Source organism: Saccostrea echinata, unplaced genomic scaffold, assembly GCF_033153115.1.
Source record: "Saccostrea echinata isolate AGI-Se365-2 ecotype Australia unplaced genomic scaffold, CSIRO_AGI_Sech_v1 ptg000009l, whole genome shotgun sequence".
In the NCBI taxonomy this organism is placed as follows: Eukaryota; Metazoa; Mollusca; class Bivalvia; order Ostreida; family Ostreidae; genus Saccostrea; species Saccostrea echinata.
The window spans coordinates 10,050,104-10,179,168 of NW_026889758.1; the positions used below are offsets into that span (position 1 = coordinate 10,050,104).

Sequence of the window (129,065 nt, forward strand, 5' to 3'; positions counted from 1 at the left end):
GGTTAAAGTTTTTGTGACAGACTTGACAGACGGACAGACGAATGAGATTTAATGTCTCTTTGCTTTTGCGAAAGTGGGGGACAGAAAGTTGAGGGATGGATCTCGAAAACAAGAGATTGTGCCATTACCATTTATTCAAAGTGGGTGGTCCCGAAACCTGTGTTTTAGCAAATTAAAGACTTAATCTTTGAGAGTTTTCAAGTCTTGAATTATATTTATATGCTTTCTAAACCATTATAAAGCACCTGGTGAGATGATCAATTTACAGAAATTGAAACTTAAGTTGAAGTATAAATTTAGTTAAAGACACACATAATTAATTTAAGTTCAAAGTAAAACTTTTTCTCTTTTCAGATAAATCTGAATTTTTAGTGAGTCATTTGCCTCTCTTGATCAAAGACAATGGTAGTCACGGCCTTGTACTAGAACCTCACCCTGAAAATTTAAGACCCCGACGCAAGGTACATTTTGTGGTTTTGTCTCCTTTTTAGCTTACACCATTCTAAGAACTTCAAATCGCGTTTTAAAATCTGATTGTCTGAATTCGACTTCCGTGAAAATTGCATGGCAGGTACTAGTACATGACTACGTGTATATGGTCCAAATAAAACAATTGATTCACATGTCCCATGGCTAAAAAGTAAAAACCACTTCGAAAAGTCTTCTTTTTTTTCATCTATCGAACGAGGTCGCCTATCTTTTCGCGTAAAATTCAATGGTTCATCAAGTATAATTTATTTAAAAATTATATTTAGTAAGGTTATACGGTATATAGTATGGTCTAAGAAATCATTAGTAATGAGGAAAAGATATCCAACAGAAATATTTTTTCTCCTTTTATTCCCTAGGATAACCTAGACTTCCTGATAAATAATAAAATTATCTGGGTGCAATTCAATCAAATTCACCGTCTCTATGACAGTGGTGGTACAGTTGTTTAATTTCGTATCTGCATTTGAAAATGAGTTTTTCGGCCGTAGGGAACTTTTCGTGTTTATTTTTTTAAAAGACAAACAGTCAGTTCAGAACAACGTGCCACTTAGTCCAATGAAACTTTTTCTTTGCTCAAAGATATAAACAGCTCTCGAACATAAATTAATAGAAGTAATTCAGGTACGTTTTCAGAATATGGATAGTGGTAAAATATCAAGCAATTAAAATCCCAAGACAATTGTTCAATAGGGGATACAGGGTACCGGTAGTCTCCGCCAAATTTGTTTTGATCATAGTGGACACTTATATTGACAGAGGCATTGAGCTGAACGAACTTTTTCTTTCAGGACTTAAAAAAAAACAGACATGGAAATGTTAAGACTTAGCTTGTGAGCTTGTGAATATATCGAGTGTGTCTGGAGCTTTAGATCTAAAAAAAAAACCCTTTAAGTTGTGAAAAGACAATGTCGCCATATCTTTCATTTTGAAAAGAATCATTGTGTATCGATCATGTTCTTGGACCCTATAATGAGGATTTTAATTAAACATATTTTGTTCTATAAATATAATATATTGAATAGCTTGAGGTTACCTAAATGACTGCATAACAATATTCGTAACATAATATTGGTAATCTTGGTCAATTTTGATACGGTACCTGACATATTTTCCAAAAAATGCACATTTTCAACCTACCCTTTTCAATAGTATTATTCATTTCACAAAGCCTCTTCTTGTATAAATTCTTTGAGTATAACTGGTGAACTGTGGCAGTCAGTCAGTTTGCCCAGTTGGTAGAGCACCTGCTAGTAATTCAGGGGCTCCGGGTTGCAGTCCTGGACAGTCTTTATTTTTCTCCTCTCCTATTTAATAACTGTAGGCGTAAAACAAAAATGTGTATATGTATCTACAGTTAAAGTATATATCATTGAAGGAGTTAGCAAGATTCCAGTTTAAGGCAGGCACGTAGTATCAGGGGAGGAGGGGGGTTCTCCTCCATTCCATTGGGTTTTTTTTTTTAAATATAAAGTTTTACTGTCACTTTAGTGTGAAAATGTTCATTGTAAGGCCGTTGCTGGCCACCCAACTTTTTGTTGTAGCATGGTGCAATCATTAAATGTTAATGTATCCAATTTTTTTCTTGTTTAAAGAGTCGGAAACTTTTTCTAAATTAGGATTTTAGAGTTTGGACATGCAATTTTCCCCTCTTTTTCTGGCTTGTCTCTAACATTTTTCAAGAGGAAAGCTGTCAAACATTTTCCTGGCTGACCCCCCCCCCCCACCTCTCCTTTTCTAAAAACGATGCTACATGTACGTGAGAAAGGCCGGGGCAGGATGTGCTAGCATAAAAGAAGAGGTACTGTGCACTGAACTCACAAAATGACCCCCCCCCCACTCCGTTCCCATATTAGTATAATGGCAGATCGAGTTCTTTTTTTGTGCGCTGTGGACCCCCCCCCCCCCCCCAATAAAAATCTCTCTGATCAGAATTAACATAAAATAGGACTTACACAATGGCACTATGTAATAAATTCTATACCACTGAAACAATTTTAGTAAGACTTTCACAAAGTATTAGAGAGGTGTACCCCCAGTATTATAGAAAGAATGGCAGTATCCTTGGTTTGCTATGGCAAACCCTTAAAAATCTCTCTGATCGAAACGTAAAATGGCTTTGCAATGTGTGAAAGTCTCTTTAAATTCTATTATGTGGTATAGGAGAGTTGTGCATAAGAGATGGATATCCCCAATATTATAGAAGAACGGCAGTGTCTATGTTTTACTATTTTAAATCCCAAATATTTCTCATTGGCACTATGTACATGTTATAAAGATTCTGTGAAAGTCTCATTAAATTTAATTAGTGGTATATAGGAGGAGTTGCAGATCAGAGATACATGTAGGTACCCCAAAGTGTTAGGGACATAGTGTACGGACGGACACCCCATCACTATATACCCCCGTTTTTCAAGCAGGGTAAGTATAAAATGTCAAATGACAATAGAAACTCTCAACTCTTGTAGATAATACGTAATTTTTATAAGACAGTCTTAATTTTAGAACCCCCCCCAAAAAAAAAAAATCACTCGGTCACTGACTCTAACCGGCAGTGGTATTCCATTATGATAGAATTTATTAAGGTCTGACGAGACGTTCCTCTTATATCTGATTTTGTATCTTTTAGAAACATACCAATAATAATTAAAAATATTCTCCTTTGATTTCTAAACTTATTTCCAATTATATATATATATATATATATATATATATATATATATATATATATATATATATATATATATATATATATATATATATATATATTTATATATATATATATATATTTATATATATATATATATATATATATATATATATATATATATATATATATATATATATATATATATATAAACGCCAAAAATTTGGTACATGTATCATCAATTCAAGTCAGTGATCCCCACTAGGATTATATAGGAAATACAATCCTCTGGTATATCTAGCTCTGTTGCCTGCATGGTAATGCACCTCACTTCTTGTTAAAAAGTTCTTTTGAAAAATCTTATATTATTGAGGTACGTCTCTTAACTATATTTTGACACATAAACACACTCGATATTGAGTGAAACAGTCCGTAAAAGTCACGATTACATTTTCGTAAAAATGCAAATTAGTGTTAAATCTATTTAATTTTCCCTTGGTGTGTTTTTGTTTAAGCTCGGAATTTATCTGCACAACAAGAGTTATCTTTCTTTTTCTATCATTATGATTAGCTAATCCGGGATGCATGAGGGATGAGTAGGGGGCACATACCCCCCCCCCCTCCCGGTAAATTTCCAAAGGTTGTAGGTTACATGTGGATAAATATAAAGGGGACTACTGACATAATAAAAAGAAATATGTTGCAATAGAAAAAAATATAAAACGATAAAAATCTCTGTGACTGGCTCTTACCAGAGATACACTGAGGTTAACATTGTGCGTATTTTCTAGTATTCTGGGGTTATTTTGGTATTGTGGGGTTAAACCCTCAATAACAAAGCTTATTTATGCTTGATGTGACTGTGCGAGGTTAAAAAAATAAATATAAACTTAACCCCATATGGATTTTCAGACATGTTATGGACATGTCTATATACAATATGTATCTATAGACTATGTAGACACCCGTACTAAAATTCACCCCACTATGCGCGGATCTAGAGGGGGTCGGGGGGTCCGGACCCCCCCCCCCCCCTGGAATTTGCAGAGTTATTTAAAGTACATTCTGAAGCACATAAAAACTTATAAAAAATAAAAAAGACTTTGGACCCCCCACCCCACCCCCAGTGGACCCGACCCCATCACCACCACCAAATAGGTGTTTTTTTCACGTTTGGGAAATAGATTTTACCTTGTCAAGAAATTTTTGGGTTGGAATTTTTTTTTTTTTTTTTTTTTTGGACGGGGGTGGACCCCCCCCCCCTCCCCCTTGGAAATAATTCCTGGATCCGCGCCTACCTACTCTGTAATAAAATTATGAACATAAAAACTGCAGTATGAATAATGTACAAAAAATTATTTGGACATATGCACTCCATGCACTATCGACTTAATGATTTTGCACACTGTATTTCAATTCTTCATGTGACGTCCACGGCAAAATCTTTCTCGCTCTTTTTTTTTTTTTTTTTTTCGTGTATGAATATTTAGTTCTTCTAAACTTGATTTTTTTCAAAATATATACACTTTAACACTTTAGTGCTTTATATACATTCATGTATACCATTCTTATCTTATATTATATAAAAGCCATCTGTATATACATTGCATTTTCATAAATGATGTATGTACCTTCTTCCTTAACCTGTTAACATGTTCAAGCAGTCAAATATATATTTCTTTGTCTTACGTATTTAAACTAAAGTCAAATAGTGTAATATATACAATATATTTTCCACAGCAAATTGTGACAATAATTAATCGGCATATATTATATAACAATACAGAATATAGAGAAAATACTGAAACAAGGTGGAAGGTATGTTTCAAACTACTGCACCTGTACGCCTACACCACGTGACTCATTGTTTGAATACACTTTGAAAAGCGCCACCGGAAGTGATTACTAAAGTTTGTATTAAGAAAACCCAGAGAGATTGGAAACAGAAACTAAGGAAAGCAAATGCGTAAAGATGGTTAAATTAGTAAGTAAATAGAGTATAAGTCATTGTAATATTGATCTGAACATTGTCAGCATGTGTCTGTATACAAACTTATTGTGTACCTGTACGTGTGCCGAGATTTTACCTGGGTACTGCATTATGATATGGTCTTGTCCGTAATTTTTTTTCGTTGACACATTTAAGATTTAAGTTTAACATTGGTTGCAGACTGGTAGTAGGCAGACATATAATTGTACCATGACTATGGATATAGATCATCTTATAGATAATTATGTACGTGACACAAACACATGTGCAGCACACTTACAACCAGTCATCCAGGTTAGAAAATGTGTTAAAATTTGATTACCTATGGACTGTTTCACGGTAACTGCGGTATTGCTCTTTTGCAGGGCAAAATGATATAGTTTGGTGAAATATGACGTAAAAGTAATTGTTAAATATACGTCATTTGATTATCTGCCAACAAAAACTTCGCCAAACGTTATTATTTTGCCCTGCAAAAGAGTAGTACCACAGTTACCGTGAAGGGGCTAATTGGGACTGAATTTTGTAAAATTATTTTCACTGAAATGCACGCTATTTATGGAATATTAAAAGAAATAACCAATTACATCCACTTCAGTTTTCAATTTATATTGATATAACTTAACATATTTATTCTATTTGGCACAAACTGATTTTACTATCAAATGGTGCTCCAAATGCATGTGCAGAGCAATTAAAATATTAATAGGTGTTATATATACCCCCACCCTTTTTAGAGATTATCAGTAGTTTTAACCCTTGTTTTTCTCTCTGAAAAAAGTATAGTATTATCTAAAATGCATGCATCTCTATTTCATTTGGGATAAACTTTACCATTCCCCAGATATATATGATTTACAGTCACTCAACTGATAAGGGTTAGTCTTGCACACCACTCCACAGATTAGGGTTAGTCTTGCACCCACCAAAAAGATTAGGGTTAGTCCTTGCACACTTTTTGACTGATTAGGATTAGTCTAGCATCCTGGGGAGATGGCAGGTTTAACTCTCCCATACCACCCCAGAGATAAGAGTTAGTGTCTTGATCTATCAGATTAATGAAGAAATTCAGGTTCATCTGTAATTTTTTACAAGATCTTTCAAATCTCCTGGGTTTGTTTTCATGATAAAATTGGCTATAAGTACAAAATAGAAAAGCATGCGCCACACAGCTTCATTGACAATACATATACTTCTTGATAATTTTTCATTGAATTAACGACAATATTTATTGAATGTTTTAAAAGAGTGAGGTTAAAAACTTCGCTTAAAAATGAAGTTTTAAACTTTAACCTTTTAGTCAAAAAGGCCCAAAACTTCATACTTTAAATTTTTTTCAATCACTCACGCAATCTCATATATATTTAAGTCACCTACGGTGTCACTTTATTTTAGCATATTTTTCTGGGGACTGTTAATTCGTTCCTTCATTTGAATAAGCTTTGCTTTATGTTCCAACAGGTAAATGCAACGTAATTTGGTGCGTGTTAAATCATCAAAGTAAAGTTATATTCACATTAAGGATAAATAACACAAACTTTTTTCCAGAAATTGGCAATATTTATCATAGATTTATATTCAAGTGGATAACCTGAATAATGTTTGCCATCTAAGTGGGAGAATTTATTAAGATTTTGTCACAATTTTAAAAATATGTGCAAAATTTTGTATAGAATTACAAAACAAAATCGCATATTTTAGCACCTAAGAAAACTTAAAGATTTCCTTATATTTTAGGGATTTATTATTTATGTTATTTCTATTCAAAATCAGTCAAAATATATATATATATCAATCCAGGCATCAAATTTTTGTTTGTGTTATGATCCTTAAATCCTCCATGTGAAGATGGCTTAAATTGAATGTACAGCTAGTACTTACATTTAATTTGAACTGAACTCTTTATGACAGTAGGACATATAAGTTCATTGTAAGAGATTAATATAACTATTAGATTGTAAGGGAGAAAGACAGAACAAGGGGCTCAGGTTTTTTCATGAATTGGTAATTAAGTTACAAAGAAAATATGTGCAAGTATTTGCTGACAGTGCATGCATACTTTGTACATATGAAATATTTGTATATGTGGTCTTCATGGCAGTTCAGTACATCTGGTAGGCAGATTGTCAAATTATGTATTTCATGACAAATTTGGACTATATATGTTTACCTCTCCAAATGTCTATTATACATTCAGTTATATCTTTGTTTTTGCCCTTGGTATTAGAGTTAACAAGGAAAGTGTATGCTAACAATAGCAGTGTGAGACTGTGTACCAGCTGTAGGCATACCTTTTGTTTGGTCAGGTAAATAAGTCCCAGGGAATTGCCAAAGAATGACCAAGAAAGCATGAAGAATGGTCGAAGTAAATTTTATACCTTGATAGCATGGCTAGAGGCAACCATCTACCACGGTATATCTTGGTACACATATAATTTGTAAGTTAAAACCAGTTAACTATGATTGCTGAACTGTCAACTGTATGTATATATTATAAACATTACATTACACCATATGATGACATCACATACTGGAGGTATGAGCGTTTACAATAAATCATTGCACCATTAAGGGCATGTCAAAATATTGATGCAAGGGATCTAAGAATTAGAGATACAGTCAAACCTTATCATCTTGAACTTGTCGGGACCAAGATTAAACTTAGATATATTGGAGGATCGAAGTTCAACTGTACTTTATAATACTTATGCAGTGCAAATATTGCATTGTATTTGTTTTGTTTTTTGTTTGTATATGATAAAAGTTAATAAATGACTTAGGATTTGCACTTATATGTGAATATTTGAACTCTACTGCTAAATCACAAATCATAACTGATAGAGACAACATTTGTTCAGCATAGGCTATATATTAATGCAAAGAACTTATCCCCTACATATATTTGTTTAAGTAAGAGTGATAAGAATATGCCTGTGAACGAGATCTGAAGCTTTTATGTTAACTTTTTAAAATTAATTGTCATGATAGTACACAAATGTGACATCATAAGTTATGTACACTACAGTTTAAATCAAGCAGCATGCTGATTATTTGATTTTATTCCCTCAATGAAATGCCCTTTAATTTTTACAACATCTGCATGACGATTTATACCATTTTTCTTAAAAATAACAGGGTACGTACTATGTAGTACTATATACCCAGGTTGTACATGGGAAGTATATTACACAGAACAACCATTAACCTGTCAAAGACAGAACTTGTGAAGGATCGATCACAAAGCAAAAAGCTTTAAATGTTTATCATGTGTCTGTCAGCAAGAAACTCTCAAAATGTGTGTCTTTGAAATTGTCTTGTTTCACTTTTCACTTTTATTTCACTTTTATAGTTTATAAATGCTTTGTTGTATATAATTTGTAAGGGAATCATTATAATTGTAGTGATTTTTATATTCCCATGGAGTACTTAGTATACATGTATAAGGTATTATATCTTATATAATATATAAGCCTTTAAATGAACCTGTCTCGTTATCGGGGCAAATATGTCAAGTTAAAAGTACAGGGTGTATAACTGCCTCATTGAGTAAGTATAAAACCTTAATCTGCCTGATCTTTTATCAGGATCAATCCACTTTACCTGAATCAAAAGACTAGGACAAAGAGGGGAGATAATTCACATAGCATTATGTAATAATTATTGTTTTACGATGCAGACTTTGTTGGGTATAATCATTCCGCTATCTCTTGTAGATCAGTTGGTATCAGGGTCATAGCATTCATAAGTTAGCAGTGAATTTATAATTAAGAAGTTTGGGATATTGCTTTATGTAGAGTTGTGGTAAGCGTCAACATTGTCTTTGATAGAATTTAATTCATGAAGTAATTCTAAATTTGTTTCTTTCTTTTTTTTATTGTTAATTAATTCAGAGGTTACTGACTGAAAGGTGGTATTTATTTATACACAAATTGTTGTGAAAAATATTATTATTTGGTCAAATGATGAATTTCTTTCTGTCACTTAATGTTCACCAGTTTACTATATTGCATTGTAATGTGTCAGTTCATAGAGTTATGAACCACTACTTCTTAACTTGTGTTGATTGTTTAACATTAGACTAACCTGCTGTTTGAGGTTACCTGGTTTAAGTGAATGTAAAAATCAAATTTCAAATTTTTCATCTACAGGTATCTAACAGTAATATTACGGGAAATTCAGTTTCTGTCATAAACAGTAAACTAAAGATAGCCATTGCCATGCTTTTCATCAATCTTAGTTATTTAATGTGGACATAAGCAAACTTCATGCCCTAATGACTGGGTGTCCATCGATTGCCCGGTCAGCACTGGTCACAAGTAAACTGGTTTTAGGCAGTCAGTCATTTGATCTAAACTGGTTTCAAGTGGTCAGGCATTGGATTTAAAATGCAGCAGTCAACTTTTTGTTAAGTATAGAATTAACATTAACATTTAAGAACTACTATATAGATAGTGTAAAAGACATTGTATGATGGGAAAATTTCTGAAGCACTAGTCCCACTAGTAGTTCAGTATAAGTATAATTAATAGATTGTCCTTTATATTAACACCTTACTGAAAGTATTACACACACATCTGAATTGTATTCTATTTAGAGAAGTGGACAGGTTTTCGCCTACATAATCTGAATTGCAGTGTAAAACTGCCAAAGATTTATATGTAGATGAAAAAGCATTCCTGATATTTTCTGTAATGCTTATGGATTGCCATACAGGTGTACCTATGGAGAAGAGTGCTTTATCATATTTTTGCTGGTCTTTGGGCCTAAAGGAATTGCTCTACTAATTTTACCTCTAGAACATGTAGATATATATATGTAGATAAAACTTCATCATGTTCCTTTCTTGGAAAACTTTCAAGAATGAAGACTTGCCAAACATTATTAGTATGTAGCTCCTAAAAAGTAAACTCTGTATGTTTTTGAGACTACAGCAGGAATGGTTAGGAATATTAAATGTTAAAAAGCATTATAAAGACAGAATTAAGAAACAAATAAATGGGTGCATGCAGTTTCATAATTATGTACATAAACAGCATCTGTGTTCACAATGACTAATTTAGACAAGCAGCCAGCATATGAGATATATGAGTAATGTCAAAAATTAATAAATAATTATTTATGTTTTATTTAATTAAATCTATGAATGGTTCTTATGAATGAACTTTTTGGTAAATTGAGAAAACCTTTAAAATGACATTCCTTTTATTTTTTTTCTTTTTCTCTTGAAATAATTTTTGCATATTATTTTGAAGAATAATTTGCCTGATCTGTCTTTTTTTTTTTTCAGTTTTGTGAAAGATGTATATATATGTATCTGTTGGAATACAGCATTTGCTAAAAAGGTTAAACATCCTATAAAAGAACTTTTTATTACTTATTAATATGCAAGTTTATTAATAAGTAAGGTAAATGTGTTACAGACATGTCATAGGTGAAGAGGTAATTTAAAACACATTTGTTAAAGTAGTATTTCACATTTTGTTTTTGGGATAGGAGAATTACATCACTAATACACTTGAACTTAACTTTTTATCTAAAAGATTTCCTTTTACACAAGTCTAAAAATGAACTTAGAACAATAAGAAGTATTTAGATTGAGGCAATAATCTTAGTCATGTAGGACATCTTTGAAAGGTAAATTCAGAAGTTCTCAGCATGTTGTGTTAGGAGGATACACTAGAAGTCTACCAGATGCAGGGAAGAAGAATGTTCCAAACTCTGAAACATTGAGGCAGCTATAACACCTTGAGTTTGCAAGTTGCATTTGTATAGAGGGGTAGAGATGGATAGGTTACTTGAAGATAGGTGTATATTATTATTATAATGTTTTGAACAGGCATGAAATGATGAAGTGATCACTAGATAACCTTGTGAAGGAATTTGTTCCACTAACCCAGTCTTTCAGTTGTGTGGCCTAACAGAAAGGTCACTTGTCTTAGATGGAATCTAGGGACATTACCTGCCTGTACTGCTAACTGACAGCAGTGGAATACATTACCATTTAATAGGCATTTATAGTTTTATCTAATCTTAAAACCTCGGAATATTACAAAGTTTGAATCATACTTCCTTTATAATTACAGGTGTTTTATGCCATTCCACTTACCGGGGACTTAAGTTTTAGGTATATTGTAATACAAGAATACTTATATAGTAACACTTATTACCTCAAAAAGTTCCTGATGTTAAACATTTATAATAGGACAGTTGGGTGTGGGGGCTGGGGTGTGGCTTGGCTGTTACAGAGACTGTAATACAATGTGATGCTGGATATGGAAACATATTCCAGTATAAAAGTTAAAATTTGTATGAAAATACACTGTTCATAGTTTCCTGTATTTATAGTATTAAATAAAAGAGCATAAAAAAATTTTCTGTACTGGCCAGTATACATGGTTGAGCTTTAGTTCATTGTATAAGTATCCATAAGTTTGTGTTGAATGTTCAAGGTGAAACCTTTGAGGCTTTTGTGTGGTCAGTCCGCAGTCACATTTAAAAGTATCAAGTTCACTGAAACATAATCTTTATTTGGAGAGTTTTAATAAAAAGAACTCTTCAAGCACCAGAGTTCAGACTAATGTCATTAGAATTGAATAATGGTCGGCTATCTGAACCATGGATGGGACCCATGCAATGACCTTAATTATCTGTCAGACAATATCACAGAATGACACCTGTGTTTCTATTCTTTCCTTATTATGCCATTCTTCCGAGGGTGTTCGAAAAGATTGTGGACACTATTAGTCTTCATTATATTCAAGAAATTCAAGATCAGCGCATTATCATATATATAAATTCCCCCATATGATTATAAATGAAACTCATGTTATTTAGTTTTAAAGCATTGTAGGCTAGCATCAAAAACATAACGTCATGAGTTTCTCAAAAATTCTCTCCCTATTTACATTTCACACACAGTCAGAGCCCACACCCACTTATAATAAAAAATTTCTATACCACATATCATTTTGTTCCAGTAATTGTTAACAATTGTTTCAGTAGCATAATTCATTTTTTTAGCTCATAATTTGCTTTCACAAGATCCATAACAGTAAACACGGTGAAGTGCCCATCTCTTTCCATCAGGTTATTAACTCTTTTGATCAGATTTTCACTGATAATCTTGTTTCTTCTCAGACCATATATATCAACTAACGCAGAATCTCTACCACTCAAAAACTGCTTGTACCATTTACACACAGATGCAAGGCTCACTTTATATTTCATATTTCCTGCATTTTCAGAGTTTATTATGTAGTTTTTCTAAGTGCAACTCAATTTTGTATTAGTCGCTGCTCTGTGACTTTCTACAATGTCATATTTTTTTGCCTTTTTCAATGATGACTGCTTATCTGCTGAAATTGATTTCTTTTCAATGAAGCGTGTGTATTAATTAAGTCACAATTTGGCAGGTACAAAATAAATTAATGATTCTTACTTTGAAATTTACATTTTATTTTTCATTTCTATGCAATATTTCAGAGATACGACTACAGTAAAACACACTTATAACAAAGTGCCAGGGACGGACGATTTTGCTTCGTTATAAATATAATTTGTTGTATCAGTTAGTTCACATTACATTTTAAAGCCAAGGGGAATGAAAATCACTTTGCTATAAGCTTCAATTCATTATAAGCGTGTTCATTATAACCGTGTTTTACTGTACAGGCATTATGAAATGAATTGTTTGTAAATTAATTACTAAATTTTGACTTGCTCCATGATCCTATTTTCACAGTTTTAGATTTGTATACATGTACATATAAGTTTGAAATACCATTATATCTGTCGTGATATTGGAATATACTACAGTAAAACACATATAGCAAAATGCCAGGGACCAACTATTTTGATTCATTATAAACATAATTTGTTAATATCCATTCATTTCATACACAACGGATTTTAAAACTACAGGGATAATGAAATCACTTCATTGTAAGCGTAAATTCATTATAAGCATGTTCGCTATAACCATGTTTTACTGTATTGTTATTGAATTCATTGTGAATTTAAAACATGTCTACCAAATTTGGATATAATACATATATGACATTTAAGTAAAAAAGTTAAGACAGAAGTCTGTGAACTTTTGCAGTCCTCATACATACTTTAATATGCCAATAAAATATATTCTTATAGAATCAAATCGGACATTAAATTTGAAATTTGCAAATTGCGCAGTGTGTAATTAGTGATTTCATCAAATATAACACAAAACTCATAATTAAAATGATATGACAAATAGGGAGGGGGGATATTTGATTCTTACAACCTGTTTTATCCACAAATGTAAGCTTACATTCAAGTCCTGATTTATCATGTTAATGTCATGTATTTTTTAATGTATTTGGTACATTAATGTTTGTCAGACTAATTGTCTGCTTCTCTTATTAATGCAATAATCAGACCAAAACATTTCAACAAAATCAAGGACACACTCTATCTAGCTGAATTCAATTTTATTACATCACTTGTAATTGTACGTACTCTTCAACTGATGAACATTATACCTCTTTCATGTGTAAATCATCTTCATGCAGTTTTCATTATAAGATTTGATAGGGGGAGAAAATACCTTTGTCAGTTTTTGGAGTCTAACTGAGACTGTAGAATGCAGTTGATGCTGGTTTTAATGTCTGACAGTTTATAATGGACTATAATGATAGGTGTTAGTCCAAGCCTGGAGCTGCGCATTTAAAGAACACCCTGGGTGTTTATAAACTTGTCATTCAGAGAAATGATCCATGTTACTGGTTCACCATTTCATGGTTCAGATTTCTCAAAACAAAACATTTGAAAAGAAAACTTTTTTAAGTTAATTATCAAATTTGTCCAATTTCAGTTATGGTAGTGTAATTCTAATTTTGCAAAGGAACAGCATAACTTTCTGGGATCTGTTTCAGCACATTATGTTTGATTTAGCCAGCAAAGTCTTTGAATGAAAATAATATTTTGATGTTTTCCCCGATAATTTAAATTTCCTGAAAGAATTGATCTTTCATGGTTCTTGCAGAGTATGACACAATTTCTTACAATTTGATGATAGTAAGACATGTACAGTTGAGGTACATGTAACTTTACCTGCTGATTACATATCAGTAATATTTGTTCAGTATAGAAGTATGCGTAATGTGTACGTGTGAGAAGTACGTCAGCGGGCTCCTCTTCCAATGTGTAATAGATAGCGATAGGTCAGTTATTGAGACTTGTTTATCTGTGTAAACAACATCTAATACACCTGTAAAGTATTTTGTACTTTTTGTTTTTCATAAATGATAAGATGCTCATTCTTTGTCTGAAAACTCATATGTTTTTATTGTCTATTTTTTTAATCAATCTATACACATGAAGTTCAGAAAGCAAATTGAAAAAAATCCACAGAGGTTAGACAGGTTAAAGTAAGAGACAATGATGTTTGTTTTCATGGTTTGGGGATGAAAACCAGTCTGATATTAAAATTCAAATTTTTGCAATATTTCTTTTACATTGTCAAATGTGGTGAAATAATGTAGCATGGTTCAACACGTGATTCATTCTATTGTGTTAACTTGAGGTGCATGTGTAATTTGATCTCCACCAAACAAGGCCCCAGTATAGACTATATTACAGAGTCAAATGATTCTGCAGGGCATTCTAAGAGTTTATTTAAAAGGGAACTTTGGTGGACATATTTGGTAAACTAATTTAGTACAACTTTTTAGTGGATTCAAAGTTACTTTCTTGTGCTGTGTCAGCAAACATTTAAACTGAAACACTTCAATAGATTTAAATGTTCTACAAGAGAAGAAAGAAAAATAGGGACCATTCTGTACTCTGTTTGATTAATCTCTCCACACAACAGCTGACCGCTCCAAGCAAACAATAGGACCAGGTCAGTATTATATACTCAAGAGCTGTGGTCAGTGGAGCAAGTGGTCATCTAAATTTTAATTGGAAGGCCTTCATTACAAAACTCCTTTGATTTCCTCGGAGCTGGTCCATGTCACATGACATGTATAGAGGTGTCCCGGAAATACTCTGCTCATTATATAAAGTGTGTATTCAAATGAATGACACCTTTTGGTTGTTAGTGCTGGCACAAGCAGACGTCTTGGTGATGTGTCTGCTTACAGTGTGACAGTTGGTTTATCCCTGGCAGAGCTTACCTTGCTCTGTGTCAGTATTGGACTGATCAGGGAACCCAGTCTCTTCTTTTATCTCAGGGAATCAGATTTCTACTCCTGATTTAATTGAATGGAATATTGATTGATTGGAATAATTAGGTGAGAGCCGTACAAGGTTTGTACTGTTTGACTTATTGACCAGTACCTGCTGGAATAGCTAGAGAGATGATTGCGACTAAAGGGATCTAAATCCACCCTATTTATGTAATGAGTGATTTAATGAACAGCATTTACTGGAGTATTTTATATATTATTCAATTGTGAGTTTCGTTGTTAAATAGTGAAAGATTCATGCATTTTGTAATCACACTAAATGCAAATTAGATGAATAAATCTTTCAATTTTTACATTACTTTCCTTTTATATCATTTCAGATATTACACATCCAAGAACACCTTCGTTGCAGGCAAAACTATACGTAAATGGCTGTTGAAGACAATAAAGACGCCAAGATGGAGTCAAGCAGCATTTTAGAGAAACAAGTGAACAGTGACATTCTAAGGCAGGCAGCTTCCAAGACATTGTCTGTTGGGATCACATCACTGGAAATCTTCAGGAACAGAGTGTCCAAAAGGGTCAAAATTTTGGATGTAAAACTGTCTTTGTCCTACCAGGACAACTTCCAAACTGAAACGGAGAGACTTGAGAAACAGCTTGTGCGGCATGGAAAGAAATGGTCATGGCCACCTCCACAGGGGTCAAGGTCGATTGCCACTTTCCCTTATTGTCCGGGAGACAGGGTAAATTTGAATGTGGGACTCATTGTGCACACCACTAAAAAGCATGGATTCTTTAGCAAGGAAGTGATCACAAACCCTGCAGGAAATGCAACAGAGTGTATTGTAATGGCAAAAAATAATGGGGTGGGAATCGGGCTTCCTTTACACACTGTGATAAATCAGCATATCCGACTCAATTTTGATGTGGACGGTTACGGTCATCACTTAACGATGAAGCTGAGATGTGAGTTGTTAGGGGAGTCCAAGGCTAATCCCTCCCTGTGGCTGCGCCCCTCAACAGCTGACAAGCCATTCAGAACATCCTTATCTTTGTTTGACATTCTATCCACCTCTGAAAATTTTCCATCGAAGCAAAAATCAGAGGACTCTGGAAAGACGAGGGGGTACATTTGTAACAGTCAGAGGTAAATCTCAATGTCCACCCAAAAACCTGTTTAGAAAGAGGATTAAAAAATATAATATATAGATATATATTCATGTATTAATTTTCAGAATTTTTAGCAGTTTCATGTTTGAGAAAAAAAATATACAAGCTGCCAGTCTAACATTATATAATTAATTAAACATTGTAAAGTTATGCATAGCAGCCTCTCTGTTTAATCACAGTTTTTAGTTCCTTATCATAAATTAACTTGCGAAAACCTGGAGGTAAATTAAAATAGCACAGTGGAAATTTGTTCTCTTGTTATAAATGATGACTTGTTCACATTTGTCACATCAGCTGTTTTATTTTTGGTCAGGTTGGTGAATTATTTACGAACAGCTGTAACAGAATGCTGGTCATTTCGGCCATGTTGCTCCAATCAGGAAATTCCATCAGGAATACAGGTGCGACAGATCAGCTCCAACAAACCGGTCGCCTGTTTGATTCCTGTAGTGGAACACAGGGAGTATAATGTAAGTAAGACAGTTTATAGTCAAACCTGGTTATAATGTAAGTAAGACAGTTTATAGTCAAACCTGGTTATAATATAAATAAGACAGTTTATAGTCAAACCTGGTTATAATATAAATAAAACAGTTTATAGTCAAACCTGGTTATAATGTAAATAAGACCATATATAGTCAAACCTGGTTATGATATAAATAAGACAGTTTGTAGTCAAACCTGGTTATAATGTAAATAAGACCATATATAGTCAAACCTGGTTATAATGTAAATAAGACCATATATAGTCAAACCTGGTTATAAGTTTAGTAGGAAGTTGATTATATACTGTCCTAACTTTATTATAATTATAAATACATATATTTTAAGTGTATTCATTATAAGGATGTAACTCATTACAGATATAGTGAAGTAAATTCACAGGTCCCCAGTAGTTTGCTATAACCAAGATTTACTGTAACATACAGTGTATAGTCAAACTTGGGGCTCATTTTACAAAAGAACTTACAACTAAGACTGAAATCTTTAGTTGGTTGTAAAATCCTGCAAAATTAATGTTTCTGATAAAAATATGCTGGTATAAAAATATCACTCTTTCATTTTTTTTAAAGATTAAAACCATTTTCAAATAAATGTGAAAAAGAAAGTTATTCTCAAAATTACATTTTGGTCTTAATCGTAAGTTCTTTTGTAAAATGGGGCCCTTAGTATCTCAAACAAGGTGGGACTGTTAAAATCTGTGGTATATCCAGTAGTTTGAGATATTTGTATCCCTGTTCAGAACCGCTGACAGTGACTCACTTCGATGCCCAGGGTATTACACATTGATACCCAAGTTTAACTGTATTACCATTTTGGCCCGGGGTAAGAGTAGATGTATTGACCACATCTAGGCATGCATATTAAAGAGCCAGGCAATACCTTTTTTTTTTAAGAAAATATTTTTCTATGGATATAGTTGCAACCCATTCTGTTGAGTACATTACACTTTACTTTAGGTTATCCACTGTATACATGTATGAAATAAAAAAAAAGTTCAAGTAATTAAACTATTGACCTGTGTATCCCAGTATATAGGGAGTTACATCACAAAGAAAGGCCCTAGGGCTAACAGTGATGTTATCTACCCTTGGATTATAGATCTCTCCAGGTAAAATCCAAATCTGGGTCTGCGGTCATTAGAGTGATCATTCCTTTAACAGTCATATAGCATACCTGTAATTTTATTGTAATACATGTGGTAAGCACATGTTTAACTTCAAGGATGCAACCATCAGTCTTCATGTTCTTGTGATTGAGTTGCTGAGAAGTTGTTCATCCAGTAAATTATTTATTCATGTTGTCATTCATCTCACACGAATGGGCTTGTATTTTAATTAACATTTTTGATTATATTAATTAGCGAAATTATTATGGTAAACAAGATTTTGCAAGGACATTTAATAGTGCTGACATTTTACATTTGATAGTAAATGAAGTTTACACTCCGGTATACTTGTTTCTGGTAAAATAATACGCAGTTACGAGATTTTTTTTCAAAATTCATCTCTGCTTACAGTAATGATGCAATATTTTATGCTAGCATTTTAAATTAAATTAAATAATGAAGTGATAATGGTAAACAAAATTTTGAAGGGACATTTACTATTAATACAGACATTTCACATCAATGTATATATGAAGTTTGTTAACAAACATTTGAGGTTGTTCTTCATGTTCTTACAGTTAGAAGAAAATTATTGTGATATATTCAGGCCGCGCTCTTTTGACTGATGTTTGTTGTTGTATCTAGAGAAATCAAGATTTTAATAAAATTTATGACTTCTGACATTTTACAAAAATGCATTGCTTACTCGGCATAATGTTTGAGGATATTTGATAGTGCTTGCTTAATTATAAAAGTTATGATCATGCAGATCATTTTGAGTTGAGAAATTCATGTTTGAGGTGGAATTGATTAATGCTAATTGATGAGTAAGAATCATGATCTACCTGCACAACATAAGCATGAGAAATGTTAATGTCTTCAGACAATTCGTTAGAAATTTTCTGTATAGTTGATGGTATCTGATAGAGAATGTTACAAATTTGGTTTTACTAAAGTAAGTTAATGTATTGGTGCATTTATTTGATACAAGTTGAGAAATATTCATATATATACATGATTTAGGCATTTAGAAAATTCTTTTGAAATTGAAGTACAGTAAAACTTGGTTAATATAGCAAAGTTCTGAGAACCTGTGAATTTTCTTTACTAAATCTGTAATTCTTAATTTATAATATAAGTAGTATAATTAATTCGTTAAATTCACAATATATTTTCCTACTTATGACTACCAAATGTATTCAGGGAAGTTTTGATTACAAAATTTACCTTGGAGAACTAAAAAAGTTTTCTATTAATTTCATAAAATTTCAAAATATACATATTTATGAAAAATTATGTCAGTTCAAAATCTAAAATTTTGAGACCTTAAAAAGATTTGTTATAATAGTTGTGAATTTCATTTTTTTAACCTAGAGCTACAAGGACACAGAATCAATCTTGTGTATGTTCATTGTTCTGTAATATTTAACAAGGAATTGTTAACTTATAATTTTGTGAGGGACCCTAAAATCTTCGCTTTATCCATAAATTCACTTAATATATAATATTTACCCCAGTATACATTTTTGTACTTCATGAGTTAACTGTAGCATGCATTTTTACTTTTTTAAACTAGCCATTTTTGTCACATCTTTAATTCTGTTTTTATTTAAAATTGATATTTGTTTTATTCTATAATTGAAGACTAGGACAATGAATAAATTTATATGTAATGGCAATTTTGAAATTTCAACAGAATTGCTGTACATTTTCTCGCTATACTTGAAGCATCATGCAGATAACAAATGAATCCTGAGAAAGTATGTGTGTCATAAAGCAAAGGACAGTTGTTAGTCTCGCTAAATATATTTACATTGTATTTGAACTGATTTGATTTATTGTGCATTGATGTTGAAAAAAGTCACCGACATAGCCTATAATTTTTACGCACAAATATATTGCGCAAGTCGTGTAAATCAAGTTTGTATTGACGTATATGTCAGGCTCAACATCAGTAGATTGAAATCACTTGACAATCATGCTTTCCAGAAAGATTGATTTCATATTTATGGTAAAAATATGCAGAAATGTTAATGAGTTTTAACACAAAAGTCTGTACCTTGTTACCTGTATCACAAGGTCAAATCAATAATCCAGAGGTCACAAGGTGAAAAATCCCACCCATCAAAAGAATATCGGAGTTTATGTTAAATAAATGGCCTGTAGGTGAAATTATCTCTCTAGCTTTATGTAAGTTAAAAGGGGTCCATTTCTTTCGTTCTGTTAACTTTTAAAAGAAGTCACTGGGTCATTGAAAAGGGTCATTGAATATATATAGACTTGAGGGTTAATTATCACATGGACTTGCTGGTATAACATGGTAAAAGCACAAATTCAGAATCAGGGAATTAAGATTTCCCATCAAGGGACCGAAAGCATTGTTACATGCACCTGTATGTATCAGTCTTTTGTTGGAAACTTGGAATTATGATGAAAAATTTTACATTAAAACTTTAAATATAATTATGACACTTGTCATTAACTTACTCAACTTTTGAATAATTGTTGTGATAAATTAACTTTTAATTAGTTTTTATAGTAATGAGTTGGTACATGATGGTACTGATTCAGTGTACTAGATCAGTAAAGAGATGAGTGCTATAAGTTACGTAAATAACCTTTACTAAAAAAACAGCTGATACTGGGTGTCATAAATCCTAGCCTCATTGTGGAATCTTTTGAGTATGTGATATTAAGAGGAGAATGATAAACTGAAGGACATTTAATTCTGTTTGATATTCACAAGGAGAAATGAAGGGCAAATAAATTGCACCAAAACACTGGGTGTCTGTGCTAGCTTCTATCACTGTAACAGATTTAGGCCATTGGAGCATTTCAGCACCCATTACAGCGAGGGGATGCAGTCTTACAAAAGATGAAGTATTTAAAATTGTGGGTGTTGTATAGGAAGTGGGGAGTTAGAATTTTAGTAGATAATGGTGTACAATTAAAACAAGTATATAAATTTATTATAATTTTGATCAGTAAAATTTTGCATACATTATAAATGTAATAAAATAGGAATAATACTGTATAAATATTTTTTAACTTTGGAATGTTGGTTTAATTTCAAATGATTGTTTGGATCAACCAACCTAACCCTATGTTCAGTGTTTGTGACTCAGTAACATTCCAGCCATTTTTTTCTTAACATTCATTGATAAATATGACTTGATTAAATTCCGAACACTTACATGACCTCTGCCTTATTGAAATTCAATAGTATTAACAGGGTTTCACATTCAATGCCACAGCAGTGCAATATTCTTGACATTCCAAAACTGTAATTTTCTCATTGTTCTCTGAGAAATAGATTTGATTAAAGCATTGATTTTTGTTTTACAGGGGAAGCAGCATTTGAAGCTAGCCTTGTTAGTTGTCGGAAGTCGTGGCCCTTACTGTCTTTGTGCCACCAGGTGGCGCAGTGCAGGTGAGTGTACAGTCTGCACCATAAATGTCTAGGTATTTAGTTGGCAGTCTTTAAGTTCTCAGTGATAATGCACATTCTTAGCTTGTCTAAAGGAGCTTGAACTTATTAGGTAAATATTCTTATAAGATGCAGTTAATAAACATACAGGTCACAGATTAAAATTCTTCTCGAGATTAAATTAGGGTCAGATAAATACACTTATTTGCATTCATGTCTCATATGACAAAATGCTCTATAGGTCTTACTACTGCATACCACAATCAGAATAGGTATATGACGTGATGACGTAATCAGAAGTCTTTTTTAGATGAAGGACTGAATATCTGATGATTCATCATTTAGGAAATGTGTCCAAAGTTTGATAGACAGACATTGTAATGATGAACGTCAGTATGTGTTAATCAGACATCAGCTGTCAGTGCTTTACAGCTTGTCTTTTACCACCTAGCACACTTCCTGTATATACCGGGACTAGAAGTTAAATATATTAACCGCTACTATATATAGGCAATGTTAATAAGCAAGAAGGAAATGGCTTGTCAAAGCAAGATGTATAGTGCACATCAGTGTAAAGGCCAACTATCAGAATTATTCCTTTAGGTCCATTTCCAGTTTGAACTGGCTTTCTTGCTGTTTAAGTTTCATTTTTTTTAAATGCAAAAACCACAGTGCAAGCTGCTAGACCACATGCAAAGTGTTAAAAACACAATTGTTCCTAATGGAGGTATAATGAATAATATGTACCGGTGGCTAAGTATGATGCATATTAAATCTATTCATCACTAAAGCATTTGAAATATGAGGAGACAATTAAATAAGTCAAGAACTAATTACTGACAAGTTTATAAATAGTCAACAAAATAGAACTAAAACCAGAGGTGACTGATTTACTATCTTTGTATGACGGAATTGATATTCAGATTATGAATTCATTCTATTGCAGTTGACGTCATAATTTTTTTTTTTAATTCGGTAAAAGCTAAATATGTCACCAAAGACTAATGTCTCTGTTCTTTTATTTGATAATGTGTAGCTAAAAATAAAATTGCTAGACTTTTGTGGTTTTCTAATTGAATTACTACTTTTTTTTTTTCATAGATATATCTTAAAGTTTTACATTTTCAAACTAAGGGCTAAGGAATTTAATCTTATTAATAATATAATTTGAAATTTATTTCTGGATTGTTCTAGCATAAATTAGAAAAAAATGATGGACAGTTAGAAAACTGTATATTATTAGAGCACAGGGAAATTTTTCTTACCTTTTTAGCTCACCTGAGCCGAAGGCTCAAGTGAGCTTTTCTGATCAAAATTTGTCCGTTGTCTGTCGTCGTCGGCGGTGTCGTCGTCGTTGTTGGCGTAAACTTTTCACATTTTCATCTTCTTCTCCAGAACTACTGGGCCAATTTCAATCAAACTTGGCACAAAGTATCCTTGGGTGAAGGGAATTCAAGTTTGTTCAAATGAAGGGCCATGCCCTCCTCCAAGGGGAGATAATTACGAAATAGCAAAAAATTAATGGCATTATTGAAAAATCTTCTTCTCAAGAACCGATGGGCCAGGAAAGATGAAACTCATGTGAAATTATTGTCAGGTAGTGTAGATTGAAGTTTGTTCAAATCATGACCCCCTGGAGTAGGGTGGGGCCACAATGGACGATCAAAGTTTTACATTGGAATATATAGGAAAAATCTTCAAAAATCTTCTTCTCAAAAACAGCAAAGCAATGATTGGTAATATTTATTTGGAAGCATCCTCAGGTGGTGTGGGTTCAAGTTTGTTCAAATTATGACCCCCGGCGGTAGGGTGGGGCCACAATGGACTATTAAATTTTAACGTAAGAGTATATAGGAAAAACCTTCAAAAATCTTCTTCTCATGATCAGCAAAGCCATGATTGGTCAAATTTATATGGAAGCATCTGCAGGTGGTGTAGATTCAAATTTGTTCAAATCATGACCCCCGGGGGTAGGATGGGGCCACAATAAACGATCAAAGTTTTCATAGAGTATATAGGAAAAATCTTCAAAAATCCTCTCAAGAACAGCAAAGCTATGATTGGTCATATTTATATGGAAGCATCCTCAGGTGGTGTAGATTCAAGTTTGTTCAAATCATGACCCCCGGGGGTAGGGTGGGGCCACAATGGACGATCAAAGTTTTACATTGGAATATATAGCAAAAACCTTTAAAAATCTTCTTCTCAAAACAGCAAAGCAATGATTGGTAATATTTATTTGGAAACATCCTCAGGTGGTGTGGGTTCAAGTTTGTTCAAATTTTGACCCCCGGGGGTGGGGGGGGGCCACAATGGACGATTAATGTTTAACGTAGGAGTATATCGGAAAAATCTTCAAAAATTTTTCTTCTCATGATCAGCAAAGCCATGATTGGTCAAATTTATATGGAAGCATCTGCAGGTGGTGTAGATTCAAATTTGTTCAAATCATGAAATGGGGTTAGGGTGGGGCCACAATAAACGATCAAAGTTTTCATAGAGTATATAGGAAAAATCTTCAAAAATCTTCTCAAGAACAGCAAAGCAATGATTGGTAATATTTATATGGAAGCATCCTCAGGTGGTGTAGATTCAAGTTTGTTCAAACATGACCCCCGGGGGTAGGGTGGGGCTACAATGAACGATCAAAGTTTTACGTAGAAATATATAGTAAAAATCTTTAAAAATCTTCTCAAGAACAGCAAAGCCACGGTTTGTCATATTTATATGGAAGCATCCTCAGATAGTGTAGATTCAAGTTTGTTCAAATCATGACCTCCAGGGATAGGGTGGGGCCACAATGAAAGTTCAAACTTGTAGAGAAAAAAGTCACAGTTAGTCAAAAAATTACGTAAGCATCCTTAGTTAGTGTAGATTTAATTTTGTTCAAATCATACCCCCCCCCCCCACTCCCTTTTAGGGGTAGGTTGGGACCACTTATGCATTTAAGCTTTACAATACTAAACTGATTTTTCCTTTTTTTCCTAACCACAGTGCTCAGGTGAGCGATGTGGCCCCTGGGCCTCTTGTTAATAAAATATTTCTTTTACATTTATTACAGACAAGTTTGATTTCAAAATCCACTACTATGAGAAAGATGAAACTTGGGGACAGAGAATTAAATGGGCTGCTCGAGACTTCTTGGATATCGATCACATTATTACCAACAGCACAGCTCATCAATTCTACTTCAAACCCGAGAGGGAGAACCCCCTCATTGATATGTGTGTGGGACTGGCTTTGAAATTCTTGGTCCGATGGTCAGACGAAACCATGCCCTGGAAAATGGAGGGAGCTCGTGAGTTCTCAGAGGAGGACTTTGACATGTGCAATAGCGTTGAGGTAGAGTTGATGAGGTCTTATCATAGATCACGCACCTCTGTGAACCCATTATTTTCCCAGATTGAGAGTCTCCCAGATTTCTTAGAATCTCACAACCTCACATTGTTTGCTGATGTTACAGCTAAACTGTCTGACTATACTAAAGACATTCCGCCCGAACCAGAAGTCCCAAGAAGCAAGCTGACTCGTAGGGGCAGTGGCAGTAGTTACGGAGAAAGCAACCATGGTTCTGAACGCTACATCAAAAAGGAGCAGAAATATAGAGGAAGCACAAAGAAAGACTTGAAAAGAGCAGGCAGTGCAATAGAGACTCGCAATGAGAGTGATGGAGATGATTTCACGTCAGGATTTGTTGAAGGTCTTTCAAGTGGCCCAAGGTCATGTCCAGGCTCATATGTGGGGATTGAGTCTTTGATTGACTGAGGGGAACTTTTTCTGATCAGAATCATTTGACACTATATATATAACCATAAATTAGAGGATAAAACGATTTTATAGACTGTTTTTATAAGATAGATAATTATTTTGCTAATTATGTGATAAACAAATTTCAGAGAATTCCAAAGAAATTAAACAGTCAGCACTGTGTCCGTATTATTTCATCATTATTTAAAATGTGCTATCATTATTAATGGGAATGTCATTTATGTCATGTGTGAACTTCATAGGTTGTCCTACCACACTCATCTTTCCATATAGTTTTTATTTACATAAATTTGATCATATTGGTATTGTTTGTCTTGTGTTTATGAATTATGTCAGTTATGCAGATTTATATATTTTATTCTGATTAATTTGAAGATACAGAAAATAAATAATGTACTGACATTTTAGAATATTGTAATGCTAACCATATAATACTTGACTGAATCACAAATATTAGAGTTATAAAAGTGTATATCTGTTCAAATACTCAGGCAAATGTTGTCAGTGATGTAAATTAGAATCCATTTGTAAGTGAGTTTATGAAATAATAGTATGAGTGATTGAGTTCAGGGGTTATGGCCACATTGACTTGTTTGTAGGTTGTACATAAAATTCATATGTATATTTTGTTTTTGAGTGATCTTTTTTTTTCATCATGTATATTAAAAACTTAGTTTAGCTTAAATTTGTTTAAAGGAATTAAAGTAACTATGGATGAGATTGAGAAAGCATTTTTCTTTTCTTAAATTTTTTCTAGCAATAAACCTAAGTGCATTTATGAATTTTCGTTTTTCGCAAAGGTAGTCTTGTCAGAAAATTCTTTTTGAAAATTGAGTAAACCATCAAAATTAATGTGCGGTATTTTTAGTTTTACGAGCAGTTCCAGTGATTTATCACTATGTGGACAGTATTGTCAGTTTGTTTTGCATAGGTCTCTTCATACAAATTCAACATGTCTGAATATCTAAGTAGTATTGTTTCTAAAAAATAACTCTTTAACAAACTGGAACTAGGAAGCTGCAATTTTTTATGTGAAAAGTTTTCTGAATGGACTGCCATTTAAATTTTAAATGTACATTAGGTGAAGCATTAATTACCATGAAGTGCCTGATACAACTCTTTACATGTATTTCACAGAGCTCATGCATACACAAATCCCTTTTGCTAACAATTTGATTATTTAATCATCTCACATTTTTGTCATATCTTTGTGTACTGGTATTTTTACTGTGGAATTTGAAATGACAGTGTTTTCAATATCTCATCTTTTTCTATTTAAATCATGTATTTTTTGCATTTTTCATGTTTAGTCCTTTGATATGTTTCAGGGCTTTCCTGTCGAGCAATCTTTTTGGTGCCTACAATATAAAGTCTAAATATAACTTGCATAATTATAGTTCCGTAATTAGCTACATTCTTTTGTCATTTGATTTTTATCTTTCAAATGATAAAATTGATGCAAAAGCATAGAATTCTCTAAATTTCATTTTAAAAAAATTATTGCGTATTTATTACGAGTTGCTTAATTCATGAGTATGAATAATATTGAAACAATTAAAATTCCGAAAATTTTTAATGTTATATTTGTTCAAATGTTTTTGTGTTGTTCACTTTACCAGAGCTTTCTTACCACATTATAGTTTGTTTTTTGTACAGTACTGTAGACGATGAGTATATTATGTCCCTCTATGTACAAACATGTTGAGATTTCATCCATTGTTTAGTTTTAGCTAAATGTTACTGTGTTCAGTAGATAAAGCTGTGTGTCACAGATACAGGCACCTTGTATCATCCATTTTGTTACACCAAGTTACAGCTCAATAAAATTACAGAAATTATAATACATCAGTCTTGTTCAATGTTTTCTGCATAGCATTTTTATCAGTAGTGAGAATTTTTTTACATTTCATAGAGAACATAATTTATGGGTCACATCAAACCACAAAAACAACTCCCCCCCCCCCTCCAATGAAAATTGGTGATTTCACAGTTTTGAGTGGAAAATATTTTCTTTTGTCCAGTTTGACTTTTGACCTTGTGACCCTAAGACCAATATTGTCATCTACTCCTCAATGGGAGCCAGTGTAAAAAGTTTGATGTCTGTCAAGCAAATGGTTCTTGAGATATTCAGCAGTCAATCGTCTTTTTGGTCCCTCTGAAAATCAATAGGGGTCATCAGTACACTTTAAGAATCAACATACCAAGTTTCTGTCAAGCAAATTAAGAGTTCTAAAGATATTGAGCAATGTCTTCCTATTACACGAGTAGTTTCATCCTTGACCTTGTGACCTCAAATGTCTGTCATGCTAAGGGCTCTAAAGATAGTGATTGGACAACACCTGGTCTACCATATGACTGACATACTGCCCAACAGGTGCAAACCAATATGCCTTCTTTTTTCAAAGGGGACATAATGATATTGAATGCAATGTTTTTATTTTATGCACAAATGATACTGGTACATGTTCTTAGAGGTAGCTTTTCCAAGTCCAATTCTTAAAGAAATTTTGCACTTATAATACTTTTTGTCGCTATTTGAAGTGTACAACAGGTGAACACTTCTGTCTATCTGCACAATAGATATGGTTTGGAGCATACACTGACCAGTGTATCTAGCAATCACCTATGTGACCTATGTAAAATTGCCCTCTGAGTCATTAGGTAGCTTATTACACGTTTTACTGTAGATGTACACTGCAACTTCTTTCTGTTCTCTGTTGACTTCCATTTTCAATGGGGCAAGTTAACTGCAATGACTGCTTCAAGGATACTTACAAAGCAAACGGATATATAATCTGCAAATAGGGACTACAAAAACACTATGACAGTGCATCAGGAGGGGTAACTCTTGGACTATATTTCTGAAACATAGGAATGAACAATAGTGGTCTCCCCTGAAGAATAAATAAAGAGCCAATACAAATGTTTCATAAAAAGTTTTATTGCAATAAATATTAAAGGTAATAATCAGCAGTGATGTCTAACTAATTCAACAATAAATAGTATACATACTGCACATATCAAACAAAACGTAACACAGGCACGGTGAATAAAATACATTAGCAATCAACAAGAGGTAAAAATGTCGGATCCCTCAATAATCTATAAGGCATCTAACAAAGAACTGTTGATCTTCTGTAGAACTGACATTACAATACCCCATTATACCTACAAGTCACACACTATAACATTCTAATGCTCATATACTACTGCCCACGGTTGTCAAGAAAAACAAAATGACCAGACTGACAGTAAAATCGTGCACACTAGCTGAGACAAATATTTAAATCATACTAAAGCCAGCAAATGCCCTTTATCTAAAACTTGTTATCTTTAGTCTGAAATTAATTTTTATGAATTAGAGCATATTAAAATGCTAAAAGAAAATATATTATGCAATGGAAATTAAAGCACCACAGATTTATACTGCAAACATGAATATATTGGAGGGAGGGGGATATTTTTCCCATCAGTAAACAGGAAAAAATAAAATTCAAGTATCCATATTGTGTATTGTCAACATGATCTGTGTCAAAATCTAATTTATTCCTCCTCATCCATTTTCTTAAGTTTTCCTTAAAATATGGGTTAACAACTCTTTGAGATATCTAGTGAATACCTATATATACAGACAGACAGACAATCACAAGTGAAACTTAACTCCACCCAACTTCTCTTTAGCAGAGATAATAAATTTATATTTAATAATTAAATAAACAGGGAATCCACTCACTGATACAATGTTCCAGCCATTTTGTCATCAAACTTAAAGTACTCGGAGGTTAATTTTGCTCATTTCATTACACAGACAACCCCCTCATGAAAATTTTCATATTTACAATATGCTATCTCTTTTTAATACATTGTAGGAAATAATGTACAAGACATAAATTTCACGATGTCTATAAATATTACTGAAGTTTTCCATTTACAAATAACTGATGACTAGATCCAGGAGACAAAGTGCTGAATTGAAGAAGCCAGGAGACAAAGTGCTGGATTGAAGAAGCCCATAGACCACAATGCTCACCTGATTCATCTCTCTCTCTCTTCCTGGCAAATGAAGATAAAGACAATCCTTTTTTTGTGGCCATCAAATGAAGTCCATGATTTTAACACTTCAGGTTTACTGCTAGTATTGTCTTTAAAATTATTTGTATTTCTTTGTAAAACTTAACTCCCTTCTGTAAATATATTTAAAAGATCTTCCCCAGTGCATTGTATATTTTTATGAAAAACTTGGACCTTTTTAATATGGCACATCCAATCCTTTTCAATATGATTTGAAGAAAATTAAATCTACACTCCATGGAGATGCTTACATATTAATTACACCATTTGTGGACTTCTTGCACTTAGAAGATATAGCTTTGATCCCTTTTCTCTCCCCAAAACAGCCCCATGGGACATGATTTGAAAAAAAAAATTTAAGAGAGAAGCTTCCATTTAATTTTTTTTCTGTGCCAATGGCTCTTGAAAATAAGATATAAATGATCCAAACCATTTTCACTATTATTCAATTATCTTCTCTTGAAAAGGGGTGTGACCTTTCAGTTGTACAAAATTAATTCCCTTCACCCAAGGATGCTTTGTGTCAAACTTTGTATAAACTAGTCCAGTGGTTATGGAGTAGAAGTTCAAAATGTAAACTAAAAAAAAAAATACAGAGAAACAAGACAATGACCAGACTCTCCTCATTCAGAAAAACTCACTTGGTTAAGGTGAACTGAACAATTTTCATGTGTGTTGATACTATTAACACCCATTTAATAAACTGAATGTAGAGGTATATTGGTTGACTAAAATAACTTTGGTGAGAAATACATCAGTTTTTTTCTAATCTCACTATATATCAAGTGGTTTACATACTCTTTAGTACAGAATACATATAAACACTGTTTTTCTTTAACATGCTTCCAATCTACAATCCCAAGTCTCTCATAAAATAATGTCTATTTCAAAACTTTCAATTAAATATACAGTCAAACCTGGTCATCTTGAACGTGACAGGACCAAGATTAAATTTTGAGATATATGAGGATTTGAGATAACAAGGTTAAAAATCACGAAAAAGTGGTTGGGACTGCCAAATCACTTTGACATATCCCTGGTCTTTGAGATATAGATGTTCGAGATGACAAAGTTTAACTGTATGTATAATGCATTTAACTGATAACATTTGTACTAATGTTAACAAATAAGTTACCTACTGAACATCTTGTTGGCATTTTCCAATGGAATGCAATAAACATGGAGTTTCTGGGTTAACATCTTCAGACAGACAAGTACATTATTTTATTGTCACAAACAATCAAATTAGCACCCTAAAGTTTATTTATAAATATATCTATAAACATGACTGCTTGTATAAAAACCAGTCTGTAATCAATAACAAGGCCAAAGTAATGCTTTATTTTGTGTCCAATTTAGAAAAAAAAAAATAACAGAATAAAATTGTAGAACATGATTTTGTTTTGTCTGTCTTCAGCTTAGCTTGGCCATTATATGCTGTAGTAGTAGGTAACATAAGAGACTTCAGGGCCCTCAATGTGTTCATAAAAGGGGTAACACATAAGAGAATATAATTGTGTACCTTGATTTATGGAAAATTTATGGCTCCCTGTATGACTGCACATATAAATGTTGGCTTGAAAGTTTTGATTTTTGAGTCATTCAGAAGAGGAAACCATACCCTGCTTACCAGAAAACCCAAGAACACATATAATTAACAAGAGGCTCATAGGCCACAACACTCACCTGAGTCACTGTGGCCTTGCTGTTCTTTTATCAGCTGATTTTTCCCCATATATTCCTATGTAAAACGCGAAGCGGATTATAAAACAGCGTAAACTGACCCAAACTAGGTTATACTCGAATAATTTGGCCAAGAATTAGAGTCATTCCTTATAATTTAATTAAAATCATTAAATAACTAAGGGTGTAAAATTTCGTTGCTTTTTATTAGTTCAAATTTGCCGCTCAATAATACAACCGTAGTAACGGAAGTAACGGAAGTGATGGAAAGCGAGGGGAGGTAAAAACTGATGCATAGGCCTAGCGACAGCCTTGTTGTTTATTCATATGTGGTAAGATCAAATTATTGTTAAGTTAAAGGTACATTTATTAAATCTGGAATTTTCCATGAATCCCGAGGACTGGAAATGAGAGGATTTTATGGATACAGATGATTCAACTGTTTGTCGGGGGGGGTGTCCCCATACCAAACCAGGTTATACAGAAATAATTTGTGTTCCTTTTTGGATATTAACCAATCAGAGGCTAGAATACAAACAAAATTAAATTATTTTCCTTTGTTAAACTTTGATCACCAATTAAGCCCCATCCTACCCAGGGGTTATGATTTGAGCAAACTTGAATCTACACTATGTAATGAAACTTTCACGTGAGTTCCAACATTTCTGGCTATGTGCCTCTTGAGAAGAAGATTTTTAAAGATGTCACTAAATTTCACTAATTCTTTATTATCTCCCTTTGAAGGAGGACGTGGCCCTTTTTGAATACACATGAATCCTTCACCCAAGGATGCCTTGTGGCAAGTTTGATTAAAATTGGTCCAGTGATTCTTGAGAAAAAGTCAAAAATGTGAAAAGTTTACAGGTGGACAGACAGATGGACGATGGACTAAATCGGATCAGAAAACTCATTTGAGCTTTTGGCTCAGGTGAGCTAAAATTGTAGGATAAATTATAAAGCTTTTTTAAGTACAGAAAAAAAAAATAAAATGCATGAATTGCATAGTAACATCACAAAGTTAAAAAAAGAAAATACATCTTGTATTTGACAAAAGTAAACTCCCTTGCAAATGCTCATGACTTAAACAATTCAAAAATGTAAATATTCAAAATACACAACACCAAGAAAGAATATAAGCCTTCAACATTTTCTGAGATGATATTCATATCACCCACCTCATGTAAGTTGTGGATGTATGTCACAACAACTGCCAAAGAATGCAGCATCATGCAAATTTTGTCCCCAGTAGGCCTAATAACCTGATGTTTGTCTAGAAGTACATCCTTAACAAAATGACATTTTTTTGTCTGTGGCCACTCATAGTCAACTTCACAGGAGACATTTGACACATGTAACCGTTTTTCAGGCACACAACATGACAGACTACTTCCTTTGTTGGGCAGGTTCCCCTAATTTTTTTTTTCATATCTTTTAAAATGTTTAATGTACTTATTTAAGAGATTATTTAAATAAATAAATAAATTATGTTTTAAAAAATAATTACTTTATACATGAATATGTGCAAGGATTTTTTTTTTAACTCAGAAGCATAAGTAGCCCTACTTTCCATTTTGGAAAAAAGTTTCAGTTTTACACTTCATACTCATTTCTTTTTAAAAAGAACACTTGTTTAACTGCATGTATTAAACAGAGTCTGCACTAAAGAATTAAACTGTTTTAAAGTGGGGGGTATTCATTCTTGTACTCTGTGAGCGAAAAAGCAAAAATTGTGGAATGTTTTCAACATCACAAAATTTGTGTATCTGAAAACTATGGTAAGTACTAGGGACAAAATTCTACAATAATCAGGTCTGTGATCTACACTTGAAGTTTTTCAAATCTATATTATTTACAATTATATCATGGAAAGTTTGAATAAAGAAATGATATGAAAACCATGATATAGAATATATATATATATATAGTGAAATTGTAGTAAAAGTCCACAGTATAGGTAGGTTATAAATTAAAATAAAATCCAAGATAAACAAACAAGTTCACATTTAATTATTACACTAAGCGCTTTCGCCGTGAGGCTCTTCAGAGTGTAACAAAGTTTATAAAAACAATACAACTTGGTTGTAATGACGTCGTTATTGTGACGTCATAAAGGCAGCATTATATATTGGCGCAGGTAAATGTCATTAGGGCGCCAAAAGTAGAGAATTGAACATATGTACATTGTGATGAAATAGACTGCTAATTTTAAGCTATAATGTTCAATTTACATTTAGTTTAGGTTTAAATAATTTAACAAAGTAATCTTCCTTGGCTCTCCGTAATTGTTCATTATTTTCTAGAACTTTATAAAATGGAAATATTAAAAAGTTTCCATTCGCACATGAATCCAAATGTTCACTGCATGGCGTATTCCTGACAGAAGGGTCCCGTATTTGTTGTTTATGGACTCTTACGCGGTCAGCTAGTTTGTTACCGGTCTGTCCAATGTAGTTCTCCCCACATGAAGTACAAGTCATACAGTATATTAAATTTTTAGATTTGCATGACATATTCGCATTTACGGTAAATGTTTTACCACATTTAAAAGTAAACGTCTCTCCTGTTTTTAGATAAGGACAGGTTCCACATAGGGGGTCCATACATTTGGCCACTGTGCACATGTCTTCATTTGACGAAAATTTGGCTCTTGTAAGGAGTTTCTTCAGGTTTGGGGGTTGGCGTCGGCTATAGATTATGTTCTTCAGGTCAATTAATTCCTTTAGATTTTGGGATTGTTGTAGAATGGGGAAGCACTGTTTTACGGAATTGTACATATTAAGGTTCCAGGGGTTATGTGTAACGACAAGCGGGATTTCTTTATTGTTTTCCTGGGCCCCTGCTCTAGTAGAACTCCGGAGATCTATAGTTGGTATTGACTTGGCCCTTTCAATAGCGACGTCTATTAGATCATTGGGATATTTTTGTCTAAGTAAAAAAGTTTTCAATTCCTGTAGACGGCTGTTTCTTCTGGTTTCATCTATGACAATGGTACAAACACGTCTTGCCATATTAAAAGGTATGTTACGTTTTACGTGTGAAGGATGGCAGGAATTAAATACAAGGTATTGGTGGGAATCCGTTTTCTTGTAGTATAAATCTGTTATGATTTTACGACCGCATAAGAGTCCATAAACAACAAATACGGGACCCTTCTGTCAGGAATACGCCATGCAGTGAACATTTGGATTCATGTGCGAATGGAAACTTTTTAATATTTCCATTTTATAAAGTTCTAGAAAATAATGAACAATTACGGAGAGCCAAGGAAGATTACTTTGTTAAATTATTTAAACCTAAACTAAATGTAAATTGAACATTATAGCTTAAAATTAGCAGTCTATTTCATCACAATGTACATATGTTCAATTCTCTACTTTTGGCGCCCTAATGACATTTACCTGCGCCAATATATAATGCTGCCTTTATGACGTCACAATAACGACGTCATTACAACCAAGTTGTATTGTTTTTATAAACTTTGTTACACTCTGAAGAGCCTCACGGCGAAAGCGCTTAGTGTAATAATTAAATGTGAACTTGTTTGTTTATCTTGGATTTTATTTTAATTTATATATATATATATATATATATACATATATATATATATATATATATATATATATATATATATATATATATATATCAGAACATTAAAAAAAAATCTATATAATCACATGCAGAAAAATAAATACATACATGTACATTGTACAGAAAGTGCAAAACTTACAGAGATTTAATGACCATACCTTATGTGATACTTTTCTTTAGTACTGTAGTGAATATTACCTGTATATTTCACTAAAATGTGCTTGTATCTAAGTTGTAAGAGATAATATATTACAAAAATTTCACTAAGCACTTTCTAATTTTTATAAACTGCTAATCAAGAGACATAATCTAACATCTGAACTTTAGATGGAATATCAAATCAAACAACTGCACTAATTACACACCCTTTTGCTACCTAAACATAACATAGTTACTGTTATTTTAGATTTATTTTATAGTACCACAGTAATATCTTAAAGGGGTATGGACACACTTGCATTGCTGTTTTGCTTAAAATTTTAAAAAATTTTAAAAATAGCTTCAGTTTAATGATTGAAATAACATGAAAAATTTTAATTCTCAATGACAATGATGACATAACCTTACACCAACACCTGTGTTTGTAAACATTGCCAAGAGCCCTGTTATTAGTCCCCTAAGGGGAGGGGGGTATATGTTTCCTCCTCATCTGTCTGTCTGTTTATCTGTCTTTCTGTCTGTCCCACCTGGTTTTCATCACTTTTTTTCTAAACTCTTGTGGATATTAAGCTGCTATTTGGTATGGAACTGTACCTTGATGAGTTACAGATCAAGTTTGCTTTGATGATTTTTAACAGAATTAGTCTTTGTAAATTTTAAAGGGAACCCACTTATTTTTCCACACTTTTTTCCTAAACTCTTGCAGATATTGAGCTGATTTTTGATATGTGAGTCTACCTTAATTATTTATAGACCAAGTTTGCATTTTTCACACTACATTGATTTTTGACGGAATTACAGCCTTTTTAAGGAAAACCAGATTACACTTGCCGGTAGCAGACTAGTACTGCTTATGCAATACTCTTAGAAATTCTTGTAGCTAATGTTTTATGTTTTAATGGGTATATTAAATTTGCTGACATCATTTACATCACTGACCACAAGCTGACAAAACTTGAGGGTTGGTTTTCTTTTTTTGACCTTTTCTTGTTATAGCTATTAAAACATAGACTTTCCTCTTTCCTCAATTATTAAGAAAAATTTTAGTTCTTGAAAAGGCCAGGATGTATGACAATTAAACATGCCCAAAATTCTTAGTATTGATAATTTTTAAATAAAAGAAGTTTAAAAACAGGTTTTTATACATATATATATCAGTCTTACACATTATTCATTCTTGCAATATGTAAGTCAAGAAATTCTACCAAAATTTTTGAAGTTGAAAACTCAAGAAATTCTACCAAAATTTTTGAAGTTGAAAACTGTGTCCATGCCTCTTTAATGATATTAGTCAGCTAAATTTAGCTATCTATACCAGTTGTAGGACTGAATCTTCAAAACGCTCAGAATTAAATCCAATAATTCAACCTTTGTATCAAATCAAAAATATGAACACTATCTCAAGCATCTAATCTAACATCTAACATCTCAACCAAAGTGCAAGTATCAAGTCAAACATCTAAACTTAACTCGAGCATCTAACATATTAAGCCTACCTTGAGTATCAAATCTAACATCTGGACCCTACCTTGAGTATCAAATCTAATAACATGAGTTAGATGATATAAATAATGACCTAGTATCAAACTCGTGTGAGTTGTTGTTGTTCCAGTCTCTGTTTCATTTTTTTATAACACGCAGAACAATAATCATTTTGTTCTGGACTTCCATAAAAAGCACAGCCAGAGGTTTTGCATGTTTTAGCAGCTTTGGGTCGATCTACAGGTTTGACAATGTCTGATGCAGGTCGTCTGTTGGACTGGGGAGATGTGGGGGTGGGCTTGGTCACAGTGACAGGAATCTCCTTGAGTCTGAATGAATAGTCCACATTGTCATAATCTGGTGATGGCGTGCGAGCTCGGAGTGGGTTTGACAATGAGCGGATATCCCTTGTCTCTGCCACAGGAACTGTCTTTGTCGTGTTGCCATGGGAAAAGGACTGTGGGCGTGGTCTGACCTCAGCCTGGGTTCTCTCAGGCGGGAGATTAACTGTTTGGGGAGTCAGGTGGACGGGATTAGCAGTTGAGGTATTTGTTTTATTGCCCTTAGGATCCTCCTCCTCTGTTGGTAAATAAAACTTTGATTTCCCATAACTTTCCACACCATCTGTCTTCCCCTTTGTGTGATTTCCACTTTTGTACTTTTCCTGCATCTCAGCTTCCTGCTTGTGGTCATTAAAGCACTTGGAACACATGTAATGAGTCTCAAAGTTACCATACATCTTACAGCCTGGAGTAATACATTCGTTGTTTCTATCGATCTCCATGGATCGCCTGCGTATCTCCTCACCTCTTGCCTGCATCTTCTGTCTGTCCTGCTGGAATTGATGCCTAGCATCCAACATGTAATTTTTGATCATTTCCTTGTGCACTTCAGTCTGCTTTGTGGAGACTTTGGCACAGAGAACCAATGACTGTTCCTGCTCAGCCATGGCTGCTATAGTCATGGGTACACGTGTACTTTGAGTTAGTCCACTACCCACTGATCCTTTTTTATTCAATTTCTGCTCTGGTCCCATGCTCTTCAAGGCCTTCCCAACACTGCCAAAGTTCTTTTTAATCTTTTTGTTGATACTTTTTCCCAAACTCCCAAATTGCTTGGTGACACCAGTGCCCTGCTGTGAGCTCTGTTTATCTTTTTTCTTCGTGTTATCATCAGATTCAAAAGAACCTCCACTTCTCCTGTCACAATCGCTATCATACTCCAGATGGGTGGCTGGAAGACGCTCTATTTGTAGATAAGATTTCAGTAAGTTTATTCTGTCCTCTTCGCTGTACACCATTTTGCTTTGAGATTCTGGGGCACTGCTTTTGGTTTCCCAGTTATATGAAGGCCCAGGGTCTACTAAGAAATGTATCGGGAGTATCTTCAATGAGGGATCAACCAATGGGATTGCAGCTGAAATAAAGGAGAACAGGTCACAAAGACCATCTAAATCACATTGGACTAAGTTTTGAACAGAACTGTAAACAGGATATTACATATACAGAAAAACACACTACCGGTAATAACAATGTTTCAGGAACTGACGATTTTGCTTTGTTATAGACATTATTCGCTATATCCATTAAGTTCACAATACATTTTATAGCCACAGGGAATGAAAATTACTTTGCTTTAAGCATCAATTCATTTTAGGTGTGTTCACTGTAAGTGTGTTTTACTGTACTAAAATTCTGTCAGAGTCTATTGATTTTGCTCATAAGGCTGTTCTATTTCAAAAATATTGAAAAGCTTTCAACAGTCATCAGAAGAATGATTAAAGCTTGTTGAAAAAAATATCACACAATAAGTGGAGTCAATGCAAAATAAAAATGATGATAAATAAGCAGAACGTAATGTAATATGTTATTTGAATAATCAAACAACTCAATAACTCACTTGAAAGACTGTCTTTTTCATCTGTTTCCATAGGAACTAATGCTGAAAAATGTGCTGCATCATAAGTCAACAGCAGAGGAGACTGGTAACAGGTCTTAGGTTCACATTCCAAGGGGAGATAAATCCCTATAACATTGCAAGGATACTTTTCAAATATACCTCCTATAAATGCAATTCCATTAAACAGTATCTAGGTATAACAAAAGTAAGTAAACAGTAGTCAAAAATATTTTAATAAAGTAATAATTTTAAAATAATCTATTAACTTAAGAGTGACATCTGTATCTTATACAATCTTCCTACACTATACCTCCAAATGGTATAGGGGCTAAAGCCTCCCCCATCGAGTCCTTTAGTACTGTATCAGCCACAATGACAATCGTGCGTTGTAAGATATGGGAGAGCACAAACACATGGAACTCCTCCAAGCTCTCATAAATCACGGGGGAATTCTCATCGCTGGAAAGTGAAAGAGACATTATATTACAAGATGAAGCTTTAATTAAAATTATGCTGGCTTCATCTTCAATATATGCATTTTGATCTTTGGGTAGATATGCCATTAAATTTTTATCTCAAAGTAAAATTAGAAATCCTTTAAGGATATCGTGACCAGATTATGAAGTTCATATACATGTGTTTTAACAATTATATAATATAAAATCTTGATTATCCCAACATACATACTTACAGTACAGGCAACGCGGATCCCGTATTTCCCGCGCCCCGTCGCGGTATAAACACAACGCGGGATTTGGCCAGGTGAGACAGGTAAACCGCGTTCCCTCCGCGGGAAATTCATCACCTACCTGTCCCCGCCGCGGTTAAATCATCGATCAACTAGTATCGTAAACAAACGGGAGTTATCTCCCCGAACGAGAATTTGCGAAATTTTCATGTAGTAACAAAAAATAACTACAGAGTATGTTTATTTATGAAAGTATTTTCCTTTGTTTTGCAACGATGAATAGAAAATAATAAACATACTCCTAAAAAGAATTTGTAAAGCAGAAGATGTTATAAACTTTTTTAGATTTGTATTTAAAACTATTTGCATGTATCAATGCTAAGGCGACATCTTTCGTTTAAATAGAATTATAAGCTGTGTTATTTGAAATTTTAGCATGAAAAAAAATTAAATGATGGGTTTATTAGCTCTAAAAAGTCTTTTCAAATTATATGCGAATTGCAATAATGATGTACACGTGCTAAACAATAATCAGTGCGAGTTCCGATTAACAATTTTCAACACTCCTATGAAATAAAAAAGGTGCATCTTTATATTGTTTATGTTTTTGTATTTTTACCAAATTTAGAACACTATAATTCACTAAATTAATCTCGCTTTATTGTACGAATGTGCAAGCATTTTTCTGAAAATGTCAAATTACTGGAAAGCTGTAATATTCGAAGTCGAGAGTGGGCACGTAAACGGTATACAAGCTATCAATAAAAAAAAAAACTATCATCCTTTCTTCACCTTGATATTTAATTCTTTGGTAAACGATGATTTTTAAAAAAAAAAAATTATTTCTCCATTTACATGTTCAATAAAATAACATAGGATGTGCATGCATGGTGATGAACTCCAGAGAACAAATATAAAGAAGGGAGATATTTTACACTCACAACACTTTTATTTTCAATAATATTCAAGGAAAAAATCAATTGCTAACGTATACTTTGACAAATTTTGTTTCTTTGTGTATTAAGTATTAGCCGCGATCATTTCCTGTGTATAGGGATTAGCAGACCCAGAGCAGGAAACGGCATGCCCTGGGGGTTTCACACCTGTGAGTGTCCTAGGGTACCTGAGGTAAATCTCTCCGAATGCGCACATCGTTGTCTAGCCATACGACATACCAGTCCATTCAATGTCTCATTATTTCTTTATTTTCAACCAAGAAATTTGAGACAATATATTCACAGTTGCCTTTTTTTTAAAAATCAAACTTTTTAAACAAATTAATAGAGTTGAAAAAAATAAAATAAATCAAATCAAATTATGTTTTATAAGTACATGTATTTTGTTTACGTCTCAGTTTATACGTTTATACATGTACCTGTACATGTAAGTATAATTTGAATTAGTTTCAACCAAAAAAAAAAGGAAGAGAGAGAGAGAGAAAACATACAGAAAGTTACATGTACGGCACGTGCATCGTTTTTCCTGAAATCAGTTTATTGATTTATCGATTTATAATTATAATTTAAATGAAATTGCTTGTGAATCAAATTTTGTTCGGTTTCAAAATAGTCGTTTCTGTGAACGGATAGGTATTACTGTAGCTGATTTATCGGTTTATTGACCAGTAAGCACTTTGTCTAATTCTGCCAGTTAATGAAGAACACGGGAACAGTGATAGCCACAGACACTAATTTAACTAAACTAACTGCTTGATAAGAGATTGATTCCAAGACACTTATTTACAAGGTCGCCAACATTCTTCATGATGTAAGATTACGCAATCTGACAGTATTACAGGTATTTCGTAAGGGTATGGGCCAGTTACACAGACACCTGAAAACTTGTAGCCTACCGCTGATTATAATTAGTTCATCTACTATGCTGTATGTTCAAATTATTATTTAGGCTCATATAAACAGCTTATAAAAGAGCCGTCCTTTCTGATTTGACGATACATGTACGTGAAATTTGTTGAAGAGCCGCATGATTATATTAATTTCAAAAGAAAGGAAATAGAAATACAGTCAAATACTAGCTATGAAATTATTCTGAAAAGAATGTAACGATTTTATTTACAACAATAACCAAAAAAAAAAAAAAAAAAAAAAGATCATGTTGATATTTCTTCCGTTTAGCGCATATTTGTCAGAAGTTAATTGTGCAACATATTCCTAAATGTACACGTGTATATTCTTTAATATCATAATGTTACCATCTCTATCTAGCATCGTTTTTCATGCTTATACTTATAACAGATACGTATACAGAGGCATTTTTTCTTCAAGAAACCAATGACCGTGATAGAATCTCACAGAAAAATAAACGCATAGCTACATGTAACCAAGAACACAACCACACTGGCACTGGCAAATCGTGAACACTGTATTTAATGCATTTTAACAGAAATGATATGGCATTTTTAAAAAATCTATTTTACTGTGCACTATTTAGCAATTTCATGATCATTTATATTGGAATTATTGATTTTAAAAAATATATACGATATTTCAGTTGACGATATTTCATCAAATTTTACCACAAGCACTGGCATTATACGTTCTTTTTTTAAATTTGAGAATTAATTAATTTTGAATGACTTTTAAAAAAAGATAGATAAAAAATAATTACACAAGTATTATTATACAATTTGATAATACTTAAAAATTGAATTAAAAATTCATTTAATTAATGCAGGCCGTAACCTTTAATGGCTTACACCCCCCCCCCTTTTTTGACGCTATTAAAAATCGACAACACTTTACAGGAAACAACATCTAAGATAAAGAATAACGGTAGCTGGCCCCGCCGCGGTGTACACACGGTCGCAGGTAGTACCGCGATCAAAACCCGCGACGGTGTAACGCGGAAAGGATTAACACACCGCCGAGGGAACGCGGTCTAATACGGGATCCGCGTTGCCTGTACTGTAAATGTTGTACTAGGACATATTATTTGTAAATTCAAATGTAAAAGTCAATATACAATTTGGTACATTGTATATGAAATATTGCATCATAATTTACATGTATTCATACATGAAATTTTAATCTGACTTTGAGGTTTCCTTGTATACTTGTGAATGTGTCGGACAGATATCAAACCCCCAAACCATGGTGTTACGTACTCGCTGGAGTTAGTTATGGGGCTGTCACAACAGCTGCTATTCCGCCGAATACCCGGTAATAGCCGAGGTTTGGTGGAGGCTAACTTCAGTACACTATTCCACTCTGTCTGCCACTCTTCCTCCGAGAATATTAGACCAGCCTACAAAATAATTAACTTAACTCTACATATGTTGTAACACTTCCTCCGTGAACATTACGCCAGCCTACAAAATGTTAATCCAAGTTAAATTTGTTGAAAAGTAGGTCAAACTTCAATGTCATGACATAAAAACCATAGTACATTTGGAAAGATCTTGACACAGATAATGCACATGTAAAATATGAAAGCCCCGTCTTTTTAGGTACAAAAGCTATAGCCAAGGTTAAATATTTGAAACTAGGTCAAACTTCACGGTAAAAATAAATAGTACATTTAGAAAGGTATTGTCACAATTAGTGCACACTAGAAATATAAAAAGAATGTTTTACTTCTAGGTCAAGGTCATGAGGTCAAAATTCACAGTATATACAAAAAGATTTTCTCATAGGTAATACACATGTGAAATTCAAAAGCCCCATCTTCTCTCATTCAAAAGTAATGACCAAAGTTCATTTTTTAAAAAGTAGGTCAAAACTCTAAGGTCAAAGTCAAGAGGTCAAACATCATTGTACTATCTGAAAGGTATTGTCACAGGTAATGCACATGTAAAATATGAAAGTCCTGTCACATCTCATTCAAAATTATGACCAAGATTGAAGTTTTTGTGCAGACAGACAAATGACACTTTTGCGAAAGTGGGTGACATTACTTTTTCTAGATCTGTTACTGAGAATATTAGATCAGTCTACAAAATAATTCAGTTTGTCTAGATCTATATTACTACTTATATACCGAGAATGTCTAAATCTTCTACTGATCTGATACAAGTCCTAGATCAGGACTAAAAATATTTGAAAATGAGTACATGTAAGAAATCCCTGTTTGTAACTTTATTTGAGTGATTAATCATCATTTACTTTATATCAGTATTGAAATTCATTAGCTTTGAACATCAAATTAAACTGTAAACAGCCACTGTAAGTATTTCTTTAATACAAACTAAAACACTGACAGTCATTAGTAATCTTAACCATTCGAGATTGAACCTTGCCAGAGTGACCATATGTAAAAATGTTTACATGTACATATTTACTTGCATATAATTAGACAAAAACAGTTAGCTTAAAAGTACACAGACAAGTTATTAAGTCTTAAAATCCTCACCCTTTGTCCCTAATATCTGAAGATAGATCCATTTCTTCACTATCCCAACATACAGCTAGAGTTTTGAATATGATGCTGTTAGTTTAAAAAAGTACTTAAGTGACAGAAAGTTTTGACAAGAAATTCCTTAATCTTGATTTTTTTCTTTGAACATATGCACATACAACCCTACATTTCATTTGACAAATGTATTTTGAATTCCTCTTATTACCCCTTTTAACATAGTTTGTAGGCATATTGAGAAAAAGAAGTGGGGAGATGAAAGGGGAATACAAAAAAAAGTTGATGGAAAACAAGACAGTAAAAAGAATTACATGAAGGCACAAGGCACATTTACATGTATATGCAAAGTCCTGTCAACTTGACAAATTCTTTCCATAAAAATACAAGAAATTTAAAAGACTCTTTCAAAAAACATATCCAAATGTTTTTCCATACTAAGACAAATGTTTTAATGGTTTTGGGTTGGGAATTTTAATATTAGAATTAGAAACAGAGATTGTACAGTTGATGCCATTTATGAAATGTTTTCATGCATGTAAAATCTTTTTTCTACTTCATTCTGTTCTCAAATACAATTGCATTAAAATTATCTTGTGGTGCACTAAGTTTGAAAAACACAGATTTGACAAGCTACATGTATGTTAAATATGTATATATATAAAAAAAAAAATCCTTAACATTTTCTTTTATGAAAAACGTACAAAATGCTGTATAAATTTTTCATTAAAAAAACCCCACTGTATCACTTTTTATGCTATATTTATTTTTTCATGTGTCCCACTTTATTAAGTTTATTCTACATATTACCCTCCAATTAAAGAGAAGCAAGTGATCTGAATATAATGTGCAGGATTTACAGTGTCTATATGAATAACAAAATGCACAAGTTGCAGGAGATGAGGATATTTTCAACAGTTGATTTAGAAAATTGCAGAAATTACAGATGATAACAGTTAATATAAGTTTCTGTCTATTTTCTCTGTTAATAGAGTTGTCTCCCTCTAAATCTCTTACCTTCATAACTCCTTTTGTCCTTACTAACAAATCAGAAGCTATGTGTTACAAATAAGATCAATATTATAAAGTTAACCATATAATTCACATATCATAATATGTATAGGATTTACATGTAGCATGTTTTGAGATCAGTTATTATTCCATCCAACGAGTTGTGTGTTTCTTTACAGAGCCTACAGCAAGGGAATAGAAAAACACAGAATTTGTTGGATAAAATTCATATCCAATCCCAAACCTGTGAAATTTACTCTAATTAATTTTTAATCACATTCTTTTACCTACTTTTAATGGTTTTTATCCCCTTTCCCCTTTCTCCCTGGCTGTATTATGCCTCATAAACAATGTAAACAATATTACAACACTAAAGATGCATGTTAAAATTTGAATGAGCCAACAATTCCTTTAGAAAATATCTTCCATTTCATTAATGTTATTAAATAAATCATTATTTTATCATGATCTGTGTTTTGCAATGCAAACAGATTATTTGCTTACATGACAACAAGGAGCACTAGTGTACAAAATATGGGATATAAAAAAAATGTCCATTGACTGATATTCACTGGATCGAGAGATATACTAGTACATGTATGTATGACAAAGAGTAATAAACATATACTCACACTAATCAATAGAAATATATGTGTAAACATACCACTCCTTATTACATAGATCACACTAATACACAAAACTCAACCAAAAAGAATAAGAGATCAACTGGGAGAGTTTCTATATGAAATGAACGATGTCAGCTGATCCTGGTCTTACCTCTTCATTCTGTAGTGTCTGTTGCCACCTCCACCTCCTGTATAAAGCATGTCTGTACGGCTTCTTTGTCAAGGTTTCATAGAGTTCCTTCCTCAACATCAGCTGACGATCGTGGATTCCCCACATCGCTGTTCAACATAAATTGTATCAAACATCAATCACAAACATAATACATATTTTGTGGGTTCTTAATTAATGGGATTCACTTCACCCAAAAATAGCGTGTGCCTCTTTGCGCCAAGTTTTGTTGAAATTGGCCCAGTGGTTCTTAGAAGATTTCCAAAATGTAAAAGATTGAAAGATAGACAATGGACAAACATCAATCAGAAAAACCTAACTAGAGCCTTTGGCTGAGGTACACTAAAAACATTAACCAAATAGAAATATGTCAATAGATCATGAATGTCCCACCCGGGGTTCATTAGTAAAGCAACATGAAAATTTGTATTAGTGTAATAAGTTTGATGAAAATATTGTGAATAGTTTCTATAAAACTGAGTTTTATGCACAATAAATAGTAAAGTTAAAGGTCATTGGGAAGGTCAAGGTAAAAAAAAAATTGGACACAGTTGGTAAATTCTCACCAAATAATGCATCAGTGCCTATGCTTACATAAAAAAGTATCTTGAATAGTTTTCTTTGAAACTGAGCTAAACAAATTTAAGAAAAGTGAGATCAAGGTCAAAGGAAAGGTCAAGGTAAAATTTTTTGATGCAATTGGATAGCTCTCATGTAAAATCACAAATTTTCGTGGGGTCAAGTTTTCATGATTTGATGAAAAAATATGGGTTCTTGGGGATTTTATTTTGTGGATGAAGAATTAATGACTAGTAATATATGTGAAATTTTGAATTTTGTGGTGGATATGAATTTTTGGGTCTCTTCATACCTTGAAAACAACAAAGAAGTCTGTGAGCCAATGCTCACTAGTAATACCCCCGCTCTGATGTGAATACACAAGTTCAGTTATGAACAGACACAGTTATAATCAGGAAGTTGACATCGGATTTGTACAAAAATGAATCCCAACATATGGCATGCCTAAACAAAAAGTGTGCCAAAATTTCAAGCATCTGCGATGAGTAGTTGCTGAGAAATCTGCCAACAAAATTTGTTATGTATGGTACAGACAGATACACGGATAAACAGGAAGTTGAAATTGGATTCGTACAAAAATGATTCCCACCATATGGCATGCCTAAACAAAAAGTGTGCTAAAATTTCAAGCATCTGCGATGAGTAGTTGCTGAGAAAACTGAGACCAAAATTTGTTACGGACTGGCACACAGCTAGACGGACAGAGACACACAAGGGTAAAACAGTACACCCTCCTCCCCCCCCCCCCCCCCCTCCTTCTAAGCTGGGAATTAAACAACATGAAAATTAGTGATTTCACAGAGTGTATAAGCATATAATGATTGACAAATATATCTTGAATAGTTTCTTTGAAATTTGGCTATACACAAATTTGAAGTCAAGGTCAAAGGAAAGGTCAAGGTTAAAAATGTTGATGCAGTTGAATAGTTCTCACCAATATGTATCAGCATATTATATTTGATTAAAATATACATGTACTGAATAATGTCTTTGAAACTGAGCTTAGCACTATTTTAAGAAAAGTAAGGTCAAGGTTACCAGAAAGGTCAAGGTAAAAAAAATGTTGATGCAGTTCAACAGCTCTCATCAATACGTATAAGCATATAAGTATGTATCAGCATATAAGATTTGAAAAAATATCTTGAATAGTTTCTTTGAAAACTGAGCTAAACGCTAATTTAAGAAAAGTGAGGTCAAAGGTAAGATCAAGGTAAAAAAAATATTGATGCAATTGAAAAGCTCTCATCAATATGTATCAGCATATGAAGTTTGATAAAAATATCTTGAATAGTTTCTTTGAAATTGAGCTAAATGCAAAGTGTGATAGAAGGACAGGTGGAAGGACAGAAAGATGGAAAGACGGAAGACGTACATGACAAACACTATGTGCCCTAGCCATATTTATAGCAGGGTATAAAAATATTTGAACAATTACCAGCTTAATAGCTACTGATTGTTAAATCAATTGTGAATTCATTTGCTGTTTCCAATTTCTCCTATTTTAATATCTGATCTTAGTGAATCATTTCTCCACACACCTAGAGATGCAGCATGCAAAAGACAGTTTCCATCTCCTGTGGTTGCCATTGGCAACAATCGCTGACAGATTCCCATTTCTGCCCACCAATTAAGACGTCCTAAAAATAGAGAAATTAACAATTCTGATGAAATTTTTTTAACACCCATGCACAAATGCACCTCCATGACAGATTTATTTACAAAAGCATATGACAGTAAATGTCAAAAACATTTTCAAGGCAGATTTACATGTACATGTATGAAGATAGAAGGTACATTTGTAACACAGCATAAGAAAATCATTGCCATAATTGGGTTGTATTTTTTAGTGTCTTATACCAGCTTGTTCCAGTGATACAAGGGTCGATGTCTCAATCAAGTCTTTCTCCAGGAAGGCACGATAATCTGCAGAGAAGACAGTCAGGTCTGGAAGAACAAACGTTTGGACGTACATGTGGTCATGACTGTCCTCAGAGATATCATCCATCAGGCCCTTTCTGGCCAGGTCCACCAGCGACTCATTTTCAACAATTTTAGAGAATCCTCGCTTCAGAGGTCGGGGAGCTGTCAAAAAAAAATATCTCAGTAAAAAATGTGGACTTAAAACAAAAAAGTGGATGTTTATCTTGAATGCAAGATTGGCTTCTAATAACGAGAAGTATATCTACATGCAAGAACTGTATATGTACATAAATCATAATAGAGAAATGGATTAAACACCTAAAATTTATACTTAAATAATAGTAAAAACATGACCTTAGAGTTTTTGAAGTACAATCTCTTCTAACAACTTAGCATATTTTTACGATCCCATAATCAGAGATTTGGGGGCATATAGTTTTTGCCCTGTCCATCTGTTTGTCCACAAAAATTTATACCTTGCCAGTAACTTTTGATTGGTTGGAGCTATGGCTTTCATATTTCACAAGTGTATTTATTGTGACAAGACCTTCAGGGATTTATCAGTACTTCTCAGGAGCCGAAATTCGGCCCCATTCCCAATTGAAAATGAGTTAAGATTTTCCCAATTTGGCAGTGTTTTTTCCCAATTGGTGAACAATGCTTTTATATTTAAATATCTTGGGAAAACACAGAGTAAAATTGTCAGATTGTCTGTAATTTTCATCTATTTAACTCATTTAGCAAAGCTACAGTCATAACACATGTTTAAAAACACTGTAAAAACATCGCCAACTTTTAATCCGAATTTCCTCTGTTTTTCTGAAAATGGTGATATTGTGTAATTGTATAGATTTATAAAGTTATTTCCACCTACAAAATTGATCTACGAGTGAATGGTAAGGACTGTAGGCATTATTTCAGATAGAAAAATATATTTTCAATGTTTTAATACATATTAAAAGAGGGTTTTGAGAAAATGTGTACTTAGTATAATTTTTTGCAGAAGGTTTATAATCTCCAGAAACAGATTCTATAATGACCTAAATTGGAATCTCAAACACATGTAATACCTTAAGTTGTATAGGTAAATACTTTATACTTATTGAAGTCAATTTTACTTTTATTAGTCTATTGTTCATAATTGATCTTGTATGATGAAGTTGGATTATATCATGTATATTTAATTGTCTGTTTGGTTGCCCAAATTAGAGTTCATGCTGAAATGTTAAATGAATTACACCTGAATACATGATTGATACATGTATAAGCAACATTTTAAATTTTTCCCAATTTCATCAAAAAGTCGATAATTATTTCCCAATTCCCCAAAAATGGCGTTTCCCAAAATAGGCTGATAAATCCCTGACCTTTCTTTGGGTACCAACATATTTGACCTTTTGACCTTGACCTTGCAGTTTGACCAACTTTTGCAAAATTTTACCAAACTTTAACCTTGGCTATAACTTTTCAATGGTTGTTGCTAGGGCTTTCATACTTTACATATGTATTCCTTGTGATAAGACCTTTCCTTGGGTACAACAATTTCTGACCTTTTGACCTTAGAGTTTGACCTACTTTTGAAAACCTTTAACCTTGGTCATTACTTTTTGAACAGATGGTGCAAGGGTTTAATATTTCACATGTATATTACCTGTGGCAAGACCTTCCATTGGGTACCAACAATTTTGACCTTTTGACCTTGATCTTGGAGTTTGACCTACTTTTGGAAAACTTTAACCTTCGTCGTAACTTGTGAACAGTTGGTGCTAGAGCTTTCATACATATCATGTGTATTCTTTGTGACAAGATTTTCCCTTGGATACCAACAACTTTTCACCTTTGACCTTGATCTTGGAGTTTGACCTACTTCAGAAAAACTTTAACCTTGGACATAGCTTATGAACAGTTGATGCAAGAGCTTTCATATTTCACATGTATATTCCTTGTGGCAAGACCTTCCTTTGGGTACCAATAATTTTTTACCTTTTGAACTGGACCTTGGAGTTCGACCTACTTTTAGAAAACTTTAACCTTGATCATAACTTTTGAACAGTTGGCGCTTGGGCTTTCATATTTCACGTGTGTATTTCTTGTGATAAGTCCTTTCTTAAGGTACCAATAATGTTTGACCTTTTGTCCTTGACCTTGGAGTTTGACCTACTTTTGAAAAACTTTAACCTTTGCCATAACTTTTGAATGGTTGGTGCTAGGGCTTTCATATATCACACATACATTCCTTGTGACAAGACCTTCCCGTGTGCACCATTAATTTTGACCTTTGATCTTGGAGTCTGACTTATTTTGAAAAATTTTAACCTTAGCCATAACCTTTGAATGGTTGGAGATATAGCTTTAATCATTCACAGGTGTATTTCCTTGTGACAAGACCTTTCTTTGGGTATCAACATTTTTGATCTCTTGACCTTGGCATTTGATATGCATTGGAGAAATTTTAACCCTCAACATGGGATGCCATACGGAGGCATCAATGTTTCACAAATACATCTTATTTTTTCTACTTTTAAAGATCATCAAGTTGTTTTTCACTCACAAGCTGGTGGAGATGGTGTCACAGCCTTTGTGTCTGCTGCTGCTGATTTTTTTGAAAGTTCATTCATTGTGGTTGTACTCTGACTACTTATGGCTGTAGATCTTGTGACTGGCTGGGTCACATGGGTGGATGTTATAACTGGTTGTGATGGTGCAGCAGTCTTTGTGGTTGACGCTGTTGATCTTGTGACTGGCTGCGTCATATGGGTGGATGTTGTAACTGGTTGTGATGGTACAGCGGTCTTTGTCGTTGATGATGCTGTTACGTGTTTACCTGTGGTGGTGGTCTTGACTGGCTCCCCACCACTTCCTGCCATGACTGAGGGTTTTGAGTTTTCAGTACTGTATAACTTGGTATTCCCCGGGAACTGGGAAGTAGCTAACTGACTGCCAACTTGTGGCTGGGTGACTGACTTATTACTAATTTTTGGCTGATTTGTTGACTTGGTACTGGCTACCTGTGATGTGTGGGTGGTTGGCCTAATGTTGACTAGTTGTTGCTGAGAAGCTGAGGAAGAGGGATGAGGGTCCAATAACTTAGGTCCAGGGGGGTTAGTGCTGATGGGGGGTGGGCCAGCTGACCATGAATGAGTCAGAGGTTTTGGGGCCACTGCAGGGGGAGCAGAGATTCGGGGATTCAGCATAGAATGTTGCAGGACTAGGGGCTGTGTAGAATTTACAGGGAGCATCATACTGTGCCCTACAATACATGGAAATCATAAATAGAGATTAAAGTCCAAATTATTTCCTACTAATTTCAGGCCAAAGTCAATATAAAACTTGTCTATACTATGAAAAGTTCAACAGACTAACCACAACAGTTAAAAAATATTGTTTTTATTTACCGTATAAGCAGAATTTTTAGCGAGGATTTAATTTTGGCATTATTAACAAGGGTTTTGATATTGCTAAAATTGAATATTGCTAACAATTCATTGCGTATCGATGATTACAGCTATTTTTCTGGACATCATAAAATTCCAAAAATTACTTCTGAAACTCGCTAAAAATATATTCCAGTTATCTGGGGTAAATCACTAAATTTGGATCTCGCTAAAAATTCCACTTATACAGTATGGTGTAATCATATGGGCATTCAAACACTAAGAATATCATCAATTAATACACCAAACTCTGCTCCACTATCCAGCCCAAAAAAAAAAAAAAAAAAACAGAGGAAAAATTTCAGCTGAAAAATAGGATTGGTTAACCAAAACTGGAAGATATTTGTCTGATTCCTACCTTTGTCAGGCATCCTCTCTATTGGGATAATGCGTTCTACTGGGGGATTTCTCACCTCTCCGTAAGGATCAGCCCACTGGGTACCAGAGGTATGACCTAAAAAGCATACTCTGATGATAGTAAAGTTTGATTTCCATTTCATTTCCTTCAAAGTGAAGGAGTCTAAATCAGTGATATAAAATTATCTCCAATTTGAGAGAAAATTTATTTGAGGTATTGCATTGTATATAAATTTATAAATCTATCAGGTGTGTTTATTTACTTCAATGAAGGGGAAAATGTTTAACATTTTTTTTATCTGCAAAGTTTAAGCAAAAGCAGGTTGATGTTCTGCAATTGCTATAGGAAGTTACTGATAAATAAATAAACAAACAAAGACAGAAAGTATTCAGTAACTTAAACTATTGTCATGCAGTGTTATACATGTACTGATTATTTTACTGAGGCCATCTTGCTTACAACTTACTTGGTAAGTTTTGGGTGGGTTTCCTGTCCCCTGGTCTGGGTATTCCCCCTGGAAGTCTCTGTGCAGGACCATCAGTCCATCCAGCAGAAACTTGAGGTGGGGGATAGACAGGCTTTATCCTACCCATTCTAATGTAATCCTCAAATCTCCGAATCCCCTGTCCAACATCCCAGCCAACTTCTGAAAATGTTCAAAACAGCTGACATTAAAAAGATAAGTCTCAAATTCATAAACACATTAATCATGCTTTCAAAATCATCTATGTGTACTTCAATTCTGTTGAGTTCACAAAAGCTGAAATTTCTAACAAACAAATTAATTAAAAAAGCGTGATATGACACTACATAATTTAGCATGTCTCTAATTAAAGCAGTCTGTGTTTCTCCTCTCACCCATCATAAATGCATGCTAATTCATGAACAGTTTAATTTGATAAAGAACCAAAAGAGAAATTCTGATTTATCATCACAAGCACCTAAAGCATTTACTAATGCTTTCCCCTAGCATATTACATAACGTATGACAGATAAAAGTCTTAAACTCCAGAGAGTGTGAAAATAACAAGGCTATCAGAAAGAAGTATGAGTAAGCCCAGACCATTCTTCAGGGTGATAAACTTTTATTTGCAGGTTCATACCAGATAAGATACCGGCGGCAAGGTCTGGTTCCAGCCCCGTGCTGTCTACAAAGCTCCGGAGGGCCTGTTTCTTCTCCATCCCACTACCTGCTTTCAGTAATAACACACATCTCAGAAGTAACCTGAAAAAAAAGGCAGAAATCAAATCCCATTTCCCAGTCCGTCTTAATGGATAAAATAAATGTACATAAAATTGCATACTGTAGGGACAGCTTTATTGATTTACAATGATTTTCTTTCCCCAATGTGTCAACATGTGGAAATTGTATATGTAAATGAAACTTCCCTCTTTTATCTTACTCAAATCATATTAGAGCTATTCAGAGCCTATTCCATACAAAAATGTAAAGACGGCATTCTTCAAACAAAAGAGAATATTTACATACTAATTAAAGATAGGTTTTAATTTATAATTCCCCAAACCCTGTGTTACCTCTGGTATGTTTAGTGATACCGTAACTTTCTAGTAAACAGTGAGACCAGTAAAAAGGATTTGTTCATTGTCTCAAGTACATTGTGATAGCAATACAAAATCATTTCATCATTACTTGTGCTAACGAGATCATATCTGACACTGCCATTTGACTTGGAACAAAGACATCCTGGTACATTTTCAAGAAAAATGATGGATTTCAGAAAAGAATAAATTTGAAAATGTGGGTCATAACCTGACTTCAATTTATGACAGATTGAAGGAAGAGTAAAGAAGATTAACTACTCTTGAATAATTACAATAACAATTGTTACATGTAATGTCATAAATAAAACTAGGGGTACTGTGAGCATTGAGTTCACAAAATGATACCCTCCCCATATGAGTATTATGGCAAAGTTCATGTTTTGCTATGGGAAATTAGACCAAATATTTTTCAGATCAAAATGCAAAATAGGAGGTGTACAATGGTACTGTGTAATTAAGATTCTGGGAAAATCTCATTAATTCAGTAATATAGGAGGAGTTGCAGATAAAAGATGAGTACCCCTAATATTATACTAAGAATGGCAGTGTCAATGTTCTATTATGGGAAATACCAAAATTGTGTCACAAATAAATGTAAAATAGAAGATCACAATGGAACTTTATGTAAACCAGAAGTCTCTGATGAGACTGTAGCTCTACTGGTCTGTTTGTATAACAAAAGAAAAGTAGCACTTGGATTTGAAACATTGCAACATGCAACAATAAATAGAATTATGTATCTTAATGTAGTCTACTTTTGTGACAAGTTATATTGAAATCAAATGAAAACTAGGAGTAGTAGCGTTTTGAAAGTATTTCATGGAAATTTCTATTTCTAGTAACCATGACAACACCATTCACCCAAATAAAAAAAAACAGAAATACATATTATGTATTGTAGTGTATTCTAACTGTGTGCCAAATTAGATTGAAATCAGACCAAAATTGTAGGAGGAGTAACATTTTAAAGGAATTTCACAGAAATTTCTATTTTATGTAACCATGGCAACACTGTTCATCGAATTCAAAAACCAATGCAATAAATTATGTATCTTAGTATAGTCTTCTTGTATGCCTAATTATATTAGAAGCAGACTAAAACTGTAGCAGGAGTAGCGTTTTAAAGGAATTTCACAGAAATTTCTATTTTTAGTAACCATGGCAACACCGTCCATCGAAATCAAAAACCGATGCACTAAATTATGTATCTTAGTGTAGTCTACTTGTGTGCCAAGTTATATTGAAATCGGACCAAAACTGTAGGAGGAGTAGCGTTTTAAAGGAATTTCACAGAAATTTCTATTTTTAGTAACCATGGCAACACCGTCCATCGAAATCAAAAACCGATGCACTAAATTATGTATCTTAGTGTAGTCTACTTGTGTGCCAAGTTATATTGAAATCGGACCAAAACTGTAGGAGGAGTAGCGTTTTAAAGGAATTTCACAGAAATTTCTATTTTTAGTAACCATGGCAACACCGTCCATCGAAATCAAAAACCAATGCAATAAATTATGTATCTTAGTGTAGTCTACTTGTGTGCCAAGTTATATTGAAATCGGACCAAAACTGTAGGAGGAGTAGCGTTTTAAAGGAATTTCACAGAAATTTCTATTTTTAGTAACCATGGCAACACCGTCCATCGAAATCAAAAACCGATGCACTAAATTATGTATCTTAGTGTAGTCTACTTGTGTGCCAAGTTATATTGAAATCGGACCAAAACTGTAGGAGGAGTAGCGTTTTGAAAAATTGTTTACAGACAGACGGACAGACAGACAGACAGACAGACAGACAGACAGACAGACGGACGGACGACGGACACCTTACTATCGCATAAGCTCTTCTGGTCTCTGACCAGTAGAGCTAAAAAAACAATGACTCTGTAAAAATCTAATTGAATTTTATTCAGTGGCATAATAATAATAATAATAATAATAATAATAATGCTTTATTTAGAGAAGGTAACCCAATTAGTACAAGGTACTATTCTTCCCCAGGGCCTTCTAAATTTGAGGAGGAGTTGCAGGTAAGAGATGGGTATCCCCCAAGTGTAAAGGACGGACAGAAAGCTGGACAAACACCAATCATTATATACTCCCATTTTTCAAACAGATCAATTGAAAAGTTGAGGCGAAAGCACCATGGATTAAAAATGCAATCTCCTACTGATTTTATTCTCTCTCCCTCTCTCTCTCGATCAATGGATCCATAGATATAGATATATTTATTAGGGTTGTCAAAGAGTAACTTGTTACTTGAGTACTTATCAAAAGGTCTGAGTATTGAATACTTAAACCAGTTTTCAAATACTTGGAAAAAACAAAATGCCATAGGCCACATCACTCACCTTAGCCACCATGGCCCTACTATTCTTCCCCAGATTTTATCCCCTATACATTCCTATGTAAAGCTTTGATCATCTACTGTGGCCCCACTCTACCTCAGGAGTTGTAATTTGAAACAAGATGTGTTTATGAAACACTGATACCCAAAAGCTCAAGGTCAAGGTTAAAGTTTTTCAAATATAGGTCAAAATTCAAGGTCAAGAGTTCAAAAATGTTGATACCCAAAGAAAGGTCTTGTCACAAGGAATATATATGTGAAATATAATAGCACTAGTACCAACCATTCAGAAAATATGGTTAAGGTTAAAGTTTTTCAAAAAGTACATCATATACTCCAAGATCAGTGTCATGAGGATGAAAAAATAACGGTACAAGTACCAAAGAAAAGATCTTGTCACAAGGAATGCATAAGTCAAGGCTTTCAAAAAGATTAGAAACAGGTGGTACTTTTACTAAAATAGAAATAACCTTGCAGAAACAATTTTAATTAAATTTGTTGTCAATTTTTTATCCAACAAATATTTTGGGCAGTACAATCATGATTTTAGCCAGATAAAAGTACCGGGTAATGGCAGATTATGAAAGGTCTGACAAGTGAAATATGAAAACCCTAACAGCAACCTTTCAAAAGTCATAGGAAAGGTTAATTTTTTTCACATGTATGTCAAACTCCAAGGTCAAGGTCATAAGGTCAAATATGCTGGTACCCAAAGAAAGATTTTGTAACAAGGAATATATATGTGACATACGAAAGTCCTAGCACACACCATTAAAAAGTTATGACCAAGATTAAAGTTTTTCAAAAGTAGGTCAAACTCAAAGTCAAGGTGGAAGAGTCAAAAATGCTACTATCCAATGAAAGGTCTGGATACATGGAATACACATGTGAAATAAAAAGCCCTAACTCCAACTGTTCAAAAACTGGCCAAGGTTAGAATTTGGTAATATTTTGCAAAAGTAGGTCAAACTTCAAGGTCAAGAGGTCAAATATGTTGGTACTCAAAGAAAGGGCTTGTCACAAGGAATACACATGTGAAATAAGAAAATCCTTGCACCAACCATTCAAAAGTTAAGGGCAAGATTAAGGTTTTTGCAAACAAACAGACAGACAGATGGACAGACAGACCAAAAACTATATGCCCCAGAATCTTCTATTAAGTTTGCATAAAAAGCTTGAATCTACATAGCTAAGGGTGCTTTCATATTAGAATGACTAATCATGCTTTTGCAAATTCATCAGATTTTTAAAGATTTTTTCCTATGTATTTCTGTGTGAAATTTAATCACCTACTGTGGCCCTGCCCTACCCCTAAGGGTCATGATTTGAAAAACTTGAATGTATATATACAATCTGAGAATGCTTGCATATCAATACAACTAATCATGTTGTTTTTGAGAAGATGTTTAAAGATTTTTTTTTTCTATATTTCTCATTATGAATTTTTTTTTTAAATTTTGTACTTTTCAAACTTTGTTTATGGACATGCAGTAACATTCGACATCATGTGACGTCACAGTCTAGACGTTCCAAATGTCTCGTGCGGTTTGAAAAGGCAGATCTTAAAATTAAGTGAACAACTGGGCTCGCACCAATGGCCGCACCATCAACACTGAGTTAGTCTAGTCCTTATAACACATCAAATATTTTTTTTTTATTACCTTGTCAGAAATGAGCCTTATAAACCTTTAATAAAACTTTTTCTAACTTTGTCAACAGATACTAAACCAGTCATTTTGCTTATTTTTTGCAAGTGATTTTTTCATGCCATTATTAATTTATTAATCCCAGTTCAGCATGTGAGTAAGACCAATCTTTCTATAAGATATAGTGACAATATTTGCTATATTATAATACAAATTCTAATATGAATTAGATACTGTTTTACATATTGCATAAGGATATGTATACATGTAACCAAGAGAAAAGGAGTTAACGTGTGACTACTTTTTTTTCAAATACATAGTGAATCATTCATGTGTAAAGTTTATTATAACGTTATAGTGTTTCTTTTTACATTAAAATTTATTGATGAAAACTTCTTTTCAGTCATTGAAACGTCACAGAATTTCGCCCTTTTACGCAAAGTTTGTGATGCTATCGCTGCAGCACAAACTCTTCTTTCTCTTTAATATGATGCCGTAATCGTTGATGCCTGACTCATGGTGATGACAAAAAGGCACCATCCATCGTTCAATGACCCCTTTGATGTTAAGAACAGCAAAATTTTGCAAATACTTACTACACATGCGTCTGTAGATCGGTTTAAGTTGATCTGTAGATAAAATCAATAGTTTTTCATCTCATTTTCAACACCTTTTCAGCTAGTTTTCCTACAAATCACAAAATAAATAACTAGCTGCTGATGACACTCGAAATCCTCAGAAAAACAAATTACCGGAAGTCCCCCATGCCCTATTTTTGTTAAACCGTACATATAATCATTCGTTCTCAGACCTTCATTTCTATCATCACTACTTCTGTATTTTCCTGGGTATCTCAAACCATTTTTAGTAATGTAAAATTCTCTCACATAACATTTTCTTCAATATTAGTTTATAAAGAAAACCAAACTTACTATCACATTTGAATGAAAATTTAATTTTAAAATTGACTGAGATACTTATTATAGTAGCTGCAGAACTGTAGCGTTATTGTTTTATATATTAGTCTTTGACCAGTTATGGTCAAAGACTAATATATATAAAACCATAACGCTACAGTTCTGCAGCTATAAATATATAAAACCATTTGGTTTTCAGGCCCGTAGGAAGCAATTTCACTTTGAGGGGGCACAGCCATACATTTTCAGTTGGGGGCACTATATCAAATACCAAAATTCATTGACAAGCAAAGAAAAGAAAAGAAGAAAAAGGTCATCAGGCGTTATTATTGAGGGGGCACAAGCATAAGGTAGCTGTTTTCTATGGTATTCTTTCGATATATTGGCAAAACTATCAATTTGGGAGGGGGGTTAACCCCCCCCCCCCGGGTTCCTACGGCCATGGTTTTATGGGTATCTGATAGTACCAAGAAATTTGCAATTAAGCGATTAAGCGAAGTAACAAAGCTTTTATTAATATTAATAAATGAAAATGTTGGCTTTTAAATCAGTTGTAAATAGGGACATTTTGCCAAAAATTAAGCTTACTCTGAAAGTAACATGAAATATATACTACATGTATAAGCAATCTGACAGTCAACAAAATTCCACATGATTTTTCTCATCATCATCAATTCCACACCTTATGCTTTATATTTGATTTAATCAAATTCATGTCAAATCATGACTCATAAGTCTTCACAAACAATTTACTGAAAGATGTATTTAAAATGCCTTTCTTGAAATGATCGTTCCGGTAATATGAACGTTCATGCAATAAATAGTTTATTATACCAGGGACCCATATACTTAGTATATTGGTCCCTGATTATACCGAAAAAATCAAAACCTTTAAAAATAAACACAAACTTTCAAATTTGGTACCGCTCTTAAATTCACTTTCAGTTTTAAATTTAAGTCACTGAAACACTTTACTGAAGTCTCTTGGACACTTCATACTCTGATTTCTTTGTTTTTTTAAAAGCATCCTTATTGAAAAAGAAGACCATCAATTTTGTCATTGCTTTAGAGATAAAATATTCAGCACTACTAATGTATATTTTGATGTCTGCTGCTCTCAGGAGTTTTCGTTTATGAACAATAAGTTTTGCGGGAAAATGCACGAGGTTTCTGAAGAGGTTGAATATAATGAAAAGCATGATGCCGACAGGGAAAAATGAAGTTTTATGGCCCTGTCACATGACAATCTAGAACCAATCGGATAATGCATAGTATCAGGGACCTATATACTATACTTTGAGTTAGTATATAGGTCCCTGTAATTACGTATAATAATATATAATATTATACTTTCATGTAAATTAGTTGAATCTGATTCGTCGAGAAACATTTTGTTAAAAAACACTATTGCCCTGAATGATGAATCCACGCCCTCCAGCATAGCAACACTCAACATTGCTTGACGACGGGTGATATTCAAAAAAAAAAAAAAAATAGTGACTGTGCAGAATTTATGTGCGCAAGGTTCACTGTTATATGTATTTGTATACAACATTCAGTATAATATAATAAATATTGCATGTGGTTGAGTTGACAATGGTTTTCTTGGGGTGAAAATTTTCAATGTTACACTCAACTACATGCAATATTTATATATTTTGTATTATATATATAAAGAAGACTAGGTAACTGGTAGTTGTCAAAGTTTAATGAGAATAGTGTACCATAGTGTATACATATATTATGTCAGATACTGAAAATAATAAAGTTTATAGCCTGGACACAATATTATTTTGCTAGTCCCTGCTTCTCCCCTTTCCACCTCTCCTCTAGATGGACCTCACAGCCTAGATCCCTCAGGGCAGCTTTTGCCTCATCCTGGCAGGACTTATGATTTCTCTGGGCTTCCTGTATCAACGATTCAGCTCCCAGCTCCAGAAACCTGTCACAATATTCCCGAGTTCTGGAGACCAGGTTTCTGATGGCCATACAACTTTGCTTCTACAAAATAAAGTTGAAATTGTCATAAAAAAGTGCAGCCTCAGTGTATAACCTTTTTTTAACATTGCTTTGATTACTTTTTAAGCGTATAACAAAGGAAGCTCATGTACTTTATGAACAAGACCAGTATTCAAACCAGTGCCCCTGAACTCTCTACATCAACTAATCTATCTGGCCACTGGCTGATACACCTATCTGACCAGTACAGTGAAACTTGTTTAATCTTGATGTTGTATATTCCAAAATGTTGCCTATTACAATTTACAATGTAAACTTTCAGTAAATCATTTAAACTGAAATGTTGTATGATCTGACTGATTTCTGTGGAACCAGTAGTGCCCAGATAAGACAAGCTTTACTGTATACTACAGGGCTATCCTTACCTGTACATTAGCGTCCTGGCTGTGGATTTTCATGGCCTGTAGTGTAACCTGATGTCCATTTAGCTCTATTACTCTTTTACAGTTACTTGGGTTTCTTAGTACAAGGGCAGCTATTGTAGCTGTCCCGAGCTCTGCTATCTTCTGGTTTGCTTGATGCTTCATCATAGCACCCAGAATAACCTCAACTCCTCCATTCTGGACCACAGTTTCTTTCACTTTGTCATTTCCTGCCAGAGCTTTTGTTACACTTAAGGCCTGTTTGGCAATTTCCTACAGAACATTTTTATTTTTTAATTAATCCTTTTTTGAGTGTTTCTGACAGACAGGTGCAACTTAAAGTGATCCATATATGTTGCTCTGCTTTCAAAGCAACTCAAATATTTTTTACAAAGGACATATTTGGAGACTGAAGAACTCTAACAGTTAAAACATCATGTCTTCCTTCCTCAGTGAGAACAATGAGTAGATAGAATATTCTATCATTAAAATGATTTTGTCCTATGAACCCAGTTTAACTGTGGTGAGGGCTTGTCCGAGACTCAGATTATTCTAACTAAATAATTGTCCCCAGACACAGTTAGATTACTTTGACTAAATAATAAGGGTTAAATGTCACCATTCCCACCTTGTTGGCAATGCTGTCCTGGAATGCAGACAGAATGAGGTCAATACCTCCCATGTCCATCACGGCCTGACAGAACTCATCCCTGACCACCAGTTTACTGACCGTAGCAAACAGCTCACTCATAACCTCAGGTTTGTCTGTGAACTCTACAACATACAGTTTACTGTGTTTTATACTCTGTGCAAGAAGACTGGAGGTAATTTCTATACCAAGGTTCACGTACCAAAGTTTCATCATACCAGGGTGACACTGGGTCATAAAATAATGAAATTTCAACGGTAGTAAATTTTCTATGTGACATAAACAAGACATAATATACCCCTGATTTTACTCATAGATTTCTATATTATATTAATACTTCATCAAAATAATTGTGTTTTGCTTAAGGTAGTATGGGATACCTCTACGTTATGACGTATTTCCGTTTGAAGTATTGTTTTGATTTGCATGAGTGCTTATTATCGGGTCAAAATTTGTAGATACACCGTTGAAAAGAACACTCTGAAGCCTATTTCAATGCAAGTTCTCACAAGTCGGCATTTTAAGTAAAAACAGACAAAAAAATCGCAAGTATATAAATTTACTTATAATTGTACAACGGACATTTAAAAAAGCAAACCCCTGTAAAAGGTAGTTTCAACATTGCTGCTTTTGAACACTTTTAAGCAAAAGCTGTATTTCAATTGTTTGAGTAACTGTACAGCACCTTGTGTGCGATGAGGCATGGATAAGTGCGATTACTTCACATTGTGCTGAATTATCACCAATCAATTATCACGTTAACCAGAGCTGGACTTTTTTGTTATTTAATTCAAGAAGTAACTGTTTGGTCACAAATCAGCTAGCTGTTGTATATAGTCCCAAAACGTTCAGATGAATGCAATTGCTCTGAACAAGACACGTCCTGGAAAGCGATTGTCCATGCATTGTTTTCAAAACCGCTCAAAGTTGAAAACTACAAAGTGCGATTTTTTTAATGGTTTCTTAAATAGCACCCAAGTTTTTTCAACCCTTGGAAAATAAAGAAGGATAACTCTTCCGCTCGGATCTTTTAATTCAAAAAATTTTAAATGCATTTTATATTTTCCATTTATATATATATATTTTCAATTTGTTTATTTCACTTTGCTAACATATTAAGATACATTCTTATTGTAGACTTTCATGAAATGTTATCCGTCTGTTTTCAAGAAATAAAGTTTTCCCAGTTTTTTACGCTTATTTTTTGTTGAAAATTAAAAAAAATACTAAGACATATTTCTTGTCATTTTTGTTTTTACAAACACTTTATATTAGCAAACGCCTGCCTATAATATTAAGCTTATGAAAAAAGAATTATGCAAGAAAAAAAATCGTTTTTGTATTTCTCATTAAAATAATAAAAAAATTATTAAAATTACACTTTAATATACTGAAAGGTGGGGGTATTTCAAATCCTTCTAATTTGGGTACATAAATATGTAGGAGAAGTTTCGTTTGGTATCCCATACCACCTTAATTGGCATTCACTCTTAGCTGATAAATAAAGAATGAATTTCAGGACAGTAAGTTGCACAAATATAAGAAGAAAAAATAAAAATCCTTACCTTTGCACAGATCTACGATGATTTTCAATGCGTTCCCTTCTGTTACTATCATCTTGGCATGTTCATGTGCCTGACCAAATGGAACTCTGATATCATCATCAAACGTTAAGACCTGCAACACTTGACAAGTCGCCATGACAACTGTTGGATGACTGCGCTGAGTCTTCAAGGTTGAAGCTAACTTTTCTATCAAACCTAACTTAACATATGATTGTCTGTTCTCCTCATGTTTAATACAGCTATTTCTAATAAACAAGAGAACCGGTTCTAAAATTTCAGGGTTTGATGAATACATCTCTAATAATTCTAAAAAGAGTTCCTTTCCTTTTTTATCTAATAAATCTGGTTGTCCATTGGTCAATGATATCAGAGATATCAAAGTCTGTTTGAGAAGATTTATATTGTTCTTGTTGTTTTCCAGTGTTCTTATAAGAACATCATAGGCACCATCTTTGCCTGCTATACATCTCACAGCTATATCTTTGTCACACTCTAGTTTCAGTTTGACAAGATCACTTATTATCTCTTTTTCATTATTTTTTGATATAGAGGCACTAAGGTTGTTAAGAACTGAGACCACAGGGAGCTCTTTCTTTTCACCATTAGCATCATACAATGTGGGATCCTGAACAATGTTCATAAGATTTACACCCTGAAATATACACTAAATACATTAAAACATTGCAAACAAAGAAAACATCCAATCTGAATCTATGTTCATGAAGTATATCTAATCTATATTATGGCAAGCGCAGTGAGCTCTAACGACAACGCTTGGACAAAGAGAAAATTCGGACTTTGCACATTGATCCAAATGAATTTTTTTCCCCAGTTACCTTGAGATCCACAATGCTAGTGGATCTCGCTGCTTACTTCATTCTCGCGGTAACAACAACTAAAAAATTCACAAAAAATAAACTCACACTGATTTAATGGATACACATATTGCATACAGATAGTATATTAAACGTTCTCTGTTAAAATTTTGCACTTTTTTTAAAATTCGTTTATGGAAATGCAGCTAATATACAATGCCATGTGACGTCACAGTCTAGATGTTCCAAATGTCTCATGCAGTTTGAAGAGGCTGATCTTAAAATTAAGTGAACAACTGCGCTGAGGCCCTAACAGTCGCACCATCAACATATTACATGTGTACAGAAAATTCAACCAATAAGATATAGACATCTTTTTACAGTATAAACCTGAGACTGGAACTGCTCCACTGCATCTTTGACTGCCTCATCTGCACTCATCTCAAACTCTGTCATGTTTTCCTTGACAACATCATCAAAGGTCTCCTGTGCTATTACTTTAGCCATCTCTAGAGACTCAACATTTACCTATAAGAAATACAATAATGAAAGTGATTTTAAGTCAACCTAGACAAAATCATGATTGTTTAGGGCAGTAAATAGTGTAAACTGATCTGTTGATGTCAGATCACGAGAAATTATAAACACTGACTCATAGTGATTAGTCTCGAATCTTCTATCAATGAAACATAGAGGCTTATTCAGTGTTAATCACAATAAAATATATAATGAATAAAATTAAGTTATTATTATTATTTTAGAAATAGCGACTCAACAATGGTGTATCTTGAGGTAATGAATACAAACCGTCTCTGTGTGTTTAAACAGCTTCTATGGGCCTAACGAGAACTGTCTAAACACGCTGGTTTGTTTACAATAGTTGCGTCTGCGTTCCTAGTTGAACAATCGTTCATAAACTTATTCGACTCTCAACTGTTCCATAAAATCCACCGTGACCCTATAAGAAATGAAAGAATTTGTAGAACGTGTGACATGAATTGTGTGGAAGATGAAATTCATTCACTGATTGATTACATTGATTATATAAACATGATAGACATTATTTTATTTTAAATAAATTAATAAATATATAAATACTATCTTTTCAAATAAAAAGAAAGGATATATAACTGTACTAAACGCTGGGGTTTGGGTCTTTTCCCGTCACTTCTGTTGCTTTTATATCTTTACCATATTTCACTTTTGTATGTTTACTATAGAATTCTGTTAATTTGGCATCAAAATTTAAATGTTAAAATGAATTTAGACTGTAGTACAATAATTTTTTTTTGGGGGGGGGGGGGGTCCTTGCTGCTTTCCAAATATATAGTGAATTTTACACTAAACTGCCCTTGATTAAACATTAGGTATGCATGAGAGGTGGAGCAAAAGTTGTAATAATGCCTCTATTTAAAATTAGACTAGATAAATAACAATGACATATGTATATAAAAATACGAGATTACGTATTCTTTCCCATCTCCCCCTTTATTCTGTATGGCACAAGTATACTATAAATTAACAAAGGTTTCATATGAAATTAACAATATAAGCACGTCCATGTAAGTAAAGAATATTTTGAATCGATGCCTGACAATTCAACGTGTTCGAGCACAGTGTCCTATTTACAGCACAAAACAGTCATGCTACCTTACAAGTCACGTGACGGAATATAGTATTCACAGAGTTACTGGAGGTAAGAAATCACATGGGGAATTATAATATTCAACATGCCACAGCTCGAGAGAACGAATGTAAGAAGAAGTGCTATGTTTTTTTCTCTTTTAAACCATGAGCGCATGTTTGTCTATTAATCTCATTTTGACACAACATTAATAATGCAAATAAACAACTATATATACTGTTAAACGGAGAACGAAAGACAAACATGCGCTATGTATAAAGTCAGTGAAAAAGTGGGCGTCCTCATCATCGTAGGGAGATGTGATGATCCCCGCCTTTGAAAACAGCCTCGTACTTCGTAAATACATACTTTTATTTAATGTAATTACGTAAAGTTGTAGATTAGATGTTGAACATTCCTGCGATTAAAAGAAAAATGTTTGTTTTGAAAACTTTTTTTTTCATGTTGTTATAGTGCAGTCATCCTTTTTGTGGATTATGTCTAATGAGAATGATATGTTGCTTATCAAGCCAGGTAATTTTTTAGTCAGTATTTTTAAAATAAAAAATAGTACATCATATGATGTTAAAAAGAACCAAATAAATGCAAAAAAGCAGTAATATTAATACTCTAGTACAAATACACATGTTACAAATTCTTTGTACGTATGCTAATTATATATATGTCTTGTAAGCATTTATTATTATTGATAATCCTCATCTGTTATAATCATCATAATCTCTTTTCTTTTATTTTCTTGTATTCATTTATTTTTAACAAACGTTTTTCGATGAATCAAATTCAAGTAAATAACATGAAAGTACAGTCAAACCTTGTTATCTCAAACTCGATGGGACAGAAAAAAAATCGAGATATCCTAGGATCCGAGATATCCAGGATAAACACTTTAGGAAAAAGTGGTTGGGACTTCCATATTTCTTCGACATATCCATGGTATTCAAGATATAATAAATTAATGTATAAATAAAGATGACATTTTATCATTTACTTTAAACTATCATCCTTTAAACGATTTATTTTTTATGTTATTAAGGAATTATTTTGCGGAATAAAAAATTAAGAACCAAGAAAAAAATCCTTTAAGGGGACGATAGATTAAAAACAAGTTCTTTTTACTGATAAATAATCATAATCATGATAATGGGAGCGTAGCCGGAACGACAACCCTGGATAGAGAATGATAAGTGGATTGTACTCCCCTTACCATTCCCTGTTTCCTGGGTGGGGTGGGGGGGGGGGTCTAATTTCATTTTTTGTTAATTTAAGTTTAACATTGAAATTTGATAACCTGAAAATTCCACAGGGATTGGGGGTTTTGATCCATATCCCCCCATCCCACCCCACCCCATCTAGATCTGCCCTTAACAGTATCACCTCTTTTGTCTTTGTTGAAGAAAGAAGATAATCCCCCCAAAAAACCATATTTGCATATAAAACAATTCCGTAAAAATCAGTTTATTGCACTTCACAACTTTTTCCCCAATGCAGTCTACCCTCAAAGCAATGGCTAAAAAGTACAAATTGAAAAAAAACCCACAATCCTGCTTGAACAGTTTTATTGTCTAAAGTACAAGTATAAAAAACATTAAAAGATTACTTCAAAATCATGTTTTAATTATGCATATTTTCAACAAATGTTGAAATGTATATTCTTCTTTGGCACTTGTTCAACTTCCAAACAATATCTATTAAATAGCAAAATAGAAAACAAGATGTGTTTGTGAAACACTATGCCCCCGATGGTAACACAATTCTGGAGTGGGACGTAGACTACAGTGCAATAGTTATGGCCAATGTTAAAGTTTTTCAAATGTAGGTCAAAGGTCACAGTTGAGGTCACATGATAAAAAATTTCTGTACCAATGGAAAGGTCTTGCCATAATGAACACTCATGTCAAATATTAAAGCCTTACCCTTGACAGCGCAGTTGTTATGGGCTAGGTTAAAGTTGACAACAGACAGACAGACAAACAGACAGACAGGACAAAAACAAATTACCCCGGGATCTTTCGATCTGGGGGCATAAAAATACTAGCTTTAACATTACTTCCCAATACAAAAGTCCTTGAAAACAACATCTAGAATATCTTCTGAGGTGATTTTTCCTGTAATTTTTCCAATGTCATACAGAACTTTTCTTAAACTTTGGGCAGCTAATACTACATCTCCAAGATCCATGTAACGTTTGTATTTTTCAAGGTGACCTTGACACTTCTGCAGGTGTAAACGATACCTGGTCTGCGTCAGACTAGGATTTCCTGACAGGGGATTCCCACACCTACAGTCAAAATCAGTTTCTCTTTAGAAATTAAAGTTTCAATAATATATCCACTGAAAATAATGTACAAATTTTAAGAGAATAACATTGTAAGTTTTACACTAATATGCATTTTATTTCCAAGAATGAGAGGCCCATGGACCTCAATGCTTACCTGAGTAAGTCAAGATTTTTTCCTACATAAACTCGTAAGTAAAAATAAGATATCCTATTGTGGCCCCATCCTCCCCTAAGGGATCATGATTTAAACAATTTTGAATCTAAAAAGCCTTAGGATACTTTAAAATAAGTTTCATTTTAAGTGATTCATGGAAAGGAGATTTGTAAAGTTTTTCCAATGCCAATCCAGTGCTCTACCTATCGAGCTAAAGGGTTAACCCAGTAGCAAAAGCTAGAAGGATGCCATGTATCTTACACTACCACATATATTCCTATGTAAAAATTTGATCTTCTATTGTGGCCCATCCCTACCCCCAAGAGCTACAGTTTGAATAAATTAGAATCTATACTAATTCAGGAACTTTCATACAAGTTTTAACTTCTCTTCTTCAGAATGATTTTTTTATGCCCCCGCCATAAAATGGCCGTGGGCATATAATGTTACCCTGTTCCATCATCATTGATTTTCTGTTCATTATCTCAGCAACAGTTGCATACATTCAACTCAAATTTGACATATGGATACATCATAGGAATATCCAGGTCAAGGTCGAATTCGGTTTTCAGATTTTTGACAGAGTTATCCCTTGTGAACTTAAAAAAAATCCTTTGTGCAAACAAATTTGAAACTAAATACGGCATTTGAAATTTTGGCTTCCTGTGGGGACATTTGTGGCATTACGACACATCTAGTTTTTTTAATGACTCAACCCTATTTTTGTTGATTATCTCCTCTTGGAAGGAATTTGAACAATTTAGAATTTCCTTTACCACAGAATGCTTTGTGCCAGCTTTGGTTAAAGTTGGCCCAGTGGTTTTAAAGAAGAAGTGGAAAGTGTTAAAAGTTTACAGATGGATGGATGGACAGATGGATAGTTGGAAGCTGGACAACAGTGATCAGAAAAGCTCAGTTGAGCTATCAGCTCATCCTCACAATGTAAAGGTTTTGTGATTTTGGAACTCCACACAAACCTTTTTTGTGTGGAGTTCCAAAATCACAAACCTTGACATTGTGAGGAAGCTATCAGCTCAGCTGAGCTAAAAATTCTTGAAATTTATGAAGGTATAAACAAGATATCACATGCAAAATTTATAAATTATACTAAAATGAAGATTCAAAATAACGTAAAAAGCAAATTAATCTATATAAATGTATTTACATTGTCTTTAATCTTTGTTGTAACATTTCCAGGAATTCCTCTATGCCTTTGCCTGACGTACATGAAATAAAGCACACTGCAAACTGTTCATTCTTTTGTAAAAAGTTTTCTAAAGAGGACAGGTCTGAATCTGGCAACAAGTCACATTTGTTCAAAACCAGTAATACATCACTACCAAAGGGAGAAAATTCATAATTCTGTAATCCAGCTTTATTTGAGGCAATCTGTGAATCTGTAGATGTGTTGCTTGTTGAAAAGCTTTTGAACCTTGTCAATGCATCTGATAAAAGTCCTAAATCTTGGAAGTAATCTGTAATAATATCCTGAATTGATGTTGTTTTGGAAAATTTACATAGATCTGCTGCCTCAAGAACAATAATCTTCAGATCCGCTTGTTCTGCTCTGGGTGAGAATAAATATTATTATGAATATTTAACAGACTGAAAATTTATATCATTTAACTATATTCAATTAACCAATAACATGTGCTACAATTAGTTATAACTCCTCTGGATTTTACAATCATGAAATTTAAAATTGAGTTAAAAATTCTTATATGAAGTTTTATTAGCTCACCTGAGCCAAAGGCTCCTGTGAGCTTTTTCTGATCAAAGTTTAGCCATCATCCATCTGTCTGTCTGTTAACTTTTTACAATTTTAATTTCTTCTCCAGAATCAATGGGCCAAATTCAACCAAACTTTTCATAAAGCATCCTTGGGTGCTGAAGGGGATTTAAGTTCGTTCAAATGAAGGGCCACACCCTCTTCCAAGGGGAGATAATTATTAATAAGAATAAGTGAACAATTCATGGCATCATTCAAAAATCTTCTCAAGAACTAATGGGCCAGAAAAGAACAAAAGCTTCCTGACATAGTGTAGATTCAAGTTTGTTCTGGGGGTAGGGTGGGGCCACAATGGGTGATCAAAGTTTTGAAAAGGAATATATAGGAAAAATCTACTTCTCAAGAACAGGCAAGCCATGATTAATGATATTTATATGGAAACATCCTCAGGTACATGTGGTGTAGATTCAAGTTTGCTAAAATTATGACCCCTTTGGGTAGGGTGAAGCCACAATGTAGATTAAAATTTGTTCAAATCATGACTCCCAGAGGTAGGATGGGACCACAATGGGCAATCAAAGTGTTACATAGCAGTATATAGGCAAAATCTGATGAAGAACAGCGAAGTCATTGTTAGCCATATTTACATAGAAAGATCCTCAGGTGGTGAAGATTCAAGTTTGCTCAAATCATGACCTCCGTGAGTAGGGTGGGTCCACAATGGGTGATCAAATGTTTACATATCATTATATAGGAAAAATCTTTTAAAATTCTTATTCTAAAGAACAACAAAGCCATTGTTAGTCATATTTATAAGGATGCATCTTCAGGTAGTGTAGATTCAATTTTGTTCCAATCATGACCCCTGTGGGTAGGATTTGGCCACAATGGGGAATCAAATATTTACATAGTAATATATAGGAAAAAAAATCTTTAAGATTTTTCTTCTCAAGAACAGCAAAGCCATGGTTAGTCATTTTTATATGGAAGCATCCTCAGGTAGTGTAGATTCAAATTGTTCAAATCATGATCCAGGGTGGTAGGGTGGGGCCACAATATGTGTTCAAAGTTTTACAAAGGAATAGATATGAGGAGAAAATCTGCTGATGAAGAGCAGCAGGACCGTAGTTCCTCAGGTGAGTGATGTGGCCCCAGGCCTCTCAACTGTTCTTTGTAGGTAAATACAAAGCTGCATTTAAATAGAGCCTATAAATTACAATGTACTGTATAAACCTACACCTTGCCTCATTATACCTCTGTATAGCTCTGTGTACCCCCTCCTTTTCAATGACATCCTCTGTCTCCCGGAGTCCTGCAGTATCACTCAGAAGAACAGGGTATCCCCCCACATTGAGTGCAGTCTCCACCACATCTCGAGTTGTTCCTGGGATAGGGGACACAATAGCAGCTGGTCTCTGAGCTAAAAGAAAAGTCTACAAATATCTTACTCAGTATATACCATTTGAGAACCTTGAGCCACATTCTTAATGGATGTCAATTTGTTTTAAGAGTGTTGATATCAGGATTATGAAATTTGACTATTGTTAATAAAAATATCTCAATAGTTATCAAACCATGAGATATACAAATCAATGAAAAATATAACATGGCTGCAGCAAAAATTCCTCTTCCTTGAGAGTTGTATTATCACACAGTAAAATCAATAATAATGAACTACTACACCGTTTACTTATTCTTCATATGGTACTTGTAGCGGATTTTTAATTTTATTTCATTTCTTGATAGATCATTAAATTCAAGATGCATATCTTTTTTAATGGCTGAAAAGGGGATGTTTTCTTTGCCTTTTTTTTGAGCTTCACTTAAACCTTTAGAGTCTCCCTTTGCTTTAAACTTTCTGATGACTTACAGATCGTGTTCAGCAGAGTGCTTTTGCCCACATTAGGTTTGCCCACTATCACGACATGGACACCATTCCTTAGTCTCTCCCCACAGCGGTGGTCATCCAGGTGACTGCTTATCTCATCATTCAGTCGGTCCCCTTCAGCAGTTACTTGACGTGAAAAAGATAAAAACTGCATTTCAACATTATATTATATATTAAATTTGGAAATGTGGAAAATATACAAAACATTCTCTGTTTAAAAGAAATCAATGACTATTACCAGTCTATGATAACTGAAAGTTAATACTAAATCACTACCTTCATCTCCTCTGTGATATCCACATTAGAATCAGATTTTTATGAGATTAATGTCTCTTACCCTCACTAAGAAGATCATCTTCCAGACTCTCACTCTCAGAAAAATCTATGTAGGCTTCAATATTGGCAGCAGCCTGTAAAATAATTTGTATTTATATCATTAAATGATTCCACCTTTCACAGATGTATGGTCCAAGCTACATCTTAATATTCACTTTTCATTTTAAAGGCATATAAGCTTGAAAATTTTCTAATTTGTTATTCAAGAGGTGAACCCAATATTATACATATTATATAGTGCTCCTTCACACTGTAAATCCATCATTCTAATTTATAAGAAACTAGAAGCACTGTGAGCACTGAGCTCACAAAATGATTCCCCCACTCCCATTCAAATATAATGGAAAAATCCTTGTTTTTCTATTTGAAATCCAAAACATCTGCCTGGTAAGAACAAGAAAGATTCTGTGGGAGTCTCATTAAATTCTGTTCAGTGGTATAGGAGGAGAGATGGGTACATGTACCCCTAAGATTATAGAAATAATGTCAGTGTCCAGGTTTTGCTAAGGGAAACCCCAAAAATCTGTCCGATCAAAACAAAATATAGAAGGTGCACAATGGCACTATGTAATAAAGATTTTTTTTTAATTTCGTTAAATTTAATCCAGTGGTATAAAAGTAGTTGTGGATAAGAGATGGGTACTCCATATGTTATAGAAAGAATAGCAGTGTCCATATTTTGCTATGGTAAACCCCAAATATCTGTCCGATCAAAAAATAAAATAGGAGGTACACAATGGCACTATGTAATGAGATTCTGTGAAAGTCTGATTAAGTTTTATTCAGTGGTATAGGAGGAGTTGTAGATAAGAGATGGGTACCCCCATGTTATAGAAAGAATGGCAATTCTATATTTTGCTATGGGTAACCCTATTTATCTGCCCGAAAAAAAAAATAAATTAGAAGGTCACAATGGCACTACGTAATAAGATTTTTTGAAAGTCTGATCAAATTTTGTTCAGTGGTACAGGAGGAGGTGCAGATAAGAGATGGGTACCCTAAGTGTTACGGATGGACAGACACCCCCATTACTATATTCCCCCACTTGAAAAGCGGAGAGTAAAATAAATATCTATGTAATTTATTGTGAATAAGAAATTTCGTCAGGCAGCCTACTTTTATGGCCCTGTTTCTCCATCCAGAGTACAGTTTTCCTAGGTCCCCCTCCATCTGTCGCAGTGCCTGCTTCCTTTGGGCCTCCGTCTCGGCATGAATTAAATCCCCTAGACCCTCTACTTCAGTCAAATCTAGCTTCCCATTCATGAAAGCCCTGAAATCATGTAAAAGCAACTGTTAGGTCTGCCACATTCATAATTCAAATTTTCGTCCATAACTAAAATAGTTTACTAAATCTCAAAAAAGTAATATTCTCTCCCAGGTAAACTACAAATATATGAATTAAAGTAGAATGAAGTACAGTCAAATCTTGTTATCTTGAACTTGATGGGACCAATAAAAACCTTTGAAATATCAAAGACATCAAAGAATTCAAGATATTGAATTCAAATACATAAAGTAATAATGTAATAGTGCTTGGGTGCTTCCAACCTACTGACTTATCCACGGTATTCAAAATACATGTACCAAAGTTCAGCTGTAGTTCTTTTCTTAACTGCATGAGAAGTAAAAATACAGATAAAGATACAGTCTTTCTCTTCAGTTGATGTAACTCACCGTTTTGTAAACTCTCCAGGTTCTGCATGTCTGTATTTTGAGAGATTCCCCAGGCTTGTAACCATGGCAGCAATGACTGCTGAGCCTCCATGAATTTGGAACTCTACACAGTCTTCTCCTGTAAAACTTTCAGGGGCTAAAATGATTTTAACAATAATTAAAAACTGAATCTATAAAACACAGTTATTTTTAAAGCAGCACTCAAATGTTGGTACTTGGCAATTAAGACCTGGAAAGAAAAATGATCTAATGATGTTGAAATCATATGAGGATTTTTTTAAACTATATAATTATGTACTTTAAATTGGTAACTACATGTATTTACACAATCATTACTGTTAATAAAGTTAGACAAATTAATATTATAATGAATTTTCTGATAATTTTTGTACTTGTTTTGTCTTCTTTTTTTTTGTGAAGAATGCTTACATATAGTTGTTGATGATGACATACTATAAATTCACATATTTTTGTGGGGTCAAATTTTCGTGGCTTGAGGAAAAAATATTCATTTGCTTTCTGGGGATTTGATTTCATGGATGAAGAATTGTTGAGTAGTTACATGTATGTATATGACATTTTACATTTCGTAGTAGACATGAATTAGTGGGTCTTTTGATATCTTGAAAACAACCAAAATTAAACCCCCATAAAAATTAATAAATTCACATAGTACTGTGCACATCGAATGAAAATAAATTGTCAAGAGAATGTACTAACTTACACGTCACATACTCACAAATACAGAAATAAGATTATGAAAAGTACAATTTTACATGTAGCTTAATATTAATTTGTTTTGTGCTTGCTTGTTTAATGTTTTATTTTCTTCACTTTTATGGATTTTTTTATTTCTTTATAATTCAAAAAATGTACCGGGTGATTCACAATAAACCTCAATTATTTGTGTGAACTTACATGGGAACCAAATGATTAATCCCCTGTCTATTGGCTCCCCAGTGCTTGGATCTACTATCCTCTTGAGATGAGTCTTTCTGGGAGATGGTAGACTTGTTATTGAACACATTTGATGGATGGAATCTTTTGCCTGAGGTCCTGACACACGGATGACTGCTACACCACACTTCCCATACCCAGAAGACAGAGCAAATATTGTATCTCCTACCTGTGGTAACGTATTAACTCTTCTACGACCAACTGTAAATCAAATCATTGTTTATCATTATTTTCACTGAAATTGTGTAGTAGATGGCTCCTAGATGACTGATGTAGACTAAGCTTTGGCTCCTCACTTAAAATATAACTTCCAAGTTTCAACCAACTCAGCAATTATTTAATTTTTTTTGTAGGTCTACACAGACAAGATTACCATATACTGAACTTCTGATGCATTTTCAGTTTGTTATTTGACCTAGCCTCAAGTAAACTAAAGTAAAATAAACTGAGAACATACTTTACTAATTTCAAATTAGTATAACTTTTGAAACAATTTTAGAAAACATAATTTTAATCATGAGTTTGAATTCAAATCTTATGTTTTTTATATAAAAACAGAGATCTTTAAAATCTAAATTTTGACTCGTCTGTTCTCAGTTTATAGTCTTGGATCCTGGATAAATATATACGGTGAAAGGGGTATTTTCCCCTATGGCTATGAATATTTTTATTACAAACTTAGTATTAAATACAGTTGGGTTTTTTTTTGCATATGCAATATGCCTGAGTTAACAATAGCCATATCAGCTTCCAGGGCCGATATGGATCCTGCAAGGCTGATATGGATCTGCAGGGCTGATACTACAGGGTTATTGAACTTATATTGGTGAATATTGGCACGAGTTGGCTGTACAAATTGCATGAGCTTGCTAGTGCATTTGTACAGCCAATGAGTGCCAATATTCACCAATATAAGTTCAGTAACTCCTTTATTATATAGCTGAAACATCTCCCATTGATTTATATTCATTAATATTTCAATTTAATAACTTGAGAATTTTCAGTATAGGTATTTAAAGTTACGTCTGTCCTGTAAGTGTTCAATATCGCATAATTCCAATGACCCTACCAAGCGTTATGATATGCTTATTGAGGTTTTATTGCATGAGGCTAATACATACCAAATTATTTATTGATAATTTCATTTTGCGTGAAAATAAACACATCTTACCTAGCTGCCACTACCTATCATAAATTTGCCTTTGAGAGGTTACCTGAGGACATTTTTTGTTTCCAACGGGACATTTGATGAATGCTCGTATTCGGAATGTTTTGGGCATAATCATATACATAATACAAACTCAGTGTTCAATAAATGCCAAGATATTGAACACTTAAATTATCTAGACTTTTAGTAGTTTTTTTATTATAGACTATTTATTAGCTATATAATAAAGATTTATATCACTTTAGCTGTATAATATCACACCCCTTGGAGACTAAATTCTTTAAATAAAACAGTACTTATGAAAAAACACCTATTTTTTTGCTTGTTCACATTGTAATAATTTTAAATTTCTGTTCTTGATATACTAAGCTAGTCAGTGATTATGTATTTGTATTTGCTCAAGTAGACGTGTGCTATTATACAGTTCAGGGAGTTAGCAAGATTCCAGTTCCCAAAGGTCAGGACTATTTCCCGAGTCGAAGCCAAGGGAAATAGTCCTGGTTGAGGGGAACTGGAATCTTGCTAACTCCCGCAATGATATACTTTTAACTGTTTTATTATACTGATACAAACATAAAATTTAGAGGATTCAGATAGCATGATTTCAGAGCAGGGACTAGCTCACTGGATTAACACATGGGGGTTAGTCCATTCACATATCATACCAATGAAAAAGTAAAATCTAGAGGATTAGAGATAACCGGGAATTAGCTTTCGAAGCAAGGATTAACTCACTTGACTAACGCACGGGGATTAGTCCATTCATAACGAAATTAACGATTTCTACAGAATTACATGTATTCACATCTAACGATCTTATGATATATAAGGAAAAAATCAGTAGAGGTATATTAATGTTAGATATAATTACTATCTCACTGATGTTTTTTTTCCGTAAACTTCTTCTATAGTTTTTGTTGTTTTACTACACACAGAATGTGAGATTTTTGTTATATTTTTTCTGGAACACACCATATCATGTACCTTGACTGAAAGTATGTGGACGTTGACAGCATGGCTCAAACGAATTCAGTCTGGAAGTTATTGAATCTAATATTTTCCCTTTGAGTAAAAAACGTCGCAAGAAGCGGTATTTTGACATAGTGATATTAGGTTAATAATAGAATTGACTTTGCATTCTCTCTTTCATTAAACCTTCTGTCTAGTCTGAGAGTGATCTCAGACAGTAACCATCACTGTGACATTGACTGTCTGTGATCAGACACGGTTCACGGTTCGGTGTTCCACGTTTTTAATCGGAAGCCATTAGCCACTTGCGAACAAAGGAAACAGGAAGATAACAAAAATATTCCCGGATTGAGGATAGTCGTGAATGTATACTTGGTATAGATCTACATAACGTTAGGTCCCTGCTACCATTTATGGCAATATCCTGTTATATATAGAGGATATTCAATGTTTTGTAGATGAATACTGGTGTCTCATTCACAGGCACTTGGGGTATGGACCCCCCCCCCTTTTCCTTTTTTTTTCTTTTTAAATCTGGGGTCGAATCACCTTTTTCCTATTTTTGTATTCTAATATGCACTGTATGTTATCAATAATGTAACTCTTTTGTCTCTATAAGCTGTTTTTAAATATATCGTTTTTTCGACTGATACATAAAAAGAGAGAAGCCTTACAGAGAAAATATTCATATTCATCTACAAAACACTGAATTTTCTGTTTATTACATTTTCTTAGATTTCCCTTTGCCTTTTCATAACACAGTGTCATAGGCTGTGACGTCATAGTTGAGCGGTTGAGACGTCATTGCTAAGTGATTGCGAGATTGAAAAACGTTGTAAATATGGATTTTTAACGACATATTTGGAAAAACTTTGGCAGTATAACTATTAGTCTCTGTCAGGATGGCTCATTAACTCTATCTTATAACAGGCCGGGGATTTTTTTTTTTTTTTAAAAAATACTCTTCGTGAAGGGAAGGAAAATTGTAAATTTTGCCGCACTTCTGATATTCTTACACTGTACAAGTACCATTTTGGTATCCTTTCACGCTGTGTCAGAATATCACTTTTATTCAGTAAATAAATTACAGTATTTCACTGTTGAAAATGTAATAAAGACCGTTTCACGTTAGCGATGCTAATAATTTTTGACGTTATTGGCGTGAAAAATCATTGATCATGTGAGCTTACTTAAAGTATATATATTTTTTAAATTTCTTCCCTCCGAGGTAAATTTATTTAAGAAATGAATTTTTAAAAATTTTTGAGAGTTCATGAGGACATGAACATGATGAACTACGACGCTTCACGCCAGCATGATTTAAGGACATGCGCAATGTACCTTACCTATAGATAATTTTTCAAGATATTCTTAATTTAAGATTTTAGTGCCATCAGATGTTCGTAGACAAAAAAATCAGCATACATTACTAGGGGTCTTGAAAAGATATCAGTTGATGAAAATTCTTGTATGATTCAAAGAAAAATACACAAAAAATTACTAAACATATATTCTAGATGTTTTGTTTATCCAAACTTGTTTTAGAAGAAGTGTACAACAGCATATATAGACACTAAAATGTAACACACAGTTCCTTTAAGTATTGGAACTCTTCAACTCCAGGGAAAAAGACAATGAAGTTCAAACTACGTTGAGTATGTCCTTAAGAAATGAATTTAATTTTTGAAGATTCATAAGGACATGAACTACGACGCTTCACGCGGCATATTTCACGAAGCGCTTTAGCGCTTCATGATAAATATGCCGGCATGAAGCATTGTAGTTCATGTACCTCATGAATTTTCAAAAATTAAATTCTTATAATTCCAATTACGAAGTTTTATATTTTCTCTTTGAAGCCTCCATACAATCCGTTATTTTCTGTATACAGCGTAGGAATACTTTATGTCGCGATGTGGAAATGAAACGTAATCGAGATGAACATCGATAAAGTTTAACTTAAATTATCAAAAACATTCAATAAAACAAACTTATAAAAACTCTTCGAATATTGTTTAAGTCAAGTAATATCGTAAATACAGGTAGACTTAAGAAGAATTCGTCCTTTTTCATGTTGACATTAACGACAGACGCTCTAAAATGAAAGTAGCATACCGACGACACCTTTGATTTGCTATATATGGCAAGAAATTAGTCCCCGACTTTCAAGTATGTTCATTTGTAACCAGTAACAAGGGTTACAAAAGCCTGTAACTGAGTAGCATTTCCTCAGTTATTTAATGGTTACAGTGGTTACAGTACGTGGTTAAAAATGGGGACTTCATGGTACAATTTTCACTTTTTTACTGGTTACAATGGTTACAGTAGTTACAGCAGTTACACTGTGGTTAAAAAATGAGATGTTACAAATGAGCATACTTGAAAGTCAGGGCTAATTTCTTGCCATATCTATGATTTGCTCTGGTTTGTTTAAAGAGGGACATAAAATATGAATTTGATGCTAATAAGGCAAAAGTCTGAGGTACGTTTATCTTTCTTATCAGCTACCGAGAACTGAGCTGATTTGCTTAGCATTAGGAACGACGATACTATCCTATGAGAGATTTAACTTGAGATCTGACAGTGATCGACATAAACATAACATTCCCGTCTGTCAGTCCTGTTTGTCGTCAGTATTGTTTTTATATAATTTAAAGTTTCTGTAATCGTTTAGCTAAAACAGACTAAACGTAACGATTTGTTTCTTTTTTTTTTTTTTACAATAAAAGCTACATGTAGGCCAAGAAAGTAGTTCTGGATGAGAGATTTATCGATGTGTAAACTTTTTCTTGAATTTGCTCTCGTCCAATCACAATAAATAAAATTGAGATTGGAATTATGAGAAAATGAACAGTCTTCTAATATTGCAAAGAATCTTAAGGAAAAATATTTGGAAATGTAAATATTTCATCATATGAAGTCGTCAGACAAATAATGTAAATATAAGATCTGAATTTAATTTTTGAGAATTCATGAGGTATATGAATTACAGCACCTCAGGCATGGACCCCCCTCTCCCCTTTTTCCCATTCTCTTTTTATGTGTCAGTCGAAAACGATATATCTAAAATCAGCTTATAGAGACAAAAGGGTTACATTATCGATAACATACAATGCATATTAGAATACAAAAATAGGAAAAGGTGACTCGACCCCAGATTTAAAAAAAAAAATGGAAAAAAGGGGAGTGGAAGGAGTGGGGGGCTTACCCCAAGTGCCTGTGGTTTTACTGACTATATGACAAACGCAATGACTTCAACTTTTCCATGAAAAGTGAAGACAACGATCAGTAATCACGTTGAAGGGTTCAATTAAACAATACAAATTGTGCGCAGAGCAAACTTTTACACCGGATGTTCAAAACTTATCAAAGACTCTAAATTACATAATATACAAAGACGAACTAAAATTTGAAAAATACTTGGATATTCTATCCCGAAAAGATGCCATTAATTTGTGCAAATTCCGTACTTGCAATCATTATTTACCGATTGAAAGTGGACGCTGGCTAAATGAACCAAGAGAAACGAGACTATGTAAAAAATGTAATTTAAATGAAATAGGCGATGAATTCCATTACATATTAAACTGCACGTCAGTGATACACGAAAGAAATAAATGCTTATCGCAAAAACAATTACGGTTTAAAAATACAATTACATTCAGAGAAATAATGAATTCAGAAAAACAATCCTTTTTAAGAAAACTGTCTACATTTATTAGAAAAATTACTAAAACGTGCTCCCCGAATTAGTAAAGATCTATAATTTTACTATTTGTCTATCCTCATACTCACGCATGCTAAAATTTGTTTTTATTTGTCATCATTGTTTACATTTATATCTCTGTATACAATTGTAAAATTGTGAAGAGATTAATAAATTCAGTTCAGTTCAGTTCAGTACATCAGAGGTGGGATCAGATGCCATGGAGAAGTAAGCTTTCCCTGTCAAGAGGTCACACCCGCTGCGTGCCCTTTGCCATGATCGTGTAAATGGAGATTCAGTATGAGAAAATGGTCCATCAATTTGTATGAAAGACGTCAGTGAACCAGCCTAGCTTCAGATTGTTTTTGTAAACAAGGTCATTGTATCGACCAAAGAATTTGCAAAATGTTGACTGTACATGAGATCATTGATATCCTTAAATCATCAACTTATTTGTTCGTACATAGAACACGCTCTTGTGTCACCAGGGAGACACAAACTCGATATGCAAACGATAATGGTATATTGCTAAAAAAAGAGGATCTGACGATAGAAAAGCAGGCCCGTAGGAAGCAATTTCAATTTGGGGAGGGGGGTGGGGTGGGCATAGTCACACATTTTCAGTTGGGGGCACAATCAAATACCCAAAATTCCTTGACAAGCCAAAAAAGTCATCAGACGTTTTATTGAGAGGACACAAGCATACAATAGCCATGTTTTCTATAGTAATCTATATTTCGGAAAAATTATTGGGGGCACGCCCCCCCCCACCGGGGGGGGGGGGGAGGGGGTCCTACGGCCATGAAAAGTTAGAGTTATCATGTTTATCATAAAATTTAGTTGATAGTTTTCCATCAATGTCTTTCTCTAGTAAATAGTTCAATTTGGATACAAAATACATGTGGAATGTAAATATTTAAGCATTGAATCATTGTTTTTTGAAAGATATAGTCTCATAACTTCAACGGAGTGTGCAAACAAATTGAGTAACGCGCGTTAGAGCATTATGACAAAATTTTTTGCACACACCGTTGCAGTTATGAAACTATATCTTTCAAAAAATAATGATTCAATGCTTATATTTACATTTTTAACCCCTTGTCTTGACTGCAAATGTGATTTAGATTTAGATTTCTAAATCCCTGTATTATCCTTCGGGTAAGTTACAATTAATGGAAGAGCCATTGAAACGGCTTCTGTTCAATGTGAGCGTGAATTTTGAATTTCACTTATGACGTTGCACTACCACGGCGTTTCAATGTTTGTGATGTCAAAGGAAAAAAAACCGCATGCTTTAACCTTTTGACTTCCTGTCCTTGTTATGGTGTTTTTAATGCCGTGGATTTTCTCACATTTTATAAGTGAAATACATGTAGAATGAAAATATAAAGTGTTGAAAAATCAACTTTTCTTATTTGCTGAGTATTATTCCACTATCACCTGCTCATGGTGTTTATGTATCCAAACGTGTTCAATTCACAACAGCATGCTCTGAGAGGAAGGGTACTGGCAAATAAGTAGATGTGATGGGGATTTCAACAACCTCGTTAAAGTCACCATTTCGAAAATTTTATATGGGCGTTATAATGTCATAATTTGCAAATATAGTCTGTCATTGGGTTATATTATTGCTTACATTTTTTCATACCCCTTGTTAGGCCATTGCTTAATACTAAATTACTCCTTCTACCTGATCAATACATAGAGCTCATGGCGGGTGTGACCGATCAACAGGGAATTAATATTCTTACTCCTCTTAGGCATCTTATTCAATCTCTGGATTTTCCACGGGACTGTGATTTATGTCCTGTTCACAAATTTGTATTGTTTTTAAGAATTTTGAGGTCTTTTACTGTTTGTTATTTCCACCTTTTTCATTTTGATTGAAAATTACGCATACAGGTATATTTTGTAAAGAAAATTCAGTCGGTTGATCGAACCTGTACTTCAACTTATAAAGTATATTGGAAAAGGCTTCTTCTTCCTTTTCAGTTTTTTTCATTTTATAAAGAAAGATTATCAAATTTCAGATCTATAGTAGTTTAATTACACCATATGCCATTGTCATTTCCGATTTCAGTTCATATCTTTTGGCAGTCGTAGGACATTAAAAATTGTTCTATAATGAATAAATGAAAAATAAATGAGAAAGGGTTGAAATAGTTGAATAATGATACAAAGAAAATTACGTGTCACGTTTTTTAACTGTGGGGTGAATAAGTTATGGAGCTCGAGAGTCTTAATTATATACAAGAGCTAGAGCTTTTGTGTAAAATTAAAGCAGTTCTCAATTTTCAAGCTGGATATAGTATTCAATAAGTACGAATCTGATGATATTTCCGTTTTTGGTAAGTCTTGTAGATTATCCTTTCACCGGTATATAGTATTGCCTGTGGCGATAATATGCGAAACATTCACTATATATATATATATATATATATATATATATATATATATATATATATATATATATATATATATATATATATATAAGTGAAAATAGTACAGTATTGATTGCATGCCTTCTTTGTACAGTTAGGAAATGAAATTAAATAATTTGATTTTTGCGATAGGTCTTTAGAAAATTCGAGACCTTCCTATCTAGAGTGCTACATGTTAAGTATAAATTGAATATTTCGAATTGAACATGTATCAGTATTCATGTTAATCTAAAGAATAAATGCACATATTCGGTGAACAGCTCAGTAGAAGGAAAAAGGTTAAAGTTTCTCAAATGCAAGTCAAACTCCAGGTCAAGAGATCAAAAATGTTGGTACCTAAAGAAAGGTTATACATGTGAAATATGAAAGCCCTAGCACCAACCGTTGAAAAGTTATGGCAAAGGTTAAAGTTTTTTTTATAAGTAAGTAAAACGTCAAGGTCAAATGGTGCCCAAGGGAAGGTCTTGTCACAAGTGATACACATGTTCATGAAATGTGAAAGCCCTAGAACCAATCGTTCAAATGTTATGGCCAAGGTTAAAGTTTTTAAAAGTAGGTCAAACTCCAAGGTCAAGGCCAATGCCAATGCCAAAATTGTTGGTATCCAATGGAAGGTCTTGTCACAAGGAATATACACGTGAAGTATGAAAGCCTCTAGCACCAATTGTTTAAAAGTTAAGGCCAAGGCTAAAGTTTTTCAAAAGTAAGTGAAACTCAAAGGTCAAGGTCAAAGGGTCAAAGTTGTTGGTATCCGAAGGAAGGTCTTGTCACAAAGACTACACATGTGAAGTATGAATGCCCTAGCACCGTTCGTTCAAAAGTTATGGCCAGGGTAAAAGTTTTTTTTCAAAAGTAGGTCAAAATCGATAAAGGAATCAAATGTGCAATATTAAAGCCATAACTCCACTCTATTAAAAGTTATGGGCAAGGTTAAAGTTTTTTGCGGACAAACGGAAAGACAGACAGCTAGACAAACAGACGGACGGACGGACGGACAAGGCAAAAACTATATGTCCCCGGATCTTCGATTAATATAGTATCAATTAATATCTTTAGAAAAAATTTACACTCAATCAACATATATTTTCAAAAAATTAAGATATATATGGAGTGAAGAAAATTTATGTTGTTTGAAAAATCATATAATTTGACCATCATCTCAAAATTTACCTCACTGGCCCCAACTGGCAGATGAATGAAATTAACAATTTAAGGTCCAACTATCTAGTGTGTCCTATTTGTAACCATTGTTTGGCCAGTGGCAAGGAACCTGTTAGGGGAGCAAAAAAAAAAAAGCAGCAAAAATGAATGTACATGACAGAATAAAATTGATTTTAAAAAAAAAAGGAAAAAAAAACCATTGCTTTTTATTTTTTTTTAATTTCCTCCTCCTACGGGACTTTATCATTCTGGGGTTCGTAAACCTAGCAATAAACATACTCCAAGGTTAAGAGATAAAAAAAAATGTTGTTACCCTAACTAAGGACTTGTGTCATTGGATATATACCTGGTAAATATGAAAGCCCAAGCACCAATCATTCAAAAGTAATTGCTAGGGTTAATGTTTTCAAAAATGGGTCAAACTCCAAGGTCAATGTCAAAGGGTCAATTTTAATGGTATGCAGGGGAAGATCTTGTCATAAGAAATGCAATGCAAAATATGAAAGCTCTAGCACCATCTGTTCAAAAGTTATTTTTTTCAAAAGTAGGTTAAACTCCAAGGTCAAAAGGTCAAAATTGTTGGCATCCAAAGGAAGGCCTTGTCACAAGGAATATACCTGTAAAATTTGAAAGCCAAGGTACTATCTGCTCAAAAGTTATGTTTTTAAAAAGTGTGCCAAACTGTAAGGCCAAGGTCAAAAATATTTACACCCATGGAAAGGTCGTATCACGATGAATACACATGTGAAATATAAAAGCTCTAGCACCAACTGTTCAAAAGTAATGGCCAAGGTTAAAGTTGCGTTAATTTTTGCAAAAGTAGGTCAGACTCCAAGGTTAAGAGGTCAAATATGATGGTACTTAAAGAAAAGTTTGTCACAAGAAATAAACATGTGAAATATGAAAGCCATAGCTCCAACCAATTAAAAGTTATGGGCAAGGTTAAAGTTTTTGCGAACAAACAGAAACACAGACAGACGGACGGACAGGGCAAAAACTATATACATTTACCCCCAAATTTTCGATAACGGGAGCATAAATACATGAATTCCTAGAATATCATTCCTATATTTCGATCTCTGATATCATTTTCCGCTTTTGTTAAGTTTAAGAGATTTGCCTTTTACTGTATATATAAAAAGACTATAAACCGTAAAGGGCAAATCTCTAAAACTTAACAAAAGCGGAAAATAATATCAGATATCGAAATATAGAAATGATAGACTAAGAATTTATGTATTTTGATAAGTTTTTGTCTATTAAAAATTCTCAGAAGCTGGGAAGGAGGGTTTATTTACACCATCCATTCGTCAGGTGTTTGTGATAAAAATTGGGTCTTTTCGCATTTAATGCACACAGCTGATCAGGTACGTGTTGACGTTAGCTTTGCGCCTTAGGGAAGAAAAGCTTTAATTTGAAGAGTAATACACGTTGTAGTTTACTATTTCAATATTAAAAACAAAAATTAATACTTCGGATGATATTATAAACAACCAATAATATCGGGATGTTTTTTTTATTAAACCGAAAGTAGAAAAAAATATGACTGATGATGAAAAGTACAAAGCTTTATTAACTGCTCAAAGTATGATTAAAATATTTTTGAATTTAACAAAAAACTGTAAACAAGCAAGTCTCATGTCAATAAAATTTAATTATTCTAGCCCAGAATTAAAGCTGAACACGACTTGTAAATAGGCATAGACGCCATGTTGGGGTAAAACCCTTCTGAATACATAACACGCTTTTTTGTCACAGGTACGTGTGTGTGACCGAGTTGGTTATATATAACCTTTGTTTACATTTTACTGCACTTAAGGAGGCTCATTACACCCACAGTTTATTTTAGATTTCACTACAGCACCACTTAGTGGTGAAATCTTTACCTTTACCTTTCCAAGACCTACATTTTACTGCACTTAAGGAGGCTCATTACACCCACAGTTTATTTTAGATTTCACTACAGCACCACTTAGTGGTGAAATCTTTACCTTTACCTTTCCAAGACCTAAATTCCGAAGATATTTGCAATTTATTTAAATCAACAGGCCATACCATCCAACTAACTGCATTACAGAATAAAAATAAGACCTTAAAGACAAAAATTAGTGAACTAATACGGGAATGTGATAATCCTCAGACAGTAACATCCACTCTTCATAAACAAATCTCAAAGTTACAGAACAGACCACACGAACGAAGACCATACGAGTCAACTAAACGTGTCGACAAACAACACCCTTTCCTCCCGCTACCAACACCAACCAGGCTTTATAATTGGTACCAACATCCCAGTGTGCCATATGCTAATTTCCGGTGATTCCTGAGACGAGGACGTCTCATTTTTCGAAGCGAGAGGGAATTATCACGGTGTAAATTTTGATATAAACAATTTTAGTGGCCTGTTTTAACTATCTTTGAAATATACTTTTAATCTATTGTAATTACTTAAAACAACATAAAAGACTAATTATTCTAATTACCATGTAACTCAAAATGTGCCAATTTAATCAATTTACTCAACATGTCATGAGTTATTCTATCTAAGCCATCTGTCACTCATGTTCAGAACTATGCTAACTGTCATTGTTATACTTTATTATTTATATGTTACATGCATCATTGTTAATCAGTTAAGTCCTAGGCTTCGGATTGTTCGGGTGCAATTTTTGGATTTCCAGAATTCACCCTACCGACCTAAGTTATAATAAAGTGCTATTCCATCGTTAGCATTTTTATGTTTCATTGTTGCCGGAAAGTTTTGACACTTATTTTCCCCGGTGATAATACCCTTATCACCTGCATATGGGGTTTATGTTCAGTTGATTCGATACCCAAAAGTATGTTCTACGTATGAACAATTTCTAAAACGAGGTAAATTATTGACAAACAAGTTAATGAAACAAGAATATCAACAGTCTCGTTTAAAGTCATCATTTCGTAAGTTCTATGGTCGATACAATGACCTTGTCAGCAAATACAATCTTTCATTAAGTCAAATGCTGACTGACTTTTTTTCATACTAATTGTTAGGCCATTATTTACACACTGATTTGTCGACGGAATTTCCGTTATTTCCCGATCATGACAAGGAGCACACGGCGGGTGTGACCGGTCCGCAGGAGATGCTCACTCCTCCATGGCACCTGATCCCACCTCTGATGTCTTAGACGTCCGTGTTTGCTCTGCTCCTATTTTGTAATGTTTAATGGACTTTTGAGCTCGATTACTGTTCGTTATTTCCACATTTTTCATGGCTCCAAACCAAATTTTGGCCTGGCCTTACTCAAAAATAATTTCTTTTTCAGAATTTGATTGATTTTGTTCATTTTTTATTGGTTTTCAGTTTTCCTAAGTTAAGGCAGATAAGTAATATATGTCTGTTGATTTGTAAAATAATCATGTACAACCACCAATCTGATTTATTTTATTCATTATCCATCAATCAATTTACATGTATTTCTTTCTATGATTTGAAAACGGTTAACGCTAGATGGTACAATGTACAGGTAGGCGAACACGAGTTATCTTTCATGAGCACGAGTTATCTTTCATAAGTGTGCGGACTACGTAGGGTGAATATGTGCGGATTTATTCACTCGTACATGGAATATTCAACATGTGATAAAATATACGGAAAGAAATGAAATATTCTTAAATAATATTTATTTCACTTTTAATTTACAATGGGTAATTATAAATTAAGTCGTACGCGTAAAAGTCGAAATGCCAGTCTATATTAACAATGTATAAACGAAATTAATTATCAAATATTGATAAATTGTTGACAATCGTGGATTTATTTCAATTCAAATAAAAGTCGTTGAACTATATAATCATATTTATTTTTCTTTCAATATTAATTTGTTGTTCGAATGATGCAATTTTATGTTTATGTGCATTGCGAATAGAGAATGCGGGGGGGGGGGGGGTGTTATTATCGAGTGGAAACAGGCACGTATCGTTGCCAAAAAAACAAACAAAAGAAAACAAAACAAAACAAAAACATATGTCTAGAGGCTATCTTAAGATCCCCTCCCCAATTTTTCACCCAATCCAACCCTGATATAGCATTACCTAAGGATTGAGAAGAGAGCCACCGTGTAAGCAGTATCTTTTAAGTCGCGTTAAACACGTGGAATACAATATATTCTTAATCAGGTGGATCACATGTCACTCCATAATTCAAAGATTAATCAATTTTTTTTCGACTCAAGTTGTAAGTTAGATTTTTTCTTATAATTTAATAAAGTATTCATACCTATATATATGCGTATATTCCTTTCTATTCATGTGTAGAATAATGTAAAGGCGAAGACTTCAACAGGCGAGAAGTGTCAGTATAAGAAGGTTCACTTCTCCTGAGGGGGAGGGGGGTTACCCTCGAAAAAAAAAATACGGAAAAAGACCAGAATGGTGCAATTGTATGTCATGAAAAACAAAAGAAAGGTTTTATTTTGGTTTGTTATTTATATTACATTTTTACACATGTATTGTAGTCTAAGTAATTGTTTGGTGTAGAAATTTTCTGTGAAGTTGAAAGACATCCATGATCCTCATTTGACCAGTCGATATAGTAATATATACATATTTTTAGCAATTAATTTATGAAAATAGAATTGTCATGACCACTTAACAGTATTAAGAAATTTTAATCCTGTTTACTTCACCCCTTCACAGTGCTTATGTATCATGTAAACGTCCTTTTTGAATACATTGTTTTACAGCTTTCCCTTCAAAGAGAAATATATCCCGTAAAGAATGTTATTAAACAAAGTCTCAACATGAACTTTTTGTGCAACAATTTTCGTGTTATGTATCTGAATATGATTCAAGGTTCTTTGAAGTCTTAGAAAGGGTCATGTAAAAGGTTGACATTTGTAAAAGTCAAAAATAAATACATGATTCTCCCAACCTACCTGAAGCAGTTAACGTCCCTTCGAGATTATTTTCACTCGTATTAAGAGATGCACCACCATTTATCGGTGTAGGGGTGCAAATTTAGACCTAACCTACCTATAGTTTGTACCAGCTTAGAGTCCAGGACAAAACTCGATAATACTCCATCTTCTATGGAGAGTCACAAGATAAATTTAACATGAAGATATGTCCCTGATCCCAGAGCTTTCTCCACCTACCTGTACTTTGTACCAGATAAGATCTCTGCCAAATATACTCCCTAAATGTACCTGTCATTGATAGATAAGGATTTATTTGGCATTGAAAATATACCCTCATCAAAGAGGGTTTCCCCAACCTACCTGTAGTTTGTACCAGCTAATTGTTCAGGACAAAACTCGGCAATATTCCATCTTCTATGGAGAGTCACAAGATAAATTTAATATGAAGATATGTCTCTGATCCCAGAGCTTTCTCCCACCTACCTGTACCTTGTACCAGATAAGATCTCTGCCTAATATACTCCCTAAATGTACCTGCCATTGATAGATGCAGGATTTATTTGGCATTGAAAATATACCCTCATCAAATAGGGTTTCCCCAACCTACCTGTAGTTTGTACAGCTTAGAGTCTAGGACATAACTCGGTAATACTCCATCTTCTATGGAGAGTCACAAAGATAAATTTAACATGAAGATATGTCTCTGATCCCAGAGCTTTCTCCCACCTACCTGTACTTTGTAAAAGATAAGATCTCTGCCAAATATACTCCCTAAATGTACCTGTCATTGATAGATGCAGGATTTATTTGGCATTGAAATTATACCCTCATCAAAGAGGGTTTCCCCAGCCTACCTGTAGTTTGTACCAGCTAATTGTTCAGGACAAAACTCGGCAATACTCCATCTTCTATGGAGAGTCACAAAGATAAATTTAACATGAAGATATGTCTCTGATCCCAGAGCTTTCTCCCACCTACCTGTACTTTGTACCAGATAAGATCTCTGCCAAATATACTCCCTAAATGTACCTGTCATTGATACATATAGGATTAATTTGGCATTGAAAGCATACCCTCATCAAAGAGGGTTTCCCCAACCTACCTATAGTTTGTACCAGCTAATTGTTCAGGACAAAACTTGGCAATACATCTTCTATGGAGAGTCACAAGATAAATTTAATATGAAGATATATCTCTGATCCCAGAGCTTTCTCCCACCTACCTGTACTTTGTACCAGATAAGATCCCTGCCAAATATGCTTCATAAATGTACCTGTCATTGAAACATACAGGATTTATTTGGCAATAAAAATATATATCAGATCAAAGATAGTTTCTCCAACCTACCTGTAGTTTGTACCAGCTAAAAGTCCAGGAAAAAACTTGGTAATACCAGAGTTTAGTTCACCTACCTCCAACTGGTACCAGATATTTATACAATCAAATTCAAGTACTTTAACTGTCCTACCTCTCACAGACATCTCTGAAGTATTATAAGTTATAACAAACCTACCTGTAACAGGTACCAGATTTTAGTTCACCTACCTCTAACAGGTACCAGATATTTATACCATAAAAATCAAGTACTTTAACCATCCTTCCTCTTAAAAATACCTGAGCAAAACACACCTACCTGTATCAGGTAGCAGATTTTAGTTCACCTACCTCTAACAGTTACCAAATATTTAAACAATGTTCTTCTAATGTTTTAATCATCTCACCTCTAACAGGTACCTGATTATAACACACCTGTAACAGGTACCAGTTTACAATGCATCCACCTGTAACAAGTACCTGGCTATTTTCAACTCAACTACAGATAGAAACATGGAAATGTTATTGAAAATATTTTCAACAGGTACCACAATATTTCAAAATTTATTTGGCAACTGCCTCTTTTCACATGTAATAGCCTGGATCATGGATATTAGCCTGGATAGCTAAGTCGGTAGAACATCTGACTAGTGATGCAGGGTCCAGGGTTTGATTCCTGGTCCAGCCATACATTTTCTCCTTTCCTGTTACATATACTCTCCTCCAGTGGCTTCAACAAAGTTATGACAGTTATGTGTAACTGTTCTTTAAACGTTAAAATCCATTGTAAAACATAATTTTCAATTTAATGTATATGAATTATGAGTTTTTGTTGTTGCAGTACAATTTCATTTAATGCACAATTTTCTTTGGAGACACAACACATTTGTGTATTTCGCATTTTCTGCTTCTATTTCATACTTTCTTCCATTTTCTCCTAAGCCTTAGAAAAGCCAGTGATCACAGATACTTATCAATCATAAGTTTTGCTAAAATACATGATAAACTTCAATCAATGAAATAGTACACTATATATATCTTAATATAAAATGTGACAGTCATAGTAAATCACATACAAATTGCAATTTTAAAGAACCATCGAGATAATAATTGAAGCGCCATTAATATTTTATTATGTTGAAATGGTTTATTAAGGTATGAAATGACAGCAAAGTACTTATTTGCCTGCACATGCTCCTTGGATTTAAAAATCCCTAGTAACATTTTCTTTGTATTTTGCGAAAGAAAAAATATTGTCCAATACAGTATTGAATATTTTTGTTTATGATTTTTTGGGGTAGAGGCGACGCTCAGCTTCAAATAATGGCAAATTCCAAACAACTGATGCAACTAATATCTCTGCTTCAACAAACAAAACATCTCTGAAGTATCGGATGCCTTCATTCATATTTTGTCCCATCCTGTAACACAAAAAAGAAGATGATTCAATTATATTCCTTTGGTTTCAATTTGATTCAGTTGACCCAAATGACAACATTCATTCAGAATTTTAACTTTAATTTAATTTAATTTAATTTTAACAGAATTGTGAACTTGGATATAAAAACTATTGTAAAAGCACTTATTTTCATGGGGTCTATTTTTGTGGTATGAGGAAAAAAGTTTTAACTCGAGTAGATTTGATTTTGTGATTACAGGAAGGAATATATGTGGGTCTCGTCATGACAATGAAAATCAACCCCACACAAAAAATGGTGATTTCACCAACATTACTTAATAAGAACTAACTACCAAAAACTAAAAGGCCCATAGGCCATAATGCTCAACCGAGTTATCTAAGCTCTAATGCTCTTTAACGAAGAAGATCTTTTGTGAGAAAGTGTAAACCACAGACAAATCAGCATTAGCAACAGTTCATCAATTTGGGAATAGTACTGGTACAAGTTTGGAACTCACATTCATCATTGAAAAAAAGTTTATTTAATAAGCACCAATCTATACGTTAGTTAACGCCAGTTAGGAATTTTGCTTTTCAAAATGTCTTTTGCCTTCTAAATGGGCATTAAAAATTTGGACTACGTTGATGGTCTCATCCTAGGACCAAAGTATCTTGATAAAATTGAACATGAGTCTGAAATATCTTAATTGACTTGAATTATTTGGTTGGAAAAAATTTAATTTCAATCCTGATTTTAGCACAACATTAACCAATGCAGGGACCATAATTTGAAAAAAACAAAACAAAAAAAACCCTTTGTGCATAAGTTTGGAAAGTTATAAAGTTAGGCATACAAATTATACTTTGAACATTCTGTGATATACAGCGTCGCCCGCATGGCGCAGTGATTAGAGTGTCTGCTCCAGAGTCGTGGAGTAATTAAGGAGTTGATCCTTATGTCGCGGATTCGAATCCCACTGAAGAAAGTGGAGACCGGTCTTTTGGATGAGACTGTATAAACGGAGGTCCCGTGTCGCAGTAGGTGCTGGCAGGAAAAAGATCTCTCACTGTTCAATTGCCATAAGTGCCGAGTATAGGACAAAATTTGCAGCTCTCCACCGGCAAGTGGTGGTGTTTCCATATGAGTGAAAAATACTAGAGATGGACGTTAAACAACATACACACAAACAGAACAATATACAGCAAAACTTGTCCATTCCAGATACAAACGGCTGCAAATAAATTTGGGGGATACAACATTCCCGATTAGAGGACATTTTTGCCAAATGAATTAAATTTATTAAAAGGATCCTAAAGTTGGTATTGTATTAGACAAGATTTTGAAATTCACATTATCCAGAATAGACAAATTAAGTTTGACTGTACTTCAAAAGAATGTTTTGTCCCGGCTTTCGTTGAAAGTGGGGGATATTAATTTTCTTCTGTCTATCCATCTGTCTGTCAATCTGTATTTCTGTATGTCTGTAACACTGTCGTTTTCAATTTTGCTGAAATTTTATATCTCTCTATTCCTATAGCCTAAGGAAGTCCCCTATTGATTTTGAGATCAAGCAGTCAAAGGTTAAGATCTTAATTCATACATTCTGTGTGTGTGTAAACCTTTCATTTCAAGGCGATGTCCCAAGAAGCTTTTGAGTTTTTGCAATTAAATTTTATATCATAAATCCCTATAGCCCTGCCTGCCCTTCTTTAAGCGCCTCCCTCAACCCCAACCCCCTAGATCTGCGCATGCTCTACTTTTTTGCTTAAGGGGGGGGGGGGACAAAGAATTAGCTTGTTTAATCATCTATATACCGTCGATCTTCGGTATCTCAAACACTGATTTCTCGAATACCATGAATATGTCAAAGTGATCTGGAAGTTCCAATAACTTTTCCTTAAGTATTTTACTCTGGATATCGCGAACCCTCAGATATCTCGAAGTTTTTTCTCGGTCCCATCAGGTTTGAGATAACGAGGTATGACTGTATTTCCATGAAGATATTAGTTATTGGACTGTGAAAAATTAAGGATGACACACAACATACAAGCAGACAGACACCAGACACTCTGAGCTTTGATCAGAAAAGCTCAACTGATCCTTGGGCTCCATTGCACTAAAAATGGCAGTTTTAAATTAAGTATCATAAAATTATGTAATTAAGGATGACAAAATATTTCTCTCTCTCTTACCAAATAAAACATTTTTAAAACATGTCACATTTAATAGGGAGGATAATGGTTGCAAGTAAACACATACTCATCTTCTAGTGTAGCCATCAGAAGTTTATTTTTGTCTTCCTTCAGGGATAAGTAATGCCCATGGCAATAACCAATTCTTCTGAAGTAAGAAATAAAATACATGGAGACATTTAAATGAAGGAGTTATGGCAATTACCAGTGTGATAAAAATATATGTATATACAAGAGACCCAAGGACCTTAACGGTCACCGTATAATGTAATGATCTAAAGATTAAAACAAAATAAGCTGATAAATAAAATGAAATTCACAATTTTTGTTTCCCTTTACCCAAAGATGCTATATGCCAAAACTGGTGGAAATTGGTTGAGCAGTTTTAGAGGAGAAGCTGAAAATGTTCAAATATTAATGCACAACATCTGACAAAAACAGAAAACAAAACCAGAAAAATATTTACTCTTGTGGTAAAATGCATGAAAAAGATGAACTTACATTATTGATTTAGGCTTGAACACTCCAAATTCTTCCAGAATCAATGCATGGAATTCCTTCAAACCCTATAGATCAAATACAATATTTTATGTCTTGTTCATATCTGTTCTGAAATAATTTTATCATATATAACAGCATATTTGATATATATATATATATATATATATATATATATATATATATATATATATATATATATATATATATATATATATATATATATATATATATATATACAATGTATATGTAATGTTTTTAGTTAAAAATCTCTATATAGAGAAACTAATTCCACATAATTGATGTAACCTCCTCTGAAAAATATTAATGGTCATCTGATTCTACTATTGACTGGCAGAGAGAGTTTTCCTAGATTTTTATTCTGATTAAAAGTTTGATTTATTATGATGTAATAATATCCTCACAAAAACATGAAACCACTCTATAACTTCCCTGTAGCTAAGATAAAAACAACTGTCAATGAGGAATTGTGAATAGCATAAAGAACATTTTTTTATCACCAACACTTAAATACCTTTGGTTTATATCTTGGGAATTTCTTGTTTTCTTTTTTTTTTCATTTGAAAGTAGTTAATTGAATTAAAAACTGATAACCTGTTTTTGATAGAATTTATAATGATACCTTTCCAAAAAGTTTAGCTCTCTCCTCAATTCCCTTCTCAGAATTTCTCAATTCTAGGGCTTCATTCAGTGGCTGTCTTTTAATCCATCTGACATGCCTCCAATGTGGTTCATAGCAGCTTTAAATTATAGAACAATTAAAAATTATCACCTTGCTCTTCCATTTAATTCAATACTTATGACAATTTGGCCATAAAATCTTTGTTAAATGCAAAGAAGAGTTCACTGGTAATTGATTAATGATTTTGATACCAGTGTTAAATAGTTTATTACTCTTAATTCCAGCTCTTTTTATAAAGGGGGTGGGGGGTGGGGTGGGGGGTGTAGACGATATTTTCCATTGAAATCTGATTTGAAAGCATCAGCTTATTTTAAAATATTCTTGGACATAAATAAACGTTCCTGAAAACTTTTCTTATGTTTTATGCATATAGAATACACCATTTAAGATGTAAATCCCTTCAAAATTTGTGAGAAACTGAGCATTTCTGTTGTTTTTTGACTTTAAACGTATGCCCCCCCCCCCCTTGTGAAACACAAAGAGCTTTGATATGAATTTGTGAAATAACAATCCATATTAACTGTAAAAAGGAAATTTTGTTTCACAGGGGGGGGGGGTGTTTTAAAAATATTTTCCATTGATTTCTATAGTGAAATACACAAGTTTTGCCAAAAATATAGAGTTATCTTTCTTTGTTTTCCAAAAAAAGTAATGTTTCATGAAAATTCATAAAAATATCAATATAATATGAAAAATCATTCAAATATGTTAACTTTTCGTAATTGACTTGGAGGTAGGCAGGAGAACAATACTATCGTTCGCAGTTCTTTGTACAGTGCCTAATATTTTCTAAATTACCAAAATTTTCTAGTTTAAAAAATAACCCATCCTCTGGTCACTTATAATCTCTGAGTGAAATATATGGCCATACAATGTTTCAAACAATGTTATGGAACTGACTTTTAGTTTACACCATAACTTTCTACCAGTGTACCACCAAAATATGCAAAGATGAAATATTGCCGACTCGAGGTAAATCAATAATAATCAATCAATCAATTTACCAGCAACATTGAACTTCTGACAGTGACCTTGATTCAGGACTTACTTTCAGATGCCTAAAGTTTCAACTTTTGATAATTATGTATTAGAGAGTAATAAATTCATACTTTCCCCCTTCCACCCCAAGGTCATGACATGATCGACTGATTAATTGAATGGTGTTTAACATCCCATTTGAGAATTTTTCTCATGGGACGTTATGACACATCCTCAGGTAATAAACAATCTTTGTACCAAGTATGACCTTCAAATGTCATAAAGTTATGACATGGACATAATTGCACAGACAGATCGATAACTAGGCAGACAAGTGATTCCTATATGTACCCCCAGAACTTTGTATGATTAAATTAATTAAATCATTGAGCAAATTTGCATTTGAAAGTCATTGGCAGCTGAAATCATCAAGTCTCCTTACCTTGAATTACCTTCTTTTAATCCAAGCACCTCTTTTAGCTTTGCCTTGATGTGATCATCAAACTGTAAATCCATGAATTTTTCATTATTAAGATGGTTCATGTATAGTCCAAACCAGTTGTTATAAATTTGCTTTTGAGATTTACGTACCAAAACTGATATCTTGTGGCCCAATATGTTTGCAGTTCCTTTTATCAACACTCTCCCTGGACATAACTGGCATAATGCATTCATAAGCTTCTTACACTGTTCAGTCTACAAATGAAAACCAGTGTAAAGGATTATTGCATACACTGAATGAAAGATATACAATGGTTTCAGCCTGGGTATGTTTGTTGGTAGAGCACCTAACAAGTGATTCAGGGGTTCCGAGTTAAATTCCCAATACAGCCAATCATTTTCTAACTCCCTATTATAAACAAATGCTACTTGAAAAAAAAATTATTCAGCCCCACTCAATGTATTATTTTACAACACACAACGAAAAAACATGCAGTTCTACCTTGTGTTGAGCATTTATGAAGATATTAATAGCTATTTCCTTATTTGTAGATTTATTTAATGAAATAAATATAACCCCCCCCCCCACACACACACACACTTTTTGGGCAAAAACACATATATAGTTACTCACATGAGCTTGCACACTCTCATAAAGCCAAGATACACTCTCTGTTAATGACTGGTCTGGAGATGTGTCTTGCTTTCTTGACTTCAGACATGGTGCATATCTGGACAAAAAAACAAAATAGGTATTATAGCTGACAAACTGGAGTATGAACCTTACCTGCTGCATGATGTAATATTTACTCATACAAATTTCTTTTCCACAAATGTATTTCTTAATACCCATTTATAGAATTTTACTTTGGGGTTCTGCAAAGCTGTATACTTACAGTAGAAATATATCGTAATTTAAATTTCTTACAGAAATAAGAATGACATATTAGCTGTACACAGTTATTGAAACATTGAATTCTATAATAATACAATCACTTGTTATTTGCATGAATTTTATTTTGCATAGCTTATGTTCAAAATTTTCATTAATATGTCTAAGAATTGTACTTATTTAAATATTTATATACACAGTGGTGACAAATATTTGTAATTTTTTTTATGACTTGTACTTACAAAATAATCTCATGAAAATAATGTTTACGGACCACAATTAAAGTGTTTTACAGGGCTCCCACATTTCAATGGAGGGCCCTGATTATAATAATTATAAAAATTAAAGTAACATACATAAAATATTTAAATGCAAGCATGCACAAACAACAAATTCTTTTAAGAACATCGGCAGAATTCTCTCCCTGTTTTTCAAATCCATACATGAGATCAAACAACCTGAGGACATGTATACAATACATGGATAACAGTATTAACCATGTATTAAGACTTATACTCAGCAAATAAATGCCTATTATAACAAATCAATATAATCCCATCCATCACTTAATCTATCAATTAACACAAGTTACAAAAAGAAACCAGCCCATTCTTAAACTTGAAATTTTCCCACAAATTCTAATAAATCATTCAACCTTTTCAGATGTTCTGGAGAATAAATGAAGAAAATGAATGGATATATACCCTCTGGATACCTGCATTGATTGATTAAAAATTTTGACTTAATTTAGCTGTAACACATATTTTGAAGGAGAATTACACTTGAATTAATTGACAACTTGGGAATGTTCGCAAATTAGTGAAATGAAATTGTATCCCCTTTCTTGGCCCAGATAAGTTTGAAATCATGTCTTTCCAAAGATTTGTCAAACAGGTGAAATCAAAATTGAATTTAAGCAGAGATTATTCACTCTGAACCAGAATTTTTTTTAACTTATCACTCTCATGCTAAAACTTTTGTACCTTCCCCTTAAATCGGGATATATGTATGAACTTCTCTTTCTTTTCTGGAAGGCAATCATCAAGTAAATAAGTATATGTGTGTATATGTATGAAAATAAGTCATTTTTAAAGTGAACTATATGAATGTTTTAAGACTTGCCATAAAAAAATCTGTAGAAAGTAATATTCCACTCTATGAAGACTTACTGTGAAAACACTTATTTCTGTGAGCCCCTTTTTCGTTTTTGTGCAACAATTCATTAACCCACAAATTTTGTAACTTTGTGTTTTGTAACTTTGTGTTCCAGTTACAATATGAAATCCTCGTAAAAACCATAAAAAATGAAGAAGAGAAAGTACTGTATGTGTACATATAAATTAGGGATGTGCGATTTTATCGGTAAACCGGTATATCGTGATTTTTAATTGTGTGATACGTATCATGATACGGAGATAAAAATATCGGTATTTAGGTACATTGTTAAACATTCCAGAAATTATTTATTTTTTGTTCAATCTTTCAAATTACGATTTCAGGAAGTGTAAAGAATGTTGAAAACGAACGCGACAAAGAACGACATCCTAGTATCCAAAATTGTCCTAGTATCCAAAATTGCTTGATATTACATAAATAAAAAATGAAAAAAGTTGAAGTTATGTTTTTCTGGCATATTTTCGGGAAAAAATATGAATATTCATCTAAAATCATTGTAAAATTGCTTGTAAAAATATCATGATATTATCGTGATATTTTAGGGGGAAATCGTGATATATCGCAATACGAAATTTTTGGCGATACCCATACCTAATATAAATTGACGTATTCAAATTTAGTGCAATTACTAGGTATTCAACGGTTGGCATAATCATGAATTAGCTCTTAACATGTCCAAACCATGTATTGTATTTATTAATGATTTATTACCGGTATTCATGAATTAGCGCATTGACATCCGCGCCAAAGATGCTAACATATGAAGCCCGCTTTTTTAAGTACACACACAGTAAGTAATTTTAAAGTTACATGTACTTTCAATGATTTACCTTCTGCGGGTCTTTTCTTAAATTGTATTCCAAGCTGACCTTAAATGAAAGAGACAAAACAATTAACAGTATATTCTTGCATCTGTTTACATGCACTCATTCAGAACTTTTATTTCTTGGTACATTTTCAAGAAAAAATGATAAAGTATCTGCTACAAAATCAGGCATATTTGGTTATAAAATCTAAATTTCTGTACATATACAGTCACATTTTCCCTTTTAAGACTGTTTCAGCATTAAATGTGATTGCATGGACTTAAAAAACATCATTTAATACAATATTATTGTGTTAGAAAATTGCATAAACCTTATACCAATACCGGATCATACATGATAATTTAAGTAAACGAATTAGATTATATAAGACTATATATAACTGAACAATGAAGTTGGGCTGAAGTTTTAATAGTAATTGTTACGGATTTCCTAGTCCAAATTCAAATAAAAAAATACTTTGTTTTGGTTTTGCGATTGGTCATTATTCTCTTCGACAGCAGGATGCACGGAACATCCACATGTTGCATGGAAGTATTTGTTTTCTTTACAAAGCCTACAGCGAACCTGAAAAAGGAGAGCTTATTATAAGATATTAATTGTAACAGTTGCAAGGAAGGAAAGCACAACTAAGCCCCCGTTCACACATAGACGCCGCTTCTACTACGATCAAAGCATGGCCGATCGCGAAAAAGGTGGCCGATCGTGACAAATCGCAGGAGAAACGCAGTGGAGTATTAATAAACGCAGTATGATCGCGGTAGGTCTTCATGATCGGAGAGCTCTACACTTAGGGACATATCTTCATGTTAAATTTATCTTGTGACTCTCCATAGAAGATGGAGTATTATCGAGTTTTGTTCTGGACTCTAAGCTGGTACAAACTACAGGTAGGTTGAGGAAACCCTCTTTGATGAGGGTATATTTTCAATGCCAAATAAATCCTGCATCTATTAATGACAGGTACATTTAGGGAGTATATTTGGCAGAGATCTTATCTGGTACAAAGTACAGGTAGGTGGGAGAAAGCTCTGGGATCAGAGACATATCTTCATGTTAAATTTATCTTGTGACTCTCCATAGAAGATGGAGTATTACCGAGTTTTGTTCTGGACTCTAAGCTGGTACAAACTACAGGTAGGTTGGGGAAACCCTCTTTGATGAGGGTATATTTTCAATGCCAAATAAATCCTGTATCTAGCAATGACAGGTACATTTAGGGAGTATATTTGGCAGAGATCTTATCTGGTACAAAGTACAGGTAGGTGGGAGAAACTCTGGGATCAGAGACATATCTTCATGTTAAATTTATCTTGTGACTTTCCATAGAAGATGGAGTATTACCGAGTTATGTCCTAGACTCTAAGCTGGTACAAACTACAGGTAGGTTGGGGAAACCCTCTTTGATGAGGGTATATTTTCAATGCCAAATAAATCCTGTATCTAGCAATGACAGGTACATTTAGGGAGTATATTTGGCAGATATCTTATCTGGTACAAAGTACAGGTAGGTGGGAGAAAGCTCTGGGATCAGAGACATATCTTCATGTTAAATTTATCTTGTGACTCTCCATAGAAGATGGAGTATTACCGAGTTTTGTTCTGGACTCTAAGCTGGTACAAACTACAGGTAGGTTGGGGAAACCCTCTTTGATGAGGGTATACTTTCAATGCCAAATAAATCCTGTATCTAGCAATGACAGGTACATTTAGGGAGTATATTTGGCAGAGATCTTATCTGGTACAAAGTACAGGTAGGTGGGAGAAAGCTCTGGGATCAGAGACATATCTTCATGTTAAATTTATCTTGTGACTCCATAGAAGATGGAGTATTACCGAATTTTGTTTTGGACTCTAAGCTGGTACAAACTACAGGTAGGTTGGGGAAACCCTCTTTGATGAGGGTATATTTTCAATGCCAAATATATCCTGTATCTATCAATGACAGGTACATTTAGGGAGTATATTTGGCAGAGATCTTATCTGGTACAAAGTACAGGTAGGTGGGTGTAAGCTCTGGGATCAGAGACATATCTTCATGTTAAATTTATCTTGTGACTCTCCATAGAAGATGGAGTATTACCGAGTTTTGTTCTGGACTCTAAGCTGGTACAAACTACAGGTAGGTTGGGGAAACCCTCTTTGATGAGGGTATACTTTCAATGCCAAATAAATCCTGTATCTAGCAATGACAGGTACATTTAGGGAGTATATTTGGCAGAGATCTTATCTGGTACAAAGTACAGGTAGGTGGGAGAAAGCTCTGGGATCAGAGACATATCTTCATGTTAAATTTATCTTGTGACTTTCCATAGAAGATGGAGTATTACCGAGTTATGTCCTAGACTCTAAGCTGGTACAAACTACAGGTAGGTTGGGGAAACCCTCTTTGATGAGGGTATATTTTCAATGCCAAATAAATCCTGTATCTAGCAATGACAGGTACATTTAGGGAGTATATTTGGCAGATATCTTATCTGGTACAAAGTACAGGTAGGTGGGAGAAAGCTCTGGGATCAGAGACATATCTTCATGTTAAATTTATCTTGTGACTCTCCATAGAAGATGGAGTATTACCGAGTTTTGTTCTGGACTCTAAGCTGGTACAAACTACAGGTAGGTTGGGGAAACCCTCTTTGATGAGGGTATACTTTCAATGCCAAATAAATCCTGTATCTAGCAATGACAGGTACATTTAGGGAGTATATTTGGCAGAGATCTTATCTGGTACAAAGTACAGGTAGGTGGGAGAAAGCTCTGGGATCAGAGACATATCTTCATGTTAAATTTATCTTGTGACTCCATAGAAGATGGAGTATTACCGAGTTATGTCCTAGACTCTAAGCTGGTACAAACTACAGGTAGGTTGGGGAAACCCTCTTTGATGAGGGTATATTTTCAATGCCAAATAAATCCTGTATCTAGCAATGACAGGTACATTTAGGGAGTATATTTGGCAGAGATCTTATCTGGTACAAAGTACAGGTAGGTGGGAGAAAGCTCTGGGATCAGAGACATATCTTCATGTTAAATTTATCTTGTGACTCTCCATAGAAGATGGAGTATTACCGAGTTATGTCCTAGACTCTAAGCTGGTACAAACTACAGGTAGGTTGGGGAAACCCTCTTTGATGAGGGTATATTTTCAATGCCAAATAAATCCTGTATCTAGCAATGACAGGTACATTTAGGGAGTATATTTGGCAGAGATCTTATCTGGTACAAAGTACAGGTAGGTGGGAGAAAGCTCTGGGATCAGAGACATATCTTCATGTTAAATTTATCTTGTGACTCCATAGAAGATGGAGTATTACCGAGTTATGTCCTAGACTCTAAGCTGGTACAAACTACAGGTAGGTTGGGGAAACCCTCTTTGATGAGGGTATATTTTCAATGCCAAATAAATCCTGTATCTAGCAATGACAGGTACATTTAGGGAGTATATTTGGCAGAGATCTTATCTGGTACAAAATACAGGTAGGTGGAGAAAGCTCTGGGATCAGGGATATATCTTCATGTTAAATTTATCTTGTGACTCTCCATAGAAGATGGAGTATTACCGAGTTTTGTTCTGGACTCTAAGCTGGTACAAACTACAGGTAGGTTAGGTCTAAATTTGCACCCCTACACCGATAAATGGTGGTGCATGTCTTAATACGAGTGAAAATAATCTCGAAGGGACGTTAAATGCTTCAGGTAGGTTGGGAGAATCATGTATTTATTTTTGACTTTTACAAATGTCAACCTTTTACATGACCCTTTCTAAGACTTCAAAGAACCTTGAATCATATTCAGATACATAACACGAAAATTGTTGCACAAAAAGTTCATGTTGAGACTTTGTTTAATAACATTCTTTACGGGATATATTTCTCTTTGAAGGGAAAGCTGTAAAACAATGTATTCAAAAAGGACGTTTACATGTTACATAAGCACTGTAAAGGGGTGAAGTAAACAGGATTAAAATTTCTTAATACTGTTAAGTGGTCATGACAATTCTATTTTCATAAATTAATTGCTAAAAATATGTATATATTACTATATCGACTGGTCAAATGAGGATCATGGATGTCTTTCAACTTCACAGAAAATTTCTACACCAAACAATTACTTAGACTACAATACATGTGTAAAAATGTAATATAAATAACAAACCAAAATAAAACCTTTCTTTTGTTTTTCATGACATACAATTGCACCATTCTGGTCTTTTTCCGTATTTTTTTTTCGAGGGTAACCCCCTTCCCCCTCAGGAGAAGTGAACCTTCTTATACTGACACTTCTCGCCTGTTGAAGTCTTCGCCTTTACATTATTCTACACATGAATAGAAAGGAATATACGCATATATATAGGTATGAATACTTTATTAGATTATAAGAAAAAATCTAACTTACAACTTGAGTCGAAAAAAAATTGATTAATCTTTGAATTATGGAGTGACATGTGATCCACCTGATTAAGAATATATTGTATTCCACGTGTTTAACGCGACTTAAAAGATACTGCTTACACGGTGGCTCTCTTCTCAATCCTTAGGTAATGCTATATCAGGGTTGGATTGGGTGAAAAAATTGGGGAGGGGATCTTAAGATAGCCTCTAGACATATGTTTTTGTTTTGTTTTGTTTTGTTTTGTTTTGTTTGTTTGTTTGTTTTTTTTGGCAACGATACGTGCCTGTTTCCACTCGATAATAACACCCCCCCCCCCCCCGCATTCTCTATTCGCAATGCACATAAACATAAAATTGCATCATTCGAACAACAAATTAATATTGAAAGAAAAATAAATATGATTATATAGTTCAACGACTTTTATTTGAATTGAAATAAATCCACGATTGTCAACAATTTATCAATATTTGATAATTAATTTCGTTTATACATTGTTAATATAGACTGGCATTTCGACTTTTACGCGTACGACTTAATTTATAATTACCCATTGTAAATTAAAAGTGAAATAAATATTATTTAAGAATATTTCATTTCTTTCCGTATATTTTATCACATGTTGAATATTCCATGTACGAGTGAATAAATCCGCACATATTCACCCTACGTAATCCGCACACTTATGAAAGATAACTCGTGCTCATGAAAGATAACTCGTGTTCGCCTACCTGTACATTGTACCATCTAGCGATAACCTTTGAAAACATGTGTTGTTTGCAAACATTTCATACTGCCACACCATTGATACACTTGCTTGATTAATTACAAAAAAAGTCTCAAAGTTTATTTTGTGTTTTCCAAAAACAAACTGTAGTTATAATCCATATCAAATGTCACAAATACCTTAAAAGCAAATTAGTATTCGTTAAGTGATGAATCATCACCCTTCACACAATGCACTGTAGAGTGTTGTGTTACTATTATGACTGCATTCTCTTGAAATTGATATATGAAGTACAGACATCTAGGATTTTTTAAATAGTAATACACCACCATAAAATAATGCAGATATCAAAAATGTTTATATTAATTTTGCTCATTTGATTACTCTATTTAAATTATATAGATTAATCTTAAAATGAGATGGAATTTAAAACTTTAAAATAAATAGCATAATCAGATACTAGTAGTTGATAACTTTCTGTTTCTGTGCAGTAATAGTGTTATTGATATCGGATCGCAATAAAAATTGCAGCATGGTTCTTGACAGGGAATCAAGGTTAATCAATGATACAACATATATGTGCATTGCCAATTAAGCCAAACATGTTTTGTAAAATAATTTTCTGCTTCAACTTTTCCCCCAAAAATTATCAAAACAAAAGGTGATTTTGATAACAGTTTAATAACATTATATTGATGTTGTGAAACAATTGCATCCTATCAACCTGACTTTTAGGACCCTATAGCATTTGGTCAATTACTTGCATATCACATTGAGAGTATTTCTATTATTTTAAATAAAAAGGTCCTCGTCATAAAAAAGGCATTTTTATTCTTAATAACAACAGTTTTAAAGTATAAACCAGTAGCACTTAAAGTAACATTTCTCTGTTGTCTTGATAATTTAAATTTATGCTTTTAAACTCCTTACTGTGTAGATATCATAAAGTCTGCATTAGAAATTAAATAAAATTAAAGTCATAATCATTGTGCTATTTTAGCATTGATAGTAAAACTATATATATATATATATATATATATATATATATATATATATATATATACTTAAAATAAAGAAGAAAAACACGAAAAACCTCAATACAGCTTTAGGCCTTTCATTCTATCTTCAGAAGCTTTACAAAATAAACAACATTAGGTTACAGTTATAGTTGCACATTTACAAATCAACAGAAATATATTATTTATCTGCTTTAACTTAGAAAAACTGAAACCAATAAAAAAGAATCAATCAAATCAATCAAATTCTGAAAAGAAATCATTTTTGGATGAGGCCAAAGATTTTTACAGAGGCCAGATTTGAGGCCAGGCCAATGTTTGAGGTCAAGCCAAAATTTGGTTTGGAGCCAAATTAGAGGCCAAAATAGAGGCCAGAACAACTTAGAGGCCAGGCCAGGCCAAAGGGGCCAGGTCAGGTTTTATAGTATGCCGTTATGCGCAAACCATAAGTTTGTCTCTGATAAAGGAGTTGGCATACCTATTATTTTTTACGAAATTTTCAGCAAATAAAAAACACGAAATCCGATAATTATAGCATTATGTATACTTTTTTTTTAATTTGACAAGCATGCAGGAAGCAGACATTTAAGTTTTACAAACATGCCACAGCAGAAGTCGATATAGATTTCCTGTCGCTCTCAACTTTTTCATAAAAAAATTTCTTGTTTTGCTTAATTAGGAAAAATTCAAGATGTTTAGAGGAAAAGTTGCAATAATAACCGGTTCTGCACAGGGGCTTGGGAAGGCCTATGCCAAATCCCTTCTTGAAAGGGAGAGCAAGGTAAGAGAGAGAGAGAGAGAGAGAGAGAGAGAGAGCACTTATTGAATGAAAAAAGCAGTATATTACATATATACAAAATGCATTCAGATGTATAATAAAGCAATTAAAGTATAAACTAAGTTTGATAAAGAAACAGAAGTCAATATGGAGAATGTTAAATCCAGAAATACTGCGAAGGTAAAACATGCACCTTTTTAAGCTACGATTTTCTACTTAAATATTTTTCTGAAAAATTAAAATCTAAACATTAGGTTACAGTTACATAAACAAGAAAAAAAGAAATTCCCCGATATGAAGAATTGATACGAGAGGGAGAATAGAGGGAAACTAAAACGTATTAATTGTAAAGTTTACTTGACGAACAGGAGATTTATTTGTAGTGAGTCCAATGGTTTTTGTTTCTATCACAATTAGATCGAAAGAATAATTGTACAATTTGCTTCAGAATACACCACTTGCATAGAGCGACAAATCGACAAACAGAGTAGATGTATTTGATGAATTTGTTTTCTTATAACCAGTTCGCATACTTTTTGCATGCAGTGTAGCTGCACATCGCTTGCTTATCAATTCTGCATTTCAACATCTGTAATTCTGAAAATTTCTCATTTCTCTATACAAAATTTCTTTAAATGCTGTAATAACATTTAATTAAAAGTTCTAAGTGATGAATTGTATATCCTTTTGTATGAAGGATACATCACGGTGCCTGAAAACAATTAAGAACTACATCCACCCTTTATTTCTCACCATAGGCGTTTGGTTGCAGGATGGGGTATTTTTGTGTTGTGTATTTTTCTCTGTCTAAATATACTTATTAAGAAAATGTATTTCTTGCTCAAAAGTATGCGTCAGATCATGTTTTATATTTTAAGATTAGCATCTGTTGAGTGTGATTTCATTTGTAATTTTTGACACTGCTTGGATGATGACTACCCAGCAGAACATACTGATAGGAGTAATCTATAGACACTGCTGTTGTGTTCATTACATTTTAAAGGAATACTTTATTCTTTAAAAAGTGTAAATTGTTTACCAATTCCAAAATTAACATTTAAAAAAGAAATATTTATGAATATGAAAGAAAAAGTGAGCAAGCTCATATACCCCACCTCCCACATTGCTTAGCAATGCTATGTACATTTAATGAATGGTAATGCGAGGCATTAAATACAACAAATAATTCATCATCCATCCCCCACCTTTTACATAAGTTTGTCACATCAGAAGCAGATCTGTTTGTAATATTCGGAGGTGCACGGGAATAAAACATTTCAAAATCACGATCCACGTGCTAAACCGTTTCATACACGTTGCACACAAAAATATAGTATTATGACCATACTTCTAAGCAGAAAAAAAAATAAATCGGAATTTCCTGTGAATATGCAGATCTTCACATATGTCCTAATTAACTACAAAATTTCTGTTGACCAGTTTCAGAGGAGTTACGCTTATAAGCTGTTGCAGTAATATACTTAAAGGGGCCTGAACACAGTTGTTTATAATTTAAATGTCTATTTTTTATTAAAAAAATTAACTTCAGTTTAATGATTTGAACTTACATTTATATTCTTAGAATTCAATGACAATTCTTTATAACATCAAACGTCAAACACCTGTGTTTGTAAACATGGTACGAGCTCTGTTTTTGTTAGTGTTCACGTTTTACCGGGTGTGTTCAATTTGTTTAGTCTGCACAGATCACTGAGCACAGACTGACTGGTGAGTTGGTTTTGCTTTCTCGCATTACTTCTTTCTGAACTTTCTGATTACAGTTTTCTTATTTTACATTAATACACAACAAATTTCTACTTTTCGTATTATGGATAAAGTTTACGCTGTGAAAGTGCAAGGATATGTGTCAATAAAATGCGTCCCGAAATTCGTAGTTTAATAATTTTCAGATAAAGAAGTTTCTAGACACGCTTTTAATATATTTCAGTGTGAAATGCTCTAACAACACATAAGTCATGATATTTTAAAGAAAATTTTAGAAAATATGAGCTTCAAATCTGCATACCAGCCCCTTTAAGTTCGGCTAAATTTCTTAGTTCAAAAGGGGCATAACTCCCAGGAAAAAAAATGAATCAAAGGTTTTTGTAAATATGCTCATCTACACATTATGTCCTCATTAACTACAAAGTTTCACGAAATTCTGCTGAGCAGTTTTAGGGGAGCTGAGCTAACAAGATGAAATTTTTCGATGAAATTCTGGTTTACGATTGGTTGACGTCTGATACATGAAGTGGGTGTTATACTCGGTCGCTTGAAAAATCATAAGGGGTAGTCGTTCTATTGTAATAATTCCAGACTAGTTTCTTGAATTTTTTAATTGACAATACGAAGCTTGCCGAGTGTCTGCTGACAATTAAAAAGTTAACATCAGTAACGAACACACATTACTAGTATTTATGGAACCTTTTTCTCCCTTTACTAGATTCTTCAAGACTGTCTGTACGTTATTACTGCATGAAACACTCACAAAACAATAATACCCTCAACTGCTACTCGTTGATCAGGGTAGTATAAATACAAACAAGTAAATATCTGTCTCGCAATCCAATCATTGTTTCGTGTTGATACATAAAATATTTCTTTAAACGTGGAAATCAGATATTTCACTAAATGCCAATGTACATGTATAGTACTTTTTTGGTAACTGTGTTCACTTAAGGCTCATAAATTTAATATGCATTAAATCACATCGATGCCATTAATATTCTAAGCTGAAAGACTTTTAATTTTTCCCTTTATATAACTTCAGATTTAATAACCACCGAACTGTTGCCTGATTCCTGAGACACACCCTTGAAACCACAAAACATTTCTGATTTTGTCATAAAATAGCATATATTGGTCAGGAAGATAAAAAATCCTTCACAGTTATCAAAATAAAAGACATTTAGAGTTTACTTCATCTACAAGTGAATTTGCATTTTAGTGAATTGATCAACTGAACAAGAATACCATGCGTATCAACAAAATCAGACAAAGTTTTAGAGCAAAAATTGAAAATAATGAAAGGGTAAACAAACCATAACCGAATACGTAACAGTCTAAGAATTCATTTTCTTTACATGTAGGTTTGTATTTGTGATGTGAACAAAGCTGTTTTGGAGAAAACCTACACTGAATTTAAATCGGAGTATGGAGAAAATGTTATATTCCAGACTTGTGACGTCACCAGGACACAACAGTTAGAGGGTTGGGTTTTTTTTTTATCATAAAATCATTAACGTTTGAAAAAATATATATTTCTGTAATCTGCAGGAAGCTTTACCAAATTTTATGATTAGTCGTATGCCTATAGACAGAAAACGTTATTGTCAAACTCCATTTACTGTATGATCTTTCATATTTTTATTAATTTATTGACTGGGTTCGATGGGAACATGCGTTTTGTCTGACCCAGGAACCAAACTATTTGCTAGAGGCTGTTAGGCCGAAAGCAAACAGTTTGGTTTGAGCGGTCAACAAAACGCATTTTGCCCAAAACTTAACCAATGAATGTTTTGTTATACCTTTTATTTATTTATTTATTTTATTTATTTATTCTGGCGTACATGTATCTTGTGCTGGCTTCTATGAAGTAAATAACCTTAACCCTCACTGCGGTAAAACTCGGTCAATTCTTTCCGTTATTTCCCGATCATGACAAGGAGCACACGGCAGGTGTGACCGGTCGGCAGGGGATGCTCACTCCTCCACGGGAACTGATCCCACCTCTGATGTTTTGGAGGTTTGCTCTGCTCCTATTTTGTATTGTTTAATGGACTTTTGAGCTTGAATACTGTTCGTTATCTCTGTATATTTCATCACTGTCGAACACCACCGAATAAGATTTAGCTAACCCCGTCCACAGTGTGACGTAAGCAGTCCAATATCTCATCAACAGGTCCAATATCTCACTCTGTGGTCAATTTTTTTATGACCGCTAAGTAAAACATTGGAAATGATCAACTATTTTTAGTATAGATTTATATAGGAACCAAATTTTAAAGGTATAACAATAGATCTGAATAGGGCCTATATATTCAATTTAAAATCAAGAAATTGTTCTAGAACTTTTTAAGAAAACCAGAGATGCTTTTGGAAAGATCGACATAGTTGTGAACAACGCGGGGATTGTGGATGAGAAAGACTGGGAGAAATGTATCGATGTTAACTTGGTAATTTACCATGATGTCCAATTCATTAATGAAGAAACCAATCATCTGTTCAATTTCTTTAATTGAGTGTAAAAGTTTGCAGGGAGATTATACTGTATAGTACTATGTAATTTTTGATACTATAAAGTTAACAACTGGTAAAAAGATTATAACACAAAAGCTTTCCCCCAGTAAAGTGTGCAATGTACTGAAACACTTTTAGTAAACATTAAAAATAATATTTTCGAAAACTTCAATGTAATTTATAGAATGGAGTAATTAGAGGAACATTGTTGGGGTTAGAGTATCTCAGGAAGGATAAAGGTGGAAATGGAGGCGTGATCGTGAACATTGCTTCTCTGGCAGGTAAATACAAAACTTTCTCAAACTCAACGTATTCAAGGGCAGACAAACGTCATTGAGGTTAAGCTCTTTGCACCATTCCAATCAGAGGATCAATGATTAGCATTATCGTCTGCGTACACAATGTAACAGGGTTATTATCCCCTCGCAATTGAGTTGGAGGGGATATAGTAACGCGCTTGTGTGTGTGTGGGTTAGTTTGTCTTTGTTTGCGTAACGGAAGTGACGTAATTTGCATCGAGATTGATGTCGAATGCTGCCTTGATTTATAGATATGTTCTTTTGCGAGGAGATGCTCCGCTTTGTCTTAATTATATTAAAGATGACTGTACGAATGCACAAGCTTCAATATTTAACAATTTAAGTTCTATAAAGCCTTTATTATATAGCTAAAACATTTTTTATTGGTTTATGTTAATTTCTAAAATAAATTGAATCAAAATAAATGAGTATCTCATTAAGATTGTATAACATCAGTGTCTGTCCTGGAAGCGTTCAATATCATGTCACACAAAAATCCCTTAATACAAATATGATTTTCCTATCGAGGGTTGTTTTGAAGCTTACACACCTGTTACAGGTAATACCTTCTTCGATGATAAATACAACTTAATAAATTCTGCAATCCTTTGTGAAATTTTATTAACGTTGATCGACAACAATCCGTCGTTATTTGTTTACAGTGAGGTCTAACAATACATCGATGCAGTGTGATAGAGCATCGACACACAAAATGAAGAATCTACTTTTTTCTATACTTCAAGAAGCATATGATGTCCTGGTATGTTTTGGTTTCAAAATTAGAATAATTGCGCAAACAACAATGATAGTTCTAGCTCATTGAAAATCAAATGAAAAGTTGTTTCCTCTTTTTTTTTTTTTTTTTTTTTTTTTTTTTTTTTTTGAAAATCGACATTTTGCATTCTTAATACAAAACAAAAGAATAATTATGGAGAAACCTGTAAATTTAAAACTCGATATATCATGAAAAATTGCGATATTTTTGTGAAATATCGTGATACTTTTTTTCTTCACGATACACATCCCTAAGGGCGTATAATATAAGTTCTATTACTCCTTTATTATATAAAACAAAAGAAATAAAAATTCATGGCCATGAAATAAAAAATTGTGGCCAAGACATAGAAGTCGTGGCTATAAAATAAAAAAAGAACTGCAAACGATAGTATTGTTCTCCCGCTTACCTAAAAGTCAATTTTCAAAAGTTAAAAAATTTGAATGATTTTTTATATTTATATAGATATTTATATAAAATTTCATAAAACATTAGTTCTTTGGGAAAATCACTATAGAAATCAACGGAAAACGGAAAATATTTTTAAAACATCCCCCCCCCCCCCCCCGAAACAAAAATTCCTTTTTACAGGTAATATGGACTGTCATTTCACAAATTCATACCAAAGCTTTTTGTGTTTCACGGGGAGGGACATATGTTTACAGACAAAAAACTACAAAAATGCTTATTTTTTTCACCATTTTTAAAGGGGTTTACAACTAAAACATTGTACAGTAAAACTTGTCTAATCCGGACACCACTCGTTCCAAAGAAATTGGCCGGATTAGACAACATTCCGGATTAGACAACATTTTAAACAAATGAATTTACTGAAAAGGACTTAAAGATTACATCGTATTGGGCAAGATTTTAGATTACACAACATCTGGATTAGGCAAGTTTCACTGTATCTTATTAATTATATATGTTTAATTTTATATGCGTAAAACATAAGAACAGATTTAAGGAACATTTATTCATATCCAAGAATATTTTCAAATGTGGTGATGAATTAAAGCCCGATTTCAATGGAAAATATCGTCTACCCCCCCTTTTTTTTAAAGAGCTGGAATTAGAGGTAATTAACTATTTAACACTGGCATTAAAACTATCAGTCAATTACCATGGAACTATTCTTTGCATTCAACAAAGATTTTACGGCCAAATTGCCATTAGTATTGAATTACATGTGTAAATGGGTGTAAAATGTAGGCGGGAATCGAGAGTTGGCGTACGTAGTTCTTCATGGCAAAATCAAACAGGTCCATACATGTATAATGAAAATATAAAACATTTTAAAAAGGATGACTGCATTTACGGACATGCAAAATTTGCGACAAAATAAACTTTCAAGCATTTAGTTCGAACACGTTTTAATCATCTGGCATTGATATAAATTCTTCTTTTTTTACATGGACGTGCTCATATTGTTGATTTCGTTTTGAAACCTTTGTCAGTAGTGTATTTGAGCCATACAGAATGTAGAGGGAGATGGGAAAGAATGATCACGTTTTTTCCCAAACATGTAATTGTTATTTATATAGTCTAATTTTAGACCCATTCTTACAATGTTATCTCCACCTATCATGCATATCCATGCATATCCAAAGTTAACCAAGGGCAGGTAAGTGTAAATTCTCTATATTTGGAAATTAGTAAGGACAAAAACATCGTATCATTTTATTGTATTACAGTCTACAATCATTTTAAGATTTAAATGTGGTTCCAAATTGGCAGTATTCTTTCACAAATATACAAAAGTGAAGTAAGGTTAAGATATGCAAAAACAACAGAAGCAACCGAAAAAGAACCAAAACCCGGCGTTAAGTGCAGTCATCCTTTGTGCAGACGTGCAGATACTAGTAACCGAGACAATATACAATTATGGACTCTTTCAGTGGTGAATATGGTTTGTTATTCACCAGAAAAATATCAATATTGACTTCGCCTCGGTCAATATTGATATTTTTCTGGTGAATAACAAACCATATTCACCACCGAAAGAGTCCATAATTGTTTTATTATATAGTCCGGATTTAAATAAATAAGACATTGAAGGCTGCATGATGATATCACTTTCATTTACGAACTTCTGTCGTGGAAAAATAAAAAAAATGTCCAAATTACAAGTTATAGCTTCCGTGTTTTCCTTTTGCTGTTTTTAAGACATCGAAATGTTTAGAAAATAATCCTGCGATAGGCTTGGCTACTGTTTTTCCTGCTCAGATACACAGCTGGCTCTTGCCGTTGCAACCATTGTTTACAACGTTGTTTGAGATGTTGATTGTGACGTCACAATGCCGCTGCACGCGCACCGACCCTCCGGTGAATACGGCTTCAAAACCAGTGAATATGTAGTGTTGTGAACTGTTTGCGTTTGTATAGATTATATAGTGACTATAAATAGACTATATAATAATATTCATTATATCCATATTTCATATATGTACTTTGTGCTGGCTTCCATGATGTAAATTTTTTTACACGCACTGACTTCAAATTCGGTCAATTCTGTCATTGTCGAACACCAACGAATGTAAAGAAGATTTAGCTGATCCCACCCACAGTGTGACGTTAGCGGTCCAATATCTCCTCGACAGGTCCAATATCTCACTCAGCGATCAAAGCAAAAAATCATTTTTTTTGTTATGACCGATCAGTAAAACATTGGTAATGTAAGACTTTTTTTAAGTATAGATTCGTATCGGAACCAATTTCTAAAAATATAAAGAAAGAGAAGTAAACTTCACCTTATAAAATTAATGTGTCAGTTTTATCATAACTGTATGGTTATAAACAGAACCATGTTGAAATAAACGGATGTATCATTATTGATTCATAATATTATGATACATCACGAAAACTGTGACTTTCATGCAAATTATTTACTGAAATGGTGTTAAATTCAACAATTTGTCTTTTGGATATTAAGATTTGAATTTTGTGCTGGTTAGATACTATAACCTACGCATGTTTATAATGATTTATTATTTGTTAGTACAAAACTGGTCTGTTCATAATGGTTAAAATTATCTCGTTTGGTTTTATGCATTACATTTTATCAGCTAGATTAGTCAATATTTATATCAACCAAAAACCTTTTTGCACAAGTATTGATCAGAACACGTTTTATGTATAATGTACTAGTATCAAGAAAAACAACTTTTTTGCAATCTGTTAAAAGACTGTAGTAAAAAAAAGCAAAGTTAGAAAGACAGTTTTGAACCTGTCATATTTACTTAACATACAGAATATATACTTAAATAATTCGTGGCCATGAATTTATTTCATGCCCATAATGTTTGTATTTGTGGCTACGAATTTTATTACGTGATCACAAATTAATGAAAATTTTCTAATACTGTGCCCTATATCAGCCACCTTAAAAACGAGTGATATTTTTTTTTCACTTCACTATACATATTCTTTATATGTATAATTTAAACTTTCTGGCAGGGCACAGTTGCAAAAAAATTGATAGAATTTTTCTAAATGATTAAGTTTTCATACAGCATGGTTTAGATATATACAAATTGCTGTCCTTTAAAAAGGACTGCAATACGTGGACCACATGCATGTGTTTCTAACAGAAAGCGAAGAAAAGTTTCTAGGTTTATTGAAAATAGGTATTTTAAAATTAAAATTTTCAAATTTAATGCACAATTTTTTCAGCATGATCTAAGAAGTCTAATTGCTAAATTTGCTGTATTAATAAATTATAATATTATTACCTTAATATTTAATGTTGATCTAAGTATCTATCATTGTAATGTAGCCGTAAGACTGAACCACAGAATTAAAAGAGGCTTTCACGTGCACGTATCACGCCAGGAGCGTCTGGATGGTTAAGGACAAAAAAAATTTCCATAGTGCGAAAATGAAGATTGACAGCTAGCCAGCTAAATTTTTGCAAGCTGATTTACGTCGAAATTTGTAACTTATGCTTTGACAATCACGGTTGGTAGAAGAAACAATCATATCACTGACGTGTTTACTTTCTTTGTTTTTTTTTTTTAAGCTACTGTTTATTCCATGCGATTCCCATTACGGACATATCCTTATAACCTTTTTTCTGCGTATCTGTACAACTGGATCAGTTTATTTGTCTTCTAGAAAAGGGTGACACAGTCATTTCGCGCCAAATGTCATGGTACTTCTTTGCGCCTTTCCCTTGGAATGTTCTTTTGTTTACATAAATTTTGTTCATGTTACATCCTTCTCATGACACGAAAACAATGGTAATGAAATATTTCGACCCCCCTCCCCCCGAAAAATATAATAATCAATAGTTAGTGTAGGATTCAGCAATATCATCAACCTTTCCTATCCATTTCAAGACTCATATCGTGCTATTTATTATAATAAAACTGAAACCAAATATTGAATTTTAATCATTTTTTGTGCCTTAGGGGTGTATCCTGTAAACTATGGCCCGGCCTACGCAGCAAGCAAACACGGTGTGATAGGATACACCAGAAGTTGGGCTGTAAGTACATGTACAAGTAATAAATATCTACAAAACAATTGGATAAACCAGAATTGAGCTGTAAGTACATGTACAAGTAAAAAATATCTACAGAACAATTGGATAAACCAGAAGTTGAGCTGTAAGTACATGTACAAGTTATAAATATCTACAGAACAATTGGATAAACCAGATGTTGAGCTGTAAGTACATGTACAAGTAATAAATATCTACAGAACAATTGGATAAACTAGAAGTTGAGCTGTAAGTACATGTACAAGTTATAAATATCTACAGAACAATTGGATAAACCAGATGTTGAGCTGTAAGTACATGTACAAGTAATAAATATCTACAGAACAATTGGATAAACCAGAAATCGGGCTGTAAGTACATGTACAAGTAATAAATATCTACAGAACAATTGGATAAACCAGAATTGAGCTGTAAGTACATGTACAAGTAATAAATATCTACAAAACAATTGGATAAACCAGAATTGAGCTGTAAGTACATGTACAAGTAATAAATATCTACAGAACAATTGGATAAACCAGAAGTCGGGCTGTAAGTACATGTACAAGTAATAAATATCTACACAACAATTGGATAAACCAGAAGTCGGGCTGTAAGTAAATATACTAGCAATAACGATCTGTAGAAAGGAAGTTTTATCATTTTGGATGAAAATTAATGTCTCTGTCTATAAAAATAGACTGGCGTCATTAATATATATCATAAATATAATGAATTCTGTGAAAGATTACACTAGACGATGGGCTAAATACGAAAAAGAAGACATTCAAACTTTTACAGAATGGATTAAAAGTATCAGATGTTGTTGAAATCTTATTAAGCGATAGGGGCAATATGGAAAAACAATCTTTTCTTCTGTCTTTCACAATGCAGAAGTGAAACAAGAATAAGAAGGATAACACGATCAGTATGTACTGGTTCCAGCTGACAAAGCAGGTAACAACATTGTCTGTGTAAGGCTCATTATCTAAATTGTACTTTAGAGGACCTAGGATTTAATTCTGCAAGTGGTAATGCAACTTATACCAATAGCTCCCTTTCTAAGGAGGAAATTCTTCAAAACCATATGTCAGTTTGAAATATTTTTAATATTCCCAACAGTCAAAATGAATTTGAATTACCATACCTTTACTGGATTTCAGAACTCCTTAAAATTCCTTACGAACTAATATAAATAGCGGTTTTCAGTAAATGTTTTCCCAAGCCCCTTTCTTTGCTCCTCACTGAAATATTTAAAGCAGTAAAGGAGAAACTTCAGAAGTACTGTACAACATATATTCCCGAAGTGGTGTAAATCAACTCAAAGGAACTTTTAGAAAATTTGAAATCGCAAAATTTTACCAAAATCAATAACATCAAAACGTACGACTTTTCAACACTTTATACAACCATTCCCCACGATAAATTAAAGTCTAAGCTTTTTCATTTCATAGCTGCTTTTTCAATAAAAATGGTACTCGGAAATATACTTACCTTGTCATTGGTCATTTGCAAAATTATTCTATTAAAAACATTCTGATTGTACACACGGGTAATCTGAAGTTGACAAAAAACGTTTGAGTTTCTGATTGACAATAAATGTGTAGTTTTGGAGATCAAGTCTTCCAACAATCTGTCGGAAATGGGTATCTTGGGTACTAAGTACCAATTGTGCCCCGTTATTAGCAGATCTACTTTTGTATTCATATGAAGAAGAATTTAATAGGTACCTAGGAGGAGTAAGCACCCCCTCTGTCCACCGGTCACATCCACCCTGAACCTATGCATTGATCAGGTACACGTACACTGTAGAAAGAATAATCCGAAGTCAATTTTGGCACTAAACAATGGTCTAACAATTGGTAAGAAACTAGGTTGCATTTGTAAACAAGATCATTCGACTTGCTGACTTTATATACCAAAAGCTGTTAATCTTTATCATTAGGAATGAAATACAGTCATTTCTTAGTTATCCATATGATAGAAATACACTTCAAGTTGTGCGTTAAGGAAATCTTCATTCAGATTTGTAATGAATGTAATCTTTCCACTTCTCGGAAAGTGATAGGCATTAAAATCATAATTTGGACGACTTTAAAAGAAAGAGATGCATACTTGATTTGTTAATGAAGACGTTTTTCTTTGAATTTTCAGGTTACGATTCAACAGTTACTGCTTTTTATTCAGATATAAGAAATTAGTAAATGTCAAACTCCAAGAATCAAGCTGGAAAATGATAATTTCTTTCTACACGTGAATTTTTTTCAGACACATCCTGAGGTGATAAATAATGGTGTTCGCTTAGTTTGCTTGTGTCCCGCATTTGTCGACACAGATATGCTGAATGTTGAAGAAGAAAAAGTTGTTGGATCAGAATTAAGCCAGGACTTCATCAAAATACTTGATATAATGAGGTAAGACAGAACATAAATTGCTCTGTATTGTGTTCTTGCCCTGAAGAATGTCTATGATTGACGGACCTGTTTAGTAATTGTCTCTCTTCGGTCCGAGTCCACAATAATAACATTGCTGCTAAATGTTACTAGATTTCATTCAGATATGAAAAAGAAGACCTTGACACTTTGTCAGAATGGATTAAATGTATCAGATATATGTTACAATCTCGCATTAAGCGATTGAGGGGCAGTATGAAAACCATCTATCCCTCTGTATTCAATAATCCAGAAGTGAAAAAAGAATTAGATAGATTACATGATCAGTACGTACTGGTCCCTGCTGACAAAGCAGGTAACAACATTGTCTTTGTTTGTAAGGCTCATTATATAAATTGTATTTAAGAGTAACTGGGATTTAATTCTACAAGTGGTAATCCAACTTATACCCATAGCTCCCTTTCTAAGAAGGAAATTCTTCAAAATCATATGTCAGTTTTGAATATTTTTAATATTCCCAACAACCAAAATGAATTTGAATTACCATATCTGCATTGGATTCCAAAACTTCATAAAAATCCTTACAAACAAAGATACATAGCGGGTTCCAGTAAATATTCTACCAAGCTTTCTTTACTCCTCACTAAGATATTATCAGTAGTGAAGAGAGAAACTTCAAGAGTACTGTGATACAATATATTCGAGAAGTGGTGTAAATCAGATTTGGATACTAAAAAATTCTAAAGAACTTTTGGAACATTTGAAATCACAAAATTTTACCAAAATCAACAACATAAAAACTTAAGACTTATCAACTTTATATACAACTATTCCCCATGATAAATTAAAGTCCAGACTTTCTGACATCGTTGACAGCTGCTTTTTCAATAAAAATGGAACTCGTAAATTTACTTACCTTGTCATTGGTCATCTGCAAAATTATTTTGTTAAAAAACAATCTGATTGTACACACAAGTACTCTGAAGTTGGCATTAAAAAGATGCTCGAGTTTCTGATTGACAATATCTATGTGGTTTTTGAAGACCAGGTCTTCCAAAAATCTATTGGAATTCCCATGGGTACCAGTTGCGCCCCGTTATTAGCAGACTTAGTTTTATATTCATATGAAGCAGATTTTGTTCAAAATCTTTTACGGGAAAAGAAAACACTTGCAGTGGGCTTCAACTCGACATTTAGATATATCGACTACGTATTGTCAATTAACAGTGGTTATTTCCATTCTTATGTCGACGCGATATACCCCAGTGAGCTTGAGATAAAAGATACCACAGAGTCTGACACATCTGTTTCATATTTGGATATTTTATTAGAAAAAGACGTTAATGGTAATCTGACAACAAAGCTTTATGATAAACGTGATGACTTTAACTTTTCAATCGTCAACTTCCCTTACTTATGCAGCAATATACCCTTATCACCTGCATACGGGGTTTATATCTCTCAGTTGATTCGATACGCCAGAGCATGTTTTACGTATGAACAATTTCTGAAACGAGGTAAATTATTGACAGATAAGTTGATGGAAACAAGAATATCAACAGTCTCGTTTAAAGTCATCATTTCGTAAGTTCTATGGTCGATACAATGACCTTGTCAGCAAATAAATTTTTCATTAAGTCAAATGCTGACTGGCTTTTTTCATACACATTTTTAGACCATTATTTACACACTGAATTGTCGACGGATTTTTCCGTTATTTCCCGATCATGACAAGGAGCACACGTCGGGTGTGACCGGTCCGCAGGGGATGCTCACTCCTCCATGGCATCTGATCCCACCTCTGATGTCTTAGAGGTCCGTGTTTGCTCTGCTCCTATTTTGTAATGTTTAATGGACTTTTGAGCTCGAATTCTGTTCGTTATCTCCTCATATTTCATTCTAAAACAAGAGAGAGAGAGAGAGAGAAGAGAAGATTAAGAAATTCGGGTGCATCTGTAATTTGTGCAAGATCTTTCATATCTCATTAGTTTCTTTACACGATAAAATGCTAGGTACGAAAGAAACGACACTATGCATGGACTTGGTTGACAAATATTATTGTCAATTTTTCACTGAATAAACACCAATATTCATTGAATGGTTTAGAAGAACGAGATTAAAAACTTCGTTTAAAAACAATTTTTAACCGTAGAATTCGATTTGAGATTTGATTTTGAGATTTGAAAAAAATTTCTTTATATATAATGATAAACTTTAAAGAAATTGTCAAATGGGTGACATTTTTGTGAGCATTTTCATTTACTTAACTGCTGATTTTCAGAACCTGGGGAGACTACCTTATGACGCCAAGATTTTGTATATGCATATTGACTGGAAACTAGTTTATTCCAGAAGTAGTGAACATTTTTTTTAAATAAGTCTCGAAAATTTTCTTTACCTCTGCCAAATATTTTAAATGAAATTCATTTTTAAAGACATATCTATTATTTTGCTCACGGAAGGCGTATCATTATTTATTTCCAGTATTGAAGAGGTCATCCCCGTGTTTGTCAAAGCCATAGCGGAAGAGGATAATAACGGAAGCGTGTTTTCAATCAGGAAGACGGGGGCAGAAATCCTCAGTTTCCCCGAAATAAAGTAGACATGGGAATGCAGAAATTTATTTTAAAATTCATTTTGCAAGATATTGCAATTATTTCCAAATTCTCTGTTCATTTTACAAATCATACTTTTAATAACTTGCAAACGACCTATATATGCAGAATGTTTTTGTTTTTTTTTTAAAAACTAAAATCGTAATAAATCGTTTATTCACGACAATGTTATATGAATAATACTTTTTAGAATGAATAAAATTCATAACAACAAGCGTTTTGGTATTTACAGCATTTACAGTCCTGCTGGATACGTCATTACCGGTGAGGTAAATATAGTTGAAAATGACGACCTTTAAGCAATAATCTTGAAAGGTCTTAAATACAGAGAGTCACTAACAGAGAACGAAACTCATAAAGCAAAAAATGCTCAGTATGCTTGCCCAGAATATAACATGGTCAATGTTAGTTGTATTGATAATAAGTTTTTAGTTTTTACTGTCAATGACCAGCTGTTTTTAGATAATTTACTTATGGAAATTACAGGAAAAATTATCTCTTATTCAACATATAAGAAAAAAAAATGATAGAAAGAGAAATAAATTTAGAAAAAGAGATTCTATATTTAGAACAAAATCTAACAGAAAATTTACTCACTACCCTTACAAAGAAGCAATCAGAACTTGAAGATATATACATAAGACTGGATAAAAGGGACAGGTTATTCGTTGTCGAATGAAATGGATTGATGAAGGAGAAAGACTGATCAAATATTGTAGTCAGTTGAATATAGAAATTATATAAATAGACACCCAGGATAGAAAGAAAATGGTTCCAGTCTTTCAGGACAATATGACGTTTTGAATGAAACTAAAATATTCTATGAAAATCTATATACTAAGTATATAAAAAAAATTAGACATGAAACTATAGTGAAAAACTAGCAGAATACAATGATATCCCAGAGTTGTCTTTTGAGGAATCTCAAAGTATAAAGGGCCTTGTTATTAAAAGGAGGTACTTAACTTTCTCAAACAAATGATGAATGATGAAATCCCAGGTCCAGATGGATTTACTTGTTAGTTTTTTCTTTTTTTTTCGATAGATATTGGCCCTATTTGTGACACGGGCAATAAACGATTCAAGCATAAAACAAAATTTCTCTGAATCCAACAAACTAGGTGTAATAATCTGTATCCCAAAAACTGGAAAAACACGACAATTTAAAAAAAAACTAGTGTCCTGTAAGTCTCGAAAACGTTGTATACATGTTAGCATCTGGATGTATTGCCGAAAGAATAAAAAAATACTGAGATAAGTTAATACATGAGACCAAACTGGATTTATCAAAGGCAGATTTATTAGTGAAAATATTAGATTAATATATTATATCATGCTTCAAGCTGAACTAAAACAAAATACCTTGTCTACTAATGTTTATTGACTTCGAAAAAACTATCGATACAATTTAGTGGAATTTTATACACCAGGCACTATGTTGTGTTTTTTTTTTAAATTTTGGTATGTCAATTAGAAAATGTATAAAATCTTTTTATAGGAATATCAAATTATGAATTATTTTTGCCGTTGGAGAGAGAGGTTGTAGAAAAGGGATCCTAAATCACTTTACCTTTTTTTACTCTGTGCATAGGTTTTAGGTATTTCGATTAGAAAAAAAATACTTATAAAAAGGTATATCCAATAATATATTAATGATGAAGAGTATAATTTGTATTTGTCATAATATGCAGATGACACTTCTTTTATTTCTGATGGCTCTCCAGCTGGCTCATTGGATGGAATTACAAGGGTATTAAATTATTTTATAGCAATTTCAAAATAAAAGAGAAAATTTACAAAAGCAAAACTAATTTGGATTGGAAAGAAGAAATTTTCAAAATATGCGTTTCATCACTCCAGTTGAAAGTTTGATCCAAATGCTACAACTTTTGATTTATTAGGAGTTAAATTTTCTGTTAATTTACATGAAATGGAAGATATGATTTATAAATTAAAAATAGAAGAGATTAAAAAATTATGACACAATAGAAAGCTAGGAAGCTCACTCCTATTGGTAGGTTGACTGTAATAAAACATTATTATCATTATGTATTAATTATTAATCCCAAAATTAAATCATCTAGTCCTTACGTTGCCAAATCCTATTGAAGAAGTCATACGTGCTTTTGAGAAAGAGTTGTATAATTTCCTTTAGAATAAAAAGAATCATAAAGTTAAGAAAAATGTAAAATTAAAGTTAAGAAAAATGTAATAATTCAAGAGTATAAATATGGTGGTCTGAAGATTTGTTACATCACTTAAAGAACTTGGATGGAAATTGAAGAATGTATCTTGAAGAAACTAACCCTGTCTGTTTGTTTTGGTAGGAAATCAATCGTATTCGGTAAATTTACAAAAAGAGACCTATACAAGTTCAAAAAATCTTGTAATTATGACTACTTAACAGTACATTTTTTCAAGTAAGTTCACAGAACCAACAACATTAAGTATTGAGGCTTTAAAACATGTAATGACTGATAAAATTAAGGTCGAAAAGTTTATACTGTTAAAAACGGTAGATTCGAAATTGATGAAAAACTGTAAAAACTCTAAAATCATATTTGTTATTAAAAATACTGTATACTGAAAGTTTTAGTGACCTCTTCTGTCTCTTTCTTTCTCAATCTTTAAAACTTCTTTCACACATTCCTTGTCTTGTGTATAATTTTGGTTGTTTGTATTTGTAATTTGTGCGAATTAAGAATAAATAGATAAATAAAATAAAAAGAAATATATTAAAGATTTGTGTTAGAAAGTTAAAAGACAATATGCGAACCATCTATCCTTCCGTTTTCACTAAATAGGAGGTGATAAAGGAATTGAAAAGACTACATGAACTACATGAACAATATATTATGCTTCCAGCAGACAAGGCTTGCAAGTCTTTGTTTGTAAAACTGTATTTTAGAAGAACTTGGTTTTTAATTTTACGTCTGCAAATCCAACTTATACTCACAGTTCACTTTGATACTTTTTACATTCCAGTCAACCAAGGTGAATTCAATCTACCCTACCTATACTGGATTCCTAAACTTCATAAAAATCCTCACAAACAAAGATATATCGCCGGATGCAGCAAATGCTCTAGCAGGCCCCTATATCTTTACTCCTCACAAAAATATAAGCTGCTGTAAAATAGAAACTTCAGACGAAGTGTGCTACATTCAAATATTTAAAAGTAGTGTAAATCAAATGTGATTTCTCAAAAACTCTTAAGAACTTTTAGAAAATTGAGAATAACCAAATTTTTCAAAAAGTCAGTAACATTAAAAAGTACGACTTTTCTACACTTTATACTACCATTCCTCATGACAGATAAAAAACTAGGCTTTTGAAATCATAGAAAACTGCTTCTTCAATAAAAACAGAACTCGGAAATTTTTAGATTTTGTGATTGGTCATCATCAAAAATACTTTGTTAAAAATCACTCTGATTCTACACCCAAGTACTCTGAAGTTGATATTAAAAGGATGCTGGAGTTCCTCATTGACAACATCTTTGTAGCAGTGCTACCACTGGAGCGAAAATATTTTCGCCACTTTTCGCGATCAAAGAAATCGCATTCTTACATCTCATGTCTCTTGTTTATAATTTTTATTACCCTTTGGAGTGGGGTTATAAACTTAGTAAAGATATATGACATTTTGTAAAATGAAAAAATAAAAAAATAAGTGAAAATTTTAATTATATTCACAATTTATTGTGAAAAGAAGTGATTAAAATCAGTTTTAAAACTCATTGAACAACTTGGACAAAGGGTGTATGCATGTAAATTCATATAACTGAAAATAATTCAGTGTAATTGACAAAGATATCTTTTGTTTTCAAACCAGTATCTCTTTCACTCTTTGCCAGCTTATGGTATAATGTACACACTATTTCAACTTTAATCAGGTAAAATTAGCAGCCAATGCTCTGTAATTTTCATCAGATAAATATCAGAATAGTTTTCCTTTTACATGAACTTACTGAATAGTAAATATGTTCAATTCTGTATGAACTTACCACATGTAGGAGGTCAGAGGTCACACATGTCGCAAAGATATAAGTGTATGAACTAACTAGGAGGTCAGAGGTCACATGTCGCGATGATATCTTGCCTACATATTTTCTGTCACATTGAAACTGCAAGTGATTGACTGGCCTCGGAAGTTCTTTACTGATAGCGGTGACAGAGATAAAATTTGGCAAACATATGGATTTTTTTTCAATCAACAGACCTCAAGACCGTGAACTGGTAGTAGACTTAAGTAAATTCAAATTAGTATAACTTTTGAAAAGAAACTTTGAAAATAAATTTTCATCATGTGTTTGTATTTGAATATATTACAAACCTGCAGGTTTTTGAGCATATTTGTGAAATAGAAGTCAAGATATCCAAAATCAAAATGTTCACTTAAGTCTGTTTTCAGTTTATGGTCTTTGGTCCAGATATCTTTCGGTGTGAAGAATGGTTTGAAATCGAGCTTAAACCTTTGGAGGTATGGACACTGAAACAGACGTTTCTCGCTGAAATACACGCTATCGAGTTCATATATATTTTAATAACTCGTAAAATAGTAAGAGTATCCTCAGTACCGATCATTGTACTATCATTATAAACAGATTTCCTGAATTTGCTTAATCATCAATGTAAACATTCAAATTTTTGAGCTAGGAGCACTTTCATGACCTAATAATTTCTAGATCTTTATTTATTTCTTAAGTATATACATGTATATCATTAAATGAGAAGAATATTGTATGGCTTGAAGATGTCATCACACTACCGTATTTGGTCATAAACTGTGTGATGGGAATTACCTCTCCTCCTCCTCTCTCTCTCTCCCCAATACCATAAAAGTCACATAGCCACTTTCATTAAATGAATTATGTACAATATTAGGAACGTAGTTTGAATGTCATGTGTCGTTTGATGTGATTACAGAAATGAAATTGGACGGTCATTACAATTTTGCAATTATATTTAGCGGTAAATGTCCGAAAATTTCTGTGATTTGAAATTAATATAAAACATTGAACATTTTGAAAGGTTACAGAACTCTCAACACTCGAATCTTTCACAGGACATAAAATAAGTCGTCATAAAGGATACACAAGTGTACTGGACAGAAGTAAGTGCTTTATTTGATAGAAGTGGAGGGGGAGGGATGCTTACTAATAATAACTATTCTATTGTCAGAAAAAAGTTTATAAAAGCAGTCTGCTACTTAGCAGATACTGATTTATCTTCTTTCTTTCTTCTCTTTTTTGTCTTTCTTTTTTTTTATTTAAAACGAAACCAAACAAAATCATTTTAACGAAAATTACTACATTAAACTAAAAAATGTGTGACGAAGATGTGCCATGTATGTGCTTCATAGACCAAGGATGAATACGATATTATTGTCTCCCTTTGATTTTAGTACTATATATGACACATTCAGTTCATAAATAGTTACCATACATTTTGTAGAGAAAATCTGATTTCTATGAACTATTTTGAACTATTTTTACATGTTAATCCCAGTAGTGTTATTTTCAGTGCTATTCTATGATGCAAGTATGAAAAATAAAACTGCTTCGATAAAAAGGCTGAGTTAAGTGGTTGTAAATTTAAGTATACCATTTATATTTTCCAGCAAAAATCTGACTATTTTTTTATTATATACTTTTACAAATCAGACTATTTTCTATTATTTACTATTATGTACTTAGAGATGATGGGCTTTAAAGGTTTGTTCCTCCTCTTTGTGTTTTGTCTGGCATACATTCAAACTCAGGCAGAGGACAACTGCGATGAAAACGAAGTTCCGGTAGACCCAGAATGGAAGGACTGGACAGTCATAGATGGAGAAGATAGAGTTGTGGCGTCAGGCAGCACTGCGTCTTCCTCTAGCATGAGCACCAGAATCCTGTTTGGACTAATAGCTGTTACTCTGTGGTTTGTTAGGGGTATCATTTTTACTAATATTACTATTATTAGTATGGTAATTAAAATTCTCCAGCAGGGATGTAGCATCATTTTTTCAAGGGGGGGGGGTTGAAAAGAGAAGCGAAAAATGCTTGTTATTTTAATTAATTAAAAGGAAAAAAATTCAACAACAAAAAAAACGAAAAAAAAAAGAAACCAAAACAAAAAGACAAAACAAAAATAATAAAAACAAACCAACAAAACAAAACAAAACCTTGAACAAAACAAAAATAACAAATGAAAAGAAATACAATTGCCCAATAAAAAAAATCAGAGAAGGGAAACTGTTTTTCTTTTTTAAATTGTTACCTGGCCCTTCGTCGTCGCCGTGATTTCCATACACTATTAATAAAAAAAAAATCACTACAAACTAATTTAAAACTGGAGTGTTCCGAGGAAAACATATGTCGCCTGCTTTATAGCATCAAGATTTAGAGGTACTGTGAGCAGTGAGCTCACAATATTATATCTTCGCTCCCATATGAGTTTGACGGAAAAGTCCATTTTTTGCTGTGGGAAAGACAAATATCTGATCAAAATATAAAGTAGGAGATGTACAATGCCACTACATGTATGTATAAACTAAAGTAATGGATATGTATTTAATTACAATCTTCAAAGTTATTGAGATTAATTAATTACATTTGTACAAATCAATGTAATTGTAATTGCAAGAAATTGACAAAATTATCAATGTATTTGAAAATATTTACATTTTCAAGCAATTGACCCAAACCCTGAATTTGGCATAGAACATTTTTAAAAATTATATACAGTGCCAAATTTGATGCACAAGATGCGCATTTCGACAAATTATGTCTCTTCAGTGATGTTCATGCCGAAAGGTTGGAAATCCAAATATTAAGAAAAAAAGCATTGAGAGAGTTGAAAAAAGTGCCATAAACTTGAGCCAAATACGTCGAAGGATCAAAGCTATACATCAGGGAGATAATTTCTTAATTTTCCTTAATTTCTAAATTTTACCATAGCAATGCGGGAAACAAAAATTGTTAATTTCATGGTTCCTGTCCCCCTAGGGTTTGAGGGGTGGGGCTAAAACCATCAAAATTAATGCAATCTTCTTTACTCTTGAACTGTTGCCATGGTTGTAATAACCATTGGGTCATCTACCAAAATTGTGAAATTCATGGTCTTAGGTTCAGGGGTTCTAGAGTTACGATGGAAGATAATGATCATATAGGGAAAATTCTTCAAAAATCTTCCTCTCTACTCCTGTATATCAAGCAGATAAATTTGGTGCATGGTAATGATAAGCAAGAGTGCATCTTCGAAAATTGTGAATTTCAAGACCCCTGGGTAAGGGGTTCTAGTGTTAGGGCGGGGCACTTATGATTACATAGTGAAAATACATTAATTCTTTGAAAATCAACACTGTATATCATGTGGTTATAAACCTCACTTTCCCATATTCTAGGTTGACCTCACGCAGAGTATGTTGATGGCAGTCTACAGCTTTCAAGCATCATGCAATAAATATATGCATTTATATTTACTCTGTTATTACTTCATTTTAAATTTACGTATAAATGGGAAACAATTGTATCCTTTTATTGAAAGTATTTTTTAAGGATTGATACATTCTATACATGTTGAAAATTACAGGAAAGACGTAAATAAACAACAGAAACATATAAATACTGAAGACGTACACAAATTAACGTACTCAGTTCCTGATTAGCAATCCAACTAATTAATTAGCACAACCATAAATTAGCTCTCTTGAGTCTTGAAAACGACATGCATAGTTTAAATCCTTTTAGCTTGAAGGAGCATGAAAAACGCTTAAATATTATTACCGATAAAATAAGTAAGTTTACAGGATTTGCATTTTATCATCCATTTTACAATGAAATATGAAGATAATGGATAGTAATCAGGCTCGAAAGTCCATTAGATCAATACAAATGGGAGCAGATCAAACATGAACTTTAAAGACACCAGAACTGGGATCAGGTGCCTTGGAGGAGTACGCATCCTCTGTCGACCGGTTCCACCCCGAGGGCGACCCAAGCGTTACGATTTACTTATTGGGGTTTCTGGAATGAAAGAAGTGAAGATAAAGAACAGTGATTTATCTCATAAAAACTACAAAACACTGTGAACAGGGCATAAACACGACCCCCGGAAATTCAAGAGGTGGGATGAGGTGCCTAGGAGGAGTAAGCATCCCCTGCTGACCCGTGACACCTGCCGTGAGCCCTATGTATTGATTGAGTAGACGGAACATTCCGTAGTCAAATTGAATACAAAAAGAAAGGCTTAACAATTGGCATGAAACAAGTCAGCCAAAACACGACCCAGTGACAGGTTATATTTTCTAATAAGGTCAATATAACAACCATAGGATTCACGAAATGCTGACTTCAAACGAGGTTGTTGAAATCCCTGTAATATCAACTTTTGTGTGAGTAGTCTGCCTCGGTTTAAAAATTAATTGTACTCAGAGCATGTTCTTGAGTAGCGAATATGTTGGGAGACATAAACGCCATATGCAAGTGGAAGCAGCATATTACTAAATAAGGAAAGTTGACGATGAAAAAGCTGAAGTCATCTCGTTTTTCACACAATTTACTCGTAGTTATTAGTTGGCCTTTGTCGTCTATAGTCAGTAAAACATCTAAATATGAAATAGATGTGACAGACTCTATGGTGTCTTTTATTTTAAGTTCACTGGGATATATCGAGTCGACATATGAATTAGATAACTATTATTAATTAACAGAACGTCGTCGATATATCTGAATATCGAGTTGAAGGTCACGGCAAGTGTT

The 129,065-nt window shown here is 33.4% G+C and overlaps 5 protein-coding genes and 2 long non-coding RNA genes across 13 annotated transcripts; 3 read left to right on the top strand and 4 right to left on the bottom strand.

Moving 5' to 3' along the window:
- The first annotated feature begins 5,052 nt into the window (after positions 1–5,052).
- LOC133181748 (uncharacterized) lies at positions 5,053–27,109 on the top strand. 4 transcript variants are annotated; one of them, XM_061316327.1, is made up of 5 exons: positions 5,053–5,120; positions 15,670–16,439; positions 16,776–16,932; positions 21,417–21,501; positions 24,560–27,109. In XM_061316327.1, exons 2-5 carry the CDS (start codon positions 15,718–15,720, stop codon positions 25,261–25,263), a joined length of 1,668 nt encoding a protein of 555 aa, XP_061172311.1. In that variant the 5' UTR covers positions 5,053–5,120; positions 15,670–15,717; the 3' UTR covers positions 25,264–27,109. The 4 variants fall into 4 exon arrangements, with proteins under 4 accessions (XP_061172311.1, XP_061172308.1, XP_061172309.1 ...); XM_061316324.1 differs by lacking the exon at positions 5,053–5,120 and adding an exon at positions 14,879–15,003; XM_061316325.1 differs by lacking the exon at positions 5,053–5,120 and adding an exon at positions 15,294–15,394.
- A 9,081-nt stretch (positions 27,110–36,190) lies between these two features.
- On the bottom strand, positions 36,191–52,519 carry LOC133181745 (uncharacterized). Of its 2 annotated transcripts, none has more exons than XM_061316321.1 (11): positions 52,405–52,519; positions 51,768–51,947; positions 51,302–51,397; positions 50,061–50,759; positions 47,447–47,671; positions 47,128–47,226; positions 44,993–45,120; positions 41,946–42,100; positions 38,459–38,607; positions 38,149–38,274; positions 36,191–37,665 (listed from the first exon to the last, which is right to left on the bottom strand). In XM_061316321.1, exons 1-11 carry the CDS (start codon positions 52,481–52,483, stop codon positions 36,350–36,352), a joined length of 3,252 nt encoding a protein of 1,083 aa, XP_061172305.1. In that variant the 5' UTR covers positions 52,484–52,519; the 3' UTR covers positions 36,191–36,349. The 2 variants fall into 2 exon arrangements, with proteins under 2 accessions (XP_061172305.1, XP_061172306.1); XM_061316322.1 differs by having other exon boundaries at positions 36,192–37,665; positions 41,961–42,100.
- A 6,963-nt stretch (positions 52,520–59,482) lies between these two features.
- LOC133183271 (armadillo repeat-containing protein 6-like) lies at positions 59,483–63,707 on the bottom strand. Its single transcript, XM_061318231.1, has 5 exons — positions 63,574–63,707; positions 62,369–63,020; positions 60,783–60,928; positions 60,158–60,427; positions 59,483–59,774 (listed from the first exon to the last, which is right to left on the bottom strand). The coding sequence occupies exons 1-5, from the start codon at positions 63,688–63,690 to the stop codon at positions 59,562–59,564; spliced, it is 1,398 nt and encodes a 465-aa protein (XP_061174215.1). The 5' UTR covers positions 63,691–63,707; the 3' UTR covers positions 59,483–59,561.
- A 3,134-nt stretch (positions 63,708–66,841) lies between these two features.
- On the bottom strand, positions 66,842–76,285 carry LOC133183272 (tRNA modification GTPase GTPBP3, mitochondrial-like). Its single transcript, XM_061318232.1, has 9 exons — positions 75,997–76,285; positions 73,806–74,045; positions 72,888–73,023; positions 72,330–72,483; positions 71,215–71,287; positions 70,860–71,003; positions 70,244–70,409; positions 68,426–68,827; positions 66,842–67,106 (listed from the first exon to the last, which is right to left on the bottom strand). The coding sequence occupies exons 1-9, from the start codon at positions 76,112–76,114 to the stop codon at positions 66,872–66,874; spliced, it is 1,668 nt and encodes a 555-aa protein (XP_061174216.1). The 5' UTR covers positions 76,115–76,285; the 3' UTR covers positions 66,842–66,871.
- A 5,655-nt stretch (positions 76,286–81,940) lies between these two features.
- Positions 81,941–120,533, top strand: LOC133181750 (15-hydroxyprostaglandin dehydrogenase [NAD(+)]-like). Of its 2 annotated transcripts, none has more exons than XM_061316331.1 (8): positions 81,941–82,035; positions 105,420–105,521; positions 108,608–108,728; positions 109,587–109,693; positions 109,942–110,038; positions 115,241–115,317; positions 117,580–117,725; positions 120,189–120,533. In XM_061316331.1, exons 1-8 carry the CDS (start codon positions 82,018–82,020, stop codon positions 120,304–120,306), a joined length of 786 nt encoding a protein of 261 aa, XP_061172315.1. In that variant the 5' UTR covers positions 81,941–82,017; the 3' UTR covers positions 120,307–120,533. The 2 variants fall into 2 exon arrangements, with proteins under 2 accessions (XP_061172315.1, XP_061172316.1); XM_061316332.1 differs by lacking the exon at positions 81,941–82,035 and adding an exon at positions 84,619–84,656.
- LOC133183273 (uncharacterized) lies at positions 90,696–93,659 on the bottom strand. Its single transcript, XR_009720615.1, has 3 exons — positions 93,598–93,659; positions 93,164–93,244; positions 90,696–90,925 (listed from the first exon to the last, which is right to left on the bottom strand). It is a non-coding gene; the product is annotated as an uncharacterized LOC133183273 (long non-coding RNA).
- Positions 120,534–125,325: 4,792 nt separating the features above from the next.
- Positions 125,326–127,782, top strand: LOC133183274 (uncharacterized). Of its 2 annotated transcripts, none has more exons than XR_009720616.1 (3): positions 125,326–125,434; positions 126,018–126,254; positions 127,709–127,782. It is a non-coding gene; the product is annotated as an uncharacterized LOC133183274 (long non-coding RNA). The 2 variants fall into 2 exon arrangements; XR_009720617.1 differs by having other exon boundaries at positions 125,331–125,438.
- Positions 127,783–129,065: the final 1,283 nt, after the last annotated feature.

Excerpts from the sequence above, each read along its gene's own strand:
- LOC133181748 (XM_061316327.1), top strand. The coding sequence starts at position 15,718 with ATGGCTGTTGAAGACAATAAAGACGCCAAGATGGAGTCAAGCAGCATT. Across the intron at positions 16,933-21,416 it reads TGGAACACAGGGAGTATAAT|GGGAAGCAGCATTTGAAGCT; the intron begins GTAAGTAAGACA and ends TTTGTTTTACAG. Across the intron at positions 21,502-24,559 it reads CACCAGGTGGCGCAGTGCAG|ACAAGTTTGATTTCAAAATC; the intron begins GTGAGTGTACAG and ends CATTTATTACAG.
- LOC133181745 (XM_061316321.1), bottom strand. The coding sequence starts at position 52,483 with ATGGAGAAGAAACAGGCCCTCCGGAGCTTTGTAGACAGCACGGGGCTG. Across the intron at positions 47,227-47,446 it reads TGTATCACTGGAACAAGCTG|GACGTCTTAATTGGTGGGCA; the intron begins GTATAAGACACT and ends CTCTATTTTTAG. Across the intron at positions 42,101-44,992 it reads AGACACTACAGAATGAAGAG|GCTGGTCTAATATTCTCGGA; the intron begins GTAAGACCAGGA and ends ATTATTTTGTAG.
- LOC133183271 (XM_061318231.1), bottom strand. The coding sequence starts at position 63,690 with ATGGCTAAAGTAATAGCACAGGAGACCTTTGATGATGTTGTCAAGGAA. Across the intron at positions 60,929-62,368 it reads CATCGTAGATCTGTGCAAAG|AGTTCACAGACAAACCTGAG; the intron begins GTAAGGATTTTT and ends TGTATGTTGTAG. Across the intron at positions 60,428-60,782 it reads AGGACAGCATTGCCAACAAG|GAAATTGCCAAACAGGCCTT; the intron begins GTGGGAATGGTG and ends AATGTTCTGTAG.
- LOC133183272 (XM_061318232.1), bottom strand. The coding sequence starts at position 76,114 with ATGTCAAAATACCGCTTCTTGCGACGTTTTTTACTCAAAGGGAAAATA. Across the intron at positions 74,046-75,996 it reads TCCACATACTTTCAGTCAAG|TTGGTCGTAGAAGAGTTAAT; the intron begins GTACATGATATG and ends TTTGATTTACAG. Across the intron at positions 71,004-71,214 it reads AGATGATCTTCTTAGTGAGG|TAACTGCTGAAGGGGACCGA; the intron begins GTAAGAGACATT and ends TTTCACGTCAAG.
- LOC133181750 (XM_061316331.1), top strand. Across the intron at positions 105,522-108,607 it reads TTCTTGAAAGGGAGAGCAAG|GTTTGTATTTGTGATGTGAA; the intron begins GTAAGAGAGAGA and ends CTTTACATGTAG. Across the intron at positions 117,726-120,188 it reads AAAATACTTGATATAATGAG|TATTGAAGAGGTCATCCCCG; the intron begins GTAAGACAGAAC and ends ATTTATTTCCAG.